The following is a 132391-nucleotide window of genomic DNA, read 5'->3' as shown; positions in this document are numbered from 1 at the left end:
TGAGGCTGGGCGCTGTCTCCCCCGGAAGGCGAGAGTCCGAGCACTGTCACCACCGTGAGGTTTCAGTGAAGTAACACAAGTGAGCCGCCGGGTGAGGGTGGCCCAGAGCACGCACCTGAACCGCGAGCGACACCCGCTCTAACCACAGGCCAGGAGCGAGCCTTCCTCAGCATCCTGGGGATGAGGAAACATAAGCTTACTTTGTGTTGCCTCAGCTAGACCATAACCTCCGTGACAGAAGGTCATTGTTTCCTGAAACCTGAAGACAGGAAATATGCTACGTTTGAAAATATTTATGTTTATGAATTCCTACCTCACGTTTAGCCCCCAAATAACTCGCAACAGAATGTCTTAGTAGTAGAAGCAAGACAAAGAAGGCGACAGAAATTCATCCAGCTCAGCCCCCTTCCCTCTCCTCCCCAGATTCTGTCCCCGCCTTCTGAGCAAGGAACTGGGAGAAAGAAATTTGAAACACGTGACAAAGAACCCCTGCTATAAGGAGCTCTTCCAGTCTGTGAAAGTCATCAACAGTCCAGGCGATCAAAACGAGCAAAGGATTTAAACAGCTCAGCCCCCTCCCCGGATGTAGCTTTTAGATGTACTTGAAATCAACGTCATAATTCATGATAGCAATGGTCAGTGAGAGCGACAGTGACACACAAGCCAGCAGCGTCCGCCTCCGGGCCACGCACTGCTTTGTTCAGGTGCAGGAGAAAGGCCTGACATTGTGGGTGAAGTCACCTGTCCCATCTCTTTGGAGGGCCGTTTGGCAAGATTTATTCACTCAAAATTGACTTAAATGTCAGCGTTAATCAGTCTTGTTTGCAGCAGCAAGACTGAGGGCCACTCAGGGGCTGAGGAAGCACAGCTGGGTTAATTCAAGCAATGACGTGCTCTGCACCCTTGAGAACACTCGGTCATCAGCGCCAAGCGGTGCCTCAGTCTCTCCGACGTTTAACACAACCCTCACCCCCCCATATGCACAACCCTCACCCCCTCCATGTGCACAACCCTCACCCCCATATGCACAACCCTCACCCCCATATGCACAACCCTCACCCCCTCCATATGCACAACCCTCACCCCCCATATGCACATCTTTGGGGGACAAGTGGGTTGAGTGGGGGCTCTTAGGAAAGGACACATTTTACTGTACTTTTTCTCATACTGTTTGCTTTTTCAAAATACTAAAAGGTGTCTCCCATTAAAAATCATGTTAGTAGAAGCTAATAGAAATAAATGCATTTTACTAAAACCAAATTGAGACATTCTTACCATGAACCATCTATGAAAGATCAAAAAAAAAAAAGATGAACATTGCTGATGGAGAGATGAAGCTGGTGTGTTGGAATACTCACACCTGGCAAGAACATAAGCTTTTCTGCACATCCCTATATAATATTTAGGAAAAAAATCTCAACCCTACTGGTGGAAAAGGGGAAACATTTCTAAGCACATGTTCAAAAGGTTATATATATTTTAAATTTTTTAAATTAAAAAAAGTTTGTAGTCAGTCTTTTATTTTTATTTTTTCGGATGTTGGGAGGTGATAGGGAGAGGTAATTAGGTTTTTACTTAATTAATTTATCTTAACGGAGGCCCTGGGGATTGAACCCAGGACCCTGTGCATGCTAGGCACGCGCTCTGCCACTGAGCTACCCCCTCCCCCAAAAGGTTATACCTTAATCACAGAGGAATTAAAATTTCCTAGGTTAAAATTAAATGAAAATTTCCTAGGTTTTTGTCTCCCTCTTAACATAAACCAACTTGACACATGGAGATTGAAACCAAGTAACAACCCTCCCCTCCTCCAATCTGCCAACAAGCTGGGTAAGTGACTGAATCAGTGAGGGAAGCTCACGTGAGAGGATGTGTCTTCGGTGGCCAGCCTCCACACTCACGTGGCCACGGTTTGAACTGAACGTTAGCCTCACTGCATGAGGCAGTCCACTAGCGGGATTAAAGGAGTAAGGAGAGAACCGGAAAACCCTCCGAGGTAGTGAAAAAGAAAGTATGGTTTAGAGAAGGTTATTTTTTAGGAAGAAATGGCTGAGAAAGTTTATGTGCTCAGAGCTAATAGCAAATAAACTGGAAGAAGCCAAAAAGAAAATTAAACGGGCCCTTCCTCTCCCAGCTCCCTTCTTAGGAGGTTCACAGCATCTCGTTTAAAGTTTCCATAAACAACATATAAAAATTGCTGTATTATTACTATACGTAATACAGTAATGGTTATTTTTATCTTATTGTCCTCACTTCACAGAGTTGAAAGCTAGGATTCTGTCGCGTTGAAGACCTTGCTCTGTTTTAGGAAAAACAGTATTGTCATGCACGTCTGATGGCCCTGCTCCCCCTTTTCCAAAACATCCCCGAGAGAGCTGATACACCAGACCCCAAGGAAAGGTGAGCCTCGGGGAGGAGGGCCCGGGTGGACGGGTCAGCGTGGGATAGGCTGACGGGCACCTTCTGTAAAATCGAGGGGGTCGGGGAGAAGGCAAGGGTGTCATTCCCATAGAAGCAGGACTGGCGGTTGGAGGGCTGTAAGTTAAGGCTGGTGGTCAAAGCTGTTTTCCAGGAATTTACTGAAGCGTTCACGGTATCTCCATCCTTTACGCTCTCCCCTGCAACACCTTTCTGCACCAGTGTCTTGAATGATTCCACAGAAGCAGTTAAGATTACAGGGCTTGATGTCCACTAGATCCAGTTTTGAACATTGGTTCCCCCCGACCTTGCTGCCCCAGGCACAGCCTTTTAACGCACCTGTGACTCTGTTTCCTCACTTGACCAGTAACACCCTCAGGACTGTGTAGCGCTTGGATCACCACCAGCCATAGTTAACGTGTTGTTAGCACAATTAACACGGTAACAGCCCTGGCCGTGGAAGCGGACGACTTCCGAGTCAGAGCGCCCCAACTCTGCCCTCTATTTTAGACCTAGAGCCTGGGAAGGCTTGAAAGACATGCCAAAGTGCCCCCAGACCGGTGGTGGACCTTTTGTCAAAACGGGGAGAGGGGACACTTCCTTTTCCCCAAGGGTGTCTTTGTTCCCTGGGCTCCCCCTCGTCTAAACGGGCAGAGTCGGGCCTGAGCAGGGCTCAGCCAGTCACAAAGGGAAAAGCAGGGAGCGAAACGCGCTGGGAATGAGACAGGAGGAAACACTCACCAGCCCTCCACCACCGACGCCCGATCCCACTGCAGCCCCGCGGGGCCGGCCTCCGGGGAACCCTGCGCTGCTGACGTTGCTGCCCTCCGTTGGCTGCCATGGCCCGTGGCCGGACCCCGGGGGCCGCGGAGCAGCTGCTTCCGGTGCCTGCACGCCCCGCCTCCCCACCTGTCCCCACACCTGCGCCAGGACCGACCTGGCGTTCACTGCCTGCTCCGGTGACGCTGGCGTTGTGTCCGCAGCTGACTTTCCCCGTGACTCCTGTCTGGGTTTCTGTGAGCTCGCACAGCGTATTCCTGTTTGTCAGCAAATGAACTTTCTTCAACACCGTAAGGTGTCCGTCTCGGTTAACAGTAACCCTGGCTACCTCGTGCGTCGAGGTTCCTTGATGGTGATCTCCCAAGGCGTTTCCTTCCGTCTACCCTCCAGCTTTATCAACACGGTGTAGGTTTGAGGTATATCATTTGTTGATTTGATAGACACATACAGCAACACGATCACCACAGTAGCGGTAACCCTGACTGCAGGGGTCCCCAGGCTTCACTGCAGGTGAGAATCACCTGGGGGAACTTAAAACCCTCAGTGGCCGGGACACACCTCATTCCAGTTAAGTCAGGATGTCTGGGGCTGGGGGAGCTTTGAGATTCCATGTCATACGACGCACCGTGAAGGTGGGGAGCACTGCTCTACTTTCAGCCGGCTCTTCTCAGGACATGTTCCCGCATTGTTTTAGCAAAGTGGGGGTCTCCCAGGCCCTTGTGGGGAAGATAATCTGACAAACTGGGCAGGTAACCTGGCTTCACACCGCCCGCCTGCTGACGCCGGGCAAGGCATTCTGATCATTCACTGTGGCTCATCTCGTTGGTGCATGACGATCAGCTTCAGCTGTGAAATTCTGGGCTTTTAGAGAACAAATGAAGGCAAATTTTCATCTTAGAGTCTGACTTTGGATGGACCTTTATTTTTGTCTACACCTTAAGAATGGAGTCGGGGTGGGGCTGAGGGTCCCAACGACTCTGGCTTTTGAAAAAAAAAAGAAAGAAAAGAAAAACCCTCTAGAGAGTTGAGAAATCAATGCAGGTGGTACCTGGTCATCACTGTGTGTAGAAAAAGACGGCTGTTTCAAAAGAAAGTAATTTACGACTGCGTTCTAGATCTTTGAGTGCTAAAGGCTGCCCTAACTACTTGAGTTACGTACTAGGTAACTAGGACCCGGAAGGTGCAGCGTCTGGCCTGTGATGTGCGGTTCCTCCCCACGGCGCTGCACCGGAGGCCCCCGCCTGTTGCTACGGCCTGTCAAGGTGGACAGTGCCTGGGGGCACGGAATGTAGGAACCACCCTCTAGAGCTTCCAGTCTGGCTCCGGGTTTAGCCTCCTACACATCCAAGAAACATTTGTTTTAATTTGTTTTACTCTATTAGTGGATTAAACTCCTTCAAAAAAAAAAGTGGGAAGTCCCACTTCATTTTTTTTTTTAAAGAGCTCCATAAACGTGAGGTGCTTTTCCTTCTCCATTCTTGGATGACCTTCCATGGAAGTTTTCTCTGGATCCTCTTCCAAGGCAAGTTAAGGAACAGATCTTTTCCCCTCTCTTAACAGTTGCTGTACAAGTCTGGTCGTAAATAAATGACACCAGAAACGTTTTCAGATTGCATTCATGCACATTTTTAATCAAATTCCCCCAGCAGCCAGTAGGCAAGGCAGATGCGGCCCAGAGACGACATTAACCTGACACACGCAAAGCCGTCAAGAAGCCGGAGTAGAAGTCTCCTCGCCGCGGTGCCCCCAGTTCAGTGGCTGACGTGCGTCTGACCTGTGACCCTCAGCATCCCCAGGGGAGCTCGTTGGAGGTCATGTCCGACCCCGTTTTCCACAACTAACTGAGCCACCCCAGACTCGGAATGGCCCACAGGATAGGCAACCGTTTCCCAATTTTTCATTAGGAAAAGCGACCCAGCGGGGTCAGCGGGTCAGCTCATCCACGCCGCCTCGTCAGAGCGCTCCGGACTCCAGTCCTGAGCGATCTTCAGGACTTCGTCCTCCGCCACCGGGCGCTCCAGCCCCCTCCTCGCATCCGCTTCGCCGCTCTGCTGCTTCTCCCTGTGAAGGGTAAGCGTCGGGTTTGGTTCTCTTTGTGCTTGGTGTTCTTCTGCAGTCCTGGGAAAGTGTGTAAAACCTCGGCACCCAGGAGATCCAAGACCAGTGTGCAGCGGGTCCCACCACTTACAAGGTGTGGCCGGTGCCTTCACGTGGCCTGTGTTCCCCTCCTGTTTTTCACACACCTGGATGGCGCCCTCGCCCTGGGCTGGGGTTGGTCTGTGCGACCGGCGCAGTCAGGTGGAGAGTGTGGGGCTTTCGCAGTTCAGCAGTAGAAGACCGTGGCTCTGTTCGGGGTACTTGTGGTCCCTCCCTCCCTCCCCCATCACTTGTTCTGGACGGAGCCAGCGGCAGCATCAGGACCAGCCCTACGCAGACAACTGAGGCCTCCTGCCAACAGCCCCCTGGGTGAGGGTGGAGCCTGGTCCTCCAGCCTCATCCAACTCCAGTCGGCACCTTAACTCCGCTCACGAAAGACCATGAGCTGGAAGCACCTGGTTAAACCACTCCCGTGGTTCTGACCCTCAGAAATTTCACGAGAAAATAGACGTGTGTTGCCTTATTAGGTGTGGAGGTCATTTGCTACAGAGCAGTAGGTAACAGCTATGCCAGGTGTCCCTGTCACCTTTGCCCAGAATCTGCACTGATCCACAACACCGTGGCCTCAGCTCTGAGCCAAGTGCCCGAGAGATGCCGTTTCTTCCAATCCCCGTGGTGTCTCCTTGGAGGAGGACGCCATCCCGATATGAGGGATGGACAAACGGACTCAGAAAGGTCAACTGACACGTCGCTGTAAACTGACTCTACCTCAGCAGAAAAGAAAGGCTAACTAAGCTGCTGACAGCCACGGAGCCGGCGAGTGGTGGACACAGACTGACTGGTTTAAGACAAGGAGAGAAGATGAAGAAAAGAAGCGGTTTAAGAGCGGCCAGGGGACCCCAGGTCAGCTCTCCCATCACACAGGCAGGAGCTGCGGCCGGTCAGCGGCATGACGGCAACTACAAATCCCCAGGAAGTGAGAGAGGAAGGTTAGCAACAACTGCAGCGGGATTTTAGGTCCAGGACCCCACCCGTGGCGAGGACCCCTCCTGGGGAGGCTCCTCCCGCACCGAGCGCCCCGTGGAGACTCTCAGGGCGGCCCTGGCTCCCCACCTCCTGGCCCTGCTGGCCTCGCACAGGAGCAGGATGCCAACCCCAATGTCGTTCCTGCTCAGGTCCAAGTATCTCAGACGTCGGCTCTGAGCAGCACGGCAGCCACGGCCCAGCAGCCGCGGCCCGGCAGCTGATGGAGGTGGACAGGCACTCCTCCAGCCCGGGGGGCAGCAGCCGGCAGTGGGGAGTCAGCACAGCCCCCCGGCTCAGCGCTCAGCCAGCCCGGGAGTCACCCTCCGGCCTCACTCCCCTCCACGTGGGCTTTGAGCACCTACCCGGGTCAGCTTCTTGGTGTGTTTTAACTGAATTACCCAGAGTAGGCGCTGAGATTCCTAACTGCAAGGGGTTGTGAGCCACACACACCTCTTTAAAAAGTGGATTGTCACTCATAGAAAACAAACTGGTTACTGGGGGCAGCGGGGGAGGGGAAGACTAGGGGTCTGGGATGAACAGACACACATGACTATATATAAAACAGATAAACAACAAGGACTTACTGTATAGCACAGGGAACTATATTCAGTTCTTACAATGAGCTGTAATGGAAAAGAATCTGCAAAAAACATACGTATGCATGTGTAGGACTGATTCGCTTTGCTGTGCACGGGAAGCCAACAAGGCTTCTCTGATCCTTCTAGGGGTGGATCTCTTTGCCCTCACACACAGCATTCGTGGAAAAAATGTGGGAGACGGGCCCAGAGACCAACTGTATCACTAATACGGTGCTGGCGTGGAAGAGGACGTGGTGTGGGGGTGGGAGGAAGGCATAGAAAGGGGCCCATCCCTGAGCAAAGTGCAAATTATCTCCGGGGCAAGGCTGTTGTAATTAATGCGGAACAGACGTGACGTGGGGGCCCTGGCATCCGCTTGTCTCCTGCTTTCTCCTCTTTGCTTGCTTTCTGCTCACCTGCCTTCTCTCCCCGTGAACCTGGACTGGCCAGTAAATGACAAGGCAGGAATGGCCACCTCTCTCAGGAGCGCACAGGTGTGTACTCGACCTGCCCCAGTTTATAAAAATTCCAACCAACTCTGTCTCGATCAGGGAGGCCCCTGGTGCTCTGCTCTGAGGCTTCCCAGTCCTCCAACCAAAGGGAGGGGCAACCCCAGAAATGCAGAGCCCTCTCCCATATTCCACCCCGAGAGAACTTCACAGACGACCGGTCTCAGGGAAGGACCTGGGGACGACTCACTCCAGAACCTGCAGCCCAGAGTCGAGGTTCGTCAGGGCTTGACAGAGCGCAATAACGCCGTCGTCCTTCAGGCCGTTAACGCCAACGTCCAGACTCCTCAGGGTTTTATCTTTGTCCAGAGCAGAAGCCATATCGGGACAGCAGGCAGAGGTCAGGGAACAGTCAGGGCACGTGCAGGGAAGCACGCATGAAGGGAAACCAACCAGACACCCTCAGACGTCCTTGCTGCTGCTTGTTTTGGGGGGTGTGTGTGTGTGAGTGTGCGTGTGGTACAGTAGCTTTATTGACACATAATTAACACCCCATACAACGCACCCATTTAAAGTGTACAAAACCTTGCTTTTTAGTATATTTACCGAGTTGCACGTTTACCCCAATTCTAGAACACTCTCATCAGCCCCACAGGGAAAATGCTGTAAGTACCTTTCCACGGTCGTTCCCAGTGTCTCCCGCCCTCCGCCGCCCCAGCTCCGGCAACCACTCGTCTGCTTTCTCTTCCTGTGAAGCTGCCTATTCTGGACATTTAGGTGGAATCACACGATATGTGGTCTTTGGTCACTGGCCTCTTTCACTTAGCACAGCGTTCAGGACTCACCCACGCGGTGGCATGTGCTAGTACACACTCCTTCTTACGGCTGAGTGATACTGCACCACGTGGACAGACCACGTTTCCTTTATCCATCCGTCAGTTTCCGGACCCTTACGTTGTTTCCCACTTTTTGGCTATTATGAGTAATGCTGCCATGAATATCTGCGCACAGTGGCTTTGGTGTGGATTCTGTTTCGATTTCTCGCGCGCATACCTGGGAGGGGAATGGCTGACCCACGTCACGGCTACGTTTAGCCCTTTGAGGAGCCATCAGACTGTTTTCCAAAGCAGTTGCACCCTTTCCTGCTCCTCGGGGAGGGACGCTAAAATCGTCAATGGGCTTGCGGGATATTGTGTGTCAGTTCTGTGTTTCTGGTTTTACAAGCCAGCATTCCTTTTTTTTTTTTTTAACAGTTTAAAGACAGAGTTTAATTTCTGTTAATAACAAAGCACCTGACACCTAAGGGAAGTCGTTGAAAGAATTTACGAAAGAGTGAGAGAAACACCAAACAAGATGTCGTTTAGCACACATCCTGGTCCATATCGTGGCCAGTTACACGACCCACTTCTAACGCAGAAAACCAGGTCACGTCACACTATTCTGATCTCAGAGGCATAACGCTTACCCCCAGTGTCTAGGAGTTAGAGGAACACATTAGGTCAGAGGTTCCCAAACTTTCTCGGTTTACACCGTCCCTAGCATCTCCGTTTCTTCATGTCACCCCATTCTTCATTAGATTTTGTGACACATTTGCTCTCCTGGTAGCAACTAATGAAAACCTGGCTTTGCCAAGATAACGACATCGTTCAAAGGAACGGAGCCCAATCTGACGTTAGAACGAACTACCCCGAGCTAAAAGCTCTTGCGGTGATGAACAGACGTCAGTATCGCTTACATTTAAAATATCCTGCAGAAATCGACACATGGTAACCTACTATATACTTCAGTTAAAAAAAAGAGAAGAGAAGCAATGCTGCAGTGCCTCTGTGTGTTCACGCCTGGTGCCTCGGCACACGAGCTAAGAACTCTGCCACTAGACCATTTGCCTCCGAAACGGAGATGAAAACCACCCTCCCCTTGACCGCGCTTTCCTCCGTGTGAAGCACAGCTGCTTCTACTTAATGAATGTGCTGCCTAAATGAACATTGCCCTGTTCCACTCCAGAGATTTCATGAAGAAAACACCTGTGGACTTACACCAGCCTCTGCAGAGGATGCTGAGAGAGCTGTGAGGCATGCCAAAGCCTTCTCGCCCCGTCGTCCGTCAAGGAACTTCCCGCCAAGCTCAGGTGGGTCAGGCCCTTGTTGCTCGCGAGAGAGTAGATAAGGCTTTTGCACGAAGGCGCCGTGCGGCCACAGTTCTCCAGCCTGAGGGGGAGACACGCAGACGCGGGGCAGTTTAATTCGTGCCTACGGCCGGGTTTTCTTTGTCCCATGCTGAGAGGGGAAGATTTCCATCTGGGCTTTCCCTCCAAATGCAGGTGCCTCCCCCTCCCCCCCGGCACCAGCTCCTGGGGCTTCCCAGATTTCAAGGGGAAGATAGAAGCTTCATTGTGAGAAGGAATTGTAGATCAGGAGAGATGTTGTACTGTGGGTTTAGAGGGAAGAGAAACGGACCAGCAGTGGCCAGAGAGTAAAGGAGAGAAACGGAGGTGACCTGGGAAGGGATGTCATCTCAGAAGTTGCAAAAATAGAAAGATGCATACAAAGAGGTGAGCAGGCGTTCCTGTTAGAGAAGCAGGTGCCTGGTAAGGTTGTGGAAGCATTTTCATTAGGAGTGAGGGGTAAACAGCATGGTATCTAACACTGTAATACTTTGTGCAGTGACAATGGCTCCAGGACTGCCGTGGTGATCAGTTTGTAATGTAGAGAAGCATCAGCTCTGGGGGGTGGGGGAGGGTGCAGTTCGGCGGCAGAGCGAGCACTCAGCGTGCACGAGGTCCTGCTTCAACCCCCAGCACCTCCATTTAAATAAATAAACAAACCTAATCGTCCCCCCAAAAAACAAAGACATTAAAAAATTACACAATTTAAAAAAAACTAAAAGAAGAGAAAAGCATCAAATTGCTGTGCTGTGTACCTGAAACTAGTGATATTGTAAGTCTGTTATACGTTGATTAAAAAATAATAAAATACCATATGACATCACTCATATGTGGACTCTAAAAAAAAGGAGGAAAAAAGAGGACACTATGAACTCATCTACAAAACAGAAGCAGACTCGCAGACATAGTAAGCAATCTTACGGTTACCGGGGGGAAAGGGGGCGGAAAGGGAGTTTGAGATTTGCAAATGTTATCCACTATATATAAAAATAGATTAAAAATGAGCTGCTTCTGTACAGCACAGGGAACTCTATTCAATATCTTGTAATAACCTTTAATGGAAAAGAATATGAAAACGAATATATGTATGTGTCTGCATGACGGGGGACACTGTGCTGCACACCAGAAACTGACACATTGTAACTGACGGCACGACAATAAAAGAATAAAATAAAAAACAAAGTAGTGCTTGAGTCATAAACAAACAATAAGATGCTACTTTCTGCTCAGCAGATTGGCAAGCAGTTAACAAGAACACGGGGGCGGTGACAGAGCTGGACGAGGACCTGGAGTTGGGGGAGCGTTCACACACCCCGCGGTGGGCCTGCTCCAGAGACATGCACTCTGGAACACGCCCTGCAGAGCTGCAGACGGATGCCCTCGGTGACCTGGCAGCCCTGCTCCCAGGATGTGCCTCCCAGGGAGTGCGTGCGCGTGCGTGAGCAGCCCAAGCTCCCGTGGCAGGAAGGCGGGCACCCGGCTTGTTGCACAGCCACAGAAATGTTATCGTTCCGCACCGGAGAGGAACGGACTATGGAAACAGCTGAATGCAGACGAACACTGGTGTCAGGTGACTGGGAAAAGAACACATCACTCGATGAGGCCACTTGTGTGAAATGCAAACCGATGCAAAGCTACGTTCTGCTTGCGGCTCCGTGCAGAGTGCCACCGCTGTACGTGCAAGTAAGGAGCCCGCTCAGCCCCTTCAACGTGGCTGTCGGGGTGGGTGGCGGGGGCCAGGGGTCGGGAGCTGGTATGGTCGGTGAGCGTGGAAGATAGTATTGGGGAGGTTCTAGTTCATACACTGGAGGATGGACACACCAGGCTTATTATAACTTATTCTGGGATATTAGGTGTAAACACATACTTTAATGTAGATCTGTCTGTCTCTGTCTCTGTCAGTCTGTCTCTGTCTCTCTGTGTCTCTCTGTCTCTGCTCAACCCTTCCCTGACCCTCTAGGTCATGATCCATCACAGGACTCAGGTTTGCTCCATCACACACATGTCCTCCCATTTCTGCTTTTCTCCTAGAAACAGTCCACCAGACAGACGGGCCGCAGCATGACAACCACGAGAGGACTCAGGACAGCCTCTCCAGCCGGGCCGCTGCAGGTAACATGCCTCAGACGTCCCCAGGGAGTGATACCCCAGCACCAGGGTCCTCAAGTGGATGTTACTTGTGAGGTTCCTGGCAAGATCGGTCCAGGTTTTAGGGGTGAATGGGCAGTCCTCCAACCTACAAAAGCCACACAAGAACGTTGAGCCTTAGCTTCCGGGGAAGACGGTACCCACGTAGCCACACAGCCCCACCTCCTGTCTCACGTTCGTTATTCACCCAAGAGTGACTGAGGGGTGATTTCCGTCTTCCCTGAGTAAAATGCATCAAATTCAGCACCCGACTCGCAAGTTGCCAACGGGAACCAACGCGCCCTGGGGCCAGGGCCAGCTCGCCTGAGCTGACCATGCGGCTCTAATGCCAAGCCAGGGACTCGATCCTGCCCTTGGAATATTACTTCTTTTTACATTTGTTTGCCAAACCATCTCCCAGATGAAGAAAGCATGGGAATTCACTCGTGGAAGGTGACTCTTCCCAAGTCCCGCAGCTGTGACCATGTCAGGCCAGGTCTCCAGCTCCAGCCGACCTGTTCATAAAGACTTCAGGCCGACGATTACGTGTCCCCACCTCTTCTGAGTGTAATTCGGAGCCAGAGACTAGAGTGGGGGTTGCCAGGGGCAGGAGGGGAGGGGGGGGATGTTGGGCAAAGCTGTGAGATGAGTACGCGCTGGGGACCTCGTTTATGGCGTGGTGACCGGTTGACAATGCTGTGCTGTATGCATTTGCTAGGAGTCGACCTCCAGTGTGGTCACCACATACACAGAAGTGGTGGCTCTGGGAGGTGGTGGGCGGGTCAGGTAGCTCGTGTGGCATCGTTGCCGGGTGTACACGTGTACTAAGTCATCATCTCAAAGAAAAAGCTGAGTGAACAGCCATAAAAAGGAACGAAATTCTGCCATTTGCAGCAACATGGGTGGACTTGGAGATTATCATACTGAGAACGTAAATCAAACATTATATGATAGCGCTTATCACGTTTTTAGATTCCTCTTTTATGTGGAATCTAAAAAATAATACAAATGAATTTATTTACAACACAGAAACAGGCTCACAGACATAGAAAACAAATGCATGATTACCAAAGGGGAAAGGGCGGGAGAGGGATAAATTAGGAGTTGGGGATTAACAGATACATGCCCCTCTATATAAAACAGGTAAACAACAAGGATTTCGTCTATAGCACAGGAAACTAGATTCCATATCTTGTATTAACCTTTAGTGGAAAAGAATCTGAAAAAAATCATGTGTATAACTGGGTCACTTTGCTGTACTCCTGAAACTAGCACAATATTGTCAATCAGCTACACTTCAATTTTAAAAAAAGGGAGTGGAACTGACAATAACTGAACCAAAGTAAGCGGTCAGGCAGCCTGGGCCCATAACCCCTCCTCCGAGCAGGCCACCTGGGTGTCTCAGTCTGTCTCAGGTCTCACCTCAGAGCCTGCGGGAAACGCCACGGGTGTCTCAGTGCTGCGCACAGGAAGCCAGGACCTGCCGCCTCACTTCCGTGCCCTGGGTCTCCAGGTGTCTCACTGCTGGTTCTCCACCACAACCCTGATAGAGTCCTCGTTCAGCAAGAGGGGTTCTCACGTCTGAAGCTGGGGAGGTGAGCGGCGCCCGTTACACTAGGACCCCATCAGCCCCTTTGTTCTTTTTCCGTGAGCAGCTTTATTGAGGCGTGACTGACACCCTCCACAAGTGCGTGCATCGTTTACCCAATGCCGCCGATTCCGTGAGTTTGACGTGCTCGTACACTCGTGAGACCACCGCCACAGTCAGGGGGATAATTTGTCCTTTTTCCTCTCGCAGCTTTGTTGAGACATAACCAACACAGAGCAGCATGTCCGTTTACGGTGAACAGCATGTTGATTTGACGCACTGACACGCCGCAGAACGATCACCACCGTGGCGCTCGCTAACGCCTCCACCGGCCGCGTGCTCACACTTCCCTTTCGTAGTGAGAACACTGAATGGCTACTCTCTTAGCAACTTTTGAGCATATGATACAGTGTTGTTAATTACAGTTGCCATGCTGTGCGTGCGATCCCCAGAACTTAATTAATCCTTTAACTGGAAGTTTGTACATTTTGACCAACATCTCCCCGTTTGCTAATGAGTTCCTCTACGCTCCATCAGTCCATAAATGCACGAGGGCCCTTTCTGTGCAGCCCAGGGCTCCAAGCTGGGTTCCCTTCTCAGCTCAGCTTCCTAGCTGGACGGCCTCATGCTGGCCATGTCACCTCCCCACTCTCACGTCCACCAGAGAGCTCACGATGTGTTCTTGGGATGGTCACAAGAGCTAACAAACGCAATGTCTGTGACAGGCTCTGCACAGAGCTTGCTGTAGACAGGGAGGCATCAAAACGTGGGGCCCAATAAGAACCAGTATAATAACAGGAGAGAAAACAGGTCAGATACTGGCCAGGGGCCGCAGGACGTTCGGGGTGGGGGGAGGGCTCCTTCAAGGCATTTTGACGAAGTGTTGAGTTCCTGGGTTTTGAAAACCGTCAGGAGAGGGCATGCAGGGTGGTAGCTAAGGGAACTGATTCTGAAGCCACCGATTCTTGAGTTTAAACCTGTATTTCAGTTACGTACCAGCTGTGTAAGCTTGTGCCCCAGTTTCCCTGTCTGTGGAACGGGGATACCTACTTCTTAGGGTGGTTGTGAGTTATTCTGTTGGGGATCTGCAGGTGGATTTATCTAGGGAGGAGTTTAAAAAGTGGACCTAGGGGGTCCTGGGGGAGCATTCTTCCTAAAGTTCACCAGCTGTGTGGTCTTAGACAAGTCACTCAACCTCTCTGTTTCTCACTTTTTTTCAAAATTCAGGATAACACTACTTACTTCAAGAAATGCAGTGAACTATGCTAAGTGCCTGCTTAGCACATGGGCTGTCAGCCAGTGACCACTCAGGGAGTAAAGACAACTAGGAATTTCAGTTTTTTTGAGGAACCCCCATACTGTTTTCCATAGTGGCTGCACCCACTTACATTCCCACCAAACAGTGCACTTGGATTCTGTTTTCTCCCACGCCCGCACATTTGTCTTTTGGATGCTAGCAATTCTAACAGGCGAGAGGTGGTACCTCACTGTGGTTGTGGTTTGCGTTTCTCCCGTGTTCAGTGATGTTGAGTACCTTTTCATGCACCTGTTGGCCATCTGTGTGTCTTCTTTGGAAAAATAACCTCACTCATATGTGGAATCTAAAAACTAACTCATAGAAAAAGGATCAGACTTATGGTTGTCAGAGGCGTGGGAGACTCACATCCGCTTTGCAGCTTTTAATCTCCTGTTCCTTTCCCATCCTAATGCCTTTCTCTAATTTCTTCCCGGTTGCTAATTTAAATTTAAAATTAGTTACAACTGTCAATGGCCTGGATCCCCAGAGTCTGTTAAGGTGCAGAGTGGGGAAGACCAAGTGCTTTTTTTCTTTCTGCTCTGGGAGATACTTGTAACGGGAAGGAGCCAGGAACTCTACTGCCCTTCAGGGGTGAGTCAAACTAGTTAAAATCGTTAGTTAAAATTGCTCATTTAGTCGGCCAGCACCTCCAAGACGATGTTAAGTAGTGGTGGTGTTAAGACGACCGTATCCCGTCCTTGACCTCCGTGTTTCTGCTGGACTGGTTTCACGGGGGGTTTCCTGGCACTGGGAGGGGAAACGGCCATCAGGTGTGGTTGCCTCTGCGACTTTCAGGCCTCGTGGGCTCTTCATCCCGCTCATGTTTCATTGTTCTCCAAGGCCTCTGGGATGGCAGGACAGGTACGCACATAAACGGACTTGGGCCCAAGTGTAAGGCTCCACTCACATCGGGAAGGCGTGGCTTCTGACTGGAAGCCCACCTGCCCCTCCCCGCCCCGCTGGTGATGGCCTGGCCTGCACCTGGGGGCGGGGGCCTGCACCTGGGGGCGGGGCTCAGCCCTGACCCCTCCCGAGCTGCGCTGGCGCGGAAGGGGCGGGGCGCCCAGAGGCAGACCTGATAGGCGGCTGAAGGCCCCGAGGACCAGTCACGGGCTGGGGGAGGGGCGGCCTCGGCTACCTCCTCGAGGCTCCGGGTCCGCTGGCGGCGCCTGGAGGGTTGCACGGGGTCAGAAGTCTGGTTGGTAAGTGACGCCTCCTTTCTCTGTGGCTCCCGACTTTTCCCTTTTCCTGGCGTCTCTCCCCCTGTTGGATCCTGACGGCATTTTCTTTTCTTTTTTTAAAAAAACAGCTTTATTAAAAAAAGAAGGAACCCCCGCTATTTGTGACGGCGTGGGTGAGGCGGGGGGCGCTATCTTAAGTGAAGTTAGCCGGTCCTGGAAGGAAAGTACTGCGGGGCTCCGCCTGTGTGAGGTCCTGCGGGGGCTCCGACGTGGGGGAGGGGGCGGGACGTGGGGCGGTGCTGCTTCTGACGTGTCCTTAACCGGCACGGGGCGCTGGCACCCCTGGCTTCGCTCGTTTGAAGCTTCCCGCTTCCCAGACCCGGGAGGTTCTCCGGGTCTTCGGGAAATTCCAGTCGAAGCTCTCGGTCCTTGGATTCTTTCCCTCCCTGTTTCCCTCCTTTCCACCCCCGCTCCACCGCTCCCTCTGGTGCGTCCTCCAAGCCTCTCGCGCCCTTGCGTGGCTTTGCCTGTTGCTCCTTGCACCCGCCGTGGGGCCTCGTGGCCCCCGAGGCTCCCCTCGCTGGCAGCACGCCCAGTACTGAGCTCAGCTGATCCGCAGGACTCGCGGACCCCTCGTGTGGGAATTCACCCGCTCGCCAACGTTTGCTTCTAACCCCTAGATCAACACTGGGGGCGTCCCCCGCTCAGTCTCGGGCGCGCGCACAAGGTGAGCGAGCGGAGGCACCTGGGCCGCGCTGCCAGCTGAGGTCGGACCAACAGGCCCCTGCCCTCTCATTTCGGCTCAGCTCGCATCCCCTGTGCAGGTGCCCCCTTGTGTGTGTGTGTGCTGGTGCCTTGTCTGGCTGCTGCGCTCTTTCGGGCGACACTGCTGTGTGCCAGAACCCCTGGCGCAGCGCTGAAGTGCCGGCGAACGTTCCTGAGCTCACGCGGGCTGAGATGCGCCTCGTGGAGAAACAGGTGCATTAGGTGAACTTCCTTCAGGCGTGAATCGTAGCGCTGTCAGCCGTGAGCTCAGCGGCAGTGGCTCCATGACGCGTGTTAAGAAAGGTGTCTTTAAACAGAGGCACGTGTAAGACAAGGTTGTGTGTTAGTTGGCTGATACAAACGCGAGGACCAGAGGCCCAGAGGGACCTAATCCTGTGTTTCCTATAGAAGCCATGGTTCCCTGTTCAGTGATTCAGTGTTCCCGGTGACTTCTAGAAACGCGAGCACTGTGAATAGTGAAAACGGAGAAGTGACTGTACTTACAACAGGAAACGACACACGTTTAATGAACACATCATGTGTGCCTCATGTACCTGGGAATGGAGAATTAAGCAAGCAGATAAAGACTTCTTTTTTGTTCTTAATTAAATTTTTTTTTCTCAGGGGGAGGGAGGCAATTAGGTTTTTTTTTATTGATTTATTTAATGGATGTAACGGGGATTGAACCCAAAGCTTGTGCATGCTAAGCACATGCTCTACCACTGAGCTATACCCTCCCCCAGTTAAAGACTTCTTAAACTTGCATCTTCATGGCCAACATGTAAGCTCGTGAGATCTGCTCATTCAAGTCTGTGTCACCGGTTCCTAGTGTAGCTCTGAGGAGATAATGTAAAAACGTGGTGATTATAGTTGATAACTTAATTGACATTTGCCAAGAGAGTAGAACTTTAATATTCTCAACAAAAAAAAAAGTGTGTGAATACATATATATCACATGTAGTGATGGATGTGTTAATTGGCTAGATGGGGAGAACCCTTTCACAATGTGTGCGTGTATATTCACCATGTATATGTATAAAGTCACCATGAGGTATGCTTTAAATATCTAACAATTTTATTGTTAGTTATACCTCAGTAAAACTTTTTAAAGGGGGAGGAGGAAAATCCTTTTTTCGTTTATAAGAGTAAGATTTAAAATGAAAAAATTTTTGATTTGTGTTTGCTCTCACAATGGCTGAATGTGTTAAAAAATTTTTTTCATTGGAGGTACTGGGGATTGAACCCAGGACCTTGTGCATGCTAAGTGTGTGTGCTCTGCCACTGGGCTGCACCCTGCCCCAACCCCAGCTTAATGTGTTTTATGTGTACACCCGTGTACCATCTCCATGTTCAAGAGACAGAGTATTTCTGGTACCCTAGAATGCCTCTAAATGCCCTTTCCGGGCTCCCCCAGAGCAGAGCACTATTCTCAACTTTATCGTGGTGAGTTTGTTTTTGCCTGTTTTTTGAACTTTATATGAAGATATTATGCAGTGGGTACCTTTTGTTGTCTTTTCTCTTCTGCTCAACATAATTGTGAGGTTGATCCAGGCTGTTGCATGGATGTTGTTTGTTTATTTCTCTGTAGAATTCCACTGTGTGTGTGTAATACATTCTCTTCAGTGGACATTTGGGTTGTTCCGAATGTTTGATTATCACTGACTAGAGCTGCTGCGAACACTCTTGTACGTGGCTTCCGGTGGTTTTTTGTGGGGGAATAAGCTGGGAATGGAACTGAAGGATATATGTGCATGTGTGCTGCAAGCAGTTTTACAAAGTGGATGCATCTTTTTCACTCTCCCACAGTGATGTAGAGCATTCCAGTAACTGCACATCTTCGACAACACTTGGTGATGTCATGTCAGCCCTTATCGTTTTAGCCACTCCAGATGGGGTGTAATATTACTTCACTGTGGTTTTAACAGAAAATTCCTGATTCATGCTTATCAGTCATTTAGTGAACGTCATTTGTGAAGTTCTTGTTGAAATCTTCTGACCACTTACTAAATATTTTTTTTTGTGGTTGTTGGGTATAGAGTTTTATCTCTGTATCTCTATTTTTAATCAGTTAGGTCAGGTTGACTAATGATGTGATTCAAATAATCTATCTCCTTTTTTTTCCTGCTTGTTCTGTTTGTTATTGAGATGCGTGTTTAAATCTCCAGTTATCGTTTTAGTTCTATTTTTGCTTCATATATTTATTTATTTTTATTTTTATTATTTTTTGCTTCATATATTTAAAAGCTATACTATTTGATACACAGAATTTTAGAGTTGCTATATCTTCCTGCTGGACTGATCCTATTATAAAATGTGCTCTATATTGAGTCATAATTTTGCCTTAAAACCTACTCAGATGGTGGCATAGCTACACAGTTTCCCTTTCCTGGTGAGGGTGTGCATGCTGCATTTTTTCCTGATTATTTTCCTTGAAATGGTCCATGCTCTGGTACTTGAAGTGCACCTTTAAAATTTTTAATTGAGTTTGACAGATAGTCTTTAGTGTTTAGCTCACTTATGTTTATATACTTGCTGACACATTTGGGATTTAGTGTATTATCTTGCTATTTGTTTTCCAACATCTGCTTTCTGTTCTTCCTTATCATTTTTTGAATAACCTAAATATTCACTATTCATTTTTTCTTTGTTATTCATATATATATATATATATAAGTATAATCAGTTTACAATGTGGTGTCAATTTCCGGTGTACAGCACATTGCTTCAGTCATACAGGAACATACATACATTCATTTTCATATTCTTTTTCACCATAAGTTACTACAATATATTGAATATAGTCCCCTGTGCTATACAGTATAAACTTATTGTTTATCTATTTTATATATATTAGTTAGTATTTGTAAATCTAGAACTCCCAGTGTATCCCTTCCCACCCACTTCCCCTCCAGTAATCATGTTTGTTTCTACATCTGTGAGTCTATTTCTGTTTCATAAATAAGTTTGTCTTTTTTTTTTTTTTTTGAGATGCCACATATAAGTGATGTATGGTATTTTTCTTTCTATTTCTGGCTTACTTCACTTAGAATGACAATCTCCAGGTCCACCCATGTTGCAGCAAATGGCATTATTTTATTATTTTTTATGGCTGAGTAGTATTCCATTGTATAAATATACAACAGGTTTTATCCTTTATCCAGTCACCTGTCAATGGACATTTAGGTTGCTTCCATGTCTTGGCTATTGTAAATAGTGCTGCTATGAACATTGGGGTGCGTGTATCTTTTTAAATTAAGGTTCCCTCTGGATATATGCCCAGGAGTGGGATTGCTGGATCATATGGTAAGTCTATTTTTAGTCTTTTGAGGAGTCTCCATACTGTTTACCATAATGGCCAAACTCCATTCCCACAAACAGTGTAGGATGGTTCCCTTTTCTCCACACCCTCTCCATCATTTATTGTTCATGGACTTTTGAATGATGGCCATTCTGACTGGTGTGAGGTGATACCTCGTGGTTTTGATTTGCATTTCTCTGGTAATTAGCAATATTGAGCATTTTTTTCATGTGCCTATTGGCCGTTTGTATGTTGGAGAATTGCTTGTTTAGGTCTTCTGCCCATTTTTGGATCGGGTTGTTTGATTTTTTTGTTGTTAAGTTGTAAGCGCTGTTTTATATACTCGGGAAATTAAGCCCTTGTCAGTCTCGTCATTTGCATATATTTTCTCCCAGTCTGTGGGTGGTGGTTTTGTTTTGCTTATGGTTTCCTTTGCTGTGCAGAAACTTCTAAGTTTGTCTGGTGCTGTGCTAGGCACTGATGGTCCAGCCAAGGTCTGTTCAGAGGGAGTTGACATTCTTGTGGAAGAGAGAGAAATAAGCATTCAAACAGGGAGCAGGAGGTGGTGGGCGGGGAAAGCAGTACGTGGGTGGAGGAGATGCGCCATGGTTCCCCGTCTTGACTGGCAATTTGTTTTCTGCAGGTGCTCTTGATTTTGTGGCCTAAGTGCTCTTGTGTGAAGCGGAAACCTTGCATGTTGGGCCCGATGAGTTCTTCTGGTAGCATCTCCGTACACGATGGTTCCTATGAGAAGCTTCTGTCTTGCCTAATGGGCCTGGATCAGTATCAGCTGGAGGAATTCAAACTTGGCCTCCAGGCCCCGCAGCTGCTGCTTGAGAACTCCCGGCCGATCCCCTGGGCGAGCCTGAAAGCCGCCGGTCCTGCTGATCTGCTGTGCCTGTTGAGTGAGTACTTAACAGTGAGGCAGATATGGGACGTGACCCTCCACATCTTCGAGAACATGCAGCTGACTTCACTCTGCGAGGAAATGAGAGCAAAGACGAATGGTGAGTGGGTCTGTGAGATGGACGGCTGCCCGGTGCTCACGGAGCAGGGAGGTTGCACTGGATTTTTATGGGGTCGTTCCAAATTGCTGGTCTCCCCCTAAGAAAAAGTCTCCGTGGTGGGTTGTGCAAGTTCAAAGGCATAAAGGCTATGAAGGTTTGGAGCTGTTGCGTGGCAGGGATGCGATCAGAAGTAAGGAGAGGGAACTGAAGGATGCGTGTTCAGTTCCGTTGCCAGGCTGCTTTTAAAAATACGAATTTGTTCCAATGCAGTGGTTGCATCGGGGCATGATTGGGGGACAACAGGAATTTCATGTTTGTTAGTGCATTTCTCCCCCTTGGAGAAACACTAGGTAAATGCAACAACCACCACCACCACCACCACCACCACCACCACCACCACAACCACCACAACCACCACCACCACAACCACCACCACAACCACCACCACAACCAGCACCACAACCACCACAACCACCACCACAACCAGCACAACCACCACAACTACCACCACAACCACCACAACCACCACCACAACCACCACCACAACCACCACCACAACCACAACCACCACAACTACCACAACCAAACACGACACCACAACCAAACACGACACCACAACAAAACACGACACCACAACAAAACACGACACCACAACAAAACACGACACCACAACAAAACAAAACAACAAAACAAAAACCCCAAAGCAACAAAACACAAGCCCATGCCGAGCTGTGCTATTTCTTTCTTTGTGGAAGCCCTGCAGTATTTATTTGCTGTGCTAGTGATGTTTCGTAGCTCGCCAGCAAGTGTGAAGTCCTGCTGCCGTTTTAATTGTTTCTATCTTTTGCAAATGTGCCATAGACCCCAGTTTGCTATAAAAAGAAACCCGCGTGGCTTTTACTGCGCAGTGCCACCTACAGCAGCGAGTTTCAGGGACGCGCGCGCCGCTGTACGGCAGGGCGGCCGCCTCTGAGGCCTGCGGAAAACAGCCCGAGCTTCGGCTGCTGCCGGTTGCGCGCCGGGCACTGGTGCTGCCGCTTTCTGCGCGTTGGTGCTTATTCACGCTCCCCTGAGAAGGAGGTTCTGTCGTTGCTGCTTCACAGACGAGGAAACTGGGGTGCAGAGCACAAGGAAGTTGCCCGAGCTCGCAGAGCTGGGGTGTGAACCCCAGCGGCAGGTTTCCGGAGGCTCTGTGCTTGGCTGCGTGTTTCCTCCCCTGTCCCCCCAGCTGAGGGCGTGCGTCTGAGGAGTAGGGGTGGGCGCCGGCGGCATGCAGTCTTCCCCGTCAGAGCTTTGGGCGTTGGAGGTGCTGAGACGTGGAAACTCAGGTTTTGTGCGTCTTCCTGGGGCAGGAGGAGGGGACGGGGACTCCATTTCCCTGCATCTCCCCTCTTTTCCTCCTCCCCGCCCTCCCCTTCACAAATCCCTCGCATACCCTTGTCTGCACCAGGCGGATGTTGAGCAGAGAGCCAGGCAGTGGGATCGAGAACCCTTAAATCCTGTTTCTTTTTAAGTTTTTAATTTTTAAGGAAGTATAGTTGATTTAAAATGTTGTTAGTCTCAGGTGTACACAGTAGTGATTCTGGTACACACACACAGACACACACACACACATACACATATATTGTTTTCCACTATAGGCTATTACAACATACTGAATATAGCTCCCTGTGCTGTACAGTAGGACCTTGTTGTTTACCTATTTTACATATGGTAGTTTGTATCTGTTAATCCCAGACTCCTAATTTATCCCTCCCCCGGTCCTTTCCCGTTTGGCAACCATAAGTTTCTTTTCTATGTCTATGAGTCTGTTCTATAAATTCATCTGTGCCATTTTTTACATTCCATATATGTGATATTGTGTGGTACTTGTCTTTGACTTACTTCACTTAGTATGACAATCTCCAGGTCCTTCCGTGTTGCTGCAAATGGCATTATTTCATTCTTTTTCATGGCTGAGTAGTATTCCATTGCATTCTCTCTTTTTGAAAATGGAGCTAGCTGTACCTACCCCTGAGTTTCAAGGGTGAAATGCTTAGAAGACACAGAATATATTCTCAATCACTTGTTCATCTTTGGGGTAGATTTTTTCCTAACAGTATCACCTTTCCTGGTGGTTTCCAGATGCTGGTTTGAGGATGGCAGACGGACAGTATCAGAGCTGCGAGGGTCTTTACCATCTCAGTGACACACTCCACCCCGCCAAGACTAATTCATCCAGTTCAGGGTGGGTGGCTCTTCAGTTCAACAGGCTTCCACAGATGGCCAAAGGAAACTGAGAACTGGGATATTTTTAAAGAAATTGGACTTCAACTCCAGGCTGTTTATTTGGAACAGCCCAGCTCTCCTGGCAGGGGGTCCCAGCTTGACCTAGAATCTTCAGTTTAGTGTGTCAAGATACAGGTTGGGGCACTTAATCTGGGCAGTAATGCTATAACTTGGGAGGCCCACACTAGTGGGATTGTTTGCAACAAAGGAATGCCACTTGTCATGTCCTTGGCTTCCAGATAAATGGAGCCGGTGACAAGGGACAGCCTTAGCCTTCTGGGCTACACCTGGGAAAAGATCCCCATCCCAGTGCCCGGATGCCAGGATGGCTGGCCTCGCCTGGGGTAGATTCTGTACCCCGGATGGGCTCCAGACACTCGGGACTCCTGGCCAAGGCCACGGTGGGTGGAGGACGATGGGTTCTTGTTCTTCAGAGAAACACGGCGGGTGAGGAGGAAGCCCAGGACCCAGCTCGCCACCCAGATCGAGTCCTGTAAACCTGGACAAGCCATGGAACTGTAAATATTAGAGCCGTAGCTCCTTGATTTTTAAAATTGAGTTGTAGGTGATTTATAATGTATTCGTTTCAGGGGCACAGCACAGTGACGCAGTGTTTTTGCAGATGATACTACATTAAAAGTCATTACAAGGTGAATGGCTACACTCTCCGGTGCTGTACAGTATTCTCTTGTTGTGTATCTGTTTTATACGTAGTAGTTTGTAGCTCTTAATCCCTTACCCCTAGCTTGCCCCTCCCCTCTCCCCTTGGGTAACTGCTAGTTTGTTTTCTGTATCTGAGTCTGGGTCTGTTTGGCATATACATTCATTTGTATTATTTTTTATATCCCACATGTGAGTGATATCATACACTATTTGTCTTTCTCTGTTTGGATTACTTTACTAAGAATATTCTCTAGGTCCAGCCATGTTGCTGCAAATGGCAGCATTTCATTCTTTTTTTGTTAAGCATTTTTTAAACTGAAGTATAGTTACTTTACAGTACTGTGTTAGTTTCAAGGGTACAGTAAAGCGATTCAGTTATACATCTACATATATCTATTTTCAGATTCTTTTCCACTATAGGTTATTACAAGATATTGAAAAAATTCCTTGTGCTATGGGAGCTTACTCTTTTTTATGGCTGAGTAATATTCCACGGTGTATACATATGTGTGTGTGTGTATGTTGCTTCTTTATCCATTCTTTGATCCAATCTCCTTTATATTTTGGAGCATTTGACAATTTAATTTTTTTATTGAGGTATAGTTGGTGTACCATATTACATAAGTTTCAGGCATACAACATATTGACTCACAATTTTTAAAGTTTATATTCTGTTTATAGTTATAAAATAAGCCATATCTCCTTTAGATTCAAATCCCTTTGGGGGCATTAGCTCATAGCAGCTGGGTGTACAAGACAGTGGATTAGGAGTTACTGCTGTGTGAGTGAGACGTGGAAGTGGTCTCTTTGCTTGTGAGGAACAGGAAGTTCAGAGTGGTCATGTGAAACACACAGAGGGGCTTGGGTTAGAACCCATCCTTGCTGCTTTGCTTCCTATGGCATTTTATTTCCCAAATATTAGAGTGGCTTCTGTGTGCTGGGAATTGTTCTGTTTGGTGGGGATACATCAGTCAACACACACAGGTCAGCTATCTGTCCCCCACGCCAGAGGAGGGAGACAGGCAGTGGACATGAGAAGTAAGTACCTTGTATGGTGTGGCAGAGGGTGACAGGTGCAATGGAGAGGAGACGGTGGGTGGATGCGGGCTGCCCAAGGGACAAGGTGCTGTTGAGGGGCTAAGACTTGAGCAAAGACTTGGAGGTGAGGGAGTGCGCCAAGCGGGTATCTGGGGAAAGAGCTTTCCAGACCAGGGGCTGGCTGGATCCGGGGTCCCGAGGAGGGGAGGGGCTTTTAATAATGCGCTTTGGTCTCTGCGAAGAAGCATGTTTCCAAGCAGTTGGGTTGATGACGCGTGAGGCTATGATTCCAACGGTCTCTTTGATTCCCCCCCTTCAGAGAAATAGCGGGTTTTACTGAGGATATCCATCTCTGTGAGCCTGTTTTCAGCCTGGAATGTCTCACCAACCCACCGTCACTGTTTTGTTTCAGAGTTCACACGGGCGCAGGAGCCCCACGATGCAGACCAGGAAAGACCAGGGACGCCAGGAGAAGAAGCAGGTTTGGACGCTGCTTTATGCTGCTCCCAGGCTTGTGTTTCACCGGGTTTGCACGTGCCGCCGCCTCTGAAATTGTCCTCAGTTTGTAATTGGCCAGAAACGGCACCTGCTTCCGGTGCTGCTTGTTGGGCCCCGCACGCTGGCCGCTCTCTGGCTCCCCTCTGAGGTCTCAGATACCAGTGTCTGTTTCTGGACTTGGTGTTGCATTAATAGGTAGCTGTATTAAAGTTTTTTTTTTACCTTTCTATATGATTTTTAAAAGTTACTTTCTATTTAGTTATGACAGAATACTGGCTCTGTTCCTTGTGTGGTGCACTACATCCTGGTACCCTGTCTTACAAGCCATAGTTCAGAGCGGCCGTGTGAAACATACCGAGGGGCTGGGTCAGAGCCAGTCCTTGCTGCTTGGCCCCCGAGGGCCCTGCCACTGCTAACTGGTGGCTTGTTCTCTGTGAGTCTCCTTGTTCTTTGTTATGTTCCCTATTTTGTTTGTCGTATTTTTTAGGTTCCACATATAAGTGATATCATGCAGTATTGTAATGCCCTCTAAGTACACCCGTGTTGCTGCCCATGGCAAATATTTCATTCTTTTTCATGGCTGAATAGTATTCTATCGTGTGTGCATGTAGGTGCGTGCGCGTATCTCACCACGTCTTAATCCATTTGTGTGTTGATGGACACTTCATGTCTTGGCTATTATAAATAGTGCTGGGTAGCTGTATTTTTTGTACCCTGGGGACTTTTCACATGGACAGAGCAATGTATTCAGAGATGGAACAACTTTAGTTTTATCAAAGAAGTGGCCATACTTGTGTGTAATCCAGAAAGAAACCCAGAAAACACAAAACTTAAAATGGAAGGCATCCATCCTTTGCCCAGGCCTGGAGTTCTGTTCTGTGGAGTCAACCACATGCCAGGCGTAGCTGCCACTCTGGCTGTTTGTTTCTGTGCTCAGAAATGACCCACATACACTGCCAGTCCTTAGGTTTCCAGTTAATTATCTGCCGACTCCTCATCGCGGCGGGCGAGTATCTCTCCTTCTGTCCTGCACTTGTTTGAAAGAACAGGTGTTCAGTGTCACGTGGGTGCGAGTCAGTGCTGAGCCACGCGGTAACTCAGGCTCACAGTGCTCAGTTTTTAGGACTGCTGCGTGAACTGCCACAGACCGGGCAGCTTGAACGGTAGACGCTGACCCTCTCATGGTGCTGGAGGTGGGAGCCTGGAGCCACGGTGTCGGCAGGGCCGAGCTTCCTCCGGGGGCTTGGCGGGAGAAGCCGCCCTGTCTCCCAGCTCCCTGGGGCTCCTGGCATTCCTGGGCCTGGGGCGCCTGCCTCCGTGGGCACGTGGCCTCCTTTTGTCCCAGAAGTCTCTGCCTCTCTCTTGTGACAGTACATCTGAGTGCGTTTGGGGCAATGCAGGGCAGTGAGGTTCTGGGGACTCGGACGTGGACATGCCGTTTTTTGGGGTCACTATTGAATCCACTACACATGCCTTTTTGCGGAAACTGTTTCCTATTTTTGTTTGAGTTAATAATCGCTTTTTTTCTGGTTTAGCTTCCTGTGCCATTATCATTACAGCACCTCAGAGTTCTCCGGGATGTGTAACACCATCAGATGTGTCAAGGAATCCGTCAGCTCCCCTGTCATTATCTCTAGACAATTTCCAGAAGCCCCACGTCCTTCTCCAGTCTCTGTCAGCTGCCACGTAGCTGCCATCCTGGGACTTCATTTGACCTTGAATTCCATTTTCTCTTCTGGAACGTTGCCTCCCCCTTTCCCCTGTGGAACCACGCCCACCTGTCTGACCACTGTCTCAGGGGACCCATTCCATAGCAGCTTATTGACAAAGGTCCATTTGAGATGGTATTTTTGAGAGCTTGCCTGGTGGAAGCTTTGTCCAGTGCACCTTTTTTTTGAATGGTTTAGGTGTAATTTTTAAGGTTAAGAGTCATTCTTCCTCAGTGTCTCTGGTGTCCCAGTGTCCTGCAGTGTACAGTGTAGATAAATGTGACGCCTTTTAGATTTCTACACTGTTGTTACCTGTCTTTTGCACTATGGAAGCTTTTGGGGTCCTCCACCCCTGCGTTCTGAGATACTGCGGTGTGGCTGGGTTTTAGGACTTACTCCCTCAACTGGGTCGGGTACTAAGTAGGACCTTTAAATTAAATGCATCCTCCATCTGTGTGTCTTCTTTGGAGAAATGTCTGTTTAGGTCTTCTGCCCACTTTTGGATTGGGCTGTTTGTTTCCTTGTTGCTGAGTTGTATGAGCTGTTTGTGTATTCTGGAAATTAAGCCCTTGTCAGTTGCATTGTTTGCAAATATTTTCTCCCAGTCCTTATGTTGTTGTTTTGTTCTGCTTATGGTTTCTTTTACTTTGCAAAGCAGCAGGAAGGTTTGGGGGGGGCGGAGAGTGGGGAGAGAGAGAATAATTTGTTGTTGTTTTATTATCGATCGGTTTGTTCGACTAAACGCTTCACCTAGATGACAGGTGTGGCTCCCTACCTCCGTCTGCTTGGTTTCCTTCTTGGTTTCCATTGCCCAAAGGCCAGTGACCTCAACAGATGTAAACTAGCATCCCTTGGCCTTCAGAGCAAAGGTGCCTGTGATCGAGCCCCTCCTGTGCAGTTGAGCTCATCTGCCACCAGGCTGTGCGGGCACCATGCTCTAGAACGTCTCACTGCTGCCTCAGCGAGTTCTCTAGATGGTCCCCCTGCCCGACAGCATCTCCTTCTGTATCTTGGACTGGCTGCTTCTCATGATTAAGGTGTCAGCTCTTAGGCAGGAGCCTCTGTTCATCCCTTCCTCCTCTTAAGGTCATTCTCAATCTATCTTGTGTCCATCTCAGGTCTTTTATTCTTGCCTGTCATCAAACTGTTTTGCTAACTTTTGATGCGTCCCCTCTCCCCCCGCCACCCCCACAATCCCCAGAGAAAGACCCCGAAGGTATGTTGTCTGCCTTTGTTCAGGGCTTTACGAGAGAACTCCATCATTGAATCAGTCCTAATGCCGAGACTCATTCTGACCGTTGTCCTGCCCTGTCGCGCCTCCCTTCTGTTCCAGCCCACAGGAGGAGGTACAGAGAGAGGATGAAGGCTAAAATACTGGCGATGTGGGACAGTGTCTCCTGGCCTGAAGACCATATATATCTCTGCAACGTGACGGCGAAGGAGCACGAAGAACTTAGGAGGCTGCTGGGCCCTAACCGGGCTGGAGCCCAGCCCCGGACGATCGTCCTGGAGGGCGGCGCCGGGGTTGGGAAGAGCACGCTGGCGATGAAGGCCGTGCTGCACTGGGCAGAGGGCGTCCTCTTTCAGGACAGGTTCTCCTATGTTTTCTTTATCAGCTGCCATAAAGTGAAGGAGATGGCGGACACCACCCTTGCTGGCTTGCTTTCCCAGGACTGGCCTGACTCTCAGGCCCCCACTGAAGAGTTCATGGGTCATCCCGAGAGGCTCCTGTTTGTCATTGATGGCTTTGAAGAGATGGTTTTGTCCCCCGACTTGGACAACAGCCCACCATGTTCAGACTGGTACCGGCAGCTCCCAGTGGCCAGAATCCTCCTCCACTTGTTGAAGAAAGAGTTGGCGCCCACGGCTACCCTACTGGTAACAGCCAGAGACTACGGTAATGGTCGTCTTAAAGGGCTGCTGCTGAATCCATGGTTTGTCTTACTCTCAGGGTTCACAGAAGGAGACCGGGAGGAGTACTTCACCAGGTTCTTCGGTGACTACGACCAAGCCACGAAGATCTTGCGTAAGATGAGAAAAATGGAGTCTCTGTTTCGCTCCTGCTCTGCGCCCCTGGTGTGCTGGGCCGTGTGCTCCTGCCTGAAGCGGCGGGTGGTGAGAAGCCCGTATTCCCGGCCGGGCGCCGAGACCGCCACCAGCCTGTACACGCGCTTCTTCTCCGGCCTGTCTTCCGTGGCCCCGGCGAGCGCGTCAGGGCGGAGCCGGCCGGGGCAGTGGAGGGCCCTCTGCAGCCTCGCTGCACAGGGCATGTGGCTCTCGCACTTCGCGTTTCCAAAGGAGGACGTGGAGCGCTGGCACCTGGAGGCCCCTCTCGTCGAGTCTCTCCTGAGGCGGAATATTCTGCGCAAAGTCGGTGACTGTGAGGACTGCGTTGCTTTCACGCACCACAGCTTCCAGGAGTTTCTGGGGGCCGTGTTCTACGTGCTCCGGGGAGCCAGAGGGTCCCTTGGTGGTGGTTCCACGAGGCATCAAGAGATGAGGGCGCTGCTGAGTGACGCCTTCTTGAACACAAACGTCTATTGGAATCAGATGGTTCTCTTTCTCTTTGGTCTTGTAAGGAGAGACCTGGCCAGGGAACTGGAAGACGCTCTGCGTTGTGAAGTGTCTCGCAGGGTGAGGGACGAGCTGCTGGACTGGGCAGAAGACTTAGAGGGGTGCAGTGCAGTCTCCGTCCGTTTTGAGTTCCTGCTGCTTTTCCAGTGCTTACATGAGACGCAGGACGAGGACTTTGTACAGCAGATCTTGAGTCGCCTCCTGGAAGCCGACCTTGACATTCGTGGGAGTCTGCAACTTCGAGTTTCTTCCTTTTGCCTGAAGCACTGTCAGAAGCTGAGTAAGCTGAGGCTTTCTGTCAGCAGTCCCATCCCTCAAACGGAGCTGACTTTTGACCTGGAAACCCCGGGGTGAGTAATCCAGAACCATCCCTCCCCTGACCAGCTTCCCCTCATCTCCACGGGCTCCGCCCAGCTTCTTCCACGAAAAACCGACTCTGCTGTCGGTCGTGGTGTCCTCAGTGGTTGTGACTGCCCAGACATTCTAGATCAGCTCCAGCCTGTGGGAATCCGTCCCTTTGTGGGGTCATACAGGGTTTCCCGGCTCCCTCAGCAGTTCCCCTTGGACCTTGTATCTCAGGCGGTGCCTGCTGCTGGAGGTCTGCACGCCAGGTGTCGCGCCGTGGCCTCTGCCTGCGTCTAGCTGGTGCCCGCGCCTGGATGGAGGGGACCTCTTGTTGTCCTCAGAGACGAGAAGACTGGCTGGTGAAAACACGGTTTTCTTACGTCAGTGTGGCTAGCAAGTGGCCCAGCCTGGACTGGAGCCCAGCTCCTTCAGAGCTCCAGACCTCAAGTAAAACGCTGTGCGCCTCTCCTTTGAGTATCAGTTGGAAGCAGCGTGGGGCCCAGGGTGTCAACAGAATCTTACAGCTTGTTCTTACGAGTTTGTCCCTTTGTCTCCTGGAAGAAGGATCTTGGAAATACTTGAGCCGCTGTCGGTTCCTATCCTCCGACCTTGCCCCATCACTGACACGGCTTCCAGTCTGGGAGGGGACTACTAGAAAAGGCAGACTTCCTCATGGTAGGTTCCAGGAACGTTTTCTGAACATTTCTTGGGACAGGAGTTGCTAAATGTGTTGTCAAATCCTTTCCTGTTTAACCCTCAAACCTGTAAGAAATAACCAGTGCAATTTTGATTGAACAACGTGAAATTTTGAGAGGACTGATTTCTTTGTGTTCACCCAGACTGAAACATGAGTAAGGTGCTCGGTTGGAGGGTCTGGATTAATTAACGTTCAGCATGCGTTTGCTGTCGCTTATCCGGACTTGGAGTCCCTAAAACTTAAATGAGGGCCTTGTTTCCCTGGTGTTCCCTTTTGGGTCACGTGAGCAAGTGCCGTTACTACAGAATGATTCCCCGGGTGGGACCCCGCTTACTACGAGGATTGCTGCTGAGCCCACACCAGTGATCACATTATGCACGGTCACCCTAAGGCTCAAGCGAATTCCAGACCTTCCCTAAAGTTGGCAGAGACCTGATGGTGAGGTTACTTCCTGCTTCTCCGCAGCACAGCGTCTTACTGCTTTCCTCAGGGGTTTTAGACTGTGTCCATCAGCACAGGCAGGGATGCTATATTCATGAATGCACGTGCATGCATACGCCACATACAGACACACACGCGCATACACACGTAAGGCTGCAAACACTCTCACCAGTGCCACAATTCTGGACTTAGAGCAGAACTTTATCACCTTCAAATGCTCTCAGAATGTAGTCTTTGCTTTACTTCCCTCATCTCATCGAGATTTAAAAAATTCATTTCTGACTTTAATGCTCTTTTATTCTTAACATGGAGCGCCTACTACATTAGGGACATTCTACATGATTAGAATTCTAATAATTCTAAGTTCTAAATATTTTCATGAATCTTCTTTAATCTCTGCAAAATCCTACAGGAGTAAGTTTTATTACGCACATTTTGGAGACAGAAAACTGGAGCACAGAGGTTGAACGCTTCTACGAGGGGCTGAGCTCCGAATGCGCCCCAGGTCTGTTTACTTGGAGTTTGAACTTTTAAGGATTATGCCCATGGTCCACCTCACCCCGTGTATGCACTGCCTCTCCTCTGAAGGAGTTGTTGAGGATCGTGGGAATAAAGCATCTGGTACTTTAAGAACTGTAGCTTTTGGGTTACACATTTTCATATTCAGAACTTCACCGAGTGTGTTCTCATCAGGGCCTCTTCTTGCCTCCTGTACATCACCTTCTGGGTGCTGAGTTTCGTTTACTCTCACTGGCCTTCTCTCTCTCCCTCACAAAGGGCAAAGGTGGTCGATTCGAGGACTCGTCAGTGGCAGGATATTTGCTCCGTGCTTCGCAATGGGAACATGCGTGAGCTGGACCTGAGTGACAGCAAGCTTAATGCTTCCTCCATGAAGAGACTCTGTTACGAGCTGAGAAATCCAAGGTGCAGACTCCAGAAGCTGACGTAAGTGTGCGCCTCTCACAGTTTGAAGACGGCCATAGAATAACCAAACATTTTTCTTCTGACTACAGCAGTGGGCATCTATTTGCCAGAAAGTAATCTGGGTTCTCAGGAGAATAAAATGAAGGGACTTGCACCAGTGAAGCTGCTAATTCGGCGAGGTAGATTGAACTTTAAAACATGACAGTCCATTATAAGCGACCTTGACTAGAGGTACCTGCTAATTTTTTCTTCAGAGCCTTGGTGGAGTGGGGGGGGGGACGACTATGTTTTGAGCTAAATATAAAGGAGCAGAAGCTTTCTAGGGCTCGGGAGAGCTGGGGGCGCCCCGGGCCCGAGGGGAGGCCGCCCGCCCCGGAGCGCCCGCCGAGCACCTCCCGCGGCGTCAGCGCCCCGGAGAAGCAGACTTAAACGACCGCGAGGTCGGTGAGGCGGCGACAGGGCGGAAGGGAGGCGGCTCAGGAACGCGGCCAGGTGTGCGGGGTGCTCGGCGCTCTAGACAGGGGAGGCCCGCCGGCCGGACGCCGCCGGGGGTGGGCCGCGCGCTGCGCTGAAGGGCAGCTCCGGCTGGGCTTACCGCTCCTACGGCGCCACGAGCGTACGGGGCGCAGGGTCTCAGAGCCGGTTCCCGGGGAGGCAGGAATGGGCAGGAGGAGGCGGGCCTTGCCGGAGAGGCCAGGGGAGGATCACCTGCTGGAGGACCCAGTGAGAGTCGCACTTAGAGCTGAACTGGAGGTGGCCTCCGGTCAGATGCTCTGCAGTCTAGGCTCGCGAATTCCACCCTGTTCCGCCTCCACAATTTTCAAGGTCATCCCTCGAGGTCTGAAAATCAGAGGCAGGCACTGCTTCAATGAGCTGAGAGCAGAAGATGTGGCGCTAGTAACCGCCCTCAGACTTCTGTGCGTCCAGTGAGCTGGGTCAGATACCTGGGAGGCAGGCGCAACAGCCTTCTTCTCTGTACCCCCTGCCCCCATTTTACTTCTATAACTTAGTTCTCAAGATAAGCAAGCCCAGGACACAAGCAGAAGGAGGAAGGTTTCTCACTAGGGCTCACGGGGTCGGCGTAGGGAGGGTGACCTCCCTGGAAGAGGAGGCAGGCCCAGGACATCTTAACAGCAGACGGGGGGGGGGGGGGCAGGCTTGATTCTTGACTCCATACGTCCACCTGAGCTTAGCGGCTCTTTTGGGAGTATATTTTATTTCATTTTAATTTTTAACACCTTTATTGTGGTGTGGTTCCTGCACAGTAAACTACACGTATTTCAGAGGCACAGGTTGATGGCTTTTGATTTGGGAGTATATTTTAGATTGCCTTCTCAAAGGTTTCTTACTTCCTCTTATGTCTCGTACATCCTTAAGGGTGTGTGTGCTGGAAAGGCCGGACGGGGAAGCGGTCTTCCCTTCCCGCTGCCTCTCGCCCTTAGGTGCAGGTCGGTGTCTCCCGTGCGGGTTCTGAAGGAGCTCGTCCTCGTTCTGCACGGGAACCACAGGCTGACCCACCTCGACCTGAGCTGCAACAACCTGGGAATCACCGTGTCTGCGATGATCTTTAGAACTCTGAGGCACTCAGCCTGCAACCTCCAGTATCTGTGGTCAGTCTCTGGTTTCCCAGCTCTGTCCCTAGCGTCACACCTAGGTGTGACGACTCACTGGGAGGGCAGGAGTCAGCGCTGCAGCGGAAGGGTGCAGAGAAAGACGAGCCAAGGGGGGAAGTGCACGCGTGTAGAGCGGTGGTTCTCAAAGCTGGAAGTATGTCAGGGTCACCGAGGGGGCATGCTACAACACAGGTTCCTGGAACCCGCCCCCAAGATCCAGCCGGCCTACTCTGGGGCCTGGTGATGAGCATTTCTAACAGCCCCCGAGGTGATGTTGGGCTGTGGACCGCACTGAGTAGCACAGACGTACAAGGGCGTAGCTCGCCTGTCCCTGGAAGGAATGAGAACAAGGGAGAAGCATGGAGCGAGGGGGCCTCTAAACCAAGACCACCCCTCCCAGGAGTGACTGCTTGACCCGGGGCCTCCTCGGTAGGTTGGAGTCGTGTGGCCTCACCGCCTGGGCCTGCCATCAGCTCTTTGCGGAACTCGGCGAGAACTCCAGCCTGCGGTTCCTCAGCCTGGGCGACAACAACCTCTCTAACACCGAGGTGAAAAGACTGCAGGGGCCGTTTGGGACGTCCAGGTGCCCCCTCAAGGAGCTGTCGTAAGTCCTCCCACTTGTTCAAAACACCTCCTTTGCAAGCTGGAGCAGCAGCGGGAGTATGTTTTGGGGACCCCCGGGGAGCCCCTGCTGAGTCTGCCTGTCCCACTGACACCCTTCTTGTCACCTTCTTCCTTCTCCCCCTTCTCCTTGGGCTCAGCCTCAGCCCTCACCTTGGTTTGGGGAACCTTGACCATCAGCTTCTATGTATAACCCCCTTAGGCTCTGCCAGCCTCTTCTGAACACAGTGGTTTTCAACGAGGGGCGATTGTGTCCCCCAGGGGACATTTGGCAAAGTCTGGACATGTGCTGGTTTTCACATCTGAGGAGGGGAGGGTGTTCCTGGCATCAGGTGGGAACAGAGTAGGAACAATCAGCGCCCTACAGTGCACTGGAGGCCCCGCACAGTGAAGGCTGGTCTGGCCCAGAGGTCAGTAGGACTGAGACCGAGCAATCTCCCCTTCACCCACCCTCTCCTCATTCTTGAAGCTTTGTTCTTTATCCAGTTTCATCTTTCCATGATTTTGGGTCCCAGAGGTGTGGCCCCAGGGGCTGAGAGTTTGAGAAAGAAAAAAGGACCCGGGCAGAGCTGAGGCCCACCTGGCACCTTCGCCTCCTGCAGGCTGGAGAAGTGCAACCTGTCGGTGGCCAGCTGTCGGGACCTGGCCCTGCTTCTCACCAGCGCCCAGGGGGTGACTCGGCTGTGCCTGGGGTTGAATCCACTCCAAGACGACGGTGTGGAGCCGCTGTGTGGTTCCCTGGCCCACCCTGACTGCGTCTTGGAGAGACTGGTGTAAGTTCCTCCCGCCTCCCTTTCTGGGAATGGCTGTCCACGGGGTTAGGCATCAGGACAGTGACTCCTCCACATGGGATCCACTCACATCACTGAGCAGTTGCTCAGTGTGCTGGGCATCGACCTACACATCGATTCTCAGTAGAACCCCGGATTTGTTCAATTAATCTCTGCAGGCTGTGCCAAGTGATTCAGCCTTAACAAGGATCCCAGGAAATTAGGATATTTTGGTCCACCAATAACTGAGTTCCTATCTGCAGACACAGAGCTGGCCTCAAGGTCAGGGTGGTGGATCAGACAGGCATGCTCCCTGCCTGTGTGGAGGGTGTGGTCTACAAGTAAGACACAGACAACAGCGGCTCAGATATGAAGACAAAGTAGACACGAGGAGACAGAGTGGTGGGGCTGGCTCTCAGCGAGGTCTGTGCTCAGCAGCCGATCTGAGGAGGTGGTGTTTGAAGCAGAGATGACTGTTGGGGAGGAAGCCGCATGCAGAGGGAAGGAGCAGGAGGGCAAAGGTCCTGGGGTTGGAATGAGCTTGGGGTGTTGTAGGAACAAGGAAATGCGTGTGGCTGGAGTGACGTGAGTGAGGGGCTAACGGAAGAAGTGCAGCTGGAGGGGCAGGAGGATGCCTGGGGTTTGCCCAGGCTGGGGAGGAATCTGTGTTGTGTTTGGAGGTATGACAGTGACATGCTTGGGCGTACTCTGAGAGGTCACCCAGCCTGCTGTCGAAGGATGGACGGTAGTGAAGGGCAGAGTACAAGCAGAAGCAAGTGCCTGTGGACCAGGCTGGGAGCTGAGAGGGAGCTGGCCTGGGCGAGGCGGGCAAGACTCTGGGGCGTATCAGAGGGGAGAGCCGGTGGGACTTGCTGACGGATTGGAGGTGGCTGAGGAGGGAAAGGAACCTAGCACCCCTCCAGGTGATGGGCTCGGGCAGCCGGGGGAAGGGTGGTGCCATGTTTTGACACACTGAGGACTGGGGGGGTGAGGGGGTTTGGGGGTAAGGAGTTTGGACTGGCACATAGGGGCGTGAGACGCCTGTTAACCAACTGTGCAGAGACATTGCGTGAGCAGGTGCATCCGGGATGGAAGGACTCGGGGGTGGTGGCAGGGGATGAGGGTCCACAACGGAGAGCTTTTCTTCTTTGGCTGATGCTGCTTCTGGGCACGGGAGTGGAGTGGGTGGAGAGCTGAGATTTCCTGGGACTGGGTGCTGTTCAGGTGAGTGTGAAAGGCTGGGAAAGGCCCGGGTTCTCGAGGGCTTCCTATCTGGCGGTGATGGTGGAGGGCCACGGAACCTGAGCCTTGCACTTGCTGACCTCACAGAACCAGAATACTATTAGGTAATTAACATGCATATAATATGAACTAATATCATACATGTGCAGTTATATTCATAAGATGACATATAACTTACACTTTATCACATTTAATATGATATATTAATATTTATAATAATATAACTGACTAATATATCCTATTGCCTATTATATAACTATGTAATATATATATCTTGTTATATAATGGCAACATATTACATAGATTATCTGTTATATAATACCTATATGTCTATTATATAATTATATAATATATAATACTTAATATAAATAGGTATATTATAAAATTATATATTTATCTATAATATATTAAGTCTCTGATATTATAATATCTCATATAAGTTTTTGCTTACTAATGTTTATTTTTTGTTTTATTGTGTAGAGTTATTACAGTTCGACTGCACATATGCATTATATTGCATGTAAATACATATAAACAGTATACTGCACATTTTTTTAGTTTTCATATATGTACTAATGATTGTTTCTAAGAACAGATTAGATCTTTAGGTTTTTAAACTTACATAGTTATCAAAGGAATAAAGCCAACTACAAAGTAAGAAACAACAGAATGTGGTAATCTAGTCATAAAGGGCAGTCAGATGTACTTACACATATTCTGTATCTCATATAACTTGTTTGTTTTAAAGCTTTAAAAATATTGCCTAGTCACATGTTTTGTTTATTTAAAGTTGTTTTAAATGGAGGTACTGGGGATTGAATCCAGGACCTCGTGCATGCTAGCCATGCACCCTACCCTGGGGCTGCGCCCTGACCCTCGTAGGACTTGCATCGCACGCTTGCTAAATACTGTCGCAAGCCTCGGACACGCATGGAACCTTGACGGGGCAGCGCAGGCCCGGCTTCAGGATGGCAGAGATGGAGGCAGGAGTGGCACGGCCTCCTGGCAGCAGTTAGTCCTGGCCGACCGGCCTTTGAACCCACGTCCGACTGGCTCTGGACCCCGGGGTTCATCCCCAGCTGCTGCAAGGCTATTTAAAGTAGTTTTCTTTTCTTTTTAATTTTTACTTAAAATTTTAAAAATTCTTACATTAAACTTGACTTTTTTGACATGTAGGAAGCTGTACATACTTAACGCATGCCATTGGGTGCGTTTGGGAGCATCACCGACCACCCAGGCCGTCCGTGTGCCGTCGCCCCGCCTCTGTTACTGCAGCTCCCGGGCGCGGAGCTGCAGGGCCGTCGGCGTGCGCGCTGCGGGGCCCCGGGAGGAGGAGGGGCGAGCGGGCACGGGCGCCCGGCGCATCCGGGCGGGGGCGGGGGCGGCGGCGGCGGCGGCGGGATTCGGCCCCGCCCCGGCGGCCCCCCTGAGCGCGCGGCCCCGGCCCCGGCCCCGCAGGCTTTCGTGCTGCCGGCTCGGCGCGCCCAGCTGCGGGCACCTGTCGGACGCTCTCCTCGGGAGCAGGACCCTGACGCACCTGAGCTTGAGGAGGAACGAGCTGGGCGACGCGGGCGTGGCGCGTCTGTGCGCGGCCCTGCGGCGTCCGCGTTGCCGGCTGCGCAGCCTCGAGTAAGTTCATCGCCTCTCTTGTGGGGGTGGTGGGGGTGGGGGGCGAGCGCGCCGACCTGTGAGTGCCTGAGCGCCAGCTGGGTCTAGGGTCCTGGGTGGGGTCGCCGGGCCATGGGGGGCTGTTGGTTCTGTTGGAGGAGGGGACGGGGGTGGGCAGTGGTGCTGGAGGCGCGGGGATGGGATGACTGTTGAGGACCAGCCACAGCGGGGACCCTCAAGACCACCCTGCGGGCTTGACGATTCCCTGGGAGGACCCTCCAGATGCAGCACACAGGCGTGTTCATGGCTGTGATTTATTACAGCGAACGGGGACAAAGCAAAATCGGCGGAGGGTGACGGTGCACGGGGTGAAGTTCAGAGGAGGCCAGGGGGAGCTCCCGGGAACCCTCTCCCAGCCGGGCCACCCGGGCCACGTGCGCCCCCAGCAAGCGTTGTAGCAGCACCCGCGAAGGGCTGCGCACCAGGGCCGCTCGCCACACTCCGTGCTCAGCACGTGTCCTGGTGCTGGTCCTGGGGACACCTCTGCCTGGCGAGTACCAGGACTCTGACTTCCGCTCTTGCAAATGCCGAGAGCCACCGGTGTGACCTTCCAACTGAAAACCGTGTGGATAAAACCTGATGCCTTTTTTCCCTATTGGGTTTTTTTCCCCCTTGACTTGTAGGCATTCTTCACGAGTGAAACTGAGTCATTTTGGGTGTAATTTGCATATATTGTTTATCTTGTTCACAGTTCCCTTAGACTTGGTTCTTGACAGTTTTAACCAGGTGGACATTTTTCATGAAGCCGAACTTTTCCTATTATGGCATAAGGATTTCTGCCTTAGGTTTGCCTTCTCCTCCTTAACGTGTCACTCTGGCGTTTCATCTCTCTCTCCTCCCCTTCTGTGTCTCTGAGTGTCTCTCCTCACTCTGTGTCTCTGTGTCTCTCTCATCGCTGTCTCGCCCTCTCACCTTCTCCTCCTCTCTCTCTCCCAGTGTTTGCCTGGATCACTGATCTCAAACCTATCTTGCTATAATAATTCATCTTTAGGTATTTAGATCTGCCATTAAGTGAGATTCCTGGTGTTTTTTTCAGCTCAAGATGTTGAGCTTAAAAGCTGAAAAACATGTTCTGTGGTAACCAGAGCCTGGGTTCTCTGGTGAGCGTCACAGAGACAGGCCTGTCGGTGGTCTGGGGAGGGAGATGGCTGGATGGCCTTTGCTTGTTTCCCAGGTAGATCGAGTGCCCAGGGGTCCCGGACCTCCTAACCAGCACCTTCCTCTTTCAGGGCTCAGGATAAGACGTGCGGGCACCTCTTTTTCCCGTGGAAGACAGTGGGATGGGCTTGAACAAACAGCAAAGACTAATGGCTGAAGGATGACTTTCCCCCACTCTGTTTATTTCTACTTTGCAGCTTGTCAGCTTGCTCTTTGACAGCAGAGGGCTGTCAGGAGCTTGCTGATGCCCTCAAGCGCAACCCTAATGTGAAAACCTTGGATATCGGGGAAAATGACGTTCAGGATGATGGGGTGAAACGGCTGTGCGAGGTGCTGAAATGCTCGAATTGCACACTGAGCACGCTTGGGTGAGTCAGTCCTGTTCTCTGTGCCGGAAGACCCCCCCCTCCACTCGGGGTGGGGAGGGAATAATAAATGGTTGATGGGGAGGGGCGGTGGTTAAGAAGGTGAAAAATGGTGAAGGAGAAAGCTCTCCTTTAAAAAAACCTCTTCTGCTTGTTGATAAACTCCAAGTGTAGAGAAGTTTTACTCTTATCAGCCCCACCCTTGGTTCCTTGTAAACATTCCTCCTTTGAATCAGTACCTTTTGCTGCGGTGTGTGGGGCATGTTTCCTGCCCCGTGAATCTTTCCTGTCGAAGGGGAAGACTGATTTTTAACCACAACGCCATGTGTTTGCTCAGCAAACTAAGATGGCTTAGCCTCGGGTAGTACGAATTTGGTTAAATAGTAGCCATTTTTCCAGACAGGCAGTGGTTGCAGTCATTCTTACAAAGTGCTTAGGGGCTCAGGGGAAACTGTGCTGAGGAGGGTAGGGCTTGAAGTGAGCCTTGAAGTAAGAGTTCTCGCCCCGTCCCCAAGTGCCCAGAAGGAAGCGAGAGGGAAAGAAAGCTCTTGGCAGAGGTTGACAGCGTAAATGATGGCTCAGAGGTTGGTTTTCCAGGGAGATTCAACATGTGGTTAGAACAGAGTGATGGGTGTAAAGGAGGAGATAAGATTCTGTGGGGGACAATTCTGTAGGGTAAGTTATCATTTGAATGCTTACTATGTGCTTGGATGTGGGAGAGACAGTACGATCATGACTTCATACTCCAGCAGGGAGGCACTAGGAGGCTGGTACCTTTTATACCCATTTTATAGATGAGGAAACTGAGGCAAGGAGCTCACTTAGCTAAAGATGGAGACAAGGACCCAATGGAAGTCTGATGCAGAAGCGAGTTCCTTTTTCCTCCAGCTTTACTGAGATATAGTGGACATGACGTTGTGTAAGTTTAAGGCGTGCAGCCTGCTGATCTGATACATTTCTGTACTGCAGAGTGGTTACTGCCATAGCTTTAGGTAACACCTCCGTCCTATCATATAGCTGCCGTGGAGAACATGTAAGATGTATGCTCTCAACAACTTCCAGGTGCATAAAGCAATGTTGACTGTGGTCACCGTGCCGTATATTCGATCCCCAGAATCTATTCACCGTAGGACTGGAAGTCTGTGCCTTTGGACCAGCACCTCCCCACTTCCCCTGCCCCATCCCTGGGAACCACCACTCCACTTTCTGTTTCTCTGAGTTTGGCTTTTTTTGGATTCCACATGCAAGTGATGTCATACAGTGTTTTTCTCTGTGGAAGTCCTGCCGTTGGGGACAGCACGGGTGTACCTTGGGGGCATTGCGCTCAGTGAGACACATCAGAAGCCAGTTCTGTCACACTTCTCTGTCCTTCAAGAAGCACCTTCATTGCGATGTTCTTTATCCTGTAGGTGAAGGAGAAGCCACCAGATTTAAACAAGTAAATCAGGATTATTGTTATGCTTTAAAAAATAAACAGGGTCTGGTTTTAAGCCCTCGCTTTCTAGGTGCTTCTCCCCGGAGGAGAAGAGACTAAACCACTGGCCAACAGTTACTGCGCTGTCTCTAGTGATGAATTCCTTCCTGATCCTCAGCTCCCCCGCCCCCTTTTTTTTTAAAATTGAAATAGAGTCAGTTTACAATGTTGTGTCAACTTCCGGTGTCCAGCGTAACGCCTCAGCCATCCATCTACATACGTATGTCTGTTTTCAGGTTCTTTCTCTTTGCAGGTTACTACGGGATACTGAATACAGTTCCCTGTGCTGTACAGAAGGACCCTGCTTATCCATTTTTGCAGTATACAATGCACCCTGTCACTTTTTTTCTTGGCCTTCCTAGTATCCGGCCAACTGTATTTTCTGATTTTGAAGTGTTGCCTTTGGGAATGAGATGGAAGAAGCGAGGTGAAGGGTACTTAGGCTCTTCTAGTCTTTCCTTATCTGTCACGTGGGGTTTAAGATGTGATCTAACTTTAATGGATTAAATGAGTTATGTGTAAGCATTTGGAAAAGTGTCTGGTGTGTGTCACACGCTGTTAACCAGTCTGTTTCGGCAGCATGTTACCCCGAGTCTTGCGCTGTTTTTCTCTCTAATGTCTCGATCCTGGAGGACCACCTTCCACGCTTCCGTCTCACCCCCTTCTAGGCTGGAGAGATGCAACTTGACGCGTGGTTGCTGCCAGCATCTCTCCTCTGCTCTCGGAAGCAGCAAAAGCCTGGTTAATCTGGACCTGTCAGGAAATGACCTGGGGCCTGAGGGAGTCAGCACGCTGTGGAAGTCCTTGGAAAAACCAGCGTGCACACTGCGGAAACTCAGGTAATCCCCACTGCCTCGTACACGGGGAGGCACCTGCTGAGATGCGGGCGGAGTGGAGAATGTTTCAAAGTGGACACCGAGGTTATCCTGCACTGAGTCTCCTCGGCTGGTGCTGGCCACCAGAGCTTCCAGTGACGGAGGAGATGGGCTGTACCTGCGCCGTCCACCAGCTAGCCGCTCACCGCGTGCGGTGACTGGGCACTGGAAGTGTGGCCAGTGTGACCAAGGAATGGAATCTTTAACTTCCTGTAGTTTGAATTAACTTAAATAGCCACGGTGGCTAGTGGCTAGTTGGATGGCACAGCCCTGCAGACATTTGGGTATTCTGGGGTGCCCTCAGTTTTCTCTTTCTGGTACTCACTCTGTGCTTCACTGACGGACACTTACTCAGCAGCTTCCTGTGTTAGCGCTGACTGTGGGCCGAGCGCCGTGGCACGGTAGACAGTGGGAAACAAAAGGTCATGAGCCTTGTCCTCACAAGTCTGTGCTCCTCTCAGGACGATGGCAAATCCGAGACCTAAAAAAGCAGTGTTAGCTGCCATGAATGCTATGAAGGGAACTCTGAGCTGTGGTGTAGAAAGCAAAGGTGATCAGGTGGTAAGGGAAGGCCTGTCTGCGGTGGTGTCACTGATCTCGAGACCCAGCGAGGCTGGAAGGGCAGAATCCATGATCAGGAGGGGAACATGGGCAGTGAAGAGATGAGGGGTGGTGTGTTGTAAGGAAGTTGGAATAGCATGTGCAAAGGCCAGAGGGTTGGACCAAGCTTTTTCTTATCCGCTGGAGGTATTGAAGGAAGAGCATTTAATTAGGACAGTCTCCACCTTGTTCAGCATTCTGGAGATGAGGTCAGAAAGTTAAGCAGTGTTTTTTTTTTGTTTGTTTGTTTTTCATGGAGACAGACATTCAGCTAGGTATGTTTTAGCAGATACCGTCTTGGATACCAGGGAAGCTTGCCTACTTTGGGAAGTTGGTTAACATCTATACATTCAGGATTTTATATTACCTACACATTGTTAGATTGCCACCTTCACATCTAAGTCGTGCATTTTTAAGAGTTGTGGGATGGTGACCACCATAGATGATGCTTCTCCCCTTGCCAACTGGGTGTGTCATTCAGGTTGTAGAGGGGACCTCTGACTGGGTACCCAGACCCCAACCTCTTCTGAAAGAAGAAAATGCCAGGACTTTGTTTGTCAAAAGTCTGTAAACATACATTAATGGTACAAGAGAAAGGAATCAGATTTATACACAGTGACAGCAGTGACCGGAGTTGCCCTGTGCTACGTCTGTCTTATCATCTCTCCCAGGGATTTCTTTTTTCTTCCATGGAAAGGGGTTCTTGTGGCTTCGCACATCCCTCCCAGTCTCTCTGGGTGAGGGCAGAGGTGGAGATGTACCCACGTGAGGGTTAACAGAAGTTACTTTTCTACGGGACACCTGTTTCATTTTACCATCTCATTCTATCCTTGTCTCCTCTCCTGTCTTTTGCAGGCTCGAAGAAGACTTGTACTCCATAGTGAAAGCGGAGTTGGAGAAGTTACAGGAGAAGGGGTCCTCTCTGAGAATCAAGTGTAAGTGGGATTTTAATGACTTTGAAGACAAGTGGTGGTGGTGATGCAGTGAGGAGAGGCCACACTGCGCCATGGAGCGTTCTTGGAGTACAGCCTTCTGGGAAGGTTCTTGGAAGTCCTGACCCGTGTTGCTCAGGAGTCACTGTTCACTGGGACGCATGAGCCGTTGCCTCCAGGATGCTTTTTCGCGGTTCGTTGTAGGCAACGTGTTAAGTACTCAGTCTCCAGAATCCTAATCTCACACTATATTTGGCCCAAGATTCTACACTGGCCTTACCTTAAGTTTTTTTTTTTTTTTTGTTCTTGGTGTAATTTAGAGCTGTTAAGAGGATTCAATAAAGCAAAGGATATAAAAATATCTTGAAGCCTAAAGCTTCATTTCCCACGGGATGAGAGTGGGATGGACGTAATTCTGTAATTATTGTGCTGTGATGGAACAAGCCAGCTGGACAATTCTAAATGTGCAAGTAGACCCAGTTCTGGCCTTTGCTTCTGCCTTTGAATAATTCCTGGCTCTGTTATTGCTAACGTGTTTCACCCACCTGAAAACACTGAGGAACGTGGGCCCCACACTGGGTATAATGTGAAATGACGATGTCATACGTGAAATGTGTATGAAGAACAGGAGCTTATCTATCAGAGTGTAATTTTCTCCCCCTGCCCTAACACCAGATTCTTACTCTATTATTCCACAAGCAGAAGCTACCAGAAGTAGTCTCAGGGCTACTAGTTGGGTATTTTATTTTGAATTTTGTAGTTCATAGAACACCTTCATAGTGTCTCAATCCCCAAAAACCCTGTAGGAGGCACGTCCCTACTCTGCTGATTTAAAAACAAGGATACTGAGGGATCGTGCTTTGCAACAGGTTAGAAGTTGAGAGTCAAATAACTGGTCTTTGAATCCAACTATATTTTAAGAGTCAGCGTGCCTTACAAGACCCAGTGGGATCTTCCAGTAAGCTGAATGCTGTGAGCCTTCATCCATGTTCCCTCACTATTAGACGTAAGTGGAACTCAGAGCCCTGAAAATATTTTTTCTTCCTTCTGCACCTCCATCTGCCTGTTTGTACTTACCTACTTACTTGTAGATGGAAACTGGGAGAGAGAGAGTGGGGAGAGGTATGTGAACTAAGTTAGGAAATAGTGTCAGGGTAGACAGTGAAGAAAATCAAAGATTTAAATTTGCCGCAATCTCTATGTCATCTATGACTCACTTTGGGTTTCTGCTTGTTAGAATGGGAATGTGTTATTATATTCTGACAAACTACCCATTTGTTAACCTAAATCTAAGACTATCTTAAAATTTCTTCATTGTTTCTTTAAAAAAAAAACAGATTTAAAAAAATTTCTTTAACTTTAATTTTGAAAACTGAAGTATAGTCAATTTATAATGTGCCAATTTCTGGTGTACAGCACAGTGCTTCAGTCATACATACACTCATTTTCATATTCTTTTTCATTATAGGTTATTATGAGATATTGAATATAGTACCCTGTGCTGTACAGTATAACCTTGTTTATCTGTTTTATATATAGTAGTTAGTATCTGCAAATCTCAAACTCCCAATTTATCCCTTCCCACACTCTTCCTTCCTGGTAACCATAAGTCTGTTTTCTAGGTCTGTGAGTCTGTTTCTGTTTTGTAAATAAGTTCGTTTTTTTTTTTTTTTAATATTCCACATGTAAGTGATGTTATATGGTATTTTTCTTTCTCTTCTGGCTTACTTCATTTAGAATGATGATCTCCAGGTCCATCCATGTTGCATCAAACAGCATTATTTTATTCTTTTTTATGGCTGAGTAGTGTTCCATTGTGTATAAATTATACCACAGCTTCTTTATCCAGTCATCTGTTGATGGACATTTAGGTTGTTTCCATGATTTGGCTGTTGTAAATAGTAACACAGTAATATTTTTGTTAGTACTGGATCCACAGATTCTTGAGTATTATTTTCATAATGTTTTAGGAATTTTGTTATTCTAGAATTCCTGACTTTGTCAGGAAATTACTTCAATTTCATCAAAGCATTTTAAAACAAAACTTTTAGAATGCTCAAAGGTTTTCAAAGCCACATCCCAGTAATGCCATAGTGACTTTGGAGGGCTTGGGAAATCAACAGTAGGTCCACCCGACCTGGAAGGGGAACGGTGATTCAGGACAAGAGGTTATGGAATCAGCAGACTTTGGAGGCCCCTTGACGGCTGACCTGCTCTCTGGGCCCACTCTGGGTTGTCAAGCCCACGGCCCAAGAAGAAGCAGTTAGCTTGTGACCAACTGTGCTCTAACTTCACGCCCATGATCAGTGGGGAAGGCGGCAGCAGAACTGTTCATCTCTCCTCTTCTGGTATCCGCCCTCCCCATGTTTCACACTCCATTTCCTCCCCTCGCACACTACTTTGCAATCCTGAAAGCTTGGGTTGATGTGGCCAGGATCGGGGTGCATCTGGGAATAAGGCAGGATGAGTTCAGGGCAGAAGAAAGAGACGGAATCCCCTTTGTGAGAAAGAAACAAGAGTGATGGGGGAGGAAAGGATTTCCCCAAAGTTGGATCTGGCAAGACAAACAGCTTCTACGGAACGGAACCATCACAGTGGGTTTTCATCACAGCCCTGCTGCTGCTCGGCTAGGAAGCAGCTGTGTATACCCGTTAAGCCAACCTCCTCATTACAAAATGGATCTGATGGCACCAACCCCAGATGTTGCAAAAACTACACAGAATGTGTGTAAGGCTCAGTGTGTGGTAAGCGTGGAATCAATACCACTCTTAGATCGATAGTCTCCTAGAATCCCGCCATCTCTCAAGATGCTCTGCTCGTCAGTTAGATGTTGTGGACCCCAGTACTTTATCAGAACATCCTTCTCCTTTGTTGACCTCTACTTCTGCGGGAAAGAGACCCAGTCAGGGGGAACAGTCAGCGGCCTCTTTGGGCGTGGAAATGGACGCCCTGCTGACAGGTGAGGGGCAGCTAGGGGAGTAAGTTCTGTGGTTCTTCGGCTTTTATATCCCGTCACCTCCGTCTCATAAAAACCCTGGCGGGGTGTCCTCCCCTTCCTTCATTTCGCAGATGAGAGATTAACTTTCCCGATCTTTTTTTCTTATGATTTTTTTTTTGTGGTAAATAGACTTAATGAAAACTCAGCATTTAACCATTATAAAGGGTCCAGTTCCATGGGACTAAGTTTGTTCACACAGTTGTGCAAGCCATCACTACTATCTGTCTCCAGAACTTTCTCATCTTTACGAACTAAGGTTCTGTCCCTGTGAAACACCAGCTCCCCATTCTCCTCACCCCCTTCCCCAGCCCCTGACAACCACCGTTCTGCTTTCTGTCTCGATGCATTTGACTGCTCTGGATAGCTCACAGAAGTGTAAGCACACAATCTGTCCTTTTGTGATGGGAGTGTTTCACTTAGCATGATGCCTCCACAGTTCATCCGTGTTAGAGTGTGTCGGGATTTCCTTGCTTTTTGAGGGTGGGTGATATCTCATTGTGTGGATGATCACACCTGCTGATGGACACTTGGGTTGCTGGATTTCCCCGTCTTAACTCCTGGATCGGTGGCGTGGGTGTTCCGGAGTGAAATACTCCTGTACTGTTTCACCTAAATTCACAGACACACAGAAGGGCAAGCAAAGGGAAAAGACAAAGGAGCTACTCTAAATTGAAAGAGGAAGACAAAACCCCTGGGAAAAAAAACACAATTTACCAAGTAAAAATAAAACATTGGTAATAAGGGTTAATTGAAGTAGGGAAAAGCATCGATCTGAGCACTGAGCATTTTAACGAAGAACTAGAAAACATAAAAAAGCCCAATCAGAAATGAATTCAGTGACAAAAAATGCCTCCGAAGGAATGAACAGCAGACTGAACAATATGAACGAACGTGTAAGTGGCCTGGAAGGCGGAGTAATGGAAACCATCCAGTCAGAACGGCGGAAAGGAGAACAGGAAGGTAAAAGCAGGTGAAGAGATCTCTGCGGGAGCATCAAGCATTCCAGAAAGAAGAGGCAGACAGAAGGGGGGTCAAAGGTGTCTCTGAGGAAATTATGGCTGAAAACTTCCCAAACCTTAAGGAGGAGACAGGTACCCAGTTACAGGAAGCACAAAGGGTCCCGAGCAAAATGAACAGCAAGATATATCACAGGTAAAATGGCAGAAGTTAAAGAGAGAATTCTAAAGGGCGGCAAGATGAAAAATGGAGTTTTACAAGCCCCCACCCCTTAAGGCTGTTGGCTGATTGCTCTGCAGAAGCTTGGCAGCCACGGGGAGGGGGGCACGATCTATTCAAAGGGAAAGCCGTCGACTTAACGGTTCTCCACCTGCCAAGACCCGTTTAGAATAGGAGGAGAGGTCAAGAGCATCTCAGAAAAGCAAACTAAGTGAGTTCAAGACTAAAGCTACCCTGAAAGAAACGCCGAGGGGTCCTCTCTCAATGGAAAAGAAGTAGGAGTCTGCAGGAAAGGGACAGTCCCACTAGGAAAGGCAAACGTGCCCTAGAAACTAACACAACGTTGTAAGTCGACTATACGTCAATTAAAAAAAAAGGCATGGGGTGGCTGACTGAACAGAAAGACAAGGCTCTTCCGCACGTTGCCTTTAAGAGACTCACTTCTGGGCTAGAGACACACAGATTGAAAGTGAGGGGGTGGAAGAAACACAGACCCAGATCGGTGGAACAGAACAGAGAGCCCAGAAATAAACCCACACACCTGTGGCCAACTGATCTCCCCAAAAGGAAGCAAGAATATACAATGGTGAAAAGACAGTCTCTTCAGCACATGGTGCTGAGAAAACTAGACAGCTATGTGTGAAACGAGATTGTAATATTTCCTTACACCGTATGCAAAAGTAAACTCAAAATGGATTAAAGACCCAAACCGGAACCGTGAAACTCCTAGAAGAGAACACAGGCAGAACTCTGACAAAAATCACAGCAAAATTTTTTTGGATTTTTCTCCTAAGGCAAGAGAAATAAAAGCAGAAATAAACAAATGGGACCCAATTAAACTTGAAAGCTTTTTTACAGTAAAGGAAACCATAGACAAAATGAAAAGGCAGCCTATGGAATGGGCGAAAATACTTGCAAATGATGTGACAGACAAGGGGTTAATGTCCAAAATATATAAACAGCTCATACAACTCAATATTAAAAAACCCAATCAAACAATAGCAGAAGAACTTAATAGACGTTTTTTCCAGAGAGGAAATGCAGATGGCCAGCAGGTATGTGAGAAGATGTTCAACATCCCTGCTTATCAGGGAAATGCAAATCGAAACAACAGCGTCAGGATGGCATCAGCGAAAGCCTGCAGATGACAAGTGTCGGGGAGAACGTAGAGAAAAGGGAACCCTTGTACAGTGTTGGCGGGAATGTAAATTGGTGCAGCCACTGTGGAAGATGGTATGGAGGCTCCTTAAACTAAAGAGACTTACCGTGTGATCCAGCAATTCCACTCCTGGGTATATCATCCAGAAAAAAACAAAAACCTTAATTCAAAAAGATACACGCGTCCCAGTGTTCACAGCAGCGGTACTTAAAATAGGCAAGACATGGAAGCAACCCAAGTGCCCATCAGCAGATGCGTGGATAACGAAGATGCGGTGTGTATACACATGGAATATCACAGCCGTAAAAAGGACGACATGTTGCCATCTGCAGCAGCAGGGATGAACCTAGAGAATACTATGCTTAGGGACAGAAGTCAAAGAGAAATCTGCATGCTGTCACAGGTGGAATCTGAAACATAACCCAAATGAATGTATATAGCAGAACAGAAACAGACTCACAGATACAGAAAACAAACCAGTGGTTATCAGTGGTGCGAGGGAAGCGGGGAAATTAGCGGTCTGAGATTAAGGGACACAGACTAATAGGTATTAAATAGACAAGCAACAAGGATGTGCCGTACGGCCAGGGATACGGAGCCGTTATCTTGTAACAGCAGTACAACCTGCCACAACGCCAAACCGCTGTGCTGAACGCCTGAAACTAACGTAACATTGTGAGCCAACTCTACTTCAGTGGAAACCAGTAAAAGGTGTTATTAAATGTTTTATGATATAAGACTTTATTGAGTCTTTAAAATGTCATTTTGAGACAGGATAGAAATTCCACCTGGAAGGTCTTTCGGTGGCTTGCCCAAGGCCACACAGCAAATAAAAATCACATAAATACACAATATATGAAATACATCTGAGCGGGGCGGGGGGCAGAAGAATCAGGGCTGGTGTGAGCACTGGCAGCTCGCAGTTCCTGGGTGCGGAGAAGGTGTGAAACAGGGCTCCGAGGCACGTCCCGCACAGGTGCTCTGCAGGCAGTGAGTTCAGCTTGCTCGCGATCAGGGTTCTGCCCTTCTCGGCCTGTCTCTGCTCCATCATTCACCTGTGATGGTCCATTTGGGATTCCTCTCTTCCTCGGCCATCAGAAATCTCCAGGTTTCCTCATCAAGTTCCTCTTTTTTAAGCCTGGTTAAAAATAAAAGCAGCTCTGTTTAATTCATACCTCCTTTTTTCCCCCTTCTCTGCGCCTCATCTTTCTCCATCCTTTCTTTCATGGACAAGTCTAGGAGGACGTAACGTAACCTCTAAGAAGACAGACAGACCTCCCATGCAGTGGTGTGCTAGTAAACATTTAACACCTGGCTCACGCCCCAAAAAATAAACCCCGATTTGCAGCACCGTGCATTTCTGTGATGTACTTTCTCCAACCATGGCCAGTTTCAAGCTCTCAACTCAATGGCGCTAAAACACAAAATGAGGGAGAGAGGCTCACACGTGGGGCTCCAGATTTCTAGTAGCAGCTGGCTCCACGTCACTGGACAGAAAGCCCTGGTTCCGTCTAAACGCTGGGGTTGGGCACAAGAAGTCAGCGGAAGCTTGAGAGACGGGCTGAAGCTGTTTTTATTTTTAAAAGTAAAACCAGCAACAGTTTCCATTATCTGAGTGCCTGGTCCTGGCCCCCTGCTAAGGGCTCTACATGTCTGTCTCATTAAAATTCCACAACAACCTTAGGAGGCACCGTTAGTGACCTGATTTGTGATGAGGACACGGAGGCCAGGCCGGGCAGGAACGGGCCCAGGGTCACACGGCCGCAAGTGGAAGAGTCAGGGTGCAGGTCCCACAGCTTGGTTCTGGGGCCCCGCACTTGCACGTGGCGTTGTACTGTTGCTCTGAATGGAACAGGAGGGTCAGGGACCAGTGTGCCTTGGTTCTGTCTTCTCTGTTGGTATGCGTTTACTTGCAGCTGTCCCCAGCAGCTCCATCGCTCTGCGGGAGTGAAGGAGCGTCCTTCACGCTCCTGGTCGTCCTGCCGGAGTTGTCTGCGAGGCCGCCCACGGTTGGGGGACGGTGCAGAGGGGACGGGAACTCCTGTGTGGGTTTCCATCACTGTCGTATTATCTAATGTGTGTTTTCATAATTGCCATGTTGAATGATTTCCCCTGTTTTGAAGGTAGAAGATGGATAGTCAGAGAGGACAGATGTTGCCTGGGGCTACAGGACTGAACATGGACAAGCCAGGATTCCAGCACCGGCCCCCATGATTCAGGAAGTAACAGAGGATCCAGACGGTCCCACAACATCAGCCGTCAGCCGTGGCACCTGCACTGGGAGCGCAGCGCAAGGACGACGGGAACGAGGTCGTGCCGCCAGGACAGCCAGATGTAGGCGCTGGGGATGGGCTTTAAAGGGGTGGACCCGTATCTTCATGAGACGGATAAGGTAATGATCTCAGTGCGGGAGTTACCCCGGTTTTAGCCTAACTGCTACTACGACTGCTCTCGGTCTCACAGAGGCTTGAAAGGGGAAAATAGAGAGAGAGATGCTAAGGGTTCATTATCTACTACATAACATCTATCTGATAAAATCATGCAGATAAGTTTTATTATAACTATGCTTATAACTATAGACTTACAAGCTTAAATACATTATATAGTATATTTAGAATTTTAAATACTACATAGTCATCCATATAATTACATGTGTAATTTCTATTACAGGCTTATTTACTTTGTCTATAATTATATATAATTTATATGTATTTGTATAATATATTATGCATATAATTATATATAACACGTGTAATTATAGACATGTTATATTATACATGTAATATGTACTATACATATAATTGTATATGATACAATATATATTATACATATAACTGTATTATAAATTACACATAATTATATACTTATATAAGCCTGTAATATAATGAATAGAAATTATGCACATAATTATATGTATAATTATATATAACATATACTATCTAATGAATGTATAATATATATAGTTATGTTACAAATTATACATACTTATAAACTTAAATTATATAAGCCTGTAATGATATTGTAATAGAAATTACATGTTATATATTTTATTAAATAAATGTTACTAGATTTTATTATTAGATTTTATATTATATACATTATATTTATGTACAAATATATACATAAATATAATTATATGTAATTATATATAGTTATAATTATATATTATATAATAGAAATATATAATTGTATAGTTTATAAGTATAAGTCTAATTATAATTTATTATATTAAATTTTTTTCTTCCAGTTTTATTGAGATTTAAATTTTTATTTTACTATGTAATAACTTTAGTATAAACATAAACCATGTTCAACGTGATGATAATTTACCTTCGTAGTTATACATATGCACGTATTAAACTTAGGGCATAATGTGGTTGTGGCAGCACCAGTGCCAGCGTTTATGGGGGCTCAGCATTTCCCAGTTAGCTGCTGTGCGGGGTGAGGGGTTCCTGGGCAGGGAACGTTATTTGCATTTTGCATGCAGTGGGCTTAGACGGTAGTAGGTCACACCTCGGGCCCCAGTCAGTCCCTCCTCAGTCCCGGGACGGCCCCACCCGAGGGGAGCAGGCGTCCACTCACCCGCGAACCTGCAGGGTGCACTCGGGGTGTCTCAGGCCTCACACAGCACCACCACCCCACTGAGGTCCAAGGGGTTTCCACCCAGGTTCAGGATCCTCAGAGTTTTACTGCTGGTGAGAATGGAAGCGAGGTCCTGGCAGCAGGCGCTGGTTAACTTGCAGTAACCCAGCCTGCGAGAGGAGACACACGGTGAGCGGCCGCCCTGCCCTCGGGATGAGGCGGGTGGCACTGGGCTGGAGCGCGAGCTGGCCGTCTAGCCAAGGCTCACCCCACAGCCCCTGAGGACAGCACCTTACAGCCCAGCATTTTTGACATCAGATTGCTGCTCTGTGGCAGATGGTACAGATGGCCACGATTGTCCATTCCCTTCAGAGCCTGTGGCATTGTGACCCCGCAACTCATTCCACAAGAGGTTAGGGTCTGTTTTCCCACCACCCTCTGGGTCTGGCTGGGACCTGTGGTTTGCGTTGGCTTAGATGACCCGGTGGGAGCCAGGTTATGAGAGTTCTGAGCTGACAGCACTCACATTTCTTGCTCTCTGGAACCCTTGAGATGCTGTTATAGGCTGTGTCCCTCCAAAAATTCCCACGTTACAGCCCTAACCCTCTGTACCTCAAAATGCAGGCACGTTTGGCCTTAAGGCCTTTACAGGGCCAGTCAAGCTAAAATGAAGTCGTTAGGGTGGGGCCGAATCCAGTGTGGCTGGTTCCCTTCCAAGAAGAGGGGATTTGGACACACAGAGGGAAGACTGTGTGAGGACACGGGGAGAAGACAGGTGTCTGCAAGCCGAGGAGAGAGACCTTAGGAGGAACCAGCCCTGCTGACACCCTGTGCTCGGAATTCTAGCCTCCAGAACAGTGAGGAAATAGATTTCTGCTCCTTACGCCCCCCGTTTGTGGGCCTTTGTTAAGGAAGCTTCACCAAACTGGTACAGATGCCGCGTCTGCAAGCCCCGGCTGCCCAGCTGGATGCCAGAGATGTGCGGCTCAGATGTGTTCTCCAGCTCACAGAGCGCTGCCTGACCTCTGGACTTGGTGGTGAGGCCCGCCCAGATCGACCCAGGAAACCACAGGCTTCTGAACACACCAGTCAGAGAGCAGCAGAGCCAGCCACCAGTGGGACGTGCCCACTGATTGAAGCTTCTACGTTTTGGAACAGAGTGTTACACCACGGCAGCTAACTGCTCCCTGTCCCTGGCGGGGTCTTCCTTTTCCTCTTTCTCCCCATCCACCCTCCATCTTTTGCCACCCAGGAGGACACAGCCATGGCTTGGAGGATACCCACCCAAGTGTCTCTACATGACAGCTGGGATGTGTCAGACCCTTGCACAACAGCTTCACGCCAACATCTTCTGTATCATTGCACCCAATTTGCAGATTTCTCAGGTTTTGATTGATGGTAAGGACTTAGGCAAGCTCTCGACAGCCATCGGCAGTGATAAGACATTGCAACACCCCGCAAGGAAATAGTAGTGTCACCACGTTACTACGTTTTTGCTGGCTATGAGGGAAGGAAAGATGGCAGAGCACTACACTCTGTCATCCAGAGGGGTAGGTCATCGGCCGTCCCGGCATCAGCTGCTGAAGGTGCGCCCTTTCCCTGCACCGCCTGTGACAGACTGTCCGCAGTGCGGCGTCTGAACACACGTGGATGTGTCTGCATGTGGGCTCTCTCTTCTCTGGCTTTGGTCTATTTCCACGTGGCTCTAATTTCTATAGCTACAATCTTTTCATATGTTCAGAGCAAAGCGTCCTACCTTTTCTTCTTAGGCATTTCTTAAGGTATTCTTGACCCTTTGCAAATTCCATACACATTTTGAAATCCACTTTTCAAGTTTAACACAACAAAACATTTCATTTCAGTTGGGATTTTGCTGAAACTAAACTCGATGTGTGGAGAGTTGGCGTCTTAGCAGACTGAGCATTTCAGGCCTTGAACACGGGCTGCCTCGCCCCTGTCCTGTATTACATTGTCGTTGGATGATGTTCACTGCAAATGTGTAACAGGGGTCATACTAGCTTTATTCCTAGGTGATTTCTCTTTCAGTCTTTTTGTTTTGCCAATTCCTTTTCGATGCTACTGTAAACGGTGCTACAATTCCATCAGTTTATTGTTTCTTTTTGGTCTGTAGGAAATGTTTTTTGAATACTGTTTGGAGGAAGCTTGTTAGACTCAATCCTGATAACTGAGCTACAGGTTAAAAACAGTTTCTATATACACTGCTTGGAAATAGGTATTTCTTCCTTCGCATTCTGCTTTTAAGGATTACGTGTTTTATACTTTCTTCCTCTGGCTTTACTGCCCTTGCTAAGATTTATAGGAGTGATTACAGCCAGCATTCTTCCCTGTTTCTTGACATAGAAGAGAAAGCTTTTATCTCTTCATCATTAAATAAATGTTTGCTTTAGAGTTTTTGAACACGTTCCTTATTGGTTCAAGGAAGTTCTCAATTACTAAGTTCCCACGAGTTGTTACACAACACGGATATTGTGTTTTAGTTCAGAGCCTTTCTGTATTTCGGCTGATAGTGATTTTTATTTTTAATCAGTTATGATGGTGAATTACACTGATCTTTTTAATTCTGAAGCAGCTTTACTTCTTAGGATTAACTGGCCCAACTTGGTCATTATGTTTATTTTTGAAAATACATTCCTGGATTCTGTTTGCTTATATATGTTCAGTGTTTTTTTTTAAATTTCTTGACTGCCGTTGGCCTGTTGCTTTTCTTCCTTACGTTGTTGTTTTCTGGTATCAGAATTATGCTGGCCTCAGGAGGCGGTGCGGAGTGCTTCCTACCCTCCTCAATGTGAAAGAATTTAAGACGGGAATGATTTCCCCCTTGAGTATCTGGTAGCAGTCACTGATGAAGACTTCTGAGCTTGGAGGGTTTTTTAATGAAAATATTTGACTACTGATCTAATTTCTTTAATGGTTTAAAACTATTTTTTCTTAAGTTTGGATAAGACATTATTTTAAAAACTTACTGAGTTCTGGGAAAAAAACCCTCAATTTTCAGGTTTGCTGTATGCAGTGGCTCATCATGTCATCTTTTTAACATCTGTAGCATCTGTGGTGACATTTCTTTTCCCATTCATGACGCAGAGCCGTGCTGTCCCGTGCGGTCGCCAGCGGCGCCGTGTGGCCGCTGGGCGTTTGAGGCGCAGCTTGCCTGGAGCAAGGCGAGCTGTGGTAGGAAGTGCACACCGGATTTCAAAGAGTACGAAAATGTAAAATGTCTCTTTACTCATTTTTACATTGATCACACGTCGAAGGGATATTTGATATGTAGTTAAATAAATTTAACTATTAAAATTAATTCCCCCTGTTTAGTTCAAAAACCCGTGGCCACTGGGAAGTTGACTTTACACACGTGGCTTCGTTAGTCTTTTCAAAGCACGGATACAAGGTAGGTGTTAGTCTTTCTAAGGAAACAGCTTTCAGCCTTTTGATCGTTCCTAGCGTGTGTTTGCTTGGTTTCATTAATTGCTGCTCTGGTTTTTTGTTTCCTTCCATCCTTCTCTGGGATTGTCTTTGCCATTTTACAATGTTTCTTACGGCTGGTACGTACCCCGCTGTCCTTCAGTGTCTGTTTTTCTAGCAGCCGCACGGGCTTGAGCCCCACGCCTTGAGTCCGGGGTGAGGTGTGCCCTTTTCCACTTCGATGTGTCTCCCGCTTTCCATTATGACTTCCTCTCTGATTCACGGAGGCTGCGTGGGAAGCACAGCCGGCCCTTGAACAACGTGGGTTTGAGCTGCGTGGGCCCGCTTACGCACGGGCTCCCCCCGGCGCCGCTGCCCGGTCTGAGGGTGGCTGGGCCTGGGTGCCTAGCGGGGGACGCAGAGCTACAGGAGGGCGACCGGAAGACCGTACGTCGGGCTTTGACCGCGTGGAGGCTCGGCGCCCCTGAGCCCCGTGTTGCCCGTGGGGCAACTGTAGTGACGTTCACCTCGTAAGAATTAGAGTTCACTTGAGTAGGGTGATAAATACCACAGTCCCAATGATGTGTCAGTGATACTTTTTGCCTCAAACTCTATTTTGTCTGATTAATGTAGCTACATAAACTTTCTTTAGGTTAGTATTTGCACTGTAAATTTTTTCCAGCCTTTCGCCTCTTGTCTGGTTTTTTGTTTAAATGGAGGTGTAATTTGCATAACAGAATTAATCATTTATAGTGAACAACTCAGTGACATTTACTCCATTTACAGTGTTGTGCGACCACAAATTCTTTACGTTTTAATGTCATTTATAAACATTAGTTTAAAAAAAATCCAGCTTGACAATCTTTGTCTTTTAGCTGGAACTCTTGATCTTTTTTCTATTTCAAACAATTACTGATGTGTTTGATTTTAAATCTGTCCTACTGTGTTTTTATTTTCATACCTGCTCCTTTATGTGGATTTTATACATATACAGAATTCCATCTTCTCTCTTGCTGATTTTGGAGTTAGCCATACCACCTGGTTTTCTTCTAATGTTGATGTTAGAAGCGTCGATATGCACGTTTGACCTGTCAGCATCTCAAGCTAATCAACACCTTACGCCTCTTCCTGGACTTCAGGACATTCGTTCATACTGTTATTGCTGCTCTACATTTTGTTCTTTCCTTTGAATCCTTTACATACCAGGCAGTATTATCTTTTGTAAGCAGCCCGTATTTTGTGTGGATTTATCTACACTTTCTTTGCTCAGTGTCTTTTCCAGCTGCAATTGTTCATGTCCCTTTGAGAGACGTCCATTAGAATTGCCCTGAGTGACGATCTGATGGTGGGGAACTTAGTTTTTATTTTTTGGAAAATATGCTTTTGTCCTCATTCTTGATGATTTTGGGTGGTTATAAAATGCTAGGCTGCCCGTTGCTCCCCAGCCTATGATCTCATGGCATTGCCCTCTGGGTCCCACTGTTAGTCTTCATTCGACGATTTCTGTCCTTTCTTCAGACATGACGGCTTCCTCCCAGCCCTCCACACCATCATGGATGTTTTAAGATCAGTATTTTTATATCTGGCGATCTGAAGTTTCACCATTATGTATCGTACGAGGGGCACGTAAGGACGCTTGGATCTGTGGATTGGAATCTTTCATCAGCTATGGAAAATTTTTAGCCATTACTTCTTCAAATATTTTCTCTTTCTGGGATTCTCATTAAAGGCATTAGAACACCTTGTTCTGTCCTGCAGGTCTCATACCCTCCTCTGCTTCACATCTTTTTCTCTCTTCATGCTGCCTTCTGCGTAGCTACGACCTACCTTCTGCTTTACTAATTTTCTCTTTAATTCTGTCTCGTCTACTGTTCAACCCAAGGTTTTGCTCTTATATTTATAATTCCTATTTTATTATTTTTCTCAATTTGCTGATTTTATTTTACGGCTTTTTTCCCTTAAGGTATTTAAACGTGTTATTTTTCTTTAAACATAGCAAGCATAATTTGTTTTATTTTCTTTAAAAAAATGTATGGCCGCGTAATTGATTTACAGTGTTGTGCTAGTCTCAGGTGCAGTGACCCGTTATATATACATAAGTCTGGTCACTGTAATTTCTGAAGTTTGCGAGGTATGTGTGTTCTGGCTTGTTCTTGTACGTGATGCTTTGTGTTATTTTAACCACATAGTGTTTCTTGACTTTGAAAGATCATCGTAGGGATAAGTTGAGGCCCAGGATCCTGTTTTCCTACCTTCTGCCTCCGGGGAAGGCGTGCAGTTGTCTTCTGGGTGTCTGCGGGCAGTGCTCGTTCATTTTAAAAGACCTCTCTCGAGGATTTTTGGGCAGCCTCAAGTGGCCTACATTTATTCTGCTTCACAGACTACTTCTAGCTGAGTTCCTGGTGCTTTGAATGTTAAAGAATCATGTCTGATATTTTTAGTGGCTTCCAGTTCAAGGACTGAGCCGGGTGGCCTGACCCACTGTGACAAGATCAGGACTGTGTCCGGCTCTTTTCTCATGTTCCGTCACACTCCCCATGCAAGGAATGCGAAGTTCTAAACTCTGAGGTTTCTTGGTGGGTTAGGTAAGATAACTGCTGAATCCCCAGAGTCTCCTGATTTCCAAAGAAAGAGACATCTGGTGATGAAATGATAAATCCAAATCACCACCACCACCACCACCAGGTTACCCCCCACGTTTCTCAGTTTTATAACCTGAAATGGAGTCTTTTCACCATCTCCTTTCCAATTACTCTCTCCCTGCCCTGATTCCTCCTAGAGCGTCCCTTCTTCTACCCACGTTAACTCCCACATAGATCATCAGATGCCCCATCCCCACGTTCAGCCTTTATACCTGGAGTTTCAGTTCTCCTTCTCCGCCTGACAAAACTCATGCGTCTTGCAGAACCCACGCCAGCCATCTAGCCATAAACCCGTCCCTCAGGCCCAGCCGAAACACCTCTCTGTCTCCCTCAGCCCTTAGGTGCACCTGCTGAATGACGCCTTACAACGTATTAACTCTGTGACACAGGAGTCGAGGTACAGGTTTGTTCACTTGAACATCTTGCCAAGAATCTGAGTCACGTACAGGGGACCCTCCAACAGCGTGGACCTGAGCTGCACGTGGGCATTTTCTGTAGTAAGTACCACAGCCCCGCGCGGTCTGTGGTGGTCGGATCTGTGGATGTGGGGGAACCGTGGATGCGAAGGGTGGACTGTAATTTATATGCAGATTAATCCACAGCGCCGTGTTCACGGGTCAGCTGTGTTTCTCAGCCTGCACGGCCTTCCTCAGTTCCTGGTGCCTTCCCGGCCAGCCAGGCCCCTGGGACGGAGGTGCGGCCTTCAAAGCAGACCTCAGAGACACCGACCACAGCGACTGCAGGGGGCAGCCTGGCTGCTTCAGGGCCTTGCAGAGAAGTTGCAGTTCCTCAAACCTCAGGACATTTGACGTGAGGTCCAGGTGGGTCAAGCTTCTGTTACACAGAAGAACTTCATAGAGCTTTTCCCAGCAACGTTCACTGAGGCTGCAGTAAACTAACCTGTGGGGACACATGGGTGGGAGAAGAGGGAAGCGATACGACAGAGAGCTCACCGCACCCCGCGTTACAGTCAGTGAGAGCCGCCGCCACGGGAAGTACCCGTGCGCGTCGCAGGCACGTTACCCCCCCCACCACCACCTGCAGAACCTTAGCACGTGCCTCATGTGTGCTGACAGGTGCTCTGTACAACCTCAACTTCCTCAAGGCCTCTAGGGCAGAATTCTCACCCTCCCTCTGTTTACAGAGGAGCAAATTAAAGCTGACAGAGTTTAAGTGGCTTGCCCAAGATGACGGTGTGCCAGCGGCAAATCCAGCAGTGGGACCCAAATCCTTCTGACTCGTAGGCTTACACTTTAGAAGTCTCTGCTCTGCAGCCTCCATCAATACATAGGTTTTAGTCAACAGGCCAGAGTTCAGACTGCTTGCTGCCTTGGTCCCCCACCAGGGCTCCTCCCAGTGTTCACTTACTCCAAGACCTCCAGAGCGCAGTCCGGGTGGCACAGGGCCTCGCACAGCACGGGCATGCCTTTGTCCAAGCAGCTGTAGGACACGTTCAGCTGCTTCAGCTTCCTGCTGGTCTGTAGGATCCTGCTGAAGTCTCTACAGCCATCAACTGAGAGGCAACACCTTGCCACCCTGCAGGAGACAGAAACTGTCGCATTCCACTGGTTCCTGTTTCCCTGACCCGTTCCTCTCGCCAATCCTCTGAGTCAGGAAGCACGGATTTGCTTGAGAGCCTCACTGGTGCCCCGCTGTGTTCTTTATCCCCATCACCCGTTCTCCAGACCACAACAAGAGATGACCTGAGACACGTAAGAACTCCATTATTATTTGTACCTGCCTTAAACTCACCCAGAGACTTCTCACAGCGTTCAGGGAAAAAGCTCAGAACACATCACCTGGTCTACAAGTTCCTAGGTTCTTGTGTCCCAGACACGGCCACACTGGTTGTTTTCGGTTGCTTGACCCACATCAGGTGTTACTCTTAAGGTATTCATTCGTGTTTGCTGTTCTCCAAACTCAGCCCCCACCCGACTCCTCTACCCCTTAGGTAACTTTTTACTAAATGAAAGAAGCCACTCACAAAAGACCGCATGTTGTATGACTCAGTTCATATGGGATGCCAGGACAGGTAAATCCACCGAGACTGAACGTGTTAGTGGTGTCCAGGGAGACGGGGATGCGGGCGAGTGCTAATGGGCGTGAGGTTTCTTTCTGAAGTGACCAAAATGTTCTAAAATGGCATAGTTGTGATGGTTGCACGTTGTTATGAATACATATGAAGACCACTAAACTGTATACTTTAAAAGGGTGAGTTTCGTATGTGGATTATATCTTTATAAAGCTATTACTAAAATGGCAGGTTTGCATCATTGTGTGTTTGACTGAAGCTCAGAGAATGACAGAGTTGAATGGAGAAGTATTTGAATATGTGGACACAAAAAACGGTGAAGAGAGGACAAGTATTAAGGAACCCTTACTGGATTTGAAAAAAATAATCTTGACATGTAACTATCTACAGGAAAGTGCACAAACCCTAAGTGTTGGCTGACGGGTTCTTATGGGTTGAACGCCCTTGTGTAACCAGGGTCCAGGTCGCGTATCCATCACTTCCTATTCTTTCTTTCTTTCTTTTTCTTTTTTCCTTTTTTGGCGAGAGGTAAGGAAAAGATTCCATGTGCTTCTTCTAGACGGGGACAGGAGGTGAAGGCAGCTCCCCACTTTGCAGTCATCATCGGCACGAATTCTTCGCAGCTGACGTGTCCATCTCCACCAACATCCGCTTCTCTGATCATCTCACCTGCTTCCTCCTTGGTTAGTTTTTCTCCTCAGTTGGTCGCGCCGTGACGCAGCTCTGCAGCACTGGTGTAGCCACCGCCACCCTCGTCGGACTCGGAATCCCTCGCGCATTTCTTCTTCACCGTCCGTGTCTTTCGTTTTTCTGGCCAACATAGTCGGAAATTCTGGGAAGTCAGTGGTGCCCTTACCATCAGGGTCCACTTCATTGATCATATCCTGCAATTCGGCTTCTGTTGGGTTCTGACCAGTGACCTCATGATGGTTCCAAGTTCCTCTGTTGGGATGGTGCCATGGCCACCTTTGTCAAATAGGGAGAAAGCTTCCTTGAATTCAGCGATCTGTTCTCCGGTCAGCTGATCAGCCCAGCGAGGCGCACCTGGCAATTCAGAGGACCTTTACTGGCGCCCTGGGCGGGTGGCTGCAGGGGTGCGGGCCGGGGAGACGCGGCCCTGGCCACACCACAGGGCCCCACCTGCTCGCAGCTATCACTTTCTTAACCTCTAATGCCATCGTCTTGCCCACCTTTGAACTTTACATAAACAAAACCATATGATATTCTCTTAAGACTGGTTCCTTTTCTTCAGGAAGGTCTGTGAGATTCACCCAGATGGCTGTGTACGGCTGCAGGTCCACTCCCAGGAAACGAGAATCTAACCACAGTTCTCTTACCTGACTTGCTGTTAGTCGGTATTTCCGTTTTTCAGGTACTGGGAGTACTTGCCGTGGACGTTTTAGTACCTGTCTTTCAGCAAGCGTACGCATGCGGTTCTGTTGAACGTACACCTCAAAGTGGAGTTTCTAGGCTACACAGAATGCCAGACGCTGTGAAGGCCGAATACAGGCCAATTGTCTTCCAAAGCGGTTTTACCGATTTAGAAACTTTAACTCCCATATTCTATTCTCAAGTTCACAGGGGGTTACGTTTGCCTCTGGAGGACAGGAAACAGGATGAACGTGGGCAGATAGAAAGACGCACAGCCCTTTCTGAAGCCAAGTCAGCGCTGCTGGTGAACGCGGAGACTTACGGGAGCTCCTCTAGGCTGCACGTGGCGCGCAAGGCTTCACAGAGCAGCTTCACGTCTTGCCGGGACAGCGCTGCGCCGCTGAGGCTCCGGGTTCTCAAGTGCGGGCTGCGCATGAGCACGTCGAAGAAAAGTCAGCTCTCACAGGGAAAGCAGACGTTATCCATACTGCGAAAACAGAGAAAGTCGTAGACGGGTGTCATCCCACCAAACCCGAGAACACAGCCCGAGCACCGTCTCTGCCTGTGTCCTGTGACTGTCATTAAACGCTATGCTCACTTCACAACCTGTGTATGTAGCCCAGTGGTCCCCAGCCTTCCAGCCAGCCACTGTGGGGGCAAAATCACCCAGTGCTGGAGACACTTGTTGTCAGCCTAGGGGCTGAGATCCTGGCATTTAGGGCGTACAGGCCAGTGACGCTATTAAGCGTCGCAGGACAGCGCCCACCATGAATAATTATCCAGCCCCAAACGCCAACAGTGCAGAGGCTGGGACACCCCGGCTAATACTGTCCAGTGTTAGACACACTCCCAAACTTAAGGAGATTAACGCAAAGTTTGTTTTTTCCCTCGTGTGCTGGTTTAATGCGGGTCTTACTGACACTGGGGGCGGCAGGGTTTCCTTTAAGACAGTGGTTCTCTGTGTTGGCGGTGCTTTGAAATCGCATGGAGTATCCTGACAAATTGGTCTGGGGCTTGACCTGGGCTTAAGAACTTTATACAGGTCCTCAGCTGATTTTTTAACATGCTGATAATATTAAGAAGTCACTGCTCTACATCAGTGCTTCTCAAAGCATGTTTCCTGGACAGACCACCCAGGAACTGGCTAGAAAGGCAGACTCTCAGGCCCCACCCCAGACCCGAGGAAGCAGTATTTCCATCCTAATGACACGAGATTGTGGGAAGCCCTCCCCCTCACAGTCACAGACCCAGGCTCCCTCCGTCTGTGGCGTCAGCGTTCAGCCAGTAAATGGGGGAAATGCATATGTAGCGACCCCAGTCTCTTCTGAACGCTGTGCCGTAGAAGTGGCACTTCTGCCTGCATTTTATTGCCCAGAGTCACATCCCCATATTCAGATGCCAGGGAGCCTTGGCCCTAACGCCCTTATCTGGAAGACAGCGCACCATGGTGGGGAGTACGCGTGGTGGGGACGGCGGCACCACATCTCAGATGAGCGCTGCTCTTGCGTACCCCTCCCTCCCTCTGCAATCCTTCAACGTCACATCGCGTCAGAGAGCGCTTGAAGGTCCCAGACTAGGGTGACTTTGCAGGCAACCAGAGTCAGGTTCTCGCCCATTCCTTGCACGTCCACTTTCCACTGAGAAGTGTCCATACATTTTATGATGAGGAAACAGGAAACCAACCATGCCATCCTCGATCATGTGTTCCCTGAGGTCAGGACTATAACTCCAAACCCCATTTTATTCTTGGGGTTTAGTACAAAGTCTGACACCCAACTGGCCCTCAAGTATTGGCTGACATAATGCTGCTCAGGCATTGAAGGAAGCGGCAGGTGTGGGAACCCCCAGGAGAAGTTCCACAATTGGTGAGCTTTAAGCTCAGAGCCAGCTTTGCCCTTTCATAGCTTTGTGACCTTGAGAAACCCATTTTAGTGTGAGGAATAGGAGCAAAGATGAGACAGCAAGAGAGGCTGGCAGGTGGAGTCTGCTCTGGACTGCAATTCTTTGCTCATGCAGTTGGCCTCGCCCCAAAGCTAGAGGTGAGACTAAATTTAGGTCCACAGTAGACTCGAGTCCAAGTGCATCTCCAACTTACTGAAGCTTTTGAAGGTGGCAGCTGGGATGTCTGAGCTGATTACACAGAATCACAAAGGCCACCCTGTGGAGGTGACTGTCACTCACTCGGAGCTCTCTGAGGTTCTCATTTGTAGTGAGCACAGAACAGACATGATGCCAGCGGATGAAACTGGAATTTGGCCTGTGAGGAAGGAGAAAGGAAATGCTTTCCACGGATGAACAGTCGCCCCACGCCATTCACAGCATTTCATCATAACACAGTATCTTCCTGAACATGAGACACCTGACGCCTTAGTCAGGGAGGTCAAGGTCACCTTCACCTGCCATTTGTGATTCTCAACCAGGGGCGGTGTGTCCCTGTGCCTGTGGGACATTGGGCAATATTTGGAGGCATTTTGGGATGCAACAAGTCGGGGAAGGGGTACTTGCAGCTTCTAGTGGATAGAGGCCAGGGATGCTGCTAAAAATAGAATGGACAGAACAGCCCCGTGCAACAAAGGATTTTTCATCCCCAAATGTCAATGGGGCCAAGGCTGAGAAACCTTGCCTTACATGCAGGAGGTTTTACAGTGAAACTTGGGGTGATCCGGCGTAGCAAGTCTTGAGTAAGATTGCTTGGGCTCAGACCTACCCTTCACCACTTCCTAACCTGGGCAGCGTACACGGTCCCTTTGCCCCAGTCTCTTCACCTATAAGGTGATGATAATAGCGATGTTTTATGAGCACTAAGTGAGTTAAAATCTGTAAGAATTTTAGAATACATTTTTTAAGAGATAACTTTTAGCTGAAGTCAAGAAAGAATCGGTGCGGTCCTATGGGAATGGCACAAATATTAATTACAAGCACACACTGGGTAATACCTGAGAGGTGTAGGGAACACACTTCGCATGGATTCTCCTAGTCTTCACAACACCTCGCAGTGTGGTAGGTAACTTACTGCCCTTTTTACAATGAGGCAAATTCAGTGAAGAACGGGAAAAAGCCCCACGGACAGGGTGACACAGTTCATAAAACTCACCCAGAACTTGAGCTGAGTTCTGTTCGACGGAAACGGTGAGCTCCTAACCAGCAGCCGGTGTTAGAACTCCCATCGGAAGAGCCTGCTGGGGGTGCGCACAGAGGCTGAAGAGGCAACAGACAGAACATCAGCGGACAGACTCACGTGGAGCTTTCTGCAGTCTCTTCTTTGAAGACATCTGGGACAGAAAAGCAAAGCGTCCTCAAGCCAGAACAGCGTTTTAAGCAGTAAGCAGAAACCGCCAAGTCGGCATCATTCATGATGGAAAAGTTAAGGTCTCGGAAGAAGGCCGTGGCCCGCTGTGCAAAGCCTTCACCCGCATCTCGTACAGGCAGAAGCAGAACGCCAGCAGTCTGCCTGTCGCGGAGACGCTCGCTCTCAGCCATGCGCCGCAAGGACTGGCGGCGTTTCTGCTGTGTCTCCCGGGACAGGAGGGCGCCAAAAAACGCACTCAGCCTTCCTTGTTCCTTTTCACGGAAAAGCCCAAACAGGAAACACCCCAGAAAACTCCCGTGTGCGCTTCCTCTCTTTAAACAGGGAAACAGCAGTGCCTCCGCGCCTGCGGCGGCCGGGCCGGGCGGCCGCCGTGGCCGCGCAGGCGGTGGAAGGCGGCGGCGGCGCCGAGCTCCCGGGCGCGGGCGTGCAGGGCCCGGCGCCACTCCCCGCGCGGCCCGCCCCGCCGAGGGCCCTCGTGTGCAGCGGCGCACGGACGTCGGCATCCGCCAGCCCGCGTCTCCTGAGGCCCTCCTCGCCAGACGCGCGCGTGCCGGGCCACCGGCCGCCTGCAGCCGGCGCCCGTGGGCGTGAGCAAGCTACAGACGGAGGAGGCGGAAACAGAGGTGGTATGCTGGTGGGCCAGTCCCAGGTTTCCCCCCTTCCCATCCCCCGGTTCAGACAAGTGCACACAGCCCAGCAAAGGACGGGGATTTGGCACATGGAAAACAGCGGTTCGTTCGCTCTCACCAAACTGAAGGCTCGCCAGGCTTTACTCCCGTCTTGAAATACAGTGCAGAAATGCAGCCTCCTGTCAGCCTCACTGACTCCCCGGAGCTGTCTGCATGCTGGGTTGCCCAGCCTGTGCTTAGTTCTCTGTGCGTGCACAGGCCCGGCTGCCACGAGCAGGGAGCCTCGGGGAGCACCTTCCTCCTCAGCAAGCTGCTCAGGCCCAGCCGCGCCGGCCGCGGCTCCGGCCCGTCGCCGCACAGCTCTGCCTCAGGTGCGTGCAGGTCACACTTCAGTTCCTCAGGACTGTCGACGACGAACAGCGGCCTCTCTGGCTGGGAGGTGACGTCTCCGAGGGGAGCGGGGCCGCTGGGCCAGCCTCTCGAGATCAGCCGGCCAGGCTGGTGTCTGCGAGGGGCGCCCCCTCCCGGCAACAGCAGCAGAAGACGTAGGAGAACCTGCCCCGGAAGGGGCTGCGCTCCGCCCAGGCCAGCGGCAGCTTCACCAGGTAGGAGGTCCTCCCAGCACCTTGCGGTCCTGCGAGGATCACCATCCGTGGCTGTCTCCGAGTTCTTCTAGAAGCAGAAAGAAGCTTCATGCCTTCATGTTCTCTGTGGGAGTTTCCCCTGTCAAGGTAAACGTGAACCCTGGTCTGCGATTCTCTGAACCACACGTCGCTGAATTTCTCTTTTGTGCGAGCTTTGTGCGTCTTTGTACGGCCTGAATCAGTGAGGACAAGGGGCGGGGTGCGGAGAAAACCCAACGTATCCGAGTCAGACACTCATACATACATGCGAATTTACACTTCTGACCCTGCACGTGTGTCAGGGTGTCTCCTCAGGGTCCTGCAGGCTGCGTCCCACTGGCCAGAGCTTGTCAGCAGCCTGTTTCCTAAATGAAATTTCACTGGAACCCAGGCCTGCTGTTCATGCACGTGTGACCTGCAGCTGCTTCCCGCTGCAGCGGCCGTGCCGAGCTGTGACCGGCTGCAGGGCCCGTGAGCCTCAGATGTAACCTCTACGGCCCTCTACAGAAAGAGTGTGCCGCCCCCCAGACACACACACGTGCGCGCGCGCACATGCACAACACACTCACGCATACACACGCAAGTGCACACGTACGCACGCACACATACACGCGCAGGCACACCGCTGCTCTTCGCAGCAGTACTAGCAAACCCTGGAAAGGAACTGTATGACCATCAAGACAAGACCAACTAAATAACTTACAGGACTGTGGAATGTTACACACATATTAAAAGTGTGGAATAACCTTTACGTGCGAGTGAGGCGGGAAGCCCCATAAAAAGACTGGCAGGACCCCCAGGAAGGGCCACTACTCTCCTGCTGGCACCATGGGTTCCCTGGCCCAGAGCCTCTATCTCACTTTTTGCCTCTGAAATGGCTTACTTACCCTTAAAATTCTATTGGTTCCCTGAGCTCACTTCTGATTGGTTATTTCCTTCACTCCTGATTGGCTATTACTCTCACTTCTGATTGGTTATTTCTTTCACTCCTGATTGGCTATTACTCTCACTTCTGATTGGTTATTTCTCTCACTCCTGATTGGTCTATTTCTACAAAGCTTGTTCCTGGTTGGTCAACTTCTGTTATACTTTATTTGCATACGATGTTGCAAAGTGTAAAACTGGCAGCCTATAAATGCCTGTGTAAACCTACAGATGGGGGGGGGGTCCAGAACTTGGAGTGTTAACTCTTCTGGGTCTGCTGGTGTAATAAACGTGAGTTCTCCAACTGTCTGAGTGCTGCTTGGTGTCTCACCCAGATCCAGGTTGCTGTCACACCTGAGCTGTAACACATTTTTCTGCAATATTTCTGGGGGCCCCAGCGTGATTCCAACCACGCCGGCCCCTTGAGCCACCAGGACAGCGGAGCAACGACCTGGAGGTCGGGAGCTCCAAAAGCGAACGAGGAAGTGTGCCACCCAACAGTATTCTGGGTCCTCCTTTGCAGAGGTGATACAGTCTTCTGGGCGACTGCCCCAACTGGACTCAGTGGAGGGACAGACCAACTCACCAAGCAACACAGCTGAACAAGGTAGGAACCCTGGGAAGCGTCCGTATTTAGGATAGGGTATTCAGGTTCTGTCCAAGTGTACAGAAGAGACTGATCACCTCCTCCAGGCTCCCTGCCTGACGATAGTCCGGACGGGGAGATCTGGTTATGCTCCCTGCCTGACGGTAGTCTGATGGGGAGATCTGGTTAGATTAGGTTAAATAAGAGACGCTCTGGTGATAGGAAGGGGAATGTGCAAATAATCTTTGTGTTCTTATGTGTGTGTGTGGCCTGAAAAACATGCGATCACGTTTGAGTTTGTAGCTCCACAGAATTCTGCTATGGAGTTCGAGTGAGTCCCAACATGCAGTTCCGTGGTGACCTCATACGGCTTGTATGATACGGCGGTATCGGCCCCTTGGGGTATCGATCGGAGTCAGCGGTTTATACTGACCCGCCAAAGCTAAGAGGCACCTTCGTCCCAGCGAGGGGAATGGCCAGGCGGATGCAGTGAAAACCCTCCCTTTGTCTCGTTTGTGACACCGGCACAGGGTGGCTACATGGGGAGAGAAAGGGACATAGAACAGCCTATGAGTAAATGACCGCTGTGCCCTTAGGAACTAAGATGAGACTACGTTAAAGAGTTTGACACAATCTTGTCACCAGTCCCCCAGAATACCCTGTCGTGATTCATCAGCTTCTATATACTACTCGGTCTAAAATTAAGACCACGAGACCTGAGCCAGAGGGAGCCAACCCAGGACTGGCTGGAACTCTGTTTGAGGGCCCCCCCCCCCTTATTTTGGTTGATTTATTCTGCTTCTGGCCAGCCATCCTGGCCTCATATTTTGTTATTCAGGCTATAAAAAGACTATACAGGGACCCCTAGAGCTCATCCAGGCCTGGGGGAGCCTCAGGGTTACCTGCCTAACGTGGAAACCCCAGCCCGTCGGCAGCACTTGCAGCCGAGCAGGTAGATGTCAGGCCCAGTGAGGGAACCAGCTTGTTGAGAACTCCACTGTTTTGAGGAGTGGGACAAAGATACTGGGGTCACAGTTCTCAGTGTCAGAAGCAGACTCACACCTATAGGCCATAAAATCTGTCAGCTAATAGGAATGGGATCCTCAAAATCAAAGCCGACAGTTCTGGACTGCATTATTAAAAATTTCAAAAAGGGCTTCTCAGGAAACTATGAAATTGTCACCAAAAAAATTGCGCACGTTGTGCGAGTCAGAGTGGCCCACCTTTGGAGTGGGACGGCCCCTGGAAGGCACACTCAACCTGTCAGCTGCCGCGGCCATACACTGGATAATCACCACGCCCCCGGGGCATCTCGACCCATTCCCATATATTGAATCTTGGCTAACGATCGCCCAAACCTTGTTTCCGTGGGTCCGGGTCTACGCAAATGGTTAGGGACAGTATAAGATCCTCATGGTCCCGACATTAAAGATGAAAAAAGACATGAGGCTAGCGTTCAGGACAACCCTGAAGAACTGCTAGTGCTACCCCTGCCAAATATTCCTCCTACTTCTGCGGCTCCACCACAGCTGCCTCTACCGGACGATCCACCACCTGCACCGCCACGGTGGCCTCGGGCTCTGAGCCGAAAGCCCAAGGATGGGAATCTCTGTTCAGCCCTGCAGGCCGCCTAGCCAGCAGCCACTCTCCAGAAGCCTTCCCAGGAGACCCAAGAGCCGCAACAAGTTAACGATGATGGCTCCATACAGCCCAGACACTCCATCCTGTACTACCAGCCTTTCAGTACAACGGATCTCCTGAACTGGTGACACCACACTCCGCCGTATTCGGAAAATCCCCAGGCCATGATTGACCTCCTAGAGTCCGTCTTCCAGACCCATCGGCCAACTTGGGATGACCTTCAATAGCTGCTCCTGATACTCTTCAGTACAAAGGAAAGCAAGCAGATCATAACAGAAACTAGAAGATGGCTACAAGAGCAGGCCCCAGAGGGAACCGTGGATGTGGAGGAATGGGCCTGGGATGCAGCCCCAGACACAAGACCAGAATGGAACAGTAACTCCCAAGCCGGACGGGAGGCTCTGTGGACATAGTGGAGAGCCCTCCTGCATGGGCTGCGAGCTGTGGCAAAGAAACCAACCAACATGTCTACGACCACCGTGATGCAAAAGCCAGACAAGTCCCCCATGGACTACGGTGAGAGGCAATTTGGGAGCCCACAGAGATGTCAATCATCCATTGTAATGGACACCATAAAGGGAAATGACCCCATAAACAGAAGAAACCAACTAGGAGATCAGGGTGTGCACAAAGCGGCAAGTGAATCAGGTCATGCCAGAGGTCTTGGGGCCATCCCAAAGGTTCGACCAGCACCCAAACTGCTGTCAACATCTCCAGCATACAGCCAAGAGGAAAACTCAGGCAAGAACTAAAGGAGGATCCAGTGGAAAGGAAGGATGGTGGGTGATGCCTGACAAACGGATATATCTACCTGAACGGTTAGCCCACCAGGTGGTCCTTCAACAGCATGAGCTCACCCCCCTGGGAAAGACTGCCCTAGAGGCCCTGCTGGGACAGTACTGTCTGATCCCTCAACTTCCATCCCTCTGTGCCTCAGTCTCAGCGCTGCCTCATATGTGCTCAGAATAATGCACAATGGGGGTCAACTGGACCAAGAGAAATCCAGTGCTATGGCCAGGCTCCTTTTAAAGATACGGAAATGGGTTTTGCAGAAATGGGGCCCAGCAGAGGATACAACTACTTGCTGGTTTTTATCTGCACCTTTTCAGGATGGGTAGAAGCATACCCAACACGGACTGAGGAAACAAGGAGTAACAAAGGCCTCAGAGACATTATTTCCAGATTTGGGATGCCAGTAACCATAGGGTCAGACAATGGACCCGCATTCGTAGCAGAAATAGTACAAGTGGCAAAAACAGTAAACATCTGCTGGGATCTACATGAAGCCAACAGGCCCCGGCATTCAGGGAGGATAGAGCGCACGGGCCAGGCCCTAAAACAGAAGATGATACAGCTCGGCTAAGAAACTGAACTACCTTGGACTGATCCTCTGCCCATGGCTCTCCAGTGGGTACTCTATGCCCTTTGGTCCAAGACAGGGTTCTCCCCTTTTGAAATCCTATATAGGAATCCCCCTCCCCTGATGTTACTAAGAAAAAAAGTTAGAGAGATGGGAAGCTTAGAACTTTATAAGCAAATGCAGGGTCCCGAAAAAACCATGCGGAAAACCCATAGGTGGGTAACTGATGGGATCCCAGTCTCAATGGAAACAATGTTACACCCATATGAGCTGGGAGATCAAGTCTGAATAAAAGATTGGAGAAAGAAGCCCCTTGAACCCTCTTGGAGGGGCCCCTACACAGTTAAACTAACCATCCCAACAGCTCTTAAAGTGACAGGTATCACCCCGTGGATTCATCACACCAGAGTAAAGAGAGAAGCATCACTGAGATAAGGACGTCTGGAGAATCAGCCAGGACCTCGAGGAGCCACTTGAAATCTGGGCCAGAGATGCCCGCCTCACCTGCCAGAGAGCACCACGCCCTGCTCTAGCCACACCCGGCAGCTGGCTAGTCAACGCACGGCGGGAGCCTGAGGAACCAGCGATCAAGACGTAAAAAGAGCTGCTGCCCTTAGTTTATTATTGCGTATTGTTACTTTATTACTAGCTGTAGGGCTGACAGCCCCTGCACCCCAGGATTGGAACATGGGCCAGAGACTAATACCAGCTGTTCTCTACAATAGAAAACCTAATGGTCAGTCAGTGTCTGCTAATAGGAACCATACCTCCTTGTTAGAAATGATGAAACCCCAAACCTTTCTTCTGCTTATAAAAGTAGTTGCTGACATACTTCTTTCCATGACGGGGGTTCCAATGGGACCCATTCTCCAAATTGCGTTCGGCAGGAGCCTGCTCCCCAGAAAAAATCCCCAGCCCACACGCTCAGGGCCCTTCTATAGTCCTGATAAGGACTGGGAAAACAAAAATAGACCTATAACCAGGACCCTCAATTAAGTCCCTTATTAAGCAAGTCCTTCACCTCCTTAATGCTACTAGCTCACAACTAACAAATGCTTGCTGGCTCTGCCTGCGTCCCGGCCCCTCCAGCATGCAGCCAGCCCGATAGGTCTCTCAGATCTAACCAAGTTTAATGGCCGCCTGGGGTGGTCCCCAGACTCTGCAGATAATGAGCCCCAAGTCAGTTAATGCACAGTTGGCTCATACAGCTCCTGACTGCATCTACAACCTGGGGACAAGACATTCTGTAGGAAATCGGCCACTGCCCAGTGTGCCCAAACCCGTAACTGCACAACTGTTTACGGTTGTATGCCTGCCAAACCCTGGTGCACACCGAGCCCAGGAACCTTTTTTGTATGCGGGGCACACGCCTGCTGGTGCCTACCAGCCAGTTGGACAGGTACTTGCACACTGGCCTTCCTTACCCCTCAGATGGACATAATACCTAATAACCAGAGCCTTCCCACACCCTGATGGCCCATACTCGATCAGAAAGGGCCATCCACCTAATACCACTACTCGTTGGGCTGGGAATAGCAACTGGAGTGGGCACAGGAATAGGAGGAATAGCTGCCTCATCATCCCACTATTACCAGCAGTTATCTGCTGAGTTCACTGAAGGTTTAAAACAAGTGGCTGAGTCCTTAATGACCCTACAAAACCAGTTGGACTTCCTAGCAGCAGTAGTCCTACAGAACAGGAGAGGTTTAGACTTGCTCACCACCAAAAAGGGGGGGACTCTCTCTTCCTAAATGAGGAATGCTGTTTCTATGTAAGTCAATCAGGAATTGTCAGAAATACGGTCCAACAACTACGAGATCGAGCTTAACACAGAAACCAGGAATTAGCAAACTCCTGGGCACAGTGGAATGACCTCTGCAATTGGGCCTCCTGGCTCCTCCCCCTGGCAGGCCCCCTCCTTATGATCCTTCTAGCACTGCTGTTTGGTCTCTGCATCATTAATCTCATTACCCGTTTCATTAGCTCACGAATAGAGTCACTAAGGCTACAGGTACTGGTTACTCAGGACAGGACAGGCCCCTGGACCAGGAAGAACCCATTGGTGAATAAGGGACACCGCTCTGAGGTTGATGCTCACTGCAGATGTTAAAGAGCGCATCAAAAGGGGGGAATGAGGCGGGAAGCCCCATAAAAAGACCAGCAGGACCCCCAGGCAGGGCCGCTGCTCTCCTCCCAGCACCATCCGGTTCCCTGGCTCAGAGGCTCTCTCACTTTTTGCCTCTGAAATGGCTTACTTACCCCTAAAATTCTATTGGTTCCCTGAGCTCACTTCTGATTGGTTATTTCCTTCACTCCTAATTGGTTATTACTCTCACTTCTGATTGGGCCACTCCCCTAGCTTCTGATTGGTCCATTTGTAGTACTTCATTTGCATGGAGCTCACTCCTGATTGGTTATTTCTCTCACTCCTGATTGGTCTATTTCTACAAAGCTTATTCCTGGTTGGTCAACTTCTGTTATACTTTATTTGCATATGATGTTGCAAAGTGTAGACTGGCAGCCTATAAAGGCCTGTGTAAACCTACAGACAGGGTCCAGAGCTTGGAGTGTTAACTCCCCTGGGCCTGCTGGTGTAATCAACCTCAGTTCTCCGACTCTCCGAGTGCTGCTTGGTCTCTTGGCCGGATCCAGGTTGCTGTCACACCTGAGCTATAACACCGAGCTGTAACACATTTTTCTGCAATAGGAGAAGAACGATTCTGTGCCTACACGTGCGCGCATTTATGTATACAAGGGGATTAGGGCAGACACAGGTTCTCCGTGTATGGGATTGATCTCAGGGCCTGGCCAAGGAAACTGGGCACAGCAGACACAACGGGGTGGCTCCACTGTTATTTCCGACAGCCCCCTTCAGGGAAGACAGCTGAACAAAGCCGACGGCGCACGCCCCGCCGAGGACCCGGGCCCAGGCCACGTCCTCAGGACGCCGGAGGGGAGAGGCGGCGCAGAGTCTGTCTCCTGCGGCTCTGGCAGTTTTGCTGCTGTTGCCCTGAACGTGGAGACCCTAGACTTTTCTATAAAACCATCCCAGTCTCCAGCTGCTAAATTCATGGGTTTTAAGAAGCAGCTGCACCAGGGAGCTCCCTGGTCCCTGAATCACAGCTATGGCAGCAGAACTGAGAAGCCGCGCTGGTGCTGAGCATGGGCAGAGCGTTCTTCACGCCCGCACGCGGCAGCAAGGGGAGGAACTGCATTTTCACAAACAGCGCTGTGGGAAGCCCACGTTATTTCGTTATTTCGTCAGGGGCCTGTGATTGAGTGTCACTGGGATTCTAACCTGTCCCTGCCCTCAGAATCTATGAGCTCCCATCTGCTGTATCAGGCCAAGCCCTATTTGAAGGGCAGCCCTGCAGAATTTTGTGAATGATTCTTCCCGTGTCCCGTGTCCCGTGTCCCGTGTCCAACAGTAACGTTCAGTGACTTGGATTAGGAAAGACTGCCTTTCTGGTGAGGCTGGATACTCAGTTCTCAGTCTAGGAAAAGAATTTGTGCTAGAGAAGGAGGACCAGGAGAAGTGTGGAGGTCCCTGAACCACTTCCAAGAAGAAAAGAAAGAAACAAGTTAAACACTCAAAGGTGAGATACTTAAGGAGGGCAGCGTGGAAGGAGAAACTCTGAAAATTGCTAGAACAACCACAACCACAACCACAACCACACCACGTGCTTTCATTAACCACCCGAAACCACCTCCAGAAGCTTGATTTCAGTGCATGCGATTCAGACTACTAAGCACATTTGGTAAGACTTTTTTTAGATCACAAATTAAATCATACTGAGTGTATATTAATACCATTTGTCCCTCACGGGAAAATGTGGTTAATGTCTTTTCAGGTCTTTCTGTGGGAAGGGGATGTTGAGTTCTCTGCCATCCAGTTTGGCAGCTGCCGGCTACAGTGAAGCTGTTCACCAGTTGCAACGTAGCTAGTGCATCTGAGGAACAACTTAATTTAAATGCCAACAGCCTCGTGTGACTAGCAGCTGCTGTACTGGACAGTTACGTGTGTGCGTCTAGCACAGGCCCGCTCAGCTGCAGCACTGCTGGCGTTCTGGGCTGGGTAACTCTTGAGAACCTAAGTTTAACATGTGGGAGCATCCTTGGCCCCTGGTCACCAGATGTCCCCCATGCCCCTCCCCCAGTGGAGACAACAGAAGGATACCTACAGATGTGGCCAGATGTCCCCTGGGGGGCACAGTCAGTCCTGACTGAGGACCACTGCCAAGATTAGGTTAACCTAAACCTAATCTTGGCAGTGGTCCTAACCTAACCTAAACCACTGTTTAGGTTAACGTAAAACACAGTTTTAATGCGACTCTGAAAATCAAAGATCCTGGAAGAATACAGAGATAAAACATTTTGGTAGAAACGACCTCCACATTCTCACCTTCTGTCAGGCTCAGAACGGGGACAGCGAAGGACTTAGAGCCGAAGCTGCCAGTCGATAGAGCTCATGAGAACTGAAAATGCTAGAGGGAAGGACCTAGGCTAGGGTTCCTTAAACCCCATGTTTTTGCCCAGCTTTGCCCCTGACCTACTCAGTGGCCTCAGAGGAGTTATTATTTGGGGGTAGTTATTACCGTGAGGTAAAATGATTTCTATCACGTCTCATACAAAAGGGTTTTATGGAAGAATCAAACATGAAACCCATCTTAAAACCCAGCTTCTAAGTAACCCAGTGCAGGTCAAGTGCGTCACCCGCGGCAGGTGCTGACGGCCAAGCGCCCTGGTTCTGATGGTTCTTCCCCTGAGAGAGGGTTTCTGGCTTGGATGCAAGCTCTCTGCTTAGGACGACATGACCGGTAGCCCAGGCAGAGGTGTGACACAGGCCAGGGCGTGATGTCCACCCGGTTCACCACGTATAACCCATGGGTCTAAATGAAGCTGTTTTCTGTCTGCAAGGGTGACGTCGTCCCATGGTACGTTCTGGCCCCGCTGCAGACAGGCACAGAGAGCACTGGTCAGAACCATGACACGATCCCCGCTGTAGGAAGCCTCGTCCCCACCCCTTGAGCCCAGACTCCCTCACCTGTCATCTCCAGCTCGGCCTTCTCACAGAGGTCCGTTCTGTTGAGCTTGTGAAAGACACTGACGGTCACATTCCATGCTTGCTGCTCCTTATAGTTTATGATCAACAGCGTTGTAAGGTTTTTCCATGTTGCCCTCTTAATTTTCCCCCAGGGTATTTGCTTGAGTCCAAGTTCCAGAGACTCTTTCCTGAAGAAATCCTTGAATTTTTTGAACTCGTCGTTTTTGAGCTCTTCCAGGTACCACATAAGGCCGAAATCAGAGAAGAAAGATGAAGCCACCCTGACCAGGGCAAATGTTAACCTTCAGAGACAGAATGACCAGGAACAGGAAATGAATGGAACCTGTGGACAGTTCAGGGCAGAGCCAAGTCATTAAAAATCCATCAAGTGACACAATTAAGTTCTTGCACAGCACCTTGCTGTTCCGGGGGCAGTGGGGCTGAGGGCAGGACGGTTTGGAGACCGGACTCATCGCTTCTCCCCGTCTCAGTGAAATGGTCATGAGAACAATGGTACTGGAAATAAAATTCAGCACGAATAATAAATAATCCCCCACAGAATTACTTCTAACGTCAACTCTAATGACGCGCAGTGCAGACACACAGTAAGAGGTATCCAGGGTTCGTGTCCAGGAAAAGCACCCCCGATGGAGACCTGCAGATAAACACGTGGTGTGAAGCAGCCGGAGAAGACAAGCCGGGTACGGCAGACCTGTCCCGGCGATGGCTCACACACCTGTACCGACCGAAGCATTCCACTTCAAGGCAAAATTATGACGCTAGGCAGGGAGGATCTCTACCTAATAGCAGATGAAGTTATTCAGAGGATATGAAAGCCTCAACCTGGATTCATCTGACATGTCATCAAGAAAGAAGCAAATATAGTAGCAGGATGCCCAAACATAGTTCAGTTTTGACAAAAGCACAAGGCAGAAAGGATATTTTTTCAATAAATGGTGCTGGGACACCTGGACGTCTGTGTGCAATATGATGCAAAACACCTAGACACAGAGCTCACACCTCACACGGAAACCAAGTCCAAGCGGGTCATCGACCTCAACAGAGCATTCAAAACCGTAAAACTTGTAGACGAAAACAGGAGAAAGTCTACCTGACTTTAGGTCTGCAGAAGCGTTGTTGGGTGCCATGTACAATGCATGATTCGTGAAAGAAAACTGATGAGCTGGACTCTGTTAGAATAAAGGGTGTTTGCTCTGGGAAGGACACTTGTTAAGAGAAGAAAAACAAGAGCTATATAGACTGGGGGAAAGCCCTTGCAAATTACGTACCTGATAAAGGTTCGTGTGGAGGATACACAAAGAACTCTTAAAATTCAACAGCAAGAAAATAAACAACCCAGTAAAAAAATAGGGGTAAAAGATCCGAGCAGAGACCTCACCAAAAGGGTACACAGATGGCAAATAAGAACACGAATAGATGCTGACCATCGTTTGTCACTAGGAAAATGAAATTAAAACAATGCTGAGCTGCTGTGATACACTACTACAATGAATAAAATTAAAAAGGGTTACAATATTGCGTTAGTTTCAAGTGTCCAGCATCGTGGTTCAATATTTTTGCAGATTATAAATACTGGTAATGATGAGAATTCCCTGTGCCATGCAGTATATCCTCATTACTAATCTATCTTATACACAGTTGTTTGTTTCTGTTAATCCCATGTCCCTAATTTTTCCCCCCTTCTTTCTCCCCTGAGTAACTGCCACTTTGTTTCCTATACCTGTGAATCTGTTTTTGTTTTGCATATAAGTTCACTTGTATTAATTTTTAGATTCCAGGTGTAAATGATAGCATATAGTATTTGTCTTTCTCTGTCTGACTTATTTCACTAAGTATGATCATCTCTAGGTCCATCCATCCATGTTGCTGCAAGTGGCATGATTGCATTTTTCATGGCTGAATAGTATTCCATTGTGTATATACACACCACTTCTTTATCCACTCGTCTGCTGCTGGGCACTTGGGTTGCTTCCGCAACTTGGCTGTTATAAATCGTGCTGCTATGAACATTGGGATGCCTGTATCTTTTCAAATTAGTGTTGTCATTTTCCCAGATGTATACCCAGGCGTGGAATTGCTGGATCACACTGTAGTTCTATTTTTACATTTTGAGGAACCTCCATAGCATTTCCCATAGCAGCCAACAGTGTACAAGGGTTTCCTTTTCTCCACATCCTCTCCAACATTTGTTATCTGCACTTTTTGAATATGGCCATTCTGACAGATGTGAGGTGATACTGCATGGTAGTTTTGATTTGCGTTTCTCTGATAATTAGCGATGTTGAGCATCCTTTCATGTGCCTATTAGCCATCTGTATGCCTTCTTTGGAGAAATGTCTGTTTAGCTATTCTGTTTGTTTTTTGACTGAGTTGTTTGATTTTTTTTGTTCGTGAGTTATATGAGCCGTTTATGTAATTTGGATATTAACACCTGGTTGGGCACATCACCTGCAAATATTTTCTCCCGCTCCATAGGCTTTTTCTTTTGTCAGTGGTTTCCTTTGCTGTGCAAAAGCTTTGGAGTTTAATTAGGTCCCATTTGTTTATTTTTAAATTAATTTTTATTTGATTTGATTTTTTTTTTTTAATGGAGGTGCTGGGGATCGAAGCCAGGACCTTGTGCATGCTGAGCACATGCTCTACCCCTGTGCTCTGCCCTCCCCCCCATTTGTTTGCTTTGACTTTTCTTTCTTTTGCCTTAGACGATTCCAAAAAAAATATTGCTATGATTTATGTCAAAGAGCATTCTGCCTGTGTTCTCTGCTAGGAATTTTATGGTTTCAGGTTTTACATATAGGTCTTTAATCCATTTTGAGTTTATTTTTGTACGTGGCATGAGGGAATCTTCTAATCTCATTGTCTCACATGCAGTTGTACAGTTTCCTCAGCACCTCTTGTCTTTTCTCCACTGTGTATTCTTGCTTCCTTTGTCATACATCACTTGACCACAGGTATGGGGTTTGTTTTTGGCCTCTGTCCTGTTCCTTGGATCTGTGTGTGTCTTCGTGCCGGTGCCACGCTGTTTGACCGGCTGTAGCTCTGTGGTGCAGCCTGAAGTCTGGGAGGGCTACGGCTGCAGCTTTATTCTTTCTCAAGATTGCTTTGGCGACTCGGGGTCTTTTGCTCTAGCTCTGTGAAAAATGTCTCGTGTTTTGATAGGGATTGCATTAAATATATAGATGGCTTCAGGCAGTATGGCCATTTAAATAATATCAATTCTTCCAACCCAAGAGCATGGGGTATATTTCCATTTATTTGTATCATCTTCAATTTCCTTCATCAGTGTTTTATAGTTTTCAGAGTATAGGTCTTCCACGTCCTTACTTAAGTTCCTTCCTAGGTATTGTAGTCTTTTTGGTGCTATTTTAAATGGGATTGCTTTCTTGCTTTCTTGGAAAGAAACAGAGTCTGTCCCAACAACATGAATGAGTCTTAAATGCATATTGCCAAGTGCAAGAGGCTAGTGTGAGAAGGTTACACAGTGTATGATTCATTTATATGACATCCTGGAAAAGGCAAAACTAGACATGGTAAACAGATCACAGTTGCCATAGATTCAGGGGTGGGAGTTGGGGTGAACAGGTGAAGCACAGGGAATTTTATTTTTAGGACAGTGAAACCCTTCTGTATTACCCTATGGTGCTATGCACCTGTGAAAACCTACAGAATCCCACAGTGGAGAATGAACCTTAACGCATTAAAACTGAAAAGAAAAAAAAAAAAGGATAGCCAGGGCCCCTGGGATGGAATGCACATGGTAACAAATTTAACTGTATCATGAGTGTATAATATAACCTCACTGAAAGGGGTGGAAGGGAGAGTGTTGATGTAAATAACTTAGGAAACATGAAGACTGTAAGACCAACAACAGAAGGAAGTCAGTCTGTAAGCAGTGTTCTAGGTGGTCAGGCTGTTTGCCGGGTGGGGGGGGGGGGTACAGTCTGACAATTCTGAAGTCAATAAAAGGCTCCAATAATAGTGAAAAATTGTAACAAGTAAAACCACTTTATTCATGGATGACCATAAAGAAGGGTCTGTTGCCAAAATAGTAGACTAGGTGATTTGGATAAAAAATTTTAAATAAATCTTATCAGCATTAGAGATCTAAGAATGAGGGTAAGTTGTTAAGTGATGCAGAGGATGACCATACAGTTTCAGAAAGATGATGAAAGGACATTCTGTGGCTTCTCCCCTGGGGGCCTTTGCCCATAGAGTGAAAAAGCCTGCTTTTGGTCAAATCTTGAGGCACAGGCACATCCAAGTCCTGCAGCCGCCAGGGCAGCAGGCTCCCAAGCAGTGTCTCTCCGAGTGGCTCTCTGAGCTGCATCCACACCGCCAGGACGTCCCAGGGCCCCAGCTACACCTCGTCAATTCTGAGGGTTGGCAGGGCATCCATTACAGCCCCCAGTAGATTCTGATGCTGACCCAAAGAATGGCTTTCCCTGGGCAAGAAGCTTGCCGACACTTGGCCCCGAGCCCTCCTGCACGCAGCACGCAGCTAGCGGACTGCTCTTGCTGGGGAGGCAGTGTTGGGAAGATCAGAGGGCAGCCTCTTCCAAAGGCTGACGTGTAAATATGGTACTTTCTGCCCTGGGCAGAGACCCTCAGAGTGAGGCACTGAGCACATTCCAACTTGCTACCAGTCAGATTTTAAATCTACCACCAATACAGGCACATACACGTTCTCCTCTGCCACTACGGTCAGCAGAGATCGCCTTCTCTGTCCCCGGTGCGAGAATGTTAGGTTGTTATGGGTTGAATTATGTCCCCCACCCCCAGATCCATATGTTGAAGTCCTAGCTCCCAGCACCTCAGAATGTGAACTTGCTTGGAAATAGGGTCACTGCAGGTGTAATTAGTTAAGACGATGTCATGTGGGATCCAGGATGTCTGGTGTCATTAAAAGGAGAGATTGGGACACAGACATGTCAAGAGGGAAAATGATGGGAAGACAGAGACAGCCCCATTTACAAGCCAAAGCACGCCTGCAACTGCAGAAGCACGCCTGCAACAGCCCTTGGGAGGAGTGCACCCTGCCGCCACCTCGGTCTCAGGCTTGCAGCCTCCAGAACTGTGAGGTCGTAAATCTGCTGTTCAGACTGCACAGTGTGTGGTGCTGTGTTATGCAGCCGTGGGAACTACTGCAACGTGTTAATATCAGACTCGATATGGAGATGATTAGTGGACCAAGAGAAAGTACGGAAAATAAAATTCTGAACTGAATGTTTAATGTCACGTATCAAAGTGAAGTGAATGCGCATAAGCACGGCTTACAAAAATCTAGTACTTTAAAGTCGGAGAGAGAAAGACAAATATCATATGATATCACTTATATGTGGAATCTAAAAAAAAAATGATACAAATGAACTCATTTACAAAACAGAAGGAGACTCACAGACATAGAAACAAACCATGATTTCCAAAGGGGAGAGGGGTAGCGGGGAAGGTTAAATTAAGAGTTTGGGGTTAACTCATACACACTACTGTATATGAAATAGATAAACGAGGACGTACTGGGAACTATATTCAGTACCCTGCAATGGCCTATAATGGAAAAGAATATATATATATACACACATACACACACACATATATGATATATATATACACACACACATATGATATATATAATATATATATGTGTCTCAATCAGTTTGCTGTTCATCTGAACCTTACAACATTGTAAATCAACTAGACTTCAACAAAAAAAGAAACTGGTGGGAAAAAACTGCTACTTTAAAGATACAAGAAAGCAAGATTGAAAGTTCATGAGCTGGGTATACACATTAAGTTAAAGAACAGCAAAAAACATGAAAAGAAAATAGACTGACATCCGAGAATAATCAAATAAATATGAGGCTCAAAGTGTATTCTTTGGAAAGACTTAAGCTCTGATTCCCTCCAGACGAATCTGATGCTGAAAAAGGAGTGAAGAATAATTACCGGGAACGAAAGGGGGGATGTCACTGCGTATCCTGAGGACACTACAAATCTGCAAATTTTATACCAAAAGAAATGCATGATTTTGTTTGAATATATAAATTCTTAGAAAATGACAACTTTCATCTATTTCTGTTCTGTGTGAGGTTTTGAAAGCAAATCATTGCAGGTCATAGAAATTCTCCCTCCAAAGAAGACTTCAGGCACAAATGGCGTCATCACCAAACTAAGTCAAAATTTAAATAAAAATTGTTTTCCAGAAGCTCTTTCAGAGAGAAAAAGAGACAGTGGGTAGAGAAGGAACTCCCCAACTATTTGAGTCATGGCTTGGGTATTGAAAACTAACAAGTTTTGTGTAAGATTTCAAGTGTTGCAATCCACTTGTAAAAGTGAATGCAAAAAACAAACAAAACCTTAACGAAGCACAGGCGTGAAGTCCGCATGGTAGATAATAATCGTGTTACCGTTACTATCCTGACTTTGATGTGCCGTGGAGATACAAAGAGCGTCCTTAATTTCTGGAACATAAACCCTGAAGTGTTTAGGGGTAAATGTACCTAGCGTTCAGTAATAGAGGTGAATTTGTACACTGTGTAGAAACGACTTTGAACAGGTCAGGAGAAAATGCTTATGTATGTACAGAGAGACAAGGTAAAAGGTAAAATATTAACATTCGGGGGATCTGGGTGAAGGAGAGGATGATTTTTGCAATATTCCTGCAACTGTTCTCTAATGAAATTGCATCAAAACATTGTGTCGTTTTAAAAAAATTAAGATATAATTGGGGAAAAATAGTGAACTAGTTTCCTTGAGCCACCAAAACAAAGTGCCAAAAATGACTGGCCTAACAGAAATGTATCATATCCCAGTTGTGGAGGTTAGAAGTCCGAAATCAAGGCATCGCCCGTCCCCTCCTTCACGGTTTGCAGGCGGTCCTTCACACTCCTCGGCTTGCAGGCTCTCACCGGCCAACCCTGCCTTCATCCTCACGTGGCGCTCTCCCTGGGTCTCCCTGACTTCACAGGATTAGGGGCCCACTCTGGTCCAGCGTGACCCCCGCCGTACCTAATTACACCCACGATGGCCCTGCTTCCAAGTAAGGTCACATTCTGAGATCCTGAAGGTTAGACTCAACCTACCTTTTTTTTTTTTTTTTTAGGGGACACAGTTCAACCCATAACAAATTGTAAAGATCAACTCTTAATTGACATGGAGAAGTATCTCCTCTTTATTTCATAGTCAAGATGAATGTTATAAAAAGAAGCAAGTTTCTGATGGAGCACCCCCTAGAATTACAGTATCAGTGGTATTTCTGGCTGAAGTCAGATAGCACACTCCTGGTACCCCAAGGGGCTGGGATCTGATCATTCATGGGAGACACCTCTGGACCTCCAGGTCACCTGCGGCTTAAATCTCATCTCCGTCTTTTTGTCTCCAGTTTCCCCTTGTGTGCGTCCCAGAAGCTATTGTGAACCTAATCACCCCGAGCCCCAAGCCCTCCCACCTTGATGGCTCTTGATTGTCTCCCATTGTATTCAAGCCAGCCTGCTCCCAGGTTTCCGGCTTAACCATAAGCTTCACACACCTGTGAGTTCCTTATCTGCTCGTCCAACTTTAGAGTTAAAGAAAGCCGGGTCAATGGGTCAGGGGCAGCCTGGATGTGGGTCAGGAGGGAGCAAGCCCTTGAACACGTGGCCCTCTGAGAGAGTATTTCTAAGAACGGGGACTTGGAAATCTTACAGTTATCAAAGGGGACGGATAAGTTAGGAGAGTGAGATGAGCAGATGCACACTGCTGTATACGAAATAAACCACACAGACTTGCTGTATGGCACAGGGAACTGTATTCAGTACCTTGTAATAACCTGTAATGGAAGAGAATCTGAAGAACAAACATATGTATGTAACTGAATGACTTTGCTGTACACCAGAAGCTAACACGACATTGTAAATCAGATATAACTCAATAATAAGAAGAACAGGGATGATGAATATCACATGGCAAGAGTGTTTTAACTTATGGTTACTGTGTTAAGGAGTCAACCCCAGGGCCATGGAGTGCGGACCCGGGGGTCCTTTCTGGCTGGCCAGGAAAGGAGACAGGGCAAAGGAGAGAAAACCAAGTCTCAACGCAACGAAGGAAATAAACGGGTGAAAGAGAGACGCGAGGACCAGACTCAGACTCGCCTCCCCAGGTCTCGCTGGTTGGCCCTTAATGAAGGCGGCTGGGCCTGGGAAGAAGGAGGCTGCAGAGCCACACGACTGGCTGCTGAGCCGCGCCCTTCCCATTGGCTCAGGAGGGCTTTTGACGAGCAGAGCCAGAGAAGGTGTGAAGCCAAACTTAACAAAGTAGTTCCGCCGTGGCCGTTGGTCTAGCTATTTGCCCCTGGTGCCCTATGGGGTGGTGGATGTTTCAGACGGAGGTGCTGATTTAGGATTCCCAGGGCTCCTGCCTGCGAGAAGGCGCCTTCAGTCCCTCCAAAGTGGGGACGACTCTCTCTATACTCCAGGTGATTCTGAAATCTCGAAATGATCGCATCCTTCCTAGACCCCAAGCTCCGTGAGGAATGTCGGCGTGTCCTGATCATGTCTCTGTTCCCACCACATCTAACACACAAGGGAAGCCAACGGCTAAGGGCTGGCGTAGCCATGCGTGTGTGGAACAGGCGTCACATTCTGCAGGTGCGAAGTCGTGTTTCTTCATCAAGGGTGGTTTTCACGGAGTCCCTTGTACGTATCATGGTCATCTCTGAAGTCCACTGGAAACTCCAACGTGCCAAGAACCATCCTCTTCTAAGTGTAATTTTGCCTTCTCCTTACAAGAATCCTGTGAATTAAGTTCTGTTATTTGGGGAAGGGGAGGGTTGTAAAAGATATTTTGCATATAAAGTGGGGTATACAACATAATGGAAAACATGGAATAACCATAGTCGTTACAGAAATGCCTCTGGTCCAGACCCTGGATGAAGAAATACAGGACAAGAACTTTTGCAGGCCCCGCCCCCGCCCCGCCCCTGCATGCCGGTTCCACCACCAGCAGCTGCCAAGGGAAGGGCATGTTGTGTTCACTGTTCCCCTGGACTTCCTGTTTTTCCCACTGACGGGTGTTCCCCTAAGAGATATGTCAGTGTCCCCCGGCTTTGAATTACAGTGAATGTACCCTCCCCGACTTGCTTCTTTCCCGTCCCGTCGTGTTCTTGAGGTTTGTCCGTGTTAAACTTGCTTTAGCTGCAGTGCATTGATTACTTTCTTTACTGCCTGACATTCTTTAAGTGTATGAATATGTCGATGCAAGTAATGAATCATCAGTCCACAATAAGGGATAGGAAAGAGTTTTATTCAAGCTAAACTGAGCACGAGAGCCCGGAGGCAGCCTCTAGGTGGCTCTGAGGAACTGCTCCCTTGAGGCATGGTTTTCAGCACAGTCTGATACCGCAGCCACGCAAGGAGCATGCATCAGACATGACAGGGCGTGTTCCTTCGAGGCTGCAAAGGAGACAGACCTAGCACATGGGCAGCAGGGCAGCAGGACCTGGTGGCTGGGAGGGGACCTTATCTCCCGGGGGTGCTAACGTCAACACCCTGGGAACGGAGTTACTTATCCTTATCTTCCAGACAGACATTCTTTACCTTAGTGGTCAAAGCAGATGTGCTGTGTGTTTGACGGGCCGTGAGCCAGACTGCCTTAGCTCACACAAAGTTCAGGCTGAATCATGTGTAAGCCAGAATGACTTCCCCCATCCCAATATGTGGAACATTTCTCCATCAAATATATCACAGTTTATCCATCGTGATAGTTTTTGTTTCTCAATTTTTGCTAAGATGAACAATGGTTGAGTTTTTGTTTTTTTTGGGGGGGGGGCGGGGGGTGTAATTAGATTTATTTATTTATTTTTAATGGAGGTGCTGGGGATTGAACCCAGGACCTCGTGCCATGCTAGGCACACACTCTACCACTGAGCTATGCCCTCCCCCTGAACAATGGTGTTTTGAACATTCTTTTTCATGTATCCTGGTTCCCATGTGCCAGAACTTTGAATTACTTTAGACTGGAATTGCTGGGCCATAGAGAGGAGGGGGCACACGTTACCTCCTATGCCTATTTGCAGTTTTTCTTTTTTAACCTAAAGTACTTTACCTGCAGGCATGGATGAGTGTCTGCATGGCTGCCCATCACTGCCCACCCCTGATGATGTCAGAGTTCATTTTTTTAATTTTTTAAAAAAATCTTACTTTTAAATTTATTTTTATTTGACGTTTAAAATCACTTGCCAAACACTGGATGGGAAAGGTGTCTCGTTACTCCTTCCCTCTGTCTTCGTGTGATGACTGATAAAGTTGATCAGTTTTCTCAAGTTTAAGGGCCATCGGTTGCCTCTTTTGTGAAGTGGCTTTTCGTTGCTTGGCTTCAATGTCTGCCGCTTGTTCGTGTTTTTAGTGATGTGCGGAAGTGCTTTGTAAATTCTGGTGCCAGTGCTTGGCCTGTAATATATAATGCATGTGTCTTCTCCCAGCCTGTGGTCTGTATTTTTCTTCCCCCCTGTTTCATTGGGGTCATTTGCTGAGCAGTGTTTATTCTTAACGAAATCAGATTTAACAAGGTTTACCTTATGATAGATAAGCGTGGGGTCTTGTGTAAAAAGACGCATGCCCGCCCCACGTCACACAGATGCCTTACGGCACTGTCTTTAAAATGTGGTAGTGTTTTGTATTCAGCCCCTTACACTTGCTTTTCTCTATGATGGGGGAAGGGATTTATTTATTTGTTCAAAATTAAAAACAACAGTACTAACTCCATTTAATAAATAGTTCTCCTTCCCCACTGCCCAGCAATCTGTCACAAAGCAATTTCATATTGGCCTCGTTTCTGGGCTCCGTCTTCCGTTCATTCACTTGTCCATCCCTGTGGCGAAGAGTCTTGATTACTAAGGCTTTTTAGTTAAATCTTTATAAGGAAGCTCCAATCCAATCAGCATCCTCCCTCATTGTGCTGCAGGAGTCCCTGGACTTACACCGATCCCTCTGTCCCTGAATACATTTTGAATTATATTTTGACACAAGATTTCTATTGGGATTTTATTAGAAATTTACTGTCGACATCTGTTTGGGGAATATTAACATTATCATTGCTAACATTCCCAGAGGAACAAAGGCCATTGCTACGTAAGAGCTTAGCGTCATTCATTTGGATTTTTTATATAACTATCAATTTAAAAATGTATGCTTTTTCTAATAAAGCTTACAATCTCTTGTTAGATTTATTTCTAATTACTTTATATTTTTCTTGCCACTGCATATAGCATCATTTTAAATTTCAAGTTGTAGCTAACTTCATTTATAGACACACAAATGAATTTTAATATTATTCTATACTCATCAAAGCTGCTTTTTTAAAATTTGAGGAAGTTTTTTTTTTTTCAGCTTTATTGGGATATGATTGACATATGACAGTGTGAATGCTGTGTACGTTCAAGAGCTATGAAATGTTGGCTTGATACACTTAAATGTTATGAAATGGTTACCACCCGTAGCATCAGCGAAAGCCTCCACCGTCTTGAGGAATTTCTTTGTTTGCGGTGAAACCATTTAAGATCTACTGTCTTAGCAACTCTCAAGTACATAATACAGTATTAATCCTAACAGACTTTTCTGTAGACTTGAGGGACAGGGAGCTCGCACAGATATATCAAGTTATCTCCCGTGATGGCTGTGTTTCCAGCGCTACGTTGAAATAGGATTGGTGGCAGAGGGCGTGGTGATGTTGAATCTTATCTTAAAGGCTGTTTGTTCATCATTTTCCCATTAATTATGAGGTTTCGGTTGTTTTGGGGAAACATTTTATTGGATTAAGGAAGTTCCCTTCTTTTCTAACTCACGCGGACACATCTGAGAGCATGAGTAGATGCTGAGGCGCATAGTTACTTTTCTTTGCATCCGTTGAGATGCCATATTTATTCTTCTTGAATCTGGTAAACACGAGGAGCTACATTTTCCAGTCGTGCCAGAGTGCACTCCCTGCTGACGAAGGCAGAACGCCGGAAGCCGTCAGTCATCCTCAAAGGTCCCGGGTGATCCCAGCCGTGCTGCAGACCTGGCGGATGAGGGGTTCAGGGTGTAGGGGACTGAGGCCTGTCGCCTGGTAGAGGGGGTTCGGGGTGTAGGGGACTGAGGCCTGTCGCCTGGTAGAGGTCGCTGGGGTTGCACTCATTCCACAAACACTCACGGCGTCGCCCCGTGTCTGAAAGGCTCCTGGTATAGGCTGAACAGAACATCCCCCTTACGTCGCTCGTGGTGTAGCTGGTGACCTGAAGTTGAGATTATCAGCAGGGGAGGTCTTTTCCTCTGGCACTGCCCGAATCACTTGTTGTGGCGGTCCTGGGCCAGATGCCCCAAGAGCGCCAGCGTCACAAGCTGGGTCCGGGCCGTCTTGTGATCAGCCAACTCCGTGAAGAAAGGGCAGGAGGAGAAACAAGCTCGGGTGGAGCAGCGCTTCCCTTCTGCTGTGAACCTGGTTCAAGAACCTACTTCAGCCAGTAGGAAGGCGGGAATTAACTGGCCCGTCTTCGGGTGGCCGTGGCTTTGCCCTTCCCGGCCCCTGGGTGGTTTGCTTCAGGAGCCGGCGCGGGAGGCCTGGCGTCAGGGTTGCTGGCACCTTTCTAGACAGTTTGCTTCCTTTGATTTTAGGTTTCTTTTGTTTATGTTCTTGAATTTTCCAATTTTCTTACTTTTTTAATGCTGCTTTTCTTAACCAGAAACCCATCCTGTGGCCCTACCACAGACACCGCTCTTCTGTTTGGGGTGTGAAATGTTAGAGGAAGAGGGTGTTTGAAAGGGTCAGATACAGCTTCTCTACTTCTAGGGACGTTCAGCCGAGTTCTAAGACCCCGGTCCTCAGCTCTGAATGCTCGTCATCTGCGGGAACTGTAACAAACCCGTTTCCTGGGTCCGGCTTCCAAAGTTTCTAATTTAATAGGGTTGGGTATTTCTGGGCATTGGGATTGTCAGAAAGTTCAGAAATAGCAAAATTAAAGCCGCCAGATCAGTAAAATAATACTTGGCAAGATTTTATTGTGCACATAAGATTAGTTCACAAACTGGGAGCTTTCACATCTTTCATTCTCTAGGGCTTATAGAGTGAAAGAGAAGAGTGTTAGCTTTTATCACGACTGGGTGGCAGTGGGGGTTTCCAGTTGGCAGGGGATTTGGTTAGAAGTTACTCTCTTATACCATTGTTTTAGGAAGATGACAATTTTATTTTAATGATTATGAAAGGTATTTACAAGAAGTAACTCAAGTTTCACTTCTGTTCATTAAACAAGTTAGATTTAGTTTTGCTTGTGTGGCTCAAATGGTTCCATCGGCTCAGGGAATTTTTCAAGTCTGGTCTTTGTTCTGTGTATATGTATGTATTTATGTATTTTCTCTCTTTTTAAATTGAAGTATAGTCAGTTTACAATGTGTCAATTTCCGGTGTACAGCACAATGTTTCAGTCATTTGTAAACATACACATATTCATTTTCATATTCTTTTTCACCATAAGTTACTACAAGATATTGAATATAGCTCCCTGTGCTATACTGTGTAAACTTATTGTTCATCTACTTCATACATATTATTTATTATCTGCAAATCTCAAATTCCCAATTTATCTCTCCCCACCTCTTCCCCCCATAACCATAAATTTGTTTTCTATGTCTGTGAGTCTGTTTCTGTTTTGTAAATAAGTTTGTTTGTCTTTTTTTCTTTTGGATTCCACATATGGTATTTTTCTTTCTCTTTCTGGCTTACTCCATTTAGAATGATAATCTCCAGGTCCATCCATGTTGCTGCAAATGGCATTATTTTATTATTTTTTATGGCTGAGTAGTATTCCATTGTATAAATATACTGCAGCTTCTTTATCCAGTCATCTGTCTATGGACATTTAGGTTGCTTCCGTGTCTTGGCTACTGTAAACAGTGCTGCTGTGAACATTGAGGTGCATGTGTCTTTTTGAACTAAGGTTCCCTCTGGATATATGCCCAGGAGTGGGATTGCTGGATCATAGGGTAAATATATTTTCAGTCTTTTGAGGACTCTCCATGCTGTTTTCCATCATGGCTGCACCAAGACAAGCTTTCTTTTATTGGCGTTATCACTGGATTCCTTATCTTCACATTTACCTGCATTTTGAATTCTAAGCCACTGTGTGAGTTTGTTCCTTAAAAGCAACTAATGGTGATGAACTCACCTAATACCTCTTCCCTAAAGAAGTGAGGCACATCCTAGGGATCAAGCACAACTGTGTGTCCTCCAAAAATGAACGTACGAGGAAATTACGGGTCCTTGTGGCTAATGAAATTTGTCATGTGTTCACATGTTTTGAAATGTTCAAGCAGAAAAATATGGATCCTCTTAGAGACCATAAATGTTTAATAATCTAAAACTAATTTTCAAAATATTACATAAGTATTAAATATTTGAATCAGCATCTTATTTGAGACATTTGTTAACTTTTGTAACCTAGATCTCTTTCCTAAACTTGCAGTGACTTCCTATATTTTTGTTTGTTTGGTTTTCTTCTAACAGTTATCTTACTCATTACTGAGTTTGTGAAAGAAATAAATATGTTGAAAGGATCCAAGTGATGTGTGATTGAGTAAATGTTAGGAATGCAAGATCTCATGAGCACAGAGATACATTTGTATCTTTTAATGAAAATGATAAGCAAATGAATTTTCTTTTTACTTGGAGGGACAACATGTTACGGTCACTTGAACAAGGTCAGAGCAGTTGTGCTGTGTCTACGTTGGTCGCCAAATCGAAGGGAAGTGTGTGTTTGTTATATAGGAGAGTGTCTTTGTTGTAGGGAAAATCACGGCAGTGAATTTAGGGGTGGCGTGAAACATATCAGATAACTGCTCTCAGGTGGTTCAGAAAAATCTAGTGATAATGAGATAAAATATAGATAAATTGGTTGATAAATCAAATGTAGTAAAGTGTTAATGTTTGGGGTAATGTTGGACAAGTGATAAAAGTGTCGGTATTTGAAATTAATTCAAGTCGATAATTTTAAAAATAACTTTCATTCAATGCAATTCCTATCAAAATTCTGAAGGCATTTTTCACAGAAATAGAACAAATAAGCCTAAAATCTGCAAGGAACCAGAAAAGACCCCAGACAGCCAAAGCAATCTTGAGAAATAAGAGCAAGCTGGAGGCATCACCCTCTGATTTCAAACTGTACTAGAAAGTTATAGTAATTAAAACAGTATAATATTGACATGAAAAGAGACACATAGATCAATGGAATAGAATAGACAGCCCAGAAATAAACCTACACATATGTAAATTTACAATAAATAAGCCAAGAATATACACTGGAGAAAGGACAGTACCTTCCGTAAACTGCACTGGGTAAACTGGACGGCCACGTGCAAAAGAGTGAGACTCTACCACTGCTACACCACACACAGGAACTAACTCAGAGTGGATTAAAGACTTGAAACTGAAACTCCTAGAAGAAAACATCAGTGAAAATCTCCTTGACAAAGATTCAAAGTAACTGCCAAGACCTGACACCAAAGCAAAAAAGCAACAAAAGCAAAAATCAGCAGGTGGGACCACCTCATGCTAAAGGGTTCTGCAAAGTGAAGGAAACCAACAAAATGAAAAGGCACCTACTGGGCAGGGGGAAACAGTCACAACTCACGTGTCCGATAAGGGGCTGGCAGCCAAAATGTGCAGAGACCTCATCCAGCTGCACAACAGCAGCAACAACGATACCCAGCTAAGACGCGGGAGAGGGAGCTGAGCAGACGTGTTTACAAAGAAGACGACCGGTTGGCTAACCGGCCCATAAATACCACCTCGCACGTCTTAGGGCGGCTGTCATCAAGGAGGTGACAGGCGTTGGTGAGGATGTGGGGAGAATGGAAGCCTTGTGCTCTGTTGGTGGGACTGTGAATTGGTGCAGCCACTCTGGAAAACAATATAGAGGAACTTTCTCAAAAAGTTAAAAATAGAACTGCCATATGATCCAGCAATTTCTAAATCTGGGTATAGATCTAAAGGGAAGGAAAATGGAAGCTTGAAGGGACATCTGAACTCCCATGCTTGCAGCAGCATTATTAGCAATGGCCAAGACATGGAAACAACCTAAGTGTCCATCAGCAGACAACTGGATAAAGAAGCTGTGGAATATATAATGGACTATTATTCAGCCATGAAAACATGAAGCTGTAAGTGAAATCAATGTGACAAGTCAGGACAAGGACACTACCACTTTCCCATGGACCATAAAAATCCAAGCTCATAAAAACAGGGACTAGAATGGCAGTTACCAGAGGCTGGGAGGTGGCGAATTTGGGGATATGTTGTTTAAGGGTATAAACTGGGAATGAGTAGGTAACAGTCCTGGGGAGCTAATGCTCAGCATAGTGATTATACTCAACAACACTGTGTTATAAATTTCAGTTTCTGAAGAGCAGATCTTAATGGTTCCCACCACACACACAAGTCAGTATGTGGTATAACAGGTTTTAGCTAAAGCTGCAGTGGTACTTGTATGATGATAAATAAATGTATCAAGCAGACACATTGCACACCTTAAACTTGCACATTATTATGTTTCAATTAGAAATGTAAGAAGAAAAAAACAACGATCATTGTGAGTTTCATGTACAAAGCTGGTGTTCAGTGGATGACTACTGAGCAGTTAACCATGGCTATTATTGAATCTGATGCTGTATATAGTTTTTAGATTCTCAAAAGTCATTTTCAACAATGATCTTTACCACCACCACCACCACCGCCGCCGCCACCGCCACCACCACCATCATCACATCTGTTTTACAGAGGAGGGAAGCACAGGGAAGCAAAGTGCTTTCCCACGGCCACACGGAGAGCTGGGAACAGAGCCTGGGAGAGCCAGTGATGCAGTTTGAGCACGTGACTACTTTTAACCTTCCAAGCTGGCTCCTGAGGCAGCTGAGGGAACACATAGAGGAAATCAAGATGCAGCTCTCTAACGTGTGAGCTGGGGCCCAGCCAAGGATGGTTTAGAGAGTCGGCTTCAGGATGTCAGGTCAGAATTTGGGTGGAGGGTGCCCGGGTTAACCCACAACTGAGATCTTGGAGAGAAGGGATGCCGTGAGCCTCAGCCCAGCCTCACCAGGCACCGCGAAGCCGCACCTGCCCGCTGCTCCAACCTGGACGCCTTTAAGCTCCACTGAGATCAGAGCTGCCTCGAGGCTGCATGGAGAAAGGTTAAAATCTGGGTTGGCCAAGTAGGAATGTTCCAACTCCAGCCTCCACCCCTTGGCCCCAGGTGTCTTTGAAAAGCGGAGTAGTAATACTACGTACTTCCAAGGGCTGAAGACTGTGAGGCCTTACAGGGAGTGCCCTTACCTGCAGGGTTCTTATGTCATTAGCATCCAATTACCGTGAGAGACCGGTGGGGACAATTATGACCCTCAGCGGAGGACCATGGTGATTAGAGTGAAGACGGGGCAGAGACCGCAGGAGAGTCAATGACGAGAGCAAACACCTGCGGCGGAACGTTAGCCTGTGGAAAGAAGCAAGCCCTGCCAGGTGTAATGGCGCGGATGCTCCTGGGGGCACTGCGCTCGGTGAAACAACCCGGCCACCGGCGGCCGACACTGCGTGGCTCCACTCGCAGGGGGTGTGCGAAACGGGCCGACTCGCGGGGCCAGAGCAGAAGGCAGTCTCCCGGGCTGGGCAGGCAGAAGCGGGGTCATTATCATCCACGGGGCGTAAACTTCCGATCATGTGAGATGAGTGAGCTGTAGAGTTCTGCTGGGCAACACTGTGCCTGCAGAGAGACGTTAAGACTGCAGGGCTCAGGTAAGCGTTCTTACCGCAGTTGAAAAAGACACTTGCAAATTCTAACTCCCGCCCTTGCCGTCCAGACCTAGTCACTCAGGAACGTGTATTGCTGTCCTAGTATCTGAATGCTTCATTTTAGGCACTGCTGTTAAGAGTTGAGAAGATGCACAAGATAGCCTCCTTTGGGAAGGGAGCATAGGAGACGTTAGAGACTCAGATTATGAGCAGAATGTTCCCACGACCAGGCTCCAAATTGTCCCTCGTGGTGGTGGGGGGGACCACTCGAAGGAGCCCAGTGATTATGCAATACAGGGGAGCTGTGAGTAGCATCACGGGGACACCCAGGGCCGGCAACTCCTGCAGAAGGACTCCACCGACGCCCGAAGGGAGATCCTCCACACCTGAGGTGGGGAAGCGAGCCCAGCTTCGCATCACCTGCCGAGCCCCGCCAGCCAATGGGACGGGGAGTCCCTGTGGCCAATCCAGGGCGAGCACAGCCTTTTAGCTCAGTTTCTGCAGCTGTTCCTCGATGGGCACCCGCCAGAAGGACCAGGGACCGGACTGGGTGAGGACGTCTTACCGCTGATCTTTCTTTTTCTTCGTTTTCCCGTCTCAGAGCACTAGAAGTGTGGAGGGCGTGAGAAACGAGATGGGGGGGGGGTGCCAGGGAGAATCAAGTCTTCCCCTTTGTCTTGGCAAGGATGTGCTAAAGTGAAAAGCACTGAAGTTCCAGGGAGATTGTACATACAAGACTTTCCCTCGTTAAACCTCCGTGTTTCTCAGCTCCAGGTGGGAGAACGGGACCCTTCCCGGCTCCCTATTTTTCTAAAATTGAATCCGAGACCTCGGATGTTGGAGCATTAAAGAGAAAAGGTGAAAATACCGAAAGTCGAAGGGCTGTTTCTGATTTGGTCGGCCTGTTGGCTCTGGCTGCGAGATTCCTGCAACCTGGGGAGACAAATGGAAAATAGAACTTTGGCAACAGGAAGCTACGACAAGGAGGCGGGCGGCAGGCAAAGGGCAGAACTGCGTGTGGGGCCTGTTCTGAGCGTGGTTTGGTTGATTAGCTTTGAACTAACCGTCTACCATCCGGAAGCTCTGGGATGTTCTGATTTTACGCTAAATTAGACGTAAACGCTTTGTCTGTAACGTTCGTTTTGTGTGACCACAGAAGTCGCGTTAGAGGCGGGGTAAGCCAGGTGACACCACGTGCGGAAGGCGGCGGGCTGTGCCGAGGACCACGCGTGGCTGCAACGTGAAAACGCAGCGAGTGGTGGGGCCCAGAAAGCTGCCTGATCGCAGCCTGTGAGGCGCCCGGGAGTCGGCGAGGACACCGCGCGCGCGCGGACCCTGCGGCACGAGGGAAGCGGGCGGCGCGGCAGCCAGCGCTTAACGGGCTGCAGGGGGCAGTGCGCCTTCAGAGGGGGCCCAGCTAGGAAAGAGGAGGAGAGAGTGTTTAGGGGAAGGTTAGGACACATGAGGTGTTCTTTTCCTTTAAGTTTTAAAAATGTATTTATTTTACAATATCGTATTTTTCTAAACCGCAGTGTAGTTGGGGTGCCGTGTTACACGTCACAGCTACACAGCGCAGTGAACGCTCTTTCAGAGGCCGCGCTCCATTCGTAGGGCGCGTGTGGGCTCCGTGCGGTTCGTCCCTGCAGCCTGTCGTCTGCCTGGCAGCTCCCGCCTCTTGATCCTCACCTCCGTCTTGCCAAGAGGTGTTTTTTTTTTTAATTGCAAAATACCCATAAAACAAAAGTTACCGTTTTAACCACCAAGAGCACACGTCCACGGCATTAAGTACCTTCACGCCGTTGCGCAGCCGTCACTGCGCTCCGTCTGCAGCACTGTTCCATCCCCCCCAGCTGGAACACCGCCCGTTCCGCAGCTCCCGGTGCCCCCAGCACTTCCCTCCTCTCCTACCTTCTGTGGCTGTGAGTTTTGACTGTTCTAGGTCTCGTGTAAGTGCAATCACACCATGCATGTCCTCTTGCGTCTTCTTTTATTTAGCGTATGGTTTTCAAAGCTCATTCAGGTTGTGGTGCGTGTCGGAGTTTTAGTCCCTGTGTGGCTGAACACGACTCCACTGCATGTGTACACCGCATGTTGTTTATCCATTCATCCGCTGATAAACATTTGGTTGTTTCCAGCTTTGAGGTTTTGTGCGTGGTCAGTGGTGTACAATTTAAAATTGTTTGACACATGCGGTTTTAGTGATGTGACTGTATTCAGGGGGATGAATGGAAGGGCCTCAGGTGTTGTGGGGAGGGGATAATGGAGACAAAACGGGGATGCACGATGCCACATGTGAACGGGGCTGTGCATGTGGAGGGGGGACTTGGGTCTAAACTACGGTGGCTGCGCTATAGACATAGATAAAGCGCACACGGGCACAGGGCGCCATTGGCTTAGCAGCAGTGGCCTCGAGGCACTGTGAGCGATGGTGGGAAGGAAGGGGCTGTGTCTGGGGGGCCCTCTGAATCCTGCCCACGGAAGCGTGGAGGTCTCCGAAGGGACGGTCTGTTGGAGCATGCGTGGCCTCCTCTTCCTCATCCTAATGGTGTATCATCTTATGTTCACGGTTCGTAATTACCCAAGAGATATTTTGGTCTAAGCTGTGACTGTGCATGTCATTAGCACCTTCAGGGAGCTAATGACATGCACAGTCATTTATGTTACTAAAAAATACTAGAAAACACAGGTGCCGGTCAACCATAGCCTTACTCAGCTGTGGGAAGAGCAGCAGTGGGGTTGTGTGCCCCAGCTCAAATCAGCATCTCCTACCCACACGCAGAAACATGTGAACCCTACGAACGCAGTGCCACCCAAAAGCGGCCAGAGAGAAAATGCCTTATCATTCCACGTACCAAAAATAAGCAAATGCCATCCAGCCATATTGTCTAGAATGCATATCTGAGTTTTAAAATCATAAAGCAGAACTTACAAGTTAATATGAGAATAGGGGTAATCTCCCAGGAGGAGGGTGTCACTCTGGCAAGGGGGCCCACGGGACATGGTTTCCTTCTTGCTCTGCCTGTGGTTACACTGGGTTTGCTTTAAATTTAATAAACTATGCGTTCATTTTATACTTCTTTTTTTTTTATTTATGATGTTTCACAACTACAAGGCTACACAGAAGTTACTCTATCATTTTTGTTCCTTCGTTCTCTACTCTTTGTTGTCCTCCATGTGAGCCTTCTTTTAAAAAAAAAATCCAGTTTCATTGTGTCTGGATTTTGAGTCATAATTAGGGAATTCTTCCTCCAGCCAGTTACAAGGGAATTCACACACGTTGCTTTTTAGCACCTGCTGGTTTTGATGTTTAGGTCGCTGGTGCATTTGTACTGTATCCCTGCAGAGCGGGTGAGGTTTAGATGTACTTCTAGGTCCTTCTAATGAGCTAGAAAGTTCCTGAACTGTTTACCAAAAAGGCCCTGCCTGCACTTGTGGTTTGAGATGCAAGCTTTATCGGTCACTAACTGTCCCCGTGTAGCTTGGTTCATCTCTTCGCTTGGTGTCCTTTCCACTGGTCTGTCTGTCTGTCTGTCTGTGCACTCCTCAGCACCACTGTGCTTTAATTGTAGGTACGTTAAGAGTATGTTTAAATCTCCACAAACTCTGTGGTTTAAAGCGTCAAAAATGTCTTCTCTCATAATTCTGGAGCCCTGAAGCCTGAAATCGGGGTGTTGGGCAGGACCTTGCTTCCCCCAAAGTCTCTGGGGGAGAATCTGTCGTTGACGTTCTCGCGTCCGGGGCTCCTGGCTCCCCTTGGTTTATGTCGGCACAGCTCCCGCCCCTTCCTCCGTCTTCCCATGGCCTTCTCCCCGTGAGTGTGACATCTCTCTCTCCTTTCTCTTATCATGACACTCGTCGTTGGGTTTAGGGTTCACCCTCCACCCAGGATGATTTCCTCCGATCCTAAGTTACGCATCCACAGACCTGATTCCCAAGCAATGTCTCGTTGCAGGTTTAGGGGTTGAGGTTTGGACAAGTCTTGTCTGAGACATAAATCAACCCCCTGCAGTGATGTGAAAGTTAAGAAACTAAAATGAGAGCTTACCTTTTGTAGACAAGTATATAAATAGATGCCTAAGTACATAAATGCCTTCGTGATAAAGAATATGATGAATGCTTGAGGAATAAAATGCAGATGAAAACATTGCCCAGAAAAGTATGTGTTATCGTCCGGCCAGCCCACCCTTCCTGTTCTCCAGCTTTTCCATTTTCTTCTTTATTATGAGCGTCTTGAAGGTTTTCTCATACAGATTTGTACATTTCCTGTTAAATTTATTCATAGGCACTTTATTTTCTTTGCTGAAATTATAAATGGGCTTCCCCGTAACATTAAATCCTCTGAGTTGTATAGACTAACAATTTCTCCATGGTAGTTCCATGTCCTGATTCCCTCGTGAATTAAGAACATTTTTACTGAGATATAATTCACATACAACATTGTGTTCCTTCTAGGTGTACAGCCTAACAACTTGGTATGTGTGTATGTTGTGGAATGAGCCACACAGTAAGTTTAGGTGATGTCTGTCACCACACACGTCTACAACTTTTTTTTTCTTGTGGTGAGAACTTTTAAGATTGACTCTTTTAGCACCTTAGTGATTTTTTAATAGTAAGAATTTTGTCACTGACTATCTGGGGCTTTCTAGGTATATACGCTTATGTCATCTGCAAAGAAAGACCATGTTACTTCTTTTCCGAGCTTTGTGCCTCCAACGGATGTCCGTTACCTAACTGCCCCCCAAAACCACCAGTGCTGGAAACAGCGCTGACCAACACGAGGGCGGGAGCCATCCTTCCGTTCTCGCCTTGTCCCTGATCGCAGCTGAAGCCGCCCTAGTCCCCTGGTGTGCTCCCACATTGTCATTAATGTTTCATTTTGTCTGAATGTATGCTCTGCTGATCCAGAGAAGATTTTTGGACGATAAAGCACAGATACCTTGGTGTCTGAAATGGTTTACTTTCTCTTGCACTTGAATGGAAGATACCACGGCGCGGAGGAGCCGGCCTCAGCCACTGTCCACTCCGAATTGTTCACAGGCGTTTCCTTTGTGTTGTTAACTTCTATTCAGTGCTGTCAGGAAGGATCCTCACAGATGGATTCCCATCTGCTTGTAGGCAGAAAGTGATACCCAGTGCATGGTTTGCGGACGTCGGGGGAGTGGCTACTAAATATTGAGTTATCACATAGTTTGTCTGTCACCCCTTGTTGTTGGTAAACTGCTTACATTTCTAGACCTACATTGTCTGAGGTGGTGGCCGCTGGTCACGTGTGGTCACCAGGCACCTCAGTGGGCCCAGTGAGACCGAGGAACTGAATTTTTATTTTAATTAATGCAAATTTTAACTTTGAAGCTGATACTCAGCTTTTAGAAGGCTTGTGTATGTAAGAAATCTCTTGGGTACAAGAATTTACTTTCCCCAATCGTGTACCTTGTAAAATCTAAACAGAACAAGTATTTCCAGTGACAGTTTAGCATCTGAGTTAAGATATTTTGTAAGTATGAAATACACACTGGATTTTGAAGACAGTATAAAAAAAAGTTAAAACATTTCATTGACTTTTAAAAAAATATTGTTTACGTGTTGAATTGATATTTTAGATGGACTTCAGATAGACTAAGTTAAATAATATAATATTAAAGGTAATTTCCCCTGTTCGCTTAAATTCTTTAATGTGGTTACTCAAAAATTTAAAATTACAAACACAGCTCACGTTCTATTGGACATTGCTCCTCTAGGCTCTAGTCATTTCTTCTTTACCCTTGAAATTATGAAAGTTAAATATCATGTGATCTTTTGTCTTTCGTATTCCTTAAAACATGGCGAGGTCTTTTATGCCTAAGATGCAAATCTTTTTAGATCTGGAAAACTTTCTTCCATGAGTTACTTCTTTCTCTGCATTCCACCTGGAGTCTTTTGGTTTTGTTTTGGCTTTCAGGGGGTGGGGAGGGTTGGAGGGTCAGTGAGACGGACGCTGGGGATTCTGGGGCTGTGAACACTTGCACGGCTTCCCTTCGCGCTGGGCGCTGAGTCGCTGTGCTGTCTGAGCTGTGTTCCCTGAGCTGCCACCGTCAGATGGCCGTCCAGGATGCCTTCGTTCTGCCCAGGACTGCAGCGTGTGAGCTGGCCTGCCCTTGGACTCGTCTTTTCCTGCCCTTGTTTTGAAATTTTGAATCTATTTTTCCAGTCCCTGCTGTCTTTCAGGGATTTGTCAAAACTTTCACGAACCAAAGACATATGTAGGCTTTTGATTTTTTTTTTTTTTAAGTCTTCAAAACTTAGTCAAACTAGAACAGAAACTGTTCCCCTTCAAGGGCCGTTCAGTGTAACACAGTCTCTTGAACTCTAGACAGAAGCCCCCATGGCAACGCCGGGTGAACATCCAGCTCCACCCGGAAGGGCCCCGGAGATTGGCAGAGCAAGGTGCCGGGGTAGGAACGCCCTAATTTGTCCTTCCCTGGCCGCATGGATAAACCTCAGAGCTTTACTAGGATTTTAGCTGGTCACAGTTCTCCCTGACACTGGCTTAGTAGGAGCTACATTTTTAGTGGCTAGTCCTGAATTCACACGCATGATTGCAGAGTGCTGAGGGAAGATGAGGCGCCTTCCCCGAATGCAGCTGGCCGGGCGCGCTGCAAGCAGGAAACGCCTGTCGGGCATTTTAGGCTGCTTTACGCTGCTGGGCTTTAACTCTGATGCCGCCGTTCTTCCCCAGGTGTCCCCTTTCCTTGTTTTTGAGGAAATCCTGGGACAAGATGGCAGAATCTTTTTTCCCTGATTTTGGCTTGTTGTGGTACCTGGAAGAGCTCAAAAAGGAAGAGTTCTGGAAATTTAAGGAGCTCCTCAAGGAAGAACCTCTGAAATTCGAGCTGAAGCCAATCCCGTGGACTGAGCTAAAGAAGGCCTCAAGAGACAGTCTGTCGGAATTGCTGAACAAGCATTACCCCGGAAAGCTGGCGTGGGAGGTGACGCTGAGCCTGTTTCTGCAGGTCAGTCGGAGAGATCTCTGGGCAAAGGCTCAGGAGGAGATGAGAAGTAAGTGTCGGGAAGGGATGCTGGGCAGAGACCCAGGGGAGGTGGCTGGTTCACTGGGGGCTCTAATAACAAAGGTCAGGTGGGTACTGAGTCAGTGGCCACCCTTCCATCACTGAGAATGGGCCAGTAGGAGCCTTGGAAGTGGTTGAGGAGCTGCAGGTGGACTCTGGTCACACACGGGCCAGCGACGGACGGGGCGAGTAGTGTCCTGAGCCAGGCCATCCAGCCACGTGCTGTCTCCCCAGTCTTCTGTCCCGAGCTGAGTCAGCGCTGTTCCGGGAGCTGACCTGGGACGTAACGTCTGCACAACCAGGACTGCCGCGACGGAGCTCCGTCAGGGCAGCTGCCCGTCCTTTAGACCAGACCCGCTCAGGGACCAGGCCGAACCCTAACCCTGGGGAATAATTACAGAGGGCACACGCCCCGGAACCACAGGCAGCACTGTTCACGTGCAGTCTTTCCATTCTCACCATGACTCTGAGGTTTGCAAGCGAGGGAAATAAATGCAGACCAGCGTCCCCTCACGTTAGATGAATTTTCCAAAAGAGACAGATCTGACTTCAAACCAGTTATTTTTGACTCGTTGATGGGATTTACGCCCTCCTTTGGGAGGACATGCCTTTTTCTTGGCCCCCCACCCAGCCCCACCTTGGAAAATAGAAAGATCAGTTGGGTCATGAATCCTTACAAAGTGACCGAGTGTCAGACAGACGGCCCGTTTTTATAAGCAAATCCTCCTCTGCCCCAGAGAGGGAGACCCCCCTACTTCCCAAGGCTCCTTCCTGGTCCCCCGTCCTTGAGCAAAGCCAGCAGTGCCCTTTGCTCAGAAGACGTGCAGAGGCGCCTCCCCTCCTGTAGTTCACACGTCTTCCAGGCAGGGTGCGGTCCTCGTCTGTATCTGTCATTTTGTTCACCTCCCCTGATGCGTAGCCTTGAGCGCGGAAGGCACATTGTAAGGGCAGGTTGACAGAGGGATGGTCTGAGGATGCGTTTCTGAGATTAACTCGCAATCAGCGTGGTCTGAAGAGAAACGGATCGGACGTCATGATTTCAAGTCAAAGATGGAATAGACAGCTGACCCTGAGATCTGCTTGTTAGCCACATTAGTCAAGGAACATAAACTCTCAGCACTTTTTTGTGAAGTGGGACTAGAGTGAATCTTAGTGGCTTGTGGAGGGGGTGAGGACACACCACCAGTAACAGCATTCTCAGCCCTGGCCCTGGCTGGCTCTGTGCTGGGCGGGTACCGCCCCCTCTAGCCTCAGGTGTAATTCCCATGTATTCACATCTCAGGTAGCTTGTAACTCTGGGACGGGCTTCCACTTCTGGTCAGGCGTTTCCACAGACGTGAATTCAGACAGATTATGACCCCGACGAAGCTAAGTGAGTTAGCCCCAAACTAAGTGAATTAGGCTTCATGTGAGGGTTTGAGCAAGTCCATAGGGGTCGTTCTGAGCATCAAAGATGGAGTGTATATTTTCTAACTGTCTTTTGTCCTGTCCCTGTTAACTAGCTACGCTAAACCCATATAGAAAGCACATGAGGGAAAAATTCCGATTCATCTGGGAGAAGGAAACCTGCCTTCAGGTCCCTGAAGATTTCTACAAGGAGAGCACAAAGTACGAGCATGAACAGCTGAGTGCTGTGTACCGGGAGGCGGACACGGCTGGGCGGCTCTCGCCCGTGGTGGTCCTGCAAGGTCCTGAAGGAATTGGGAAGACCACACTCTTGAAGAGAGTGATGCTGGAGTGGGCAGAGGGCCACCTGTGGAGGGACAGGTTCCTGTTCCTCTTCTTCCTTAGTGGCAGAGAGATGAGCAGTGTCACCGAGACGAGCCTGGCGGAGCTCATCTCCAGGGACTGGCCTGCGTCTGCAGAGCCCATCGAAGACGTGCTTTCCCAGCCAGAGAAAGTCCTGTTCGTCCTGGATGGCATCGAGGAGCTGAAACTTGACCTGGAGCTGCAGGCTGACGTGTGCAGTGACTGGAGGCAGCGACGGCCAGTGCAGGTGGTCCTGAGAAGTCTGCTGCGGAGAGCCGTGCTCCCAGAGGCCTCCCTGCTCATCGCCCTGGGGAGGATGAGGGTGAAGAACGATTATTTCTCGTGTCAGCCGGAAAGACTCATATTTCTGTCAGGATTCTCTGAACACGAAACGAAGCTGTATTTCTCCCATTACTTCCGTGAGAAGAGTAAATCCTTGAGGGCCTTCAGCTTTGTCAGAGAGAGGATACCACTGCTTCTCTTGTGCCAGAGCCCCTTTGTGTGCTGGCTGGTCTGTACGTGCTTGAAGTGCCAGCTGGAGAAAGGAGAGGACCTTCAGATGGACTCAGAAAGCATCACATCTTTATATGCATCCTTTTTGATGAGCGTGTTCAAATCAGGGAGTGAGAATTGTGCCCCGAAGCAGAACAGAGCCCGGCTCAAAGGCCTGTGTGCCTTGGCTGCAGAGGGCATGTGGACCCACACGTTCCTCTTCTGCCCTGAGGACCTCCGAAGGAGCGGCGTGTCTGAGGCCGACGCCCTGGTGTGGGTGGACGTGAGACTTCTTCAGAGGAGCGGCAGTTGCTTTTCTTTCATCCACACTTGCATCCAAGAGTTCTGTGCCGCCATGTTCTACTTGTTCCAGAGACCCAAGGACGGCCCTCACCCAGCCATCGGGAGCTTGGCCCAGCTGGTGGCAGCAGCCGTGAATGACGTCCAGACCTACTGGTCCTGGGTGGGGATATTCCTGTTTGCGCTTTCAACCAAGAAAATCACCACCGTGCTGGAGACATCCTTGGGGTTTCCACTGTCCAAAGAGCTAAGACAGGAAATAACCCAGTGCCTTAAAACTTTAAGTCGCTTTGACCCTGACCAGGCGGTGGTGAGTTTCCAGGCATTGTTCAATTGTCTGTTTGAGACCCAGGAGGAAGAGTTCGTAGCACAAGTGATGAACGTCTTTGAAGACGTCAGCGTTTACATCGGTAGCAGAGACGAGCTGACGATGGCTGCCTTCTGCCTGAAGCACTGCCAGAACTTGCAGGTGTTTCGCCTGTGCATAGAAAACATCTTTTCTGACGCCTCTGAACCCATCTCCAGGTGAGTTGCTCCGAGGACGCCCTCCCTCCCTCCCGCACCCACCCCCTCGGTGGCTTGCTGCCGTCCCCCGCGGGCAGGTCATAAACCGCTACATGTCTGTCCTTAACAACATGCTTCTGTAATCAGAGACACACCGAGTCCTCGTTGCCATTTGCTTGCTGTGTGACCATGAACTGTGACTTTGGGTTTTTCCGTCTATAAACAGGGATAAAAGTTCTACCTACTTCCTGGGGCTAATGTCAAGTTGAAAGGGAAGCAGGTTTATGATTGGCAGCCCTGTGCTTTTTCCCTCCCCACTGCGTTTTAGCATATCCTGGTGCTCCCCTGGGAAGGGACTCCTGGAAGTGCGTGCCTCGTTTCCTTTGGATTTTGCCCACGTGTCTTTTTTCTTTTCTGATTTTAACCTGGACCCTCTCATCAGGCGTAGGCTACCAGCTCACACTTTAACTCTCAAATACACACCCCCTTTCATGGTCATGTTTTTTTGTTTTTATTTAAGTATAATTGATATACAACATTATATTCAGGTGTACAACATAATGCTCAATATTTGTATATAGTGTGGAATAATCACCACAATAAGTCTAATTAACCTCCAACACCATATACCTACAGGATTTTTTTTTCCTGTGAGGAAACATATGCACCTGTTGTTCACAGAAGCGTTATTTACAAGAGCTAACATATGGAAACACCCTAAATGCCCATCTATGGATGGATAAAGAAGATGTGAGATACAGAGATACAGAGAGAGGTGGAACATTTACTCAGCCATAAAAAAGGATGAAATCTTAAAAACCAGCTTGGATAGATCCAGAAGGCACTGTGCTTAGTGAGATAAATCAGACAGGAAGACAAGTATGCATGTCTTCACTCATACGTGGAATCTAGAAGACAAAACAAACGAACAAACATAACAAAACAAAAACAGAGTACAGACACAGAGAACAAGCAGACGGTTACCAGAGCAGAGGTGGGGAGGGTGGGAGAGGGCGAAACAGGTGGAGAGGACGGAGCGGCTCACATCAGCTGTTACAAAGTAAATCCGTCCTCGGGTTGGAGTCTGCAGCGCAGGGAATGTAGTCGGTCCTTTATAACTTTGTAGAGCACGGAGCCTATAAAAATGTCAAAGCACTGTGTTGTACACTTGGCATCAAGTGCAATGTTGGAGGTCCACTGTCCATCAACAGATTGGGAAACAGAGGGCGAGAAATGGTGCAGAAAAACAACAACAAAAAGTGTATACTCCCTTGGCAACATGCACATATAGCCTTTGGTATCACGGCTGTGGTGTCCACGCTGCACACCCCCTTCCTGTGACTTCCTTATCTTGCACCCGCACAGCCATGTTTTTGGATCCAGTTCCTTGTTCGCTGAGGGATCACCAAGTATCAACCTTTGTTCACATGACTATCCAGGATCGTCACCTAAAAGAGGAGGAAATGGAGGCAGAGTGAGGTTGGCTAGCTTGCCCGGGGTCACGTAACTGACGAGTGTTTCAGCCGGGGTTTTGACCCCGTGCCACGGTGACTCAGGCACTGGCCGCACCCCCCTGTTCAGCCTGTGTGCCAGGCAGTGCCGAGGGCCCCTGGGGGTGGCGCTCGGCCTGTGTCGGGAATGTCCTGAGTTGAACTGAGCCTCTGTTTGTCCTCCCGTAGTAAAATCCAGGCGCTGCTCCTTTGGCGAGATCTCTGCTCACTGTTTAAGACCAACAAGAACTTCCAGATGTTGGATTTGGACAACTGTCAGTTCGACGAGGCCTCCCTGGCGATTCTCTGTAAGACGCTGGCTCAGCCCGCCTGTAAACTCCAGAAGTTCGTGTAAGTTGGGCGTCAGCCTGTTCTTTAAGTCAACAGCGAGGGGTCACTCTCTCTACCCTGGCTTTTTTTTTTTTTAAACCAGAGCCACAGTCCAACGTCTTAAAAAGAAAATTCAGAGAGGTTTCCTTCATTCAGATACTTGAGCGAGAAACAAACTGTGGGCAAATAGAGAGACTTTAAAACTGAACGCGGTCCAGCAGCTGGTTCCCGGCTGCTGCAGATCGGTTTGCAAAGCGGGAAGTACTTTTCTGTTTTCTACTGTACCTTCCTTCCCCTGGAGCCAGCACACTTGTGTGCAGCCGATGGGCTGGGAAGCCGCAAGTTCCCGCTGACATGAAGGAAGCTTCAGTTTTGTCTTAGAAGCAGAGTCAGCATTTCAGGGAAACCGGTTTCACGCATGGGTTATGTGACTCTGCGTGTTTTGGTCCAGGGCTCTGTTCACACCGTGGCCCCCGTTTTAGGTTTTTCTCTAACCAATACTTTAACTGAGGTGCTGCGTACAGCAGACTTCCCTGGCGAGCCCGAGGTGGCTGGTGACTGCTGGGCTCAGGGTTCAGGGAACGTTGGAGGTGATCGTACTGGGGAGTCCTCCTCTCTGGTTCATTCTTCACCTGCTCCCCCATCAAACACTGTGGCCCAAGGACCTGCCCTTTCTCTCAGCCCCTGCACTGAGCTCCTTCCTGACTCAGAACACTTGTTGCAGCTGCTTTCATGTCTGGTCAGCCTTTCCTGGCCATTCGCTCCCTAGGTGGTCCCTGGGCAGAGGCCACCTCTGACCACCCACCGCTCCCCACAGCTGAGCAGCCCCCTCGCCCCAGTCACTCTGTAACCTCATCCTGTGTCCAAGTTCGATGTCAGTCAGGAAACTGCAGCTCTGTTGGGAACGCAGCTCTGTGCGTGCTGGGTCCGGGGCTGCCCTACTCACGGCTCTCTATCTACCCTGCACCCTGGCACCTTGCTGGAACGGAAGCATCTGCCCAGTGAAGGGAGGGAGCAGGGCCTGGCTGGCTGCGCCGCCCGAGGGCTGCTCTTTGAAGCGGGAAGACCCTGAGTTAGCCCATCCTTCACCCGGAACGCCTTGGCCACTTCCCACCCCCTGCCGTCCTGTCTCCCATGTGATACCTGAAAAGTTAGCTATTTTAGACAATAACTTTGCTCATTTCTTGGCTTATTCATGCTTCCGTGGCTCAGTCTTTCCAGCTGAGTCCACGGCTCTCCCTAGGTCACTGCACGGCTGGCTTTTCCAAGAGGCTCTGCCAGGAGCAAATTTGAGTCAAACGTTTGAGTAAATTGGAGTCTAAAAGCACCTCCCTTTTGGCCGTAGCCTTTAACAATGGGAGTGCACGTTGAATGTTACAGACATTTTCTCTTGTTTCTCTGAATTCTATTGGCTTATTTCTTAAATTCGGGCTTGGAGATGCAGATGCCTTCCAGTTTGTACCGAGGTGGAACTGACATAGATCGTTGTGTTCCCGTTAGGTGCACGGCATGATTTGATGTGTGTATACGTTGCGGTGATCACACAACATGTAATATATGCTACTTAAAAAAATCAAAGCCAGCCTGCACTGATCACGTTCCAGGCACTGTGACAAATTTTAATTTCTTAACCATCACGCCCCTATCAAGCCGTTCCATGAAGAAGCTCAGCGTGAAGTTAATTTGCCCAACCTCACGGAAGTGTCCAGGAGAAAAGAAAATACCCTGATCCAGTTTCCTCTGCCTCAGGAGCCTGAGTGTTTAACCACGATATATATTGTCTCCTTTGTATTTAGTTTATTTTATTTTAACTTTTTAAAGTTATCATTTTTTTAAAAAAAAGAAGTCAGTTTTTAAACAGAAATGGGTCCTTCTCTCAGGGAATACAGCCTTGCCTGGTGCATCAGCTCTATTTTACGTGAGGCACTGCAGCAGACCTAGGTCTGCAAGACGGCACGCACTGCCTCTGTCCTCATGACACCTACAATTTAATATGCGGTGAGTTTGAGTCACTTCCCTTCTAATATCTGTGCTGGTCTGTAGGAGTGGAGGAACCAGGCAGTAACAGGAGGCAGCTAAGCAGTTGAGCTCCTGGTGTGAGCAGATCCCAGACAGAAATGATTTATAGGCGGGAATCACCAGAAATTTAAAACCAGAATTGGGAGCCTAAGCAGAGAGGGCAGGAGGAGGACTTGTGTGCGGGGCATCTGCTTTGTGCTTGGACTTCGTCACACGAGTTCCAGGATTTCCTCGTCTTTTGCAGGTGCAACTTTGCGTCTAACCTTATAAACGGTCTAGACTTCTTCAAGGCCGTTCTTCATAGCCCTCACCTGAAGTACCTGAACCTGTCTGGCACTGGCCTCTCGCACCCGGACATCCGGCGGCTGTGCGAGACGCTCAGGCACCCGATGTGCAGCATAGAAAAGCTGATGTAAGTCTCCGGGTGGGCCGTGGTATTTTTTCAGTGTGGACTTTGCCGCCTGAATCTGCCTGTTTTCTTTCCTGTCTTTGTCTCTTGTATATTTGACTGCTCGCATCTCCGTATCAGCAGGCCTCCTAGTAAAGGCGAGGACGGACTTTTTTTTTTTTTAATTTAATTGAAGTACAGTCAGTTACAAGGTGTCAGTTTCTGGTGTGCAGCACAATGTCCCAGCAATGCATAAACATGCATATATTCATTTTCATTGAAGGTTACTATAAGATACTGAATAGAGTTCCCTGTGCCATATAGAAGAAATGTTTAAATCTATTTTTATTTCTAGTGGTTAACATGTGCAAATCTCAAGCTCCCAAATATATCCCTCCCCACCCCATTTCCCCCAGTGACCATAAGATTGCTCACTGTGTCTGTGAGGATGGATTGCAGAGGTGAGGCTTCTTCGGAGGTTTGTCCCACCGTTCCCTTCTCTGGCACTCACTTGAATTCTCTCTCATCAGCACCTTATCTGACTCCTCTTGGTTCTGCCCTCAAGCCAACCATTCCAAAATCATAATTCCAATTTTTTTTCCTGAAAGTGGTCATAGAAATTTAAAATGGAAAAGCATATTAATGACCACAAGCAGGATCTTCTACTCTGCAGATGACAACGTTGAGGCCAGAGGGAAAATGGTTTGCCCCAAATCATTTCTTCCTCTTGAAAATTATATGAGATTCCCCTTCCATTGTTGGGTGATTCCTGAACAGGTTCAGTCCACTTTTCAGCAGGAAGATCAAGGCAGCAAAGACAAAAGCAACTCTTGAAACTCCCCCAAGAGAACAGGCTCTTCCCTCTGCCGGCTGAGCGGGTTGGGTGCCTCCCTCCTCGCGGTCCTGATGGCATTGCCGGGTCACATACACTCAGTCAGTTTCACTTGTCAAGATTCATCAGGAGGGAGAAGCAGGTTTTGTGCGTGAGCCGTTGGAATGTACGGGCTTTTTATCGATGCTCCGTGCCATTCAAGCCGTCTCCACGCCATAACAATTCTCTCCCACTCTAGTTCTCTATACTCAGAAAAGGGAGAGCTCGCGAAATTCCTTAGCACTCGCCCCGTTTCGCATTATGCCACTTGTGTAGAGTTTTGTATGCTACGTGTTAGCACAAGACTCGGGGAGCTTGTCTAGGAAACCAGGATTCCGCTGTAGACAGTTTATAGCTGGAAACTTTGCTTCTTTAGGAGAGACCAGCTGTACTCTGGGCTTCAGTTTGGTGTTGGGAGTGGGAGGTCCTCAAAACCAGCTTCGCTCTAGCCTAGTTCCCAACAGGGCGCAGTTTTTTCCTGTTAGAAGGTGCCAAGGTCTGGAGATGTTTTTGACGGTCACGACTGCATGGGGGAGGGTGCTCTTGGCGCCTGGGGGGAGAGGCCACGGATGCTTCTCAACATCCCACAGCCAAGACTCACCTAGCCCCGAGTGTCAGTACTGCTGAGGCTGAGAAAACGTCTCTAGCCCACAAGATGATCTTTTAAGCTTCATTCAGGCTCAGACCAGCGTTTCTCACCCTCAGAACTACTGATAAATAATCAGATGATCAGACTTACTGAAGCCCGGATCAGTCTCTGCCGTGGGGGACCGTCCATAAATTGTAGGTGGTTGATCAGCGTCCCTGACTCCCACCCACCGGGTGCCAGTAGCACCCCTCTCCCCAGCCGGGGCAACTGACAACATCTCCAGGCTTTGACAGATGTCTCTTCTGGGTCAAAAGTCACCCCGAGTCAAGAAGCACCGGCTTGAACTCTTCCCTAACTTCTGTGGAAAACAGTAAGATTAATGACGAGTGTAATGTAATTATATTTGTGCTTTTAAAAAGCCCAGGACGTAGAGACTGACTTGGCAGGCGCGGGACTAGAAGCCGGGTTGCAGTCCAGGGCCAGCTGTGCGCGCGCCATCCAGAGCATCCGGTCACATCCCACAACACGTGTCTCCCATGTAGGCTGGGGAAGTGTGACATCACGGACCAAGCTTGCAGAGACATCGCCTCCGTCCTCGTCCACAACAAGAAGCTGAAGCTTCTCTCCTTGGTACAGAATCCTGTGAAGAATGAAGGCGTGATGGCGCTGTGTGATGCACTGAAGGACCCCCGCTGTGCCCTGGAGATGCTGCTGTGAGTGGGTCCGGGGGGGGCGAGGGCTGGGGTGATGACAGAGGGTGCTCACGGACCCCGCTGCCGGGGCACTCAGCTCCCTGAGAGAGGCTGCGGGACGTGGACTCTCTAGTCGGACCCCAGCTGCTTCGCCACACCGCGAGGTGTGGGTGTCTTGTCAGCAAAACAGCAAACACACTTCCTTGCTCCACAGAGGAGCCATGAGGTTGGTTCCAGAGACATGAGACTGGCCCTTAGATGCCCGGCATCTGATTGGAGCCCAGTAAATCCTGGTCATCATAAAGAAGGATGTCCCTGTAGATACACTGGAGAGGGGGAGGGGACCGATCACTTTAAAGAGGAATTCATTTGATTGCTTTCAGGTGGGGGGCTTCCTATGTTCTAGGTTGTCCCTGGAACCCCCGTGTCCCCACCTCTTCCTTGCTGCTGATGTATAAGGTGGACTTCTTCCTCTGCTGGTCTTGGTTTGTCTAGTGAGGCTCCTGGAGGAGCTTAGTGTTAAATTTTTAAAAAGTACTGCAGTGCCTTAAAGTGGGGTGGGGATGGGGGGCAGGTACAAGAACAGCCAAGTTCATGGGAGCAAATAAGCTGTCCAGAAACAGAACTTCCGTGTGTGTGCGCGTGACAGGTGTGTGTGTGTGTGTACAGACATATGTATCACACTCACAGTGGCATTTACAGTAGAAGGCTGGAACACTGTTACTGAGATGACTTTTTAGATCGTAAGAGAATATTAACACTATAATAAGTTCCAGGAACGTTAAACGTTATAACCAAACTATTTAAAAAAGACACTCTGAACTATAAAGATTAGACCGAAAAATCTTTAGAGGTACAAAAGAAATGACATATTGGAAGATAAAAGGATTTATCTATGAAGGAACTGCCTGATACAATACAACAAATAGAATTAAAGTGTATTCAACAATCGGTCATTTAAATCAGCTATATTTACCTAAGAGCCCTTTAAAAGACATCATTTAACCTTTTTTTTGTTTTTAAACTTGAATCTTTATTCCTTAAAAAATGAAAGACTACTGAAGGTGCAAGAAAGTCACTAGTAATTTTAAAAGAAAAAATATTCATTTCTTTTTTGGTAATTTCACGTTTTGGCTTTTTTCTTTTTTTCTTTTTTTTAATTGAAGTACAGTCAGTTACAATGTCAGCTTCTGGTGTACAGCATAATGTTCACGCATTTAAAAAATTTTTTATTTTGAGTTAATTTTAGACTGGCAGAAAAGTTGCAAAAATAGCACAAAAATTCCCTTACGTTCCTTACCTTATTCCCCTTAATGTTCAACCCAATTTAATATTTTTAGTATTTAAATGTTTAATGCTCTTTTAAACAAATCTGCAAATTTAAAAAATATATACCACTTGGCCAGGATTCTACAAAATGGTCAAGTTTGTAGTATGAGTGGAAGCACTAAGTATTTTGCAAAGTAAGTTGGCTAATAAATCAAAAAACAAATGAAAAGTCTGTCAACAATAAACCTCAGAACTTGAAAAGAATTTTGATGCAAGGTGTTCATTCAGTATAACTTAAGATGGCAGAAAGTATAAAATTCCCATGGAGATTTTCAGTGAATGTACAGAGTTGTGAAACCATTGCAGATTGTAGTATGCAACCGTTAAAGTCTTAACAAATATTTCAAATATTGGAAACAGCTTATTTCATTGAAAAACATACGAATTATTTGCCTATTGTCTGATCTCAAAAATTCATAGACTAGAAGGGGAAACCATTAGCGTTTACTAATCAAAGGCTTGTTCCTTCTCCCTGCCCGAGGTCAGGCGGGAGGGGCCGGCAGGTCTGGGAGTGGACGGGGGTGGGGGGTGGCGAGCAGGTCTGGGGGTGGACGAGGGGGCTGGCGGGGGTGATGGGAACCGGACAGCGCCTGCCCTGTCCCAGGCGGGTTTGCAGCCTCTTCTGCCTGTGACTTGCCATGTGACCATCTGTCCTCCACGTCCTTCTGTATCTCCACAGCTGCGACCCCTTTTAACCCTCTCAGTTTTCTCGGTGACCGCAGAGTACAAGAAAGGTTTACATGGAGTTTCGCGGAGCTTGCGCAGGCGGGTGACGGTGTGCGTGTCTTTGCAGACTGACGCAGTGCTCCCTCACCTCGGCCGCCTGCGGCTCCATCTCCCAAGCCCTTCTCTGCAACAGATCTCTGACCCTTCTCGATCTGGGGTCAAACTTCCTGCAAGATGCGGGAGTGACGTCTCTGTGTGCATCGCTGAAGCACCCAGACTGCCCGCTCCGGGAGTTGTGGTAGGTCTTGCGGCGGCTGCCTGAGCGTCCAGGCGGCTGGCCCCCTGGGGGGAGCAGGAGGAGCAGAAGGCACGGGGCCGCGGGGGAACGCGAGGCTGCGCGTTGGTCCCTTGTGGCGCTTCCGGGCGTGAGCAGTGGCTCGCTGACGGTGTCTTGCTAAAAGCCCATCAGGATTTGGTGGGATGTGCTCCTCCGGAGCTGGGTCTTTGTCCTCGGGAAGACGGGAAAGGAGCCCTGAGTGCCCTCGACTAGCTGTGTGAGCTAAGGTTCCTCGCCTCTCCCCACGCGCAACACCAGGGTAGCTACACTTCCCACCTCAGGACCGAGGCAAACAGCGGGGTAACGCAGGCAGAGAGCTAAGATCGGTGCCTGCCCGTAAGCAGCACACAGTGAAGGATCGGAGACGGAGGGGCAGTCGTTCCTTCTACTGGGTGAATAAGACAAAGTGGTAAATGAAACACCGTCAGCCCCGTTTCCGTGGAAGTCAGCCTTCGGGAGTGTCATCCACCCCCATGGACACACACACAGGTGCACGCACACACGCGTGAGTGTGAGGCTGCAGGTGTATGTACGCGGGTGTACCTGCCATGGTTCCGCAGCCTCGGCCTGATGGCGTGTCGCGCGAGGGTTTTTTCTCGTGGAGGGGCTGTCCTGTGCATCGCGGGGTGTTTAACAGCCTCCCTGGCCTCCACCCGCTGGAAGGTGGTAGCACCCTCTCCCTCTCTCTCTCTCTCTCTGGCAAACCAGAAAGTCTCCAGGCATTGCCCCGTGTCCCCTGGGGAGGGGAGCAAAAATCACAGATACACATGTAACCACTGCACACACGTTACGTATGTACACGTACCAGACGGTTACATATGTCTGTATACGTGTGTCCAGATACACGCGTGCCCAGATGGACATATATCAGACTTCCGTGTACATGTGTGTGTATATGTGTGTGCATGCACACCCACCTGGTAGTGGGTGACAAGTGTTGTGGGGAGTCATGAGCTTGGAGGAGGCGGAGATACAGGGGTGACATTTGTGCAGAGACTTGGAGGCAGTAAGGGCGTGGCAGCCCCACCCCGCCTGCACCGAGAGCGTTATGACCGGCTGTCCCAGGAGCAGAGGCCGGGGAAGAGGGGGTGCGGCCGGGCAGGGCGGGGGCGTGGCAGGGAGCCCAGGGGGCGGGGCGGGCGGAGCGGCTGGCCGTCCCCGTGGCTGCCGTCTCGGGAGGACCGGCTGTTTGTGCCCCCCTGACCGCGTGTCCGTCGGGGGCGCGCTCGCTGTGCTTCTCCGCAGGCTGGAGGGCTGCGGCCTCACTTCTGCCTGCTGTGGCGACATCTCCGCCGCTCTTACCAGCAACGAGAGGCTCCAGACCCTGAAGCTCGGGAACAACGGGCTCCGGGACGCCGGTGCGCGGCGGCTGTGCGCGGCTCTGCGGCACCCCAGCTGTAAACTGGCGAACCTGGGGTGAGTGTCCCCTGGTCATCTTTGCGGGAAAATTTACCCGTTTCAAGAAGAGGAAAAGCCAGGGGGCGAAAGCAAGTTTAAAAACAAGGCTGCGGGACAGTCTGGTAAGTTAGACGCCACCCCGGAAGCAGGGCTGGCTCAGCCTCGGCACAGCTGGCGGGGCTCCGCGGGCTCTGTGCGTGGCGGGGTGGGGGCTGTGCGGGGCTTTGGGGGGCTTTTGCCGTGTCTCTGGCCTCTCTCCGCCCCTGAGATGCCAGGAACACTCGCCATGTGTGTCAGACGTCCCCAGACACTGCCGCGTGCCCCTGGGGGGACACACTGGCACCAGTGGAGACCCGCAGGTCCCGACTGTGACGGCCCTCTCCAAGGCGTGGCGCCGGCCTCTCGGAGCGGCCCGCCCCCAGCCTACCTACCGCTGGTGGCTTCCCTGTTGCAGGCTGGGGATCTGCGAGCTCACGTCCGCCTGCTGCGAAGACCTGGCCTCCGCTCTCACCGTCTGCAAATCCCTGCGGGGCCTGGACCTGAATTTGATTAATCTGAACTACGAGGGGGCGCTGGTGCTGCGTGAAGCCTTGACCCACCCGGAATGTGACCTGCAGACGCTCGGGTGAGTGGGCGCCGTTGCCCTGGGTGGCGAGGGCCGGCAGAGTGGGGTTAGGCCCCTGCAGTCTGCCCAGCCCCGGCCCGGCGCGCGCTTGGGGCCGGGTCTTCCTTTGCTGTGGGGGGCTCTCCTGTGCACTGCGGGATGTCGGGCGCCGTCTCTGGTCTCTGCCCACATGTTCCATGCCTGTGGCACCTCCCTCCAGCCATGGTGATCAAAGATGGAAACTTCAAGGTTGCTGAGGCTAGATTTTAATTGCTCTCACCACCAAAAGGAAAAAGAAGTCGTGTGACATGACAGAGGTGTTAGCTAACGCCCCGGGGTTATCGTTTTGCGACATATAAATGCATCAGACCAGCGCACTGCAACACCTTAAACTTCGACAACGTTGTGTGTCAGTCATATCTCAGTAAAATTTTTCTTGATTAATTAACTTTAAAAAAGAATACCCGGCACATCTATCTCCTAAATTTTTAAAAGTCTCCTGACATTGTCAGGTGTCCCCTGAGAGGCTGCTTTACTATAAACACCATCTCCTACATGCTTTGCCATAAAGTCGCAGGCCCAGCTCACAGCTGGGAGGGTTCCGTAAAGGACCGAGAGGAGTCTTGCCCCAGAGCTGCATTCCCTGCAGGGCAGCTGGTGATACTGTCCGGAACGTTCCGTTTGCACTTCAGGGGTGTGTAGTTGACATCCACAGAATGAATGTTAGAGTGCCTTCCACGTGCCAGGAGGACCCAGAGGACCTGCGGAGGGTGAACCAGACAGTTCACGTCCCCTTCCTCACCTGCTGGCCTGTACGAGAGACTCGTGTGTCCTCTGCACACTCAGTTCAACTCTCCCAGTCTCTTCTAGGAAGGAATGGAGAGGGAGCCGGCATTGGGGTGCAGAGAGGCCAACAATCACGTGTTACGTCAAGAAACTTTTATTTTTTCTGCTTCCCCAGGCTGCACACATCTAAGTTGAGTGAAGACATTAAGATGCTGCTGACAGAGGTGGAGGAGAGGAAGCCCCACCTGACCATCTCACCCAGTCTCTGGGTGGAGGACATGAGCAGGGTCCGGGGGACAGCCGTCTGACGAGGCGCGTCCTGCACTCACCTTCTCACAAAGGCGTCTCCTCGGCCACCGCGGGCGTTTCCCCTCCTGGCGCGCCCCGCCCTGTGCCTTGGCATCGCGGCCATGTGGGCTGCGGTCGCCTGTCCTGCCCTGCAGTGTTGACTAGCACAAATACATTAAATGGCAAACACTTTGGGAAGCATAACTTTACTTTCTTAACAGACGCCTTGAGCAATAGGTGCGTGGATTGGGAGGAACCACCATCCTCTGACTCTTCTGAGGCAGAGTCACTGCTCGAAGGTGTCTCTAGGTTTTAGAATTGATGGTCACCAGGTCTGACTTCTCACCCAGAACGTTCACTTTTAGTTTGTCCAAATTTAGATTTGATCAGTCTCCTGGTCCGATAAAAAATCTGTCCCTAAGTGTCTACTTAGCATTAGAGTGTGCCATCCACTCCAGTGGTTATTTTTAAAAGCCAGTATTTTTTCCCCAAGTATATCAACACAGTTTAATTCCATGTTTTCTTTTTCAAACACACACATACCTCGCAGGCATTACTCAGCACTGCCTTGTTCTCTATTGTCTCTGCAATAAGTGACTAATGCCTTCCTGGCCCTGCACAGAATTTTATTTTTGTTGAGTATAATTGCTTTACATTTTCAGTAAACTTTACTCTTTAGGGACGTTTTCCATTCACAGCAAAACCGATAGGAAGGTACTGATACTTTCCACGCAGCCCTGACCCTGCACACACCCCTGGTTCATCCAAAGAGCTGATGGTTCCCAGGGGTGATCCAGGCTGGCTGGTGCTGGCCTTGCTCCGCTGCCGTTGTTGGAATTGGTAAGCTTGTTCTAAAAATGATGTGAAAAGGCAATATATATATATGGCCTTGGAATAGGAGGAGTGGATTCTGTATCCCTGAACTGAACATATATATATGATATCCAAACCAACCTTTAAAAATTAGATGACTTGTCATAATTAAGGCTCATGTGATGCAGGGTCACCTCTTTATCTCCCTCGGGAAGTGTCTCATTAATGTTCCACCCAGTGGGCTAGGTGGGTTTTGGCCTCCTTCTCACTTTTAAAGAATTCTGTTGCTGTCTCTCTGTCTTATCTGTCACTTTCCACCAGGGTCCTGTATGTAGGTCCTGGAATATTGCTTCTCAAGGTGAACCCTCCAAGTAAAGGGCAGCCTGGCTGTCCAGTGAGGGCGGGGCGCAGTTCTGTCTGGGTGATGCGGGCAGCGCGTCACGATCGCCCGCGGAGGCACGTGGACGCTAGGGAGGCTCCCGGATGCGCAAGTGGGACCAGTGAGCTTTAAAAGGGACAGACTGCAGGCTTGAAAGCTGAGGGCACCGTGTAGTAAGAATTGTGGCGCTTAAGTCAAGGGAGAGGCTCCCACCATAGGTGTCAGCCGGGTTCTGGAAACACGAGAGCACTGAGGAAAATGCCCGGCGGGAAATACTGTTTATAGTCGAGTCGTGTGAAAGGGCCCCGGGACTCGACCTCCAGTTCGCGCCCCACCACAGATTACAGCTCTGACTTTGAACTTCCCCGAGGAACTTGGAAACTCTCTGTGCCCTCTGCTCAGCTGCTCCCGCAGGCCTGCTCAGTAATTGCCAGGAGCTGCCACTAATCCCAGGAGTGGACGAGGGCGACTAGCCCTGAGGGTCAGATTTGCTCCTCAGTGGGGACGCCCCAGAGTCTCCGTGCAGAAGTGTCACCTGTCCTACAGATGACATGACTGGCTCCTCTGTGGGGAGATGAGATCCAGGGACCCTGCCCCTATAACTGTGGCCCATCCTGGGTGACACTTCCCTGCACAGAGCTGTGGGGCCAACACGCAGGTGAGTGCTTCCTTGTGTTCAACCTCAGGGCAGAAAACGAGAGAAGGGCTCTCCCGCAGAAGGGGAGCTCAGGACTGGGGCTGTGAGGTGTCACTGGGCAGGATAAGAGCCTTGCTCTGCACGGTCCCCTTCATGCCCTGGGTGGGCTGGGCGTGGTGCGGGGGCGTGTGCAGGGCAGGACCACTGTGGTGAGACTCAGTGCAAATTGTTGCATCCTTGTGTCCCTGAAAATAGGAGAAGAAAGGCCAGGAATGGGGTTCTCTGTGGAATCTGAGCCATGCCTTGTATGAGAAGAGCCACTGAGCAGCTCAGCCACATACAAAACTCCCTGCTTATTTCTTCAGCCCTATAGATGTCTAGGCTTGGCTGTGACTACACAGGGACAATTGATGTGCAGAGTTTGGGTTATACCTTCAAACTCCTGACACATCAAATATGGTGCATTGACATACACTTCTGTGTACAAACGGGTATCCACAGGGAAACACATTCGGTGGTATCACGAAATTGTGATCTATTTTTTTCCTCCCTGAAATCCTACTGCAAGAGGATGCAGTTGTGTCAGTATTCCCGCAGAGAATTCACAGGTAATTTTCCTCTCTGTGTTCTGTACTGTGTGCGAGAGAGAGCAGTGCTTTGTGTGTGTGTTTGGCAAAAAGAGGAGACAGAAAAATATTTGAGAAAAATTCTGTTAAATTTCAAGTCTCAGGATTAATGACACTGGTTTTCTTTAAAAAAAAAAAAACATTTTTGGTGGGTGGGTAATCAGGTTTACTTATCTTTCAGAGGAGGGACTAGGGGTTGAACCCAGGACCTCACGCGTGCTGAGCAGTCACTCTACCACTTGAGCTGTAACCCCCACACCTGACCTGGTCTTTCCCTGTTACATTTTAACATCCTCCCCTCACATCCCTGGTACTGATGGATAATCACAGCAAACATTTACTCTAGGTTTTACGGCTACTACCACAGGTACAAATGCCGTATGGAAACGAACTTTGTTCCAGCCACTGTGATCAACAATTGGTGTGAAAAGCACATTTTGTGTTCACGCCAGCCTTCCTCCCTGTGCTCTGTGTTCACGCCTACTTCGCTTTTTCTGTGAGGAAAGAGAGAGAGGGGGTGATAAATAAAATTCCCTCAGTGGGACTAAGCTGACAAATGGGTAAATCTCAACACAAAACAAGCTGTCTGGTCAGAGGCTGGAACTTGACAACCTGTGCAAGGTTTCCACCTACTGTCCTATAACCATCCCATATGACAAACAGGGAGCAAGGCTTTGAGACTTCGGGGTGTTCTGATGTCCCCGCCAGTGAATGAGGAATTGAGGAGAAGCTCTGGTGAAGCCCAGGCTGATGGTTAGAAGCTGTTCACTGTGCATCTTCCTGCGTTGTCTGCATAGATTCTCACAAGATAAACCCAGTTTTCCTGAAAAGGAAGGAATTTGGGTAACTCCGGGAATTTGTTTCAAATTCTTCTCGCTTCCTTTACCTAACGATGGCTTCTGAACCCAACAAGAATAATACCAAATACTGCTTCTGGGACGGGTTGCTCTTTTAATCAAATACGTCAACCTTTGTGTCCAATCTGAGGGAGACGTTATTCACCTGTAAGGGCTCAGATCAAACGGTCACATGATGCTCTGTGCTATGGGTGACTTTGAGCTCAGGGCTCCAGCCTGACACTGGTTTATAAAAATCCAGATCAAAGGGAAAAATCAGACAAGACACAAGAACACAGAAGTTAATGAAACGTAAAATAATCTGCTCATAATGTTTATGTTTCAATGTGGACAGTGAGGTTGCTCAGAAAAAGCTGCCGAAACCTGACTTCTCAGCAGGTCGGTTCTGTGGAATTAATAATTAAATGTCCTTGGCCAACGAGCTTTTCTAGTCCACGTGGAATAGCTGAGAGCATCTTACGGTCACGCCAAACATTCAGAAGGCTATGATCTGTTGGGCGGTATTTGTCATCAGTCACTCTGATGAACGATGCTGAGGGTTCTCAAACGCTGATGGCTGATTGGCAGTTTTAATGAGTTAGGCGGCCTCATGCTCCACACCTTAGTTTGTATGTTTGATTCATTGCTGTTTTTAATGCATTATGGATGCTCTGTGAATGCTCACCGTGACTTCTAAGGGAGGCACAGTGTCCCTGTCTCCCTCTCACTTACTCATTCGCTCAGTACATATTATTTAACACTTACTAGCAGTCATTCATATTTTTGAACAAGACAGGCACGGTTCCTAAGCTCAAGCTACCTTACATTCCGGTAAGGAGTCTCATTAGAAAATTAAGTAGAACCAGGCTCGGGGAAGACGGTTCTCTAGCTCCTCGGTCTGCCATCCTCTCAGTCTGCTGGCTTTCCAAATAAAGTCATTATTCCTTGCGCATCACCCTCAAAGCAAGTAAGTAAAACTAAATACAAAATAGTGTGAAATGTGGTTGGTGTCCGTGATGTGTTCTCTAGCTTGAGCCCCTGCTGTGGAACGTGATAGTGTCTCCCTCTTCGGGAGGAGAAAAGGCCGAGGACCCTTGTTTGAGGTCCTGTCACCAGGAGGAGTCTTCATGCCTGGACTGGCAGAGCCTGCTCATCCCTGCAGTGACTCGGAAGCCCTCTCTATGTCTGGTCAGAGCAATGCCCTGCAAGCCCCGTGGGAAATGGCTCTGAAAACCATCTTTGTTCTCCAGGTGGGGGTTGCAGCTCTGGCCAATGTCATTCTCCTTTTCCATAACGTCTCTCCAGTCTTGCTTGGACAGAACCAGAAACCCACACATATGATTCTCAGCCACTTGGCCCTGGCCAATCTCCTGGTACTTTTTTCTGCTGCGATTCCCCACATGATGGCGGCTTTTGTTCTGAGGAAGCCCCTGTCCAGTCTTGGGTGTAAGCTTGTCTATTTCATCCGCCTCTTGGCCCGCAGCACCAGCCTGTGCTCCACCTGTGTCCTGAGCACCTATTAGCTTGTCACTCTCATCCCCAGGACAGTGGAGTGGATGGTGCTCAGAGGAAGAGCCCCTAAATTCATTGGTCCTTCCTGTTGCACCTGCTGGATGATCAGTGTCTTAATGAATGTCTATATTCCTGTGACAGTCACGGGTCCACAGAAGACAGGAAATGACACTGACACCCAAGGGGATTGGTTCTGTTCGTCCTCAAGTCCCAGTGCCGGCGCTGTCATCCTGTGGTCATTTCCTGATGCCGTGTTTATTGGCCTCATGGTCTGGTCCAGTGGCTCCATGGTGCTTCTCCTGCAGAGACACCACCAGAGAGTGCAGTACATTCACACCTGCACTGGTCACCACAGATGTCCCCCTGAGACCAGAGCCGCCCACACCATCCTGCTGCTGGTGGTCATTTTTGTCATCTATGTGCCAAATTCTGTTTTTACTTTTTATATGGCTGCATTTTTAGATTCTCACCTCTGGTTAATGCAGACCTCTGATGTGTTGGTTTCTTGTTTTCCCACTGTTTCCCCCTTCCTGCTGCTCCTTAGGGATCCTAGACCACCCAGGTTCTGGTCTTTTGTTGTCAGAGATCATGGTTGAAGTGCTAAAGGTGTAGAAGTCAGCTTCAGTACAACCTTAATCACTCTGCTCTGTCACTACATTTCTACATGACTCTGCATCTTTGTTTCTCTCCTCTGTCTCCGGGAAGTTGCAGTGCTACGTTGTGGTACAGAAAACCACCGCTGTTCACTGGCTTGCTTCCTATTTGAACCTTGCAGAGTTTTCTCACATGACTGACCCGCAGTGAAGTTTATGGATTGCATGGATGCAGTAATATGACAGAGGGGAAAGAAGCTGCCATTTTTACATTTTCACTTGAATATTTAGTTTTCATATTGAAAAACAGAAATGGGGATTAAATTTTCTCTTGGTCCTGTTTGGTTTTTTCTCTTTGTGTTTGCTTTTGCCTTCTTGTGGCACAGTTTGGAATTTTTATTTATTTATTATTAAAGTATAGTTGATTTACAATGTTATATTACTTTCAGATGTGCAACACAGTGATTTGATATGTTTGTAGATTTTGCTCCATTTAACATTATTGTAAAATACTGGCTATATTCTATGTGCTGTACATTATGTTCTTGTATCTTACTTATTTTATACCTAGTAGTTTGTACCTCTTGGTCTCCTTCCACTATTTGGCTCCCCTCTACCCACCAACTAGTAACCATTAGGGTTCTTTTGTAGTTAAATGGGGAAGAAACTAGTTTGTCATCTTCATCTATGACTCTGTTTCTGCTTTGTTATATTCATCTGATTCATTTTTTAGATACCACATATAAGTGATAACATAACAGTATTTGCCTTTCTCTACTTGACTTTTTTCTCTAAGGACAATACCCCGCAAGCATATATATGTTGTGGCAAATGGCAACATTTTATTCTTTTTTACGGCTGAGTAATATTCTATCATATATTTTGTATGTGCTATATGTGTCTGACATATTCTTTATCCATTCTTCTGTTGAAGGACACTTAGGTTGCTTCCATGTCTTGGCTATTATGAATAATACTGCTATAAACATTGGGGTGCCTGTATACTTTTGCAGTAGTGTTTTCATCTTTTCTGAATGTGCACCCAGGAGTGGGATTGCTGGGTCATATGGCAAGTCTAGTTTTAGTTTTTTGAGATATCTCCATGCTGTTTTCCACAGTGGTTGCACCAACTTACATTCTCACCAACAGTGTATGAGGTTCCCTTTTCTCCACACCCTTCCCAGCATTTGTTACTTGTAAACTTTTTGATGACGGCCATCCTGAATTCGTGAGATGATATCTTGCTGTGGTTTGATTTGCATTTCCATGATGATCAGTGATGTTGACCATCTGTATGTGTTCTTTGGGAAAATGTCTGTTCAGTTCTTCCGCCTGTTTTTCACTGAGAGTGTTTGGGTTTTTCTGTTTTTTGTCTTTGCTGTTGCAGTATATGAGTTCCTTGCATTTCTTGGCTACTTTCCCCTTCTCACATATGTAGCTTGCCAACACTGTCTCCCATTCCGAAGATTGTCTTCATTTTGTGATGGTTTCCTTCCCTTTGCAGCTTTTTTGTTGATGGAATCCCACCTGTTGGTTTTTGCTTTTGTTGCTTTGGCTTTGGGTGTGAGAGGTTTGAATAATCACCTCAAGACCTGTGCCAAGGGGATGACCACCTGTGTGCTCCTCTAGCAGTTTTATGGTTTTAAGTCTGTCGCTCAAGCCTTTTATCTGTTTTGCGTTCATTCTGTGTGTGGTGTAAGATAGAGGTTGGCTTTCTTTCTTTTGCACGAGGCTCTCCAGTTTTCTCATCACCATTTATTGAAGATACTATTTCCCCATTGTATATTCTTTTAGAACTATTTCTCTTTGGTTTGCTTTTATTTTCATTTGTTTGCTTGTTTCAGTAGGCAAAAAAAAAAAAAAAATGCTGGGACTCAAAATACAAAAATGCATCTGAGCTATTTCAAAGACTGGATCCCCGGGGCAGGGGGTGACCCCTGTACCTGTGAACATTCAGGCAGTGATTTGGTCAGATGTTCTCTCACTGATCTTGAGCCAGCCAGCAAGGCTTCCAGTCTCAGCCCCCTGAGCCCCACGTGTCCTGAGGGACATATTCCAGGTGCGTCACATTTGCAGGCATGCCCAGGCATCCCACTTTTGCTGGGGTCTCCACATGCATGGGTTGTATTGTGGTCAGCCAGCGACAGTTGGAAAGTTAATTATTTCAGTCTCGGCTCCCTCACAACTGTGATCTCCCAGGGAGCAGAAGTGAGGGAGGGAGGCCAGACCGAGCCTTCTCTCCCTGTCCTCTGTGGTGCAGGAGGAAGGGGTTGTTGTGGGATGAGGCGCCCAGGGGCCCCTGGGTGGAAAGCCGAGTCTCATGTCAAGGGGAGAGAGGGAGGTGGTCGGCACCACAGGATGTGGGAGAGGGCGAGTGTGCGCTGAGGAGGAGTAGAGTAAGAACGTGTGTGGGGCAGGAAGGAAGGATGAGGAAGAGACAGAGTGAGAGTGAGTGAGAGAATGCTTTTGCATGAACAGTGGTTGACTTCATTGGCCAGGGCTGTCATAGCAAATGCAACAGACCAGGTGCTGTGAACAGAAACTCATTTCTCACAGTTCTGGGGGCCAGAAGAGGGAGATCAAGATATTTGCAGGCTGGGTTTCTCCTAAAGCCTCCCTCCTTGGCTCTGCAGGTGGCCACCTTCCCTGTGTCCTCACATGGTCACCCTTTCAGTGTACATTATTCGTGCCTGAGACCTAATCAGCTCTCATGTCTGTCGTGGAAGAGAAAAGGGGACTGAGGGGAGAAGACTGTGTGTGAAAGCACGTGTACGTGTGTGTGTGTGTGCACACACGTGCTGGTCTGGGAGGCAGAGTGGGTGTGAGAATGTGACTGAGACCATGAGTAACACTGTGACGTGTGTGTGTGAGAGAGGGAGTGTGTCTCTCCCTGAGGGGGAGAAGGTTGAAGACAGATGAATTGCATTTTTGAGGAACTGAATTCCTTTATTCCATAGTCTCTGTGTCACCTAGAAAGAGCAGGTGCACTAGAAGGGATCCCAGCCATTCCCATCAGAACCAGCTTGCTCCAGCCGCACTGGAAACACCAGCCCTGATTGACCGTCCTCAAGTTCTGGCACCATCTGCCAGACCAGACCCCGCAAAACTTGAGGGATGATGTTTCCACCTTCCTTCAATCCCTGTCCAATACAGCAGGCACGAGCACGTGGAGATGCTTACACTTAATTAAAATAGAGTAAGATTGCAGAACACTTGGAACCACGATCAGAAAGTATAAAGAAGGACAAACATCATAGCATCTATAATCGTCCTGCAAAGATAACCACCAGTTTATGACACTGACAGAAATAAATATGATACATTTTGGCTGCTCCCACATTTTTGCTATTAAAGGTTTTGTTGTAATGTGTGGACCCTGACTGGATCCTGATTTGAAGTAACCCCAAAAAGGCCTTTTTGAGACAATCAGAAAAATCTAAAATTGGATTGGATATTAAGATGACAAGGAGAAATTATCATTAATTTTGTTAGGTGTAAAATGGCATTGTACTTATATTATGAAAATGCCTGTATGTTTTAGGGTTGCATATCAAAGAACATTTGAGGTCTGGCATTTGTTTTTAAATACACTAGTAACAGAAACTAAAAAAAAAAAAAAAAAAGATCAGCAAGTGTGATTACATTGTAACAGCTGTTGGATCTGGAAGATGTTACAGTGGTGGGTCACTATATTATGTTATTTTTTCTACTTTTGTGATGCCTGAAATTTTTAAATAAAATTTTTCAATGCTGTGATAAAAATTGAGTAACTTTAAAATTTAGCTCCTCACTTGCACTGGAATCACTTCGAGTGCTCAGTAGGGACGTCTGTAGTGGCATGCTTTCTTTTATTTTTTAATTGAAGTACAGTCGATTTACAATGTTGTGTTAGTTTCTAGTGTACAGCATAGTGATTCAGGCATACATATATGTATATATTCCTTTTCATATTCTTTTTCATTATAGGTTTTTACAAGCCATTTCATCATCTCACAAAGTTCTATTGGACACCCAAGCCAGAGATAGTTAATTCCCTATTTTTTTTTTTTTAAAAAAAAGGATACCCACCTGCCCCTCCCTCCCCATTCATACACAAACAAACTTCAAAACAAGTGCCCTGGAAAACTTGCACCGGCACCAGAGTGGAATCCCAGTGGTTGGAATATCTCTCCCTCTTCAACACCCAAAGACAAAGACGTCCAGGGCACAAACATAGACATGAGCACAACCTCTTCTTCTGGATCTGGTCCTGAGCTGCCCTCTTAGCTATGTGGTGACTTGGGGCCCAGGATAATATTTGCTATTAAAACAGTGGGGGTGGGGAGGAATGGAGTAAACATGGCTTGGATGTGTGAATCAGAGCAGATTGCAAACCAATTCCACCAGGTGCTATTTTTAACGTTTCTGTTCTATTCATGCTCTCCCATGGTTAGTATTTTCCTTAACGTGCTTAGAGTTAATGATGCCTGTTTAGTTTTGCCTGTGCAGTTAGCGTGAGAAGATTTGAGGTGGTCAGTTGGGACAATTCAAAAGGCAACACAGAAGTGACTGCAAGTCTTCGTGTGAGCCCCCCCCCCCCCCGCTGTTCCCCTGCTGTTTCTTCCCCTTTGAATGTATTCGGTTCACTGCTGCTATAACCCCTCCCATTAAGGCTTACAACTCTTATGTCTTAACAGTAGCACCAAACAGTTCCTCATGAGATTATAATTATTATTTTAAAATTCTTCAAGGGAAAGGGCTGTGAGAGGGGATGTAGATAAAACTAGATTTTTATGAGGTAAATGATGGTTGAGAGTGAGGTGGGAAGCCCCATTTAAAAAGACCAGTAGAAGACCCGCCAGGGCCACTACTCTCCTGCCAGCACCATCCGGTTCCCTTGCCCAGCGGCTTTATCTCACTTTTGGCCTCTGAACTGGCTAACTTCTAGGAAAGTGGAACTTACGCCCCAAATTCTATTGGTTCCCTGAGCTAACTCCTGATTTGTCCATTTGGTGCTTCATTTGCATGGAGCTCACTCCTGATTGGTTATTTCTCTCCCTCCTGATTGGTTCATTTCCCTCACTCCTGATTGGTTATTTCTCTCCCTCCTGATTGGTCCATTTCTACAAAGCTTGTTCCTAATTAGTCAACTTTTGTTATACCTCATTTGCATATGCTGTTGCAAAGTGTAAACTGGCAGCCTATAAAAGCCTGTGTAACCCTACAGACGGGGTACTAACTTGGAGCTCGGAGTGTTAGTTCCTCTGGGCCCGCTGGCGTAATAAACCTGAGCTCTCCAACTCTCCCAGTGCTGCTTGGTCTCTCGCCCAGATCCAGGTTGCTGTCACAACTGAGCTGTAACGCACATTTCTGAAGGCCCCAGCGAAATTCCAACCACACAGGCCCCTTGAGCCACTGGGGCATCGGAGCAACCGCCTGGAGGTCCCTAACTCCGAAAGCGAATGAGGGGGTGCGCCACCCATCAGTATTCTGGGTCCTCCATCGTGGAGGTGATTCAGTCCTCTGCACGGCTGTGCCCCAACCAGACTCGGAGGGACGGACCAACTCACCAAGCAACATGGCCGAACAAGGTAGGAGCTCTGGGAAGCTTTCATATTTAGGTCAGGGCATTCAGGTTCTGTCACCTCCTCCAGGCTCCCCATCTGACGGTATTCCGGACGGGGAGATCTGGTTACATTAGGCTACATAAGGGGCGCCCCGGTGATAGGGAGGGGAATGTGCAAATAATCTGTGTGTTTGTGTGTGGCCTGAAAAGCATGCGATCAGGTTCCAGTCTGTAGCTCCATGGCATTTTGCTACGGAGTTCGAGTGAGTCAGAACCTGCGGTTCCGTGGTTCTCATGGCGGTATTGGCCCCTTGGGGTATGGATCAGAGCCAGCAGTTTATACTGACCCGCCAAAGCTAAAAGATACCGTCGTCCCTGTGAGGGGAGTGGCCAGGCGGACGCAGCAAAAACCCTGTCTTTGTCTCGTTTGTGACACCAGCACAGTGTGGCTACATAGGGAGGGAAAGGGACATAAAACAGCCTATGAGTAAATGACCCCTGTGCCCTTGGGGACTACAATGAGACTACTTTAAAAAGTTTCAGACATGACCTTGTCACCAGTCCCCTGGAATATCATGTCACAATTAATAAACAAGCCTCAATGCTACTCCTCTGTCTACAATTAGGACCACAAGACCTGAGCCAGTGGGAGCCACCCCAGGACTGGCTGGAATCCTCTTTTCAGGTCCTCCTTTTTGGTCCATTTTGCCACCAGCCAGCCATCCTGACCTCATATTTTGTCAATTCAGGCGACAGAAAAGGCTTTGTGCGTGGACCCCTAGAGCTCATCCAGGTCCAGGGGAGCCTCAGGGTTACCTGCTTAACGTGGAACCGCAACTCACTGGCAGCACCTGCAGCCAAGCAGATAGATGTTAGGCCCAGTGAGGCAGCGAGATTTTTGAGAGCTCCACTGTTTTGAGGAGTGGGAAAAAGATACTGGGGTCACAGTCCTCAGTGCCAGAAGCAGACCCACACCTGTAGAGCATAAAATCTGTCACCTAATAATAATGGGAGCCACAAAATCCAAGCCGACAGTTCTGGACTGCGTGATTAAAAATTTCAAAAAGGGTTTCTCAGGAAACTATGGAATTAAATTGACACCAGAAAAATTGTGCACGTTGTGCGAGTCAGAGTGGCCCACCTTTGGAGTGGGATGGCCACTGGAAGGCACACTCGACCTGTCAGCTGTCGGGGCCATACACTGGTTAATCACCACGCCCCCAGGGCACTACGACCAATGCCCATATATTGGCTCTTGGCTAACGATCGCCCAAACCTTGCCTCCATGTGTCTCGGTCTTTGCGAATGGTCAGGGACAATATAAGCTCCTCATGGTCCCGACATTAAAGATGAAAAAGAAAGACACAATGAGGCCAGTCCTTCAGGGGAACCCTGAACTGCCAGTGCTGCCCCTGCCACATGTTCCTCCTGCTTCTGTGGCTCCACCACAGCTGCCTCTACTGGACGGGCCACCGCCGCCTGTGCCGCCATGGTGGCCCCGGTCTCTCAGCTGGGAGCCCAAGGGGAGGAAACTGTTCAGCCCTGCAGGCCACCCAGCCAGAAGCCACCCTCTGGATGCCTCTCCAGGAGACCCAAGGGCCCCAACAAGTTGATGATGGCTCCGTACAGCCCGGCCACTCCATCCTGTACTACCAACCTTTCAGTACAACGAATCTCCTGAACTGGAGACACCATACTCTGATATTCAGAAAAACCCCAGGCCATGATTGACCTCCTAGAGTCCGTCTTCCAGACCCACCGGCCGACTTGGGATGACTTTCAACAGCTGCTCCTGATACTCTTCAATACTAAAGAAAGAAAGTAGGTCATAACAGAAACTAGAAGATGGCTACAAGAGCAGGCCCCAGAGGGAACCATGGATGCAGTGGAATGGGCCCAGGATGCGGCCCCAGACACAAGACCAGAATGCAAGTTTAACTCCCAAGCCGGATGGGAGGCTCTGCGGGCATAGCGGAGAGCCCTCCTGCATGGGCTGCGAGCTGTGGCAAAGAAACCAACCAACATGTCTACGACCACCGTGATGCAAAAGCCAGACAAGTCCCCCATGGACTACGGTGAGAGGCAATTTGGGAGCCCACAGACATGCCAATCATCCACTGTAATGGACACCATAAAGGGAAATGACCCCATAAACAGAAGAAACCAACTAGCAGATCAGCCTATGCAAAAAAATGGCAAGCGAATCGGGCCATGCCAGAAATCTTGGGGCCACCCCAAAGGTTTGATTATCACCCAAACTGCCGCCAGCATCTCCAGCATACAGCCAAGAGGAAAACTAATGGGCCAAAACTAAAGGAGAAACCAGCAGAAAGGAAGGATGGTGGGTGATGTCTGACAAACAGATATATACACCTGAACAATTAGCCCATCAGGTGGTCCATCAGCAACATGAGCTCGCCCCGCTGGGAAAGACTGCCCCAGAGGCCCTGCTGGGACAGTACTGTCTGATCCCTCAACTTCCATCCCTCTGAGCCTCAGTCTTACAGCGCTGCCTCATATGTGCCCAGAACAATGCACAACTGGACCAAGAGAAATCCAGTGTTAGAGCCAGGCTCTCTTGAAAGATATGGAAATGGGTTTTGCAGAAATGGGGCCCAGCAGAGGATACAACTACTTGCTGGTTTTTATCTGCATCTTTTCAGGATGGGTAGAAGCATATGCAACACGGACTGAGGAAAAAAGAAGTAATAAAGGCCTTACTCAGAGAAATTATTCCCAGATTTGGGATGCCACTGACCATAGGGTCAGACAATGGACCCGCATTCGAGGCAAAAATAGTACAATGAGTGGCAAAAAGACTAAACATCTGTTGGAATCTACATGAGGCCTACAGGCCCCGGCATTCAGGGAGGATAGAGCGCATGAGCCAGACCCTGAAAAAGGAGATGATAAAGCTCAGTCAAGAAACTCAACTACCTTGGTGAGACTACCCTGGTAAGGACTGGGAAAAGAAAAATAGACCGAGGCCCATGCTTTATAACCAGGACCCCTAATTAAATCCCTTATTAAGCAAGTCCACCACCTTCTTTTTTTTTTAACATTTTTTTTATTGATTTATAATCATTTTACAATGTTGTGTCAAATTCCAGTGTAGAGCACAATTTATCAGTTGTACATGAACATACATATATTCATTGTCACATTTTTTTCTCTGTGAGCTACCATAAGATCTTGTGTATATTTCCCTATGCTACACAGTATAATCTTGTTTATCTATTCTACAATTTTGAAATCCTAGTCTATCTCTTCCCACCCCACCATCCCCTTGGCAACCATAAGTTTATATTCTATGTCTGTGAGTCTATTTCTGTTTTGTATTTATGTTTTGTGTTTTTTTAGATTCCACATATGAGCGATCTCATATGGTATTTTTATTTCTCTTTCTGGCTTCCTTCACTTAGAATGACATTCTCCAGGACCATCCATGTTGCTGCAAGTGGCATTATGTTGTCGGTTTTTATGGCTGAGTAGTATTCCATTGTATAAATATACCATGACTTCTTTATCCTGTCATCTGTCAGTGGACATTGAGGTTGTCTCCATGTTTTGAGTATTATAAATAGTGCTGCTATGAACATTGGGGTGCTTGTATCTTTTTGAATTAGAGTTCCTTTGAGACATATACCCAGAACTGGGATTGCTGGATCATAGGGTGAGTCTATTTTTAGTGTTTTGAGGAACCTCCACACTGTTTTCCATAATGGCTTCACCAAACTGCATTCCCACCAGCGGTGTAGGAGGGTTCCCCTTTCTCCACACCCTCTCCAGCATTTGTCATTTGTGGATATTTGAATGATGGCCATTCTGACTGATGTGAGTTGGTACCTCATTGTAGTTTTGATTTGCATTTCTCTGAAATTAGCCACTATATTGTAAAAATAGATTTTAAAAAGTTTCTTCTGTATAGCGCAGGGAATTATGTTCAATGTCTTTCAATGACCTTTAATGAAAAAGTATATGAAAATGAATATATGTCTGTATATACACGAGCGAGACATTGAGCTGCATACCAGAAACTGACACACTGTAACTGAATGTGCTTCAGTTAAAATTAAAAAAAAAAAAAAAAAGATGGGAGGATGGCTGCCCAACTCCTGAGGTCCCAGCATTAGAGGCAGATAAAAAACAAACAAAACTTTGGTCCAAAATTTGCAGAAAAAGAGAAATCCTGAAAGTTTAAGAGTGTTCGTGCTCCCAGGCGGACAGTTGGGCGTGACAAAGGCGTCTAGGGGCCACTCACCTGACCTTGGCATCGGCCCTGAGGCTGGATCCTGTCACAAGGAATGAAATAACAAAATAAGATGTCAAACTTGTGGAAGAAACTTTAGATCACATTCATGGCATTTTTATCTTGCTATATAACAAGTCACCTAACACTATTTTGCATATAAATGGGAAAGATTTGGATGGTCAACTGGAACTATTTCCAGTGAGAAGCTGCAGAGATTCCAGAGGAAAGCACGTTGAGGAAGCACCAGGGACGCGCCCTGGGGTCTCGTCCCCAGAGGGGCCCCTGGGGCTGGGCGAGAAAGAATCACATACTTGATTAAAGGATCTGGAGTGTCTGCCAGACCCTGCCACCCACAGCCTCCTGCCACGTCAGGCTCCCGATCCCATGGGAGGCTGACCCCTCAGGCCCAGAAACCCCTCCACGTCTGCGACCCCCAGAAAGCCCTGCCTGAGAAGCGGGTCTAAGGAACAAGAGGAGGTTTGGGCGTGCACACCCGGCAGCTGCAGAAGGCACGGGTGAGGGGGCGGGGAGCGGGGGTGCCGACCACGCCAGCACCCCGTGTCCCCAAGGGGAGCAAGTGAATTAGATCTAATTTTTTTCAAAAGAGGTAAACTGATATCTCTTTAAAAATTCTCTGGTCTTTTAAGGCCATTTAATCTGCTTTTTGTAATCACTGGCTCTTTTTGTTCGGGGGAATTAGGTTTTATTTTTAGAGGAGGTACAGGGGATTGAACCCAGGACCTCTTGCATGCTAAGCACGTGCTGTACTTTCCCCTCCACCACCCCTGTGCCCCAACCCAGTCTTTAGCTGCTTTTTAAAATGACTTTGATGCAGGAAAATGGATGTGGGGCATGAGGAGGGCCATGTCCCAAGTCTCGGTTGAGCCCCTGGGATGCGCCCCGCCAAGTGTGGGTCCTTGGCTTCATGCAGGAAAGAATTCAAGTGTGGGCTAGAGTTGAGAAAAGGTAGATTTATTTAGAGAGATACGCACTACATAGAGTGTAGGGCAAGGAGAGATGGTTGCTTAGGTTAAAATAAAAGTGGGTACACACTCCATAGACAGAGCGCAGGCCATGTCCAAAAAGGAGGGGGTGAAAAGAGCGGCTAGGCCTGGTGTTGCCAGTTTTTCTGGGCTCAGTAGCTTCACAGGCCTGCAGGTGGGACCGTTCCAACTACCCTGGGGAAGGGGCTGGGGTTCCCAGGAATTGCTGTTAGCCTTGGGACTGTCATGGCGCCTGCAGGCATATTATTTCTCATGCTAATATATTACAATCAGCATATAATGAAGCTCAAGTTCTACCAGAAGTCAGCTCTCCTGCCAACTTAATCCTCAAGGCCAACTGGGAGTTGAATCTCCCACCATTTTGCTGTTAAATTGCTGTCATTCCTTGAGTGGCTGTGCCCTGCGCCCTTCCATCCTGTCTCAACTTTTTTCTGGAAGGATGGAAGTTGTGGCTGGGCGCCCAGCCTGGGGTCAAGATGGGGGACTTGGAGAAGGACAGCCTCAGGTGGTGGTTCTCACACAGGTCGTGGTTGTACAAGTGGATGAGTGCCTGGATGCCTCCTCCATGGAGCCCGTCTGGATCAGGGCCATCTTGCAGTCCTTCTGGATGAACTTGAACTCTTTGATGACACCGCTGATACTGGAGAAGAGGCTCTTGAGGTCGCCCTTAGTCGTGGCGGGCGGGATGTTGGAGATTGCAGGGGGCGGAGGGCGGTAGGTAATTCTGAAGTTCTTGGGGCCAGGCTTCTTGACGCGCTGCAGGGGCA

At 48.6% G+C, this 132391-nt stretch overlaps 3 protein-coding genes across 3 annotated transcripts; 2 read left to right on the top strand and 1 right to left on the bottom strand.

The window, feature by feature from the left end:
• Positions 1-10744: 10744 nt before the first annotated feature.
• Positions 10745-51241, top strand: NLRP13 (NLR family pyrin domain containing 13). Its single transcript, XM_031459260.2, has 14 exons — positions 10745-11195; positions 11544-11624; positions 20412-20775; positions 25157-25225; positions 28285-29875; positions 31786-31953; positions 33375-33542; positions 33979-34149; positions 34769-34939; positions 38203-38386; positions 39164-39372; positions 41512-41682; positions 43174-43253; positions 50707-51241. Exons 1-14 carry the CDS (start codon positions 10887-10889, stop codon positions 50757-50759), a joined length of 3789 nt encoding a protein of 1262 aa, XP_031315120.2. The 5' UTR covers positions 10745-10886; the 3' UTR covers positions 50760-51241.
• Positions 51242-61834: 10593 nt separating this feature from the next.
• On the bottom strand, positions 61835-76798 carry LOC116154671 (NACHT, LRR and PYD domains-containing protein 4-like). The gene is given in 12 exon segments (XM_031457391.2): positions 61835-61856; positions 61953-62057; positions 63726-63887; positions 64869-65298; positions 65301-65405; positions 65408-65514; positions 65516-65603; positions 65606-65851; positions 65854-66060; positions 66063-66386; positions 75748-76028; positions 76773-76798. Coding segments are annotated over 12 exon segments (2103 nt in total).
• A 23506-nt stretch (positions 76799-100304) lies between these two features.
• On the top strand, positions 100305-115605 carry NLRP9 (NLR family pyrin domain containing 9). Its single transcript, XM_031457269.2, has 9 exons — positions 100305-100584; positions 102098-103661; positions 105320-105481; positions 107724-107891; positions 109870-110040; positions 112142-112312; positions 113597-113767; positions 114204-114374; positions 115315-115605. The coding sequence occupies exons 1-9, from the start codon at positions 100305-100307 to the stop codon at positions 115445-115447; spliced, it is 2991 nt and encodes a 996-aa protein (XP_031313129.2). The 3' UTR covers positions 115448-115605.
• The last annotated feature ends 16786 nt before the right edge of the window (positions 115606-132391 follow it).

The sequence above is a fragment of the Camelus dromedarius genome, chromosome 9 (assembly GCF_036321535.1).
Source record: "Camelus dromedarius isolate mCamDro1 chromosome 9, mCamDro1.pat, whole genome shotgun sequence".
NCBI classification, from domain to species: Eukaryota; Metazoa; Chordata; class Mammalia; order Artiodactyla; family Camelidae; genus Camelus; species Camelus dromedarius.
Note: the sequence above shows the minus strand (reverse complement) of the source record. Positions and strands in the feature narration are given on the sequence as shown.

Bases quoted from the DNA above. Each gene is read 5' to 3' on its own strand.
- NLRP13 (XM_031459260.2), top strand. From the start codon at position 10,887: ATGCCCTCGGTGACCTGGCAGCCCTGCTCCCAGGATGTGCCTCCCAGG. The intron at 11,625-20,411 runs GTAACATGCCTC...TGTTTTCTGCAG, and splicing joins CTCCAGCCGGGCCGCTGCAG to GTGCTCTTGATTTTGTGGCC. The intron at 34,150-34,768 runs GTAAGTCCTCCC...CGCCTCCTGCAG, and splicing joins TGCCCCCTCAAGGAGCTGTC to GCTGGAGAAGTGCAACCTGT.
- NLRP9 (XM_031457269.2), top strand. From the start codon at position 100,305: ATGGCAGAATCTTTTTTCCCTGATTTTGGCTTGTTGTGGTACCTGGAA. The intron at 100,585-102,097 runs GTAAGTGTCGGG...CCTGTTAACTAG, and splicing joins GGCTCAGGAGGAGATGAGAA to CTACGCTAAACCCATATAGA. The intron at 114,375-115,314 runs GTGAGTGGGCGC...CTGCTTCCCCAG, and splicing joins TGTGACCTGCAGACGCTCGG to GCTGCACACATCTAAGTTGA.